Source organism: Papio anubis, chromosome 13, assembly GCF_008728515.1.
Source record: "Papio anubis isolate 15944 chromosome 13, Panubis1.0, whole genome shotgun sequence".
Classification (NCBI taxonomy): domain Eukaryota; kingdom Metazoa; phylum Chordata; class Mammalia; order Primates; family Cercopithecidae; genus Papio; species Papio anubis.
Window position 1 is genome coordinate 54,376,152 of NC_044988.1, and position 144,179 is coordinate 54,520,330.

The following is a 144,179-nucleotide window of genomic DNA, read 5'->3' on the forward strand; positions in this document are numbered from 1 at the left end:
AGGAGGAAGTGCTACTCACTTTCAAAGAACCAGCTATCATGAGAACTCTGACATGAGAACAGCAAGAGGAAGTCTTACTCCTTGAATCGATCATCTCCCACCAGGCCCATCCTCCAACACTGGAATTACAATTTCATATGAGACTTGAGTGGAAACACAGAGCCAAACCATATCACGTACCCATAACTTAGCTTCCACTTATAAATAAGAATATGTTAATTTGTGGTTTGTGTCCTGATTTACTTAGAATAATGGCTTTTGGTTCCGTCAAAGTTGCTGCAAAAAAATAAATAAATAAAAACATTATTTTTCCTATTTTACAGCTGAGTAATATTCCGTTGTGTGTGTGTGTGTATATATATATACACAAACATATACCACATTTTCTTTATCCACTTTCTGGTTGATGGACAAGTAGGTTATTTCCATATATTTACAATTATAAATTGTGCTGCAATAGATATACACCTGCATGAATCTTTTTATATGGTTTCTTTTCTTTTGGGTAGATAGCCAGTATTGGGATTGCTGGATCAAATGGTATACCTGCTTTCAGTTCTTTGAGAAATTACCACACTGTTTTTCATAAAGGTTGGACTAATTTACATTCCCATCAGCGGTATATTACCATTCCCTTTTCACCGCATCTGTACCAATACCTATTTTATTGTTGTTGTTGTCTTTTTTTTGTTGTTTTTACAGCTATGGAAAACTTTATTCAGACCTGCCACTCTAATGCATACCCAAGCCTCCATTTGCTACAATGTGACTAGATTTGCAACCCTGTGTGCCCTAAATGGTAGTGAAATGGTAGGGGTGAAGAAAAAATCAATTTGATCCTGTCCTTAGACTCTCTCTAGCTGTTCTGCCCTCTCTGTGTCTCAAAACACTTCCAACCCTTTCCCCTCCAGACTCTTGAAATTTGGCTAATAAAATCATAGCATTTCAAAGGCCACAAAAGTAAACAGAAATGATATCCATGGTTAAATATTCCCTTTATTAGTAATATTCGAATTTTTAAAACCTCTTCTTATCGCTGCCTCTCCTGATTCTCTCCTATTCCCTCTTTTTAAAAAATTTTTAATTTTTGTGGGTATATAGTAGGTTTGTATATTTATGAGGTACCTGAGGTATTTTGATACAGACATGCAATGTGTAATAATTGCATCATGAAAAATGGGATATTCATTCCTTCAAGCATTTATCTTTTTATATATATATATGATAATCCAATAACACCCTTTCAGTTATTTTAAAATATAAAATTAAATTAAATTATTATTGACCATAGTCACCCTATTGTGCTATCAAATACTAGGTCTTATTCATTCTTTCTAAATATTTTTTATGTCCATTAACCATCTATGCCTCTCCCTTCCTCCCCATCCCCACTACCCTTCCCATCCTCTGGTAACCATCCTTCTACTCTCCATCTCCATGAGTTCCATCCTTTTGATTTTTAGATCCCACAAATAAGTGAGAACATGCAGTATTTGTCTTTCTGTGCCTGGCTTATTTAGCTTAGCATAATGCCCTCCAGTTCCATCCATGTTACTGCATGTAATAGGATACCATTCTTTTTTATGGTTAAATAAAACCCTATTGTGTGTATGCATCACATTTTCCTTATCCATTCATCTGTTAGTGAACACTTAGGTTACTTCCAAGTCTTAGCTATTGTAAACAGTGCTGTAAGAAACATGGGAATGCAGATATCTCTTTAATATACTGATTTCCTTTCTTTGAGGTGTATACCCAGCAGTGGGATTGCTGGATCATATGCTAGTTCTATTTTTAGTTTTTTTGAGGAACCTCCAAACTGCTCTCTGTACTGGTTATACTAATTTACATTCCTACCAACAGTGTACAAGTATTCACTTTCCTCCACATCCTCACCAGCATTTATCTTATCTTTGGATATTTATCTTTATCTTATGCTTATCTTTGGATATAAGCCATTTTAACTGGGATTAGAATGATATATATCATTGTAATTTTGATTTGCATTTCTCTGATTTTTAATGATGTTGAGCACCTTTACATATACGTGTTTACCATTTGTAAGTATTCTTTTGAGAAATGTCTATTCAAATCTTTTTCCCATTTTTAAATCAGATTGTTATTTTTTATAGAGTTCTTTGAGCTCCTTATACATTCTGGTTATTAATCCTTTGTCAGATTGGTAGTTTACAAATATATTCACTCATTCTGTGGGTTATCTCTCAACATTATTTACTGTTTTCTGTGCAGAGGATTTTTAACTTGATGTAATCCCATTTGTTCATTTTTGCTTTGGTTGCCTGGGGTATTACTCAAGACATTTTTGCTCAGACTAATATCCTGAAGAGTTTCCACAGCATTTTCTTGTGGTAGTTTCATAGTTGGAGGTATGAGATTTAAGTCTTTAATCCATTTTAATTTTATGTTTGTATATGTTGAGAGAGAGGGGTCTTGTTTCAGTCTACTGCAAATGGATATCCAGTTTTCCCAGCATAATTTATTTATCTTATTTTATTTTTATGTTAATAGTTTTTTGGTGTACAGGTGGTTTTTGATTACACGGATACATTTTTAGTGATGATTTCTGAGATTTTAGTATACCCATCACAAGAGCAGTGTACACTGTACCCAATATGTAGTCTTTTATCCCTCATCCTCCTCCCACTATTCCCCCACAAGTCCCTAAAGTCCATTACGTCATTATTGTGCCTTTGCATCATCAGAGCTTAGATCCCACTTATAAGTGAGAACATATAATATTTGATTTTCAATTACTGAGTTACTTCACTTAGAATAATGGCCTTCAGTTCCATCCAAGTTGCTGCAAAAGACATTATTTCATTTCTTTTTATGGCTGAGTGGTATTCCATGGTGTGTTTATACCACATTTTCTTTATTCACTCATTGATTTATGGGCACTTAGGTTGATACCATATCTTTGTAATTGCAAATATCCTAGCACTATTTATTGAAAAGACTGTCTTTTCCTCAGTGTATTTTCTTGGCACATTTGTCAAAGATGAGTTCACTATAGATGTGTGGATTTGTTTCTGGGTTCTCTATTCTGGTCCATTGGTCCATGTGTCTGTTTTTATGCCAGTACCATGTTGTTTGGGTTATTATAGCTCTGTAGTATAATTTGAAATCAGTTATTGTGATTGCTTCAGTTTTGTTCTTTTTACTAAGTACAGCTTTGGCTATTCTGGGTCTTTTGTGGTTTCATATAAATTTTAGGATTATTTTTTCTATTTCTGTAAAGAATGTCATTGGTCTTTTGATAGGGATTGCACTGGATCTGCAGACTGCCTTGTGTAGTATGAATGTTTCGACAGTACTGATTCTTTCAATCCATGAACATGGAACATCTTTCCATTCCTTGGTGTCCTCTTCATTTCTTTCATCAATGTTTTATAGTTTTTATTGTAAAATATTTTGTTTCTTCATTATTTCCTAGCTATTTTATGTGTGGTGATTATAAATGGGATTACTTTTTATTTCTTTTTCAGATTATCTACTGTTGGCATATAGAAATGCTACTGATTTTTGTATGTTGATTTTGTTTACTGAATTTGTTTATCAGTTCTAGTAGTTTTTTTTTTTTTTTTTGGTACAGTTTTTAGGTTTTACCAAATATAAGATCATATTACCTGCAAACAAGGATAATTTGACTCATTCCTTTCCAATTTGGATGGTTTTTATTTCTTTCTCTTGTCTGATTGTTCTAGCTAGAACTATAAATAGTGTATCTTTCTTTCTATATCTAGTAAGAAATGACAATGGGTTTTTTCATTCTGTGCATTTGTCTGTCTATGAACATTAGATCAGGATCTCTCAGAGCCTATATTATTTACTACTTATAGACTCATGTCTGCAAGGTACATACACCATTATTGGGCAGGATACTATCTATTATTTTGCTACTATACCAGGTAGAGCTATACCATAATGAGGCGAAAGAGTTAATCCACATCCCTTAGAGCACTCGACATATTTATATCCTAGGAAAATTATGGTGCCTTTTTATTACATTTGTTTTTACTTTGTGATTGCTTTTGTTAACTATTCCCTATCTTTGGCTGGTTATTTCACAGGACACAAACCATACCGAGTAATTTTAGTAATGTTATTATTTATTTAAATAAAATTAGTAATTTTATTAAAGGAATAACTAAAAGTTACTGTCTGCTCCATTAGGATTTTCTCCTCTTTAAATTATTCTATATTTTTTCTAGTTTAACTAAAATGTGACAGTACCTTCACCAGACACTACATTAAATTTGGGTTCCTTTGAAATATGAGTTTAATTTGTTGCCTTTTGCTTAGAAAAAAATAACCATTGGCAATGGCATTACATTTTTCACAGGCAGAAATAAAAAGCTCATATGAATGAAGTGCTTAGGAATTGCCAGACCCTGTTCTGGGTACCTGCCCTATGTTATCTCAATTTATTTTTAAAACAAAACTATGAAGTTGGCATCACAATCTTTTCAAATTACTTCATTTTACCAAGGCAAGTTTGATGTTGTGCCAAAATTAAAGAAGAAAGTGATACAATAAATAGTGGAACTCAGATTAAAGAAGTAAATATATTACTTAAATCATATAAAACCCTTGCCTTTGTTTTTGGAGTAGAGATTTGGTAAACAAGACAAAACCAAAAAAAAAAAAAAAAAAAAAAAACCTAGCAACTGTTGTATTTTAAGATCTTCCATGAGTCAAAGTGGATCTGTTGTTTTTTTTCAAAATACATTTGGCCTGACAATTTCTGTCAAGTTTCAGGATGGTGAAGATTAAAATGTCCTAAATTAAAAACTGCTCAAAAAATTTGGTGCAGTAATGGAAATAGCAGTTCAGCTAAAATATATATTGATGAAGCTAGGTGATGCTATGGTGTTACTGGTGCAGAAATTGCAACTGACTGAAACATTTTGAAGCATTTCAATTCTACACTCAGAAATTGTTTTCCCCCATTTATTTGATTTGTAAGATGAGGCTGTGTTTTGGAAACTCTGAAGATAGGCACAAAGATTTATACATATTTTCAAACAATGTGTAGGATTTAATTAGGTAATATATTTCCCTTGTCTTCTAGAAGCCAGACACCATTATGTTTCTCTGCATTCGCAACTACATTAAATGAGAATTGCACATATTTGACTTTTATGAGAAAGAGAAACATTTTTGAATAACTCTGTTGTCTTCTGTGTAGATGCATGGCTGGTAGCCTATAAACTAATTAGCATGGGCAGGAGATACCAGAGAATAGTTTGTCCCAGAAGCTGATAAGACACTATAGAGGCTCAGAAATAACACCAAGTGATCTCTCTGTCCCCTGCTCAAAAGTGATAATGCTAATACCAGTTTATTAAAATTTGTAATCTAATATGCTCTGCTAATTTCCTCTTGGGGATAGTACTCATATTAAAAGAGTTGTTTATTTTACATGTATTCAAAAACAGACGCAATGAATGCTTGCAAGCTAAGTTTTAAGATTTTCGGTTCTTATCTTTACTATCAGATCTGATCGGTTTTGAGGGAGGAAATTTGAGCATGCAAAACCATCATATTTTCAAATTGATTGTTTTCAACCCTTTAATTAAATCAGTATGTTTTTTTGTAATGTTCTGAGCTCAAACTACCGCAAAAATAGTGGAACGACTCATCAGCTGAGCAGGATTATAAATAGCCCTACTAGTTAGCAAAACAGTATTAAATAAAGTAGTAAGGAGCATCATTTATCTCTGTTAATTAAAAACAACAACAACACAAAACTACAGTTGCATTTATAGAGCAAGCAATGAATATGGAGAATCCACAGTGAGCATGATAGAGAAGAGAGATCAAAGTTTTAGAGTGAAAGAAAATAGGATATGAATTCTGACTTTGATACATACTGAGTAACATTGGTCAAACAATTTCTCTGAGCAGCACTTTCTGTACTGTAAAACAAAGATAATGAGGCCTAATTCAAAACTGTCATGTCCCTCTAGCTCATAAAAAACACTCAATAAATATTAGCATTTTCCTCTCTTATCAAAGTCCCTTAAAATTTTATCTACAAAGAAATGTAAAATAATGAAGTAAATAAATAATACACCAACCCCAAATGTGTATATGTTTAAAATTATTTGTCTGTTTTTTCTTCAAAGTCTCAATAGATACTTGAAAGATAGCTTGACTGGATATAAAATCTTCAACCACATTCTTTCCTTGACTTAGGAAAAAAAAATGTTGCTTCACTGTTGTTTGGCTCTGTATGTGGTTGTTGAGAAATTTGAAATGTTAAAATTTCCTTTATGTTGTAATGGGTTTAGTCTTTTTGGATAGAAGTCTTGAAGCTTTTTTGTTTACCTTTAAAGTCTAATACATTTAGCTAGGATATATCTTGGAGTTGTCAATTCTATGTCAGTTTTCTCTACGTATGGTATTTTGTAAATTTCAGTATCTAGATTCCATTCTTAATTCTAGAAAATTTCCTTGGATGTTGCTTTATATTCTTTGCATTCTGATGCTCTTTATTTCTATAGGACTATGAGTTAAAACCTGCTTTCTTCTCTCCTTATACTACTAAGCCTTCAAAAGATGTCTCCTCCTTTCCAGTTGCTGTAAGGTGATTCATATTGAAGTATTTGGGAGCAAAATGTTATGATGGCTTTGATGTACCTTTAAATGTTTCAGAAAAAAATTATATATGAATAGATACACACATATACACACAAAAATAGGATAAAACAAATGTGGCAAAATATTAACAATCAGTGATTATTTGTAAAAGCTACATGGATATTTATTTATTATACTATTTGTTCAACTTTTCTGTAGATTTTCCTTTTTTTTTTTTGAGATGGTGTCTTGCTCTGTCACTAGGCTGGAGTGCAGTGGCGTGATCTTGGTTCACTGCAACCTTCACCTCCTGGGTTCAAGCGATTCCCCTGCCTCAGCCTCCCGAGTAGCAGGGACTACAGGCACGTGCCACCAGGCCCGGCTAATTTTTTTTTATTTTAGTAGAGACGGGGTTTCACCGTGTTGGCCAGGATGGTCTTGATCTCCTGACATCGTGAATCGCCCACTTTGGCTTCCCAAAGTGCTGGGATTACAGGCGTAAGCCACCGCACTCAGCCTATTTTTCTTTAAAATACAAAGTTGGTGGGGTGGCAGGGGGTCAGAAATATGCCTCATTTAAAAAGAGATTCAACTACTGCAGTTTTATGATAGGCTGATCTAGAATTTCAGACTGGAGAAATTTCAGGTATTATTTGATTGAAAGCTTTATTTTACAAAGAGTAAAATATAGCATAAGAAGTTTTGTGATTTGCCCCAAATCACACAGCTTTTAAGTTTTAAAGCTAAGAATCAAAGCTTCCTTTTCTAAACTCAAGTTTAGTGGGGTTTTTTAGTTTTGTTTTTGTTTTTTGTTTTCATGTCCCTAGACCACAGATCAGCTAACTATTTCTGTATAGGGTTTGATAGTAAATGGTTTAGGCCTAGCTGGATGCATATGGTTTCTATCACATACTCTTTGTTTTCCTTTAAGCTCTTTAAAAATGTAAAGCCCCTCTTAGCTCGAGGGTCATATTAAAAGAGACTATGAAGAAAATTTGGCTCAGGTCGGGGATTAGGGAAGGGGAATGGGGCATAGTTTTCCTACTTCTTCCCTACACTATTGGTTGTCTTCAGTCCACTAAAACTCTTCATCGGGGAGCACAAGTTTAAAAAACTGTAAGAAAATTACATACTGCAGTTGACTATTCATGCCACAAATTACTTGCGGCCTAGTTAGGGTTGCTGTATTTAGCAAGTAAAAATTAAAAATAAAGGGCAAAACTTGCAGCCAGGACAAGATAGTGTAGACTCATTTATCTTTTCTCCTTCCTTCTGAGAACTATAAACCCTGGAAACAGAGCAAGAGACAACCAAAGGAGAACTATGAGAGGTGTTAAGAAAAGGCCAAACTGTTTTGAGCCCAGCTAAAAGAACAACACAGCATCAGAGTGTATTGAGTTCCCAACCCAATAGAAGAGGGGCACCCAGATCTAACAACCTTCTCTGGCCTCCAACCCAGCAAGAGAAGTCATCCCAGGTAGGCTTATTCCTCTCCTGGATGGAATGGAAGCTCCTCTGACATCAGGCTAGCCTGTCACCACTGGTAAAGGGGATGAATGTGGAGCCCAGTCAATGATAAATGGTCAAAGCCTAAAACATTCCACCCTCCCAGAGAGATACAGAGGCTGGCAGGCCGAACCATCAGGAGAAACCCGGCCACAACAGGCAGCCAGTCCCAGAAAGCTACATGTCCCCACAGGCCTGAGACTTTCCTGAGAAAGAAATCTGTGGCCCTTCCTGGAGAAATCACTTTTATCACTCAGGCTATATCAGTAGGGACCAGTGAAAATTCCTGTGGCACCAGAGAAAACAACTAGACCAAAATAATAATACAAATTCTCAAAAAATTAAAATGTCATTGGAACCAGAGCCTATGGACGTAGGCCAAAACCTGTTTGCTAAAACTAAATAGAATAAGTGGGCCGGATGTGGTGGCTCATGCCTATAATCTCAGCAATTTGGGAGGTTGAGGCGGGTGGGTCACGTGAGGTCAGGAGTTTGAGACCAGCCTTATCAACATGGTGAAACCCTGTCTCTATTAAAAATACAAAAATTAGCTGGGTGTGGTGACATATGCCTGAAGTCCCAGCTACTTGGGAGGCTGAGGCAGAAGAATTGCTTGAACCTGGGAGGCGGAGTTTGCAGTGAGCCAAGATTGTGTCACTGCAATCCAGTCTGAGCTACAGAGCTCCATCTCAAAAAACAAACAAACAAAACAAACAAAAAGAATAAACACTTGCTAAAATAAAAGATGTAAATACATCTCAAAATTTCCTAACATAATAGACAAAATATCTAGGATACAATAGAAAATCACCTGTCATACAAAGAACCAAGAAAATCACAACTTGCATTATAAAAAGACAATCGATTGACATGAACACTGAGATGCACCAGATGTTCTAATTATCTGACAAGGATTTTAGAGAAGCTGTCATAGAAATGCTTCAACAATCAATTATAAATTCCCATGCAAAGGACAAAAGAGGAAACTTTCAGTAAAAAAAAAGAAGTTATTAAAAAACCAAATAGATATTAGATAATTGAAATAGAGAAATAAAAAATTCCTTGGTATACTCAACAGTAGAGTGAAGATGAAAGAGAACAGATTGGTTAACTTGAGAAAAGTAAATAGAATTGATACAATCTGAATAATGGAAAGAAAATTGAAATGAAATTAAATAATCAGAGCCTTAGTTATCTGTGTGATAGTAACAGTGTCTCCGATATCTGTGTGACAGTAAGAAGAGATCCAACAGTCATATTATTATAATCTCAGAAGGACAGAAGAAAAAACAGAATGAAAATGTAATCAAAAAATTAATGCAATAGACTTCCAAATCTGATGAAAGACACAAACCTACAGATTCAAGAAGCTCATCAACCTCAAAACAAGATAAGCCCCCCACCCCACCCCAAACATATACTAGACACATCATAATTACATTTCTGGAAAAGAAAGATAAGAAAAAACATGGAAAGCATCCAGAGAGAAACAGTGCATTATCTTTAAGGAACACCAAATAATAGATTTCTCATCTGAAATCATGGAGGTCCAAAGGAAGTGTTATAATGTTTTACAATTGCTGGTCACATGCAGTGGCTCACACCTATAATCCCAGCACTTTGAAAGGCCAAAGGTGGTGGATCACTTGAGCTCAGGAGTTTAAGAACAGCCTGGGCAACATGGTGAAAACCCATGGCTACCAAAAATACAAAAAGTTAGCCAGGCATAGTGGCTTGTGTCTGTGGTTCCAACTACTGAGGTGGGAGTACTGCTTAAGCCTGGAAAGCAGTGGTTGCGGTGAGTAGAGATTGTGCCACTGCACTCCAGCCTGGGTGACAGAGTAAGACCCCATCTCAAAATAATAAAAATAATAATTTGCAAGTGCTAACAGGAAAAAAAATGTTAAATTTTACATATAAAAACTGTAAATTTTATATCTGGCAAAACTATCTTCTAGAAAGCAATAAAAAATAAATATTTTCAGAGAAAGAAAATCTAACAAAATTGTGGCTGGCAAGTCTATTCTTAAAAATTGGCTAAAATAATTTTGTGAGAAAGTAAGAAAATGATATAAAGAATCTTGCATTATCAGGAAAAATATAAAACAATAGAAAGAACTGTGGCTACATACAATTGATTATTGTTTCTTCATGAGTTTTAGCAGTACAATACTGAAGACAAAGGTACTTACAAGTGATGAAGGTAGATAATAGTAAATTAAAGTTAGTTTTCTACACTGCACACAAATTTTTAAAATGTTAATATTGGTAGACTGTAAAAGTCATATATATAAATGCCCATAGCCACCATAACCAAACCTACACAAAGCAATTCATGATACAATCAAACATGCTGTAAATAAATCAAGATCCGATATTAAAAAAATTCAAGTAACTCACAAAAAAGCAAGGAGAGAGACAATAATGAGAAGCAGAGGAAGCAATACATAAGAAATAATAACAATATTACAAAGATCCCTTGTGCTGTCCTTTTATGACGATGCAATTGCTGTTTGTATTTGATTTTGTATCCTTTGCCTTTGCTGGACTCACTACTTTTAGGTATTTTTATTTTTTTTATTCCTTGGGGATTTTCTACATAGGATGTCATCTGTAAATAGACAATTTAATTTGATCCCTTCCAATTTGAAATGCCTTTTTAAAATGTTTTTCATATCTTATTGCATGGCTAGAGCTTCCAGTACACAGTAATGTGTAAAACTTGCCTGAGACATCCTCTTTTTTTGCTGTGAAGGTCCTATCATCTGCTTTTAGCTACCAAGATCCAACGTTCTAATTATGCTTAAAGTAAAAGTTAAACATTCCATTTTTTTCATAGAAGGCATATGACATTTGTCAGAGACCTATGTTGGCCAACTTAGCTGACTGATCTCTGGACTTGAAATATCTGAATAATTTTTTTCCATGAAGAAATGAAAAACTATAAAAATTGCATTTTTGAATGTTAGATGGTGTAACAGACATCGTTTATTTTACTCTTCAAAGTAGTCTTTGAGGTAAGCATTATTCCCTCCAATTATTATATATTTATGAACAAGACCTAGTCAACACCATTTACAAAATATTTTTGACCACCCATTACATGTCAGGCACTGTGCAAGGCATTCAAGATACACTGAAAGCCAAATAGGTATTGACTCTCTTCAGAATTATAAATTATAATGATTGTCTATACCAAGGAAGGTAGGTCATTAAAGGAAAAATTACTGAAAATTTTAACGAGTCTATATTAATAAGTACCGCATGCAATGATAGTTCCAAATAAGATTGCCTAACCAGTTTTTAAAAATTTATTTTATTGTATAAAGTATACAGGATATATATATATATATATGAGAAATAATCACTGTAGTTAAATTTACATATCCATCACCTTCTATCGTTACCTTTGTGTGTTATTTTAGGTGTTGAGAGCACCTAAAATCTTTGTTTAGAAGATTTTCAATGTACAATAAAATACTAGTAGCTATAGTCTTTATGCTTTACATTAGATATCTAGGCTTATTCATCCTATCTAACTGCACATTTGCCAGCTTTGACTTACTTTTCCCCATTTCCTCACCCTCCCTATCCCTGTCAGCCACTGTTCTACTCTGTTTCTATTTATTTGACATTGTTTTTAGATTCTGCATATAACTTAAATCATACAGTATTTTTCTGTCTGTCCTATTTCATTTAGCATGATGTTCATCCGTGTTGCTATAAATAGCAATATCTCACTTTTGAAGGCTTAATAATATTCCATTATATTTGTGTGTGTGTATATATATACACACACTTATAGATGTATATATGGCTATACCTATATATCTCACAATTTTTATCCATTCATCTGTCATTTGACACTAAGGTTGTTTTTATATTCTTAGCTGTTATAGATAATACTACAATGAACATGGTAGTGTAGATATCTCTATGAGGTCCTGGTTTTATTTCCTTTGGGTATGTAAGTAACCTACATAGCGATTATTGAGTCACATGGTAGTTCTACCTTTAATTTTTTGAGGAACCTCCATACCACTTTCCTAATGGTTGCACTATCTTACATTCTCATCAACAGTGTACAAGGGTCTCCTTTTCTCTATGCTCTGCCAACACTTATCACATGGTTTTTTGACAATAGCTATTCTAACAGGTGTGAAGTCACATGTCACTGTGGTGTTAATTTGTATCATCCTGATGATTAGTGATGTTGAGCATTTTTTAATATAGCAGTTGGCTATTTTTATGTCATCATTAGAAAAATATTTATTCCTGTCTTTTGCCAATTTAAAAAAAATCGGGTTATTTCTTTTTCTGCTGTTGAACAATGTGTTTCTTTGGATAGTATCCATTTTTCATTGCTATTTTATTCCTTTGTGCAAAGTGGCAGAAAAGAGGAGGATATGATTTCAGAAAAGGATACAAAGTACCAACAAAGTGAATAATGCACACCACTGAAGAATATGTAGAAATTAGTTTTCCATAAAAATAGGCATTTCAGCCAGATGATCTGACCATTTGAAAATGGGAAAAAGCAAGATATATTCAACAACTGAAATGTCATACATTAAAATGATACATTAGGAAGTGGTTGTGGGCAAGTCACATAGGGTTCATCATAAAAGCGTCCTAAGGCATATTATAAGCATTTCCAATATCCTTAGCTCTTAGAGAATTTTGAAGAGGAATGGCAGGGAGAGGTTTGTATTTTAGGATAGGAGGAAAAAATTATTACCATAAAATCAAACTAGGTATTAGCAAAACTGCATTCTTTCCTTCATATCCCATCCTCAATATTTCAAACAATATTTTAGAAAACGAATATATCTCTTCTTCTGGCTTCAGCTTTAACATCTTTTCAAAATGGATACTTCTTTGTCTGCATCATAGGCAGTTATGTAATACAATTCTTTTAATATGACTTGGAACTTTCAAAAATATTCAAATAAAGTAACACAAATTTAAAGCCATATAGTGTCTTTCCTAATTGGGAAGTTGGAGGGAAACTTGCTACAATTAATTGGTACCTAAAAATAAGAGAAACATATCTTTTTTTTTTATTTTTTAAGAAGTTTTAACTTTTTTAAGAGAACAGTCAGTAACACATTTCTTAAAAATATTGTAAGTACAAATGAGTATATTTGTATTTAAATGCAATTGTGTTATTTTTAAAGCTATACATTTAGTAACCATTGCACTAGACAGAGAATTTAGGTTTAACGGAGCTTAACAAATGTACTGTCATGTAATATAATTGCAAAGAGTTTAAGAGTATTAACTATTGAAATAAAAACATGAACCCTGAAAAGTAATTTGGTCAGCTCTACAAAGAATTAACTGATTTAAATCACAAAGTTTTTCTAAAACAAATTGCATGCTATAGTGGTGATATTAATAACAATCCTCATGGTATTACTGACTAATTATAGTATAAGTTAGCTAAAGCTGTGCATTCCTCAAATAAAGCCTGTACACCAATTAACTGTTTAATTTGATGGAAAAAAGGAAAAAGAAAATCAATATCTTAAATAGATTTGTGCACACTTTCCTTTTTCTCTCTTCGGGTGTCTAGAATTTGCTCAGAAGACATTTATACTAAATTATTATTTCAGGTTTTTTAATCAGTAAAAATGGCCCACCCTTATTATTAAAAAAAACTTATTATAAAGAAAACATTATAGTTTTGCTCCTGTCCAGATTTTTACAGCTACTTTAAAAATCAAACTCAGTCTTAATATAAAAGGAAAGATTGAAAGAGGAATTTTCTTAGTAGCATTGCCATTAATATTGGGCAACTCGATTTGATTCCAATAGATAAATAATTTTAATGCCCACATTTTTTACAGTCAGTTTGGCTGAAATCAGCTTTTGTTCTATCCTGTTTTTCTAGCTAAATTGGGATTTCTATAATTATTAACTGAACTACTCCCCTGGCAGTTATCTCACCTCTATAATTAAACAGAGGAATTGGCTCAGCAAAATGCCAGCTTTTAATCTGACCCAAAAAAATAACATCAACTTTCAAATCATCATCAAAGAGGCTGAGCTCACACTGATGAGTTTCTCTTATAATGTGCCTCTCAATCACTTTGTTTCCAAAGTGGAACCTTAAAAGGAACAAGAATAATAATGAAGCTTTGCTGGCGTTCCTTTTGGAAATTAAGCCAAAAAGACTGGTCTTTCTTAGAACGATAGTGATACCAAATTAAGAATCAGGTTAGTGGAGAGCTTTAGTTACTTCACTGGCACAAAGAAAGAGAAACTGTTCAGGGTATTTAAAAATGTATTTGATCTATTAGAGAAAGATACCCTTGAAGACTTTTAGTAGCTGGCAAAATAAATAAATAAATAAATTTGAAAAAAAAATAGTTTATGCCAGACAAAGTTTGTATTTACATAATTTAATTGTAATTTTATAGCAATCCTTTTTCAGAATGAGCTGGAAAAAACTTTTAGCCAATCTCCAACTATTCCCATTAGAATTTAATTGTCAAATAGAATGTGGGCTCCAGGACTGTCCTTACTGTTCTCAGATTAATTGCTTAAGACTAGGTCAGTGCCTAAAAAACAGGAAAATGTTCAATGAATACCATTGAATGAATGAATATTCCATTAGGCTTAGCAAAATCCTCTAAAGGCTTCTATGTCAACCTCCTCTCCATCCAATTGAGACAAAGTATTAAAAAAGACTAGAACTGTTTCACCAAATGGAATGTTCCTATTGCATAAGCACCATAATTTTGATTATAAAACAAGCTGTTATGAAAAAGTTTTTCCAAAAGAGAAGCAGTTCTTAAGATGGATAAAGCATGTTTGTTTTGTCCTGAGGACATTAACGTCATTTTTTAAGAAGTTCATTAGAGTGCTATAAATAATTTAGACTGAAGTTTTATATTTTGAACCACAGATAACTTTCTTGAATTTAAGAGGGCAGGAAACATGAAATCACACAAAATTTTGAAAAATAATTTTTTAGTTCTCAGAATATCTGCAATTAAATGTTCACAATATATTCAGAGAAGCAGATGTATAATTATTACAAGTATGAAAAAAAGGAAAAAATCAGTATCTTGAATAGTTTTGTGCACACTTACCTATTCCTCTCTTTGGATGTCTAGAATTTGCTCAGAAGAGGTTTACAGTAAATTATTATTTCTTTTCTTGTTTTTTAATTCAGTAAAATTTCTCATTAAAGTATAACTATAAGCTCTAAACTAAGACTTGTGAAAGCTAAAATTTCAGCTAAACTATTTACTGAAAAATTTACTTATTCTTTTAAAGCATCAGTTTTCTATCTGTAAGACTGGAATAATACTAAAGGTATATAACATATATGTGTATTCCAGCATAGAAAGATGTCCATGGGCCAGGCGCGGTGGCTCACGCCTGTAATCCCAGCACTTTGGGAGGCAGAGGCAGGCGGATCACAAGGTCAGGAGATCGACACCATCCTGGCTAACAGGGTGAAACCACGTCTCTACTAAAAATACAAAAAAAATTAGCCGGGCGTGGCGGCAGGCACCTATAGTCCCAGCGACTCTGGAGGCTGAGGCAGGAGAATGGCGTGAACCCGGGAGGCGGAGCTTGCAGTGAGCAGAGATCGCGCCACTGCACTCCGTCTGGGCGACAGAGCGAGAGTCCATCTCAAAAACAAAACAAAACAAAACAAAACAAAATGTCCATGATTTACTACTAAATAAAAAGGCACATCATAGAACATTTAATATTTGAAAACTCATACCTATGCATTAACAAAAGGGCTTGGAAGCACTCATACACCAAAGTGTTAGTTTTAGTTATATCTGAGATATCATAGAACAGAAATCAAGGGAGAGGTAATCACACTTTATATGTTTTTGTATTTTTCTTCTTTTCAGACAGGGTCTCACTCTGTCACCCAGGCTGGAGTGCAGTGGTACAATCATGGCTCACAGCAGCCTCAACCTCTTGGGTTCAAGTGAAACACCCACCTCAGTCTCATAAGTAGCTGGAACCACAGGCACACACCAGTATGCTCAGCTAATTTTTAAATTTTTTGTAGGGATGAGGTCTCACTATGTTGCTCAGGCTGGTCTTGAATTAATGGGCTCAAGCAATCCTCCCACCTCAGTTTCCCAAAGGGCTTGGATTACAAGGATAAGACACTGCACCTGGTCTATATTTTTGTTTTTTGCAATGTGTTCTTGGGAAAAGAAAAACATGCGTATATATATTTATATAATATATATTATATATGTAATTATATATTTATATATAATTATATATAATATAAATATATATTTATATGCAATTATATAATATATAATATATAATATAAATATATATTATGCAACAGACTTATATAAAACATAAGTCTGTTTTAAGATGCTGGCAAGGTTGTGAGGAAAAAATGCTTATGTACTGTTGTTGGTGGGAGTTGAAATTAGATCAGCCATTGTGGAAGGCAATGTGTCGATTCCTCAAGACTTAAAGACAGAAATGCCATTTGACCCAACAATTCCATTACTGGGTATACACCCAAAGGAATATAAATTATGCTATTAGAAAGATACATGCATGTGTATGTTCATTGCAACACTATTCACAATAGCAAAGACATGGAGTCAACCTAAATGCCCTTGAATGACAGACTGGATAAAGAAAATGTGGTACATATACACCATGGAATACTATGCAGCCATAGAAAAGAATGAGATCATGTCCTTTACAGGGACATGGATGCTGCTGGAGGCCATTATCTTTAGCAAACTAACACAGGAAGAAAACCCCAAATATCACATGTTCTCACGTATAAGTGGGAGCTAAATGATGAGAACACATGGACACATAGAGGGAAATAACACACACTGGGGCGTCTCAGAGGGTGGAGGGTGGGAGAAGGGAAAGGATCAGGAAAAATAATTAATGAGTACGAGGCTTAATACTTGGGTGATGAAATAATCTGTACAATAACCCCCATGACACAAGTTTACCTATATAGCAAACCTGCACTTGTACTCCTGAACGTAAAACTTTTTTAAAAAAAGAGAAAAAAGAAAAGGAAGTTTGTTTTATGGGATTCTTTTGGGGATTAAATGAGATAATGACAACAAGCTTTAAACTAGCACATCAGTAAGAAACAAATACTAAATATTATAAACAAAAATTGTTGATTCAGTTTATGTTTTGTTATTATTTTATAGTCACATAATCACATACGTCACAAATTATTGAAAATTGCCATATAATGACAACATATACAATTAAGCCACTATGAAGCTGCAATGTTTTGGCAGAACTTCATACTGTATCTACAGGAAACAAAGTGATGAATGAATAAAGAGATACGTAATATCAAGTAAATTGGGATATATTTGTCTCTCACGAAACTCATCTTCTACCACATCAGTATCCACTTCAGCACATTAAGAAAAGTTATGATGGGTCTAATTCTGCTCAAATGTATGAAGAACTTGAAACTATGATAAAAAAGTAAAATGAGCAAGGAGAAAATGCTGCATATTAAAATAAAATATATTTTTTCAAATTTACAAAAGAAAAATTTGTATTTACAGAGGACATTTTATAAAGCTACCTAATTGCAAAGTAAACACTATTAGTAACAAGCATTATAATCTTTTTAACACCATCGCTTTTAAAGGCACTAGATGGTACTCATGGGACATAAGTGAGTTAATTTGCTTCCTATGCGTGTGAAACTACAGGGAAATAATTCAGGAAGTTGGAGACATATGGTATAGAAAGCGTTTCTTTATTTTTGCCTTTCCTTTTACCTCTCTTACTTCCTTGCTAATAACAGTGTCTAAGAATATGTGGCCTTATTAAGAAAGGCATCTTTCGGCCTATGAGTTGCTGAATTCATTTTTGTATCAAAAACTACTATCTTGTACAGCTTATCAGAAATGCTGACGTTCACCCTTCCTCAGGTCTTATTTGAATTGTCAGTGCTGACATAATTTTAATGCACACACATTGGGATATGCGTAGCTAATACAAATGTATGTCTTTGGCATAAATAATATTCATCGTTGAATTTTCTTCTATGACGTTTTTACGACCAACAACCCTTCCACTAGGCAGATCATCACAAATTGGGATTTTCAATGAATCATCTGGTAATAAAGAAGTATGTGCTTTGCAAATTGAGCCCTCTTCCATGTGACTTGAACAGCCTCAACATAAATTACCCATTACAGGTTTATTTGTCATGAACTGCAGCCAAAATACCATGATGGTAAAGCTACCTCCTGCATCTTAAACTTCTCATCAAAAAAACGTTTTTATGGCTTTTGAGTTAAAGCTTTGCCTCCAACAGCTTTTTTTCTTGAGCATCAGTTACGAGTTTTACTGAAATTGAATGGTTAGAGAGGATTAGGAATGCCAAGTTTCTCAATTGTGGCTTATTTGGCAGCTGGTAACCATATAAGGAGAAAATATGAAGATAAAAATGAATATAAAAATGAATATATAAAATATAGTAGTCTTGTAATTTATTTAATGCTCACACCTCTTTCAGAGAAGGATTTTATTATGGTCCCACTTCACAGTTTCACAAATAGAAAACCTAAACTTAGAGATATTACTTAAGATGTCCAACATTCCGCAGCCAATGAGTGAGGGAGCCAGTAGTAAACCCCAGCTTTTAACCAACATGTTTTTCAATTCTATATACAAATTTTATATATGATTTTGTGCAAGGCATTTTGGGTGTTGTAGGGGCAATAGATGGGCAAGGCACAGGATTTGCCCTCATGTTGCTCAAAGTACAACAAAGAAAACAGACGGATATTTACTTACCTATAGTCAGGGTTAGAACATGACAATTTCTAAGACAAGAAGTAGACACTGTGCATTGGGAGGACAGATATATGATTGATAAATTCTGACTCTGGGAATGTAAGAAGACCTCATAAAAAAGGTAACAATGACATTTCATGTAGATACATTCAATTTTTATAAAATCAGAGGAATAAGTGGAGCCCAGAAACTATTTGTGGAATGTCAAGGTGTTGTATGTGGCTGATAATAAGATAAATTCATTATTTTCTTAATCCTATTAGGTAATTACTGATATTGTATCTGTCTTACATACAAAAAAACATATCAATGATTTACCTCAGAGCTTAAAACTAGTAAATGCCAGGGCTAAGGTTGGAGCACAGATGCTCTGACTCCAAAGCCAATGTGTTTTCCTCTACCTCATGAGTTGCAAACAGCCCAAAAGATACTAAGAGAACAAAAAGATACTGAGTGAAACATGCTGCATGTAAGACAATCAGGAATATTGAATCCTGTGGCAAACTATTGAGTACATGCCCTGTTCAAAGCATTCAAATACAAATTACGTAAGACCAAAAAATAAAAGCATATGAGAGCCAAATTCAGTCCACAGTTTTTCATATCACAGCATTTGCATACTACAATTTTCCTTTAGGGCTTCAAACCATGTTAAGTCAGTGACTGAATTAATTAATATTTGGGGAAATCTAAATTAAGAAAAACAATTCTTAGATTAAAAAACATTATAAAATTTGCTGGTGTTAAAATATTAGAATCAGACTCTTCTAAAGTGTAATATGCTTCGAAAAGATTATGCTTTTTATAGACAGATAAGTAAATAAATACAGAATAATGAAAAGACTATATGGGAGAAAATACCTGAAACTCTCCCCACATTACAATTTGAGATGTCATTCATTCATTCCTTCCACACATATTCCAGGTGCTGTGCTAGAGGTTAGGAAATATAATGTGAAGCATAAATAGACTCACTGCTTTTATGTAGTTTGCAGTATAATGGCACATGAGGGAGAGGATGAAGAATGACTAGCAAGCCATTTTAGAGCAAAGTCATGGAAGTTTCACGCTGAAGAGTTTTAAATTGAAAGAGCATAAGCAACTTTAAGACATGTATGGTGTCAGACAACTTCCTGATAAACAAGAAGCTCCCTCCCCTCCACACTCACATCTGACCTCAAATAAGGCTGCTCCAGGAGCCTTATTTACTGTAGTCCCTGAAGGAAGCTTCAATCCGCAGGACTTGGCTGGTATCCAATAGGGAAGCCCAGCTGCCTGGCCCATAGCAATCCACATCGGGCAGCAATCCACTCTCCATGCGTAAATGCTCGAGACCATCTGTGAATTTAGAAAGAAGAGGCAAAAACAGCATCAGCTCAGCCAAAAGCAAAAGCATCCAAAAATGAAAGTACAACCAATCTGTGCAAAAGAATATTTCACCAGGGATGCAGCATTTCAGTTCCAGGCTGACCTGTAGGTCAGTTCAGTTTAAATAAACAAACATTTGTTGAATCGCTCCATGTGCCAGGGACCACAGGAGGGGTTGAAAATTTGGAGATGATAAGATAGATTTCTTGCCCTCCAGCAGCCCACAGTTTAGTGGTAAAAACATGTGTACAGAGTGTTCTTAGAGCGCTCTGCAAAGAGCCAACCTTTGTCTAACTATAGATATCTGGTAAGTTTTCCCAAAGCAGTGCTTCTCAGACAAATTTGTGCATAGAGGTCACCTGAGAATCTTGTCAATACGAACATTATTATTCTGTACATCTAAGGTAGGATCTGAGATCCCATATTTCTAACAAGTCCTCATGTACTATGGAAGCTGCTGGCCTGAGGACCACATCCTGAATGTCAAAGAGAGCAGAGATCACCATGCCTGACTTTCTTGTGAGGAGTCAGGCAAAGAAGCTGGGAAAGGCTACTTTAATAAGAAAGTGCTGAGCAAAGGCAAGCACCTGTGAGCCACTAAGATCATGACAGAGCTGAAAGCAGCACACTCTTACAAGGGCAGATAAGTAGACAAGAACCAGATGTAAACATTTGAATTCTATTCTGTAGGTGGATCAGTGGTTCTGAAAATTTGCATGTAAAATATCACCTTGAGATCTTGTTTATTGATTCAGATCCTGAACTCTGTCCCAACTAGATTCTGATTCTGAGGCCTGTGGTACAGCCTTCTGCATTTTTGCACCATCCCCTTCTGCCCCCAGGTTATTAAGCAGGTGGTTGGAAGACCACACTGTGACAAATATGGCACAATGGTGGGCAGGGTGGAAGGGGTTTATCCAGAGAAATGAGATTTGCTTTTCAGAAAATCACTGTGGGGCTGTTGATTTTACGTGGAAAAGCCAAGAAATATGGAACCTGCTAAAATTATGTAATCCAGTGATGAGACAAGTCTGAAATAGACCATTCAGAGAGCACAGACTTGGGAAAAACGTAGGGGATGGAAATGTCAGGATTTTCTAACTGATTAAGTATAAGGAGTAAGGGAGTAGAAGTAACCTATGTGACACCCAACTTTCTCTCCAAGGTGACTGACACGATGGTGAGACCACAAACTGAGATTTAAATAAAGCAATCAAGAGGTGCCTTAGGTGAGAATGATGATACATTTCAGTTTGGGATAGCTGGCTTTTAGGTTTCAGAGAGTAAATGGGCACCAGGCAATTGGCTATTGTATTAGTCCATTTTCACACTGCTGATAAAGACATAGCCAAGACTGGGCAATTTACAAAAGAAAGAAGTTTAATTGGACTAACAGTTCCACGTGGCTGGGGAGGCCTCACAATCATGGTGGAAGGCAAGAAGGAGCAAGTCACACCTAACGTGGATGGCAGCAGGTGAAGAGACCTTGTGCAGAAAATCTCTCGTTTTAAAAACCATCAGATCTTGTGAGACTCATTCACTATCATGAGAACAACCCAGGAAAGACCTGCCCCCATTATTCAATCACCTCCCACCAGGTTCCTCCCATGACAAATGGGAATTGTGGAGTTACAATTCAAGATGAGATTTGGGTGAGGACACAGCCAAACCTTTTTAATCCACCTCTGGCCCCTCCCCTCCCAAATCACATGTCCTCATATTTCAAAACCAATCATGCCTTCCCAACAGTCCCCCAAAGTCTTAATTCATTTCAGCATTAACTCAAAAGTCCACAGTCCAAAGTCTCATCTGAGATAAGGCAAGTTCCTCCCACCCATGAGCCTGTAACATCAAAAGCAAGTTAGTTACTTCCTAGATATAATGTGGGTACAGGCATTGGGTAAAGACAGCCATTCCCAATGGGAGAAATTGACCAAAACAAAGGGGCTACAGGCCCCATGTAAGTCTGAAATCCAGCAGGGCAGTCAAATCTTAAAGCTCCAAAATGATCTTCTTTGACTCCATGTCTCACATCCAGGTCACAGTGAAACAAGAGATGGGTTCCCATGGTCTTGGGCAGCTCTGTCCCTGAGGTTTTGCAGAGTACAGTCTCCCTCCTGGCTGCTTTCACAGGCTGGCATTAAGTGTCTGCAGCTTTTCCAGGCTTATGGTGCAAGCTGTCAGTGGATCTACCATTCAGGAGTCTGAAGGACAGTGATCCTCTTCTGACAGCTCCACTAGGTGGTGCCCCACTAGGGACACTGTGTGGGGGCTCCAACCCCACATTTCCCTTCCCCACATCCCCAGCAGAGGTTCTCCATGAGGGCCCCACCCCTGCAGCAAACTTCTGCCTGGGCATACAGGCATTTTCATACATCTTCTGAAAACTAGGTGAGGGTTCCCAAACCTCAATTCTTGACTTTTGTGCACCCACGGGTTCAACGCTACAAGGAAACTGCCAAGGCTTGGGGCTTGTACCCATGGCTGGAGTGGCTGGAATGCAGGGCACCAAGTCTCTAGAATGATACAGCAGAGGGCCTCTGGACCCAGCCCACAAAACCATTTTTTTCCTCCTAAACCTCCTGGCCTGTGATGGGAGGGGTTGCCCTGAAGACCTCTGACATGCCCTGGAGACATTTTCCCCATTGTCTTGGGGATTAACATTCAGTTCCTTGTCAGTTTTGCAAATTTCTGCAGTAGTTTGAATTTCTCCTCAGAAAAATAGGATTTTCTTTTCTATCACATTATTAGGCTGCAAATTTTCCAAACATTTATGTTCTGCTTCCCTTATAAAACGGAATGCCTTTAACAGCACCCAAGTCACATGTTGAACACTTTGCTGTTTAGAAATTTCTTCTGCCAGATGGTCTAAATCATCTTTCTCACGTTCAAAGTTCCACAAATCTCTAGGGCAGGGGCAAAATGTCACCAGTCTCTTTGTTAAAACATAACAAGAGTCACCTTTGCTCCAGTTCCCAACAAATTCATCATTTTCATATGAGACCACCTCAGTCTGGACTTTATTGTTCATATTGCTATCAGCATTTTGGGAAAAGTCATTCAACAAGTCTCTAGGAAGTTTTAAACTCTCTCACATTTTTCTGTCTTCTTCTGAGCCCTCCAAACTGTTCCAAACGCTGCCTGTTCCACAGTTCCAAAGTCACTTCCACATTTTCGAGTATCTTTTCAGCAGTGCCCCACTCTGCTGGTACCAATTTACTGTATTAGTCCATTTTTACACTGCTAATAAAGACATAACTGAGACTGGGCAATTTCCAAAAAAAAAGAGGTTTAACTGGGCTCACAGTTCCACATGGCTGAGGGGGCCTCACAATAATAGCAGAAGGAAGAAGAAGCAAGTCACATCTTACATGGATGGCAGCAGACAAAGAGAGCTTCTGTAGAAAAACTCCCATTTTTAAAACCATCAGATCTCGTGAGACTCATTCACTATCATGAGAACAGCTCAGGAAAGACCCACTCCGTAATTCAGTCACCTCTCACAGTGTTCCTCCCACAACACATAGGAATTGTGGGAGTTACAATTCAAGATGAGATTTGGGTGGGGACATGGCCAAACAATATCAGCTGTATAAGACAGGTAACCAGGAGTAAAACCTAGGGATGGAGATCTCAGACAAAGGAAGAAATACAATTTGCCTAAGGTTACTTGCCTCCCACATTCCCATCTGCAGGCTATGACAACAATGACACTGATAGCATTTACGGCTCTCAGTATTATACTTAGTCCCTTCAAAAAGAAACTCTTCTATTATTATCATTCACAAATTGCCTAAACTAAAGTAAAAGTTTTAATAGAAACCATTGAAGAGAGGCCTCTTGGAACTCATGATAAAAAAGATGCTACATCAGCCAGGTGCAGTGGCTCATGCCTGTAATGTCAGCACTTTGGGAAGTTGAGGCAAGAGGATCACCTGAGGTTAGGAGTTCAAGACCAGCCTGATCAATATGGTGAAACCCCTTCTCTACTAAAAATACAAAAATTAGCTGGGCATGGTAGCAGGCACCTGTAATCCCAGCTACTTGGGAGGCTGAGGCAGGAGAATCACTTGAACCTGGGAAGTGGAGGTTGCAGTGAGCCGAGATTGCACCACTGCACTCCAGCCTGGGTGACAAGAGCAAAACTCCTTCTCAAAAAAAAAAAAAAAAAAAAAAAAGATGCTACATCACAAAGGAATCACTGTTTAAAGCATTATCTCCTTACACAAAGGTTAGACAACTATTAATGGGTGCAGACCCCCAGCTAGTGTGTGGCTCATCCTAAAAACAATTTTTTATTTTATGAGACTGAAGGTTGTGGAAGAGATGCCAATATATGCAACCCAATGATTATCTGGCAGAAATGTATCAATATAAGCTTTGTGCCAGCACATCCATTTATTTAATTAAGCTAATATAGAGTAACTAATTCAAACACTGCCCACTGCCATAAATCAATCATGACTTTTGGTTGAGAAGATAATTTTGTTAATAATGAGTTTTACTTTTCTTCTCAAAGTGAAATTCAGAATTTTGTTCAATATTATTAGAAAGCACAGATTTTATCTATTATAATACAATTATTGCTCTGCCTAAAGATATACTTTTACACTAAATTTTTTTGGATGAAGTCATCTCAAAGAATATTCCACTTTGTTGAATAAAAGGAAAAAAAGTTTTAAGTTGATTTCTCACTTGCCTTCTTTAGTCTTTGCCATATACAAATTTGAACCCTATGAGTAGTTCATCAGTACCAATTTCATACCCTCTGTCCAACACTGGGGGAGTATTTGCATAAACCAAACTACTCCCATATGGTGGAATAGTATGCCGATGTTAAAAATAATGCTGAATAACATAGGAAAATACATGTGGCATTATTTTCAGTTAAAAAAGAGAGAAATACAAAGTTTTATAAAGAGAAATGTCTGCACTGCATTTTAAAAGTAACAAAAATGTGAACAGAATACTAAAATGTTATCCAAGTTGATTTCTTGGTGATGGAGTTATAGGATTGGGTTTTTTTCCCCCTCATTTCCTTCAGTTTTCTCTATTTTTCTCAAATAGGTAAATGTTAATTTTATAATCCTAAAATGTAAATCACCACAAATGAAAAACCTGAGTCCTTCTGTTCATATTTATTTTCTTCAGGACTCTGTTCTGGGTAGTTCTCTGAAGGGCTAGACACTGGACAGTCAAATAGGTAACCAGCAGAAGAGAGGGTCACAGCAAACAACTAGACAGGTTTCTGGGCCAAGGCAGGCCCAGTGGTGGTTAGCAAGGAATGAGGTTTAAGGAATCATGTCTGTTCTCCCATCCTGTATGTGGCCTAGAACTCAGTTTTCAAGGTAACTCTGGGACCCATTGGCCAAGAGGGGAGCCATGCAGTTGGTTGGAAGACTTAGAATTTCATTTTAACTTCTCACCTCTTGATGTCAAAATGTGTCACTTCCAAGAAGAAAATGTGCAAATTATCTAAATATGAAAGATATGTTTAAACCACTTTTACCATTGAACAATGATATTCTGCTTAGGAATTAATGAAATAGTGATCCTTGTAAGAATTTCAGAACAAATTTGTTCTATCTTTAATAACAATTCTATTTGGTATAGTTCTTGACAATTTGATTTTCATACTATATTCATGAAGCTCAATTACATTAGCATAATTGTAGTACTGGGCTTTAAAATATGTAATTTCACTCTGTCCTATTTAGATTTTCAGGGACGTTGTGTCACTTTTGAAAAACTTTCGAAGACAAAAACAGAAATAGTAAGCCAAGAGTCCTTTTTGAAGAATCTGATTGAATTTTAATTTCACAAAGAAAAGCAGAAAGTTAATAGTACTTGATCTGGACCATCTTTTTCAGGAGGCAACCCAAATAATGCTTCAAAATTTTCTAATAACACAGTGAGGCAACTCAGGTTTCCTGCTGTTTTCTTCCTCTCTTCTCCACTTTCATCAAGCAACATAGCTTTATACATGAATATTAGAGCATCTGCTTTAGGTACAGAGAAGGAAAAAAGGTGAAAGGGAGTTCACATTGAAAAAAGAGCATAAAAAAGAGAAAAATATTTAAAATAGAAAAGAATAAACAAGGCTAAAATGTGAAATTAATAAATACCTCTGCATGATAGAAATTGAGATAATAATATAGTAACAAATGGATCCAATTTTTTTCCCATCTACCATGTGTTTATACATATAAATATTTAATTTGCAAGGATCTAGGCTAATCTTTTTTACTTTAAAACATTTTCAAAACTATGGCTTTAAAAATTGCTTCCACAATATATGACAAATAATGAGATACAGGCTTGTATGTGCTAGAAATTCAGTAATTTTAGAGCTACATGACATTTAGAAATTAACTCATCCAATCCCCTTTTTAGTCTATTCTCACACTGCTATAAAGAAATACCTAAAACTGGGTAACTTATAAATATATATATATATATATATATATATATGTTTTATTGGCTCACAGTTCCTCAGGCGTATAGGAAGCATAATGCTGGAACCTGCCCAGCTTCTGAGGAGGCCTCAGGAGACTTACAATCATGGTGGAAGGTGAAGGAGGAACTGGCACTTCAAATGGCCACAGCAGGAGGAAGAGAGAGTAGAGGTGCTGCACTTTTAAAAAATGAGATCTCATGAGAACTCACTGTTGTGAGGACAGTATCAAGGGGATGGTGCCAAACCATTATGAGGAACCCACCCCCATGATGTAATCACCTCCAACCAGGACCCACCTCCAACACTGGGGGTTACAGTTGAACATGAAATTTGGGTGGGGACACATAGCCAAACCATGTCAACTCTCTATTAAATGTAAGCATGTTGAGGCTTGGGTATTCCCTTACTCAAGACCACCCAGGAAGAGGGAGAGGCTCAGTGATCCTAAATACTTTTATAAGAATTAATAGTTTTATTTTGCTAGCAGTTGAACCCATGGAAATTTGGTAATTGCAACTCAAATTACCATTGTTAAACTTAAACAAAAGTTTCCTAAGTGACTGTTTCTTTGACTTCTTTTCATTGCAACCTAACAGCCCCCCTGGGTCAGAACCTGCTTCCTAAGTCATAACACTCATATAGTCTTTCACAGTACTGTGAAAGAACCTAGGAAACTTGTATAGTAATAACTAATAATAACTAATATATTCTCAATGCTTCCTATGTATAAGATGCATTTCTAAGCACACACACATATTATGCTATTTAATCCTCACAATAATCCTATGGAGTAAGCACTCTTATTATCTCCCATTGTCAAATGAGGAAATTGAGGCCCAAAAAGTTTGTGTGATCTCTCCAAAGTAAAAAAGCTATAGAAGTGTGGATTATTAAAATTATTTGGTTTGGTTTTCACAACTATAATAGCTTATTAACATTATTACTTTCATTTTATGGACAAAATAGAGGACCAGTGGATCAAAATGCTGCTTGAAGATGGCTTAAAGAGTTGGTAGTAAAGCCAGGAATTGAACTGAGCTCTATTCGAATGTTCTTTTTGTGTGCTACCTCTGGAAATCTTCCTTAAAAGAAGTTACTTTTTTGGGATATATTTTCAACTTTTATTGTAGATTTAGAGGGTGTTTGTGTGCTTTGTCACATGGATATATTGCATGATGCTGATATTTGGGATAAGAATCTCATCACTCAGGTAGTGATGAAACTACCCAACAGATAGTTTTTCAGTCCATGCTCTTCTCCATCTTTTTCCTCTCTAGTAGTCCACTATGTCTATTGTTCCCATCTTTATGTCCATGAGTACTCAATGTTTAGCTCCCACTTACAAGTGAGAACATGGGGTATTTGCTTTTCTGTTCCTTCATCCATTCCCTAGGAATTACGGCTTATAGCTGCATCCACGTTGCTGCAAAGAACCTGATTTCTCTTTTTCTATGATTGCATAGTATTTCATGATATATATATCTATATACCAAATTTTATTTATCTAATTAACTATTAATGGGCACCTAGGTTGATTCCATGTCTGTGCTACTGTAACTAGCACTGCAATTAATATGTGAGTGCATATGTCTTTTTGGTAGAACAATTTATTTTCTTTAGGGTATAGATACAGTAATAGGATTGCTGAGTTGAATTGCAGCTCTGTTTTAAGCTCTTTTAGAAATATCCAAACTACTTTCCACAGTGGCTGAACTAATTTACATTCCCACCAACAGTGTCTAAGTGTTGCCTCACCAGCATCTGTTATTATTTGACTTTTTAATGATAGCCTTTCCAACTGGTGTGAGATGGTATCTAGGACTGTAGCTAACCAAAGAGGTAAAACAAGGAGAAGGACAAAATACCACAAAAAGAAACCAGAGATGATACAAATAAATGGAAAAACATGCCATGCTTCTATACTGGAAGAATCAACATTGTTAAAATGGTCATTCTATCTGAAGCAATTTACAGTTTTAACATTATTCCTATTAAACCACCAATGTAATTTCTCAAAGAATTAGGAAAAAACTATTCTAAAATTTTTATGAAACAAAAAAGAGTCAAAATAGACATAGAAATTCTAAACAAAAGGAACAAGGCTGGAGGCATCATACTACTTGACTTCAAACTGTACTACAGGACTGTAGTAACTAATACCAAAACAAATACATAGACCAAGGGGACAGAAAGAGAACCCAGAAATAAAACCACATGCCTACAGCCATCTGATCTTTGGCAAAGCTGACAAAAGCAAACGGTGGGGAAAGAATTCCCTATTCAATAAATGATGCTGGGATAACTGGCTAGCCATATGCAGAGGAATGAAACTAGACCCCTAATTTGTCATATACAAAAATTAACCCAAGATGGATTAAAGATTTAAATGTAACACCTCAAACTATAAAAATCCTAGAAGAAAACCTAGGAAACACTCTTCTCAACATCAGCCTTGGCAAATAACTTTTGGCTAAATCTCTAAAAGCAACTGTAATAAAAACAAATTGACAATTGGGACCTAATTAAAATTAAGAGCTTCTGCAGCAAAATAAACTAACAACAGAGTAAACATACAATTTATAGAATGAGAGAAAATATTTGCAAACTAGGCACCTGACAAGGGTCTAATATCCAGAATCTAAAATGAACTTCAACAAACCAACAAGCACAAAACAACTCCATTAAAAATTCAAAAAGAACAGACACTTCTCAAAAAAAGAAGACATAAGCAGCCAACAAACATATGAAAAAAATGTTCATCAGCTGCTAATCATCAGATAAATTTCTTCTATAGGTCATTTATGAATGCTACTTTGATGTGTTGCCTCTTAGGTATCTTCTGCTTAGTGAGCATCAACACATCTCATCATGGGGTGAGGAGTGCAAAAATACACTTATTAAGGCAACTTTCTGCCAATGATACTCTCGTAGAGATTATGCATACGACTTTATGACATTCAGTACAGCATGAATGCTTTATCACAAAAAGAGGACCAGGACAGATACAACCTGGACCCCAGCCCTGAACCATAGCCCCACTTAACTCTAGTAGAATTGCCTGGCAAACTCTGGTAGACATACAATTGTTTGCCATGGGCCAGTTCACCAGTTGGTGAGTGAAGTGTCAGAATCTCTCAATTAATGTGCTAACCTTATCTGTAAGGAATTCAGAGAAATTTTCAGATTTCTAGAAATACAGTCAACTATTTCTGGTAAAATGATGGCCATCAGTGAGGAGCAGGCTCTGGCCACTGGATTGAGTTTCAGCTTCTAGACTGGTGAAAGGCGTTACAAGAGTAAGGAAGGGTTCAGACTTTGGAATAGGAGATGGGCTTCTGAGTGATAAATCATGGGACATATGGGGGTGCACACTCAGAAAAGGTGTCAGTAATCATAATTAATATAATGGATAAGGATGGAATGGATACTAGGGTAACTTCATGTGGAGCTCCATAAAGTGGGGGCTAGAGGTAATAAAATATTTCATAAGTCAGGTTTGATCCTGAAAATTGGAGAATTTGTACAGTGTAAAGGAAAATACATGAAGCTGGGAATATTGTGAGCTTAATCTCAAAGTTATTAGAAACAAACTCTGCTGCCTAGTGACTCTCAAGTACAGACAAATAATTACTCATTGGTTCCTAAGAATATATGAAGGCATTCTTAGATATAACATCAATCATGTCTTTGAGATACAGATGCTGAAACTGAGAATAAAATTGACCACGAGCATATCCAAAGTTCTAGGTAATAACAGCTAAAATGAAACAAGTTCTTGCTATATGTGACCTAAATCATTAGATCAATTATATGCTAATACTCACTCTCTGAAGAAGCAGCTAGAATAATTTCCATTTTACAGGTGAGATAACTGAGTCATGGAAAGGTTAGAAGGCTGGTCTAATGATATAAGATTTTTAGGTAGCAGAATTGGGAATGATTAATTAAATTTGAAACAGGGGTAGACCTGCAAGATTTTCCTGTGACACTTGCTCTAAATATGCCAATTCATTTCCTAATCACCTTTCATGGCAATCTAACAAGTGCCTTTGGCCTCAGCCTGGTTCTTGACTTCGTAGCATCATACTCTGTTCTTCTATGGATAATAACAGCTAACATGGATTGGTTTCTCACTCTGTGGTCAGAATTGTTCTAAGTGCTTTGCATCCTGAGGCAGAGCCCATGATACTCAGTAACCATTCCTTTTTCTCTCTTCATAATGGACCTTCTTTCAGTTAGCCAGAGACTAGCATAGTGGTGTGTGTTATTTCTGGGCTGTGGCAGGGAAAAGCCCATGCCAATCCTCCTGACACTGTTTCCCTGCTGCCTAAAAGTCAAGGACTTTTGTCCAGATGGCTGAGCCACAGGTTTCAAGCAGCCTAGATTGCTGAGCAGCTGCATGGAGGGCAGTTGCTGAGGAGTCCTTTCCCAACCCACAGATTACTTTGTATAAATGAGAAGTAAACCTTTGTTGTGCTAAGCCATAGAGATGTTGGATTGTTTCTCAGCATTCTCTAACATATCCTGACTGGTAACACATACTAAGTCAACGAATGCTCTCAACAGTCTTATGACTGTCAGATGAGGAAAGAGAGATCCAGAGAAGTTAAAGGTCACAGAGCTAGGTCATGGCAGGGTCAGATAAAAGTTCAGGCAGGCTCATGACAGAGCTTGTTCTCCTTTCCACCACACTCTCCCTGAAGCTCATATCACAAAGAAGGTACATTTTTAGGTGCTGCATTAAAGTTATTAACAGTACGTTTTTAATCACTTCTTTACATTCTACTATGACAAAAGTTTATTGCAAAATTGGAATTCCATTGAGATATATCTATTAAGGCCAGAAACAGGATACTCTTTTTCTATCTTTCATCAAAATTTTCCTACATAACACACTTGAAAAATGATTGGAGTAAAAAGAGTAGAAAAAGGCTGGTTTCAAAATTAGAAAAATTCTAACTTCAGCATGCTGTAGACTTAACACAAATAAAACACATTGCTCAATTGAAAAATGGGAATAAGAGCAATTTTAATGTTTCTGGGAGCATTCCATAGAATAAAATAGGTAAAAGCAAACCAGTGAAAGGATTGGCTTCATTAGTGAAAAGCTACTAACAGTAAATAATGGTCTCTAGAGGAGGTAAAATTTTGTTTTTTTAATGAGAAAAGGATTTATTTTACGATGATTAGATGGTAAGCGATAGAAAAATGTATCTAGAGAGAGAAAGAGGGCAAAGGTTGAGAGAGAGAGATTAGTTGCTTTTTGCCAAGCAGTTCATAATGAGGATGATTAGAGGAGACCATAATTGATTACTAGTATCTCTCATGCCAGACATAAGACGAATTATGGAGAATTAATCTTTGGAGTTAGAGTAAAGTTGATGATGATAAATACCATATGTAACTGTCAATGTGCAACAAAACAATAGATGAGAAAGAGAAAGTTATCTAGTGATTTCTTGATTTTTAGTATTAAGAACTCAATCAGGGCACCACACACAGCTTTTAGAAATGCATCAAAAGAAAAGTCATATTTTTCCAATGTTCACAGAGTGCTTTCTATGTACTAAACATTATTTGAAGTGTTTTGCATGAATTAAATTATTTAATCCCCACAATTTATGTGATTTTTTTATTATCCCATTTTCTAAAGAAGAAAGCTGAAACACATCATAACCTTTAACAATTTTCCAATGTCACAAAGGTAGAAAGTAGTAGAGGCAGGATTTAAGTCCAGTGTGTCGCTCCAGAGGCTGTGTTGTTAACCACTGTTCTTGCTATCTCTCTTCCAAGTCATTGCCTAATAGTAATAATGCCTTGCTCCTGTGGTCATGGAAGGAGTAAGAGGCTTGAAATTGAAAAAGCTGGATTTGATTCCCCATCCACCCCCACCACTACCAAGGGTGAGGAGAAGAACAAGTATAGTTCTTTTTCTACTAAGACATCTGTGATTCGTGCTCCACATACACTGCAGAAAGTTGTTTGTTATCATGATTAAATATGCTAGGAAAAGATGTGGAAAGTGCTTTGAAAATTTCTAAGTGCTCTGTATGTGAGGAATTATATCCACAGCGTAGCAAAGTACCTAGATGAGCACTGGCAGCCCCCTATATAGTTTCCTGGGTGTATTAACTTACACTGATATAACAAAATACTATAGACTGGGTGGCTTCAATAACAGAAATTTATTTTTTCACAGTTCTGGAGGCTAGAAGTCTGAGAAGCCAGGGTGCCAGCATGGGTGGGTTCTGGTAAAGGATTTCTTCCTGGCTTAGAGATGGCCACCTTCTTGCTGTGTCCTCACATGACAGAAAGAGACAGAAAGAGTGTGTAAGCTCTCTAGTGTTTCTTCTTATAAGGGCACTAATCCCAGCATGAGCATTCCAGCCTTACGACCTTATCTAAACTAGTCATCTCCCAAAATCCCCATCTCTAAATACCATCACATTGCAGATTATGGCTTCAACATGTGAATTGAGGGGAGAGCGGGGCAATTCATTTCCATAGTACTGGTAAGAATATAAAGCATTTATTTTGTATGTTTATGCTGGAAAGGGAATTGGGGAGATAGGTTAAATACAGGGAGAAAGAATTTTTTTCTGAAAATAATACCAAGTATTTGTTGAATTCATGCTGTCACAAGAGAAAAAAACTAGTATGATGAGTTGGAGAAGCATATGTGTTCAATATGATTGAAAATGCTGGCCAGGCGCAGTGGCTCAGCCTGTAATCCCAGCACTTCGGGAGGCTGAGGCGGATGGATCACCTGAGGTCAGGAGTTCAAGACTGGCCTGGCTGGCCAACATGGTGAAATCTTGTCTCTACCAAAAATACAAAAATTAGCCAGGTGTGGTGGTACGCGCCTGTAATCCCAGCTACTTGGGAGGCTGAGGCAGGACAATCGCTTGAACCTGGGAGGTGGAGACCACAGTGAGCCAAGATCGTACCACTGCACTCACAGAGTGAGACTCCATCTCAAAAAAGAAAGAAAATTCTTCACAAAACAGTGCCTTTCACTGCAGAAAGATTAAAACAGCTAAGTTTCATGAGGCACCTAAGTATGGTGGGTAAGAACTGGCTGACAAGCTCTTCAGATCTCAGCTTAATCGTGACTTTGCCATTCTGTGTGATATTAGTCTACTGATTTAACCTCTGTAAATGTCAGTTACGTCATCTGTAATGTGAACAACTTAATTGCATTTGGTGTTTGAGGTTATAGTGAGGACTAAGTATAAATGTCTTGTTTACTAGAATGCCTAGCTTATATTATGTCATCAATAATTAGTAAATATTATTATTATTGAGGAGTAATTTGACTCTCCTCCTTCCCATTTTATTCATTTACCAAATGTCATTGAGCACCTACTGTATGGCAGGCATTATTTTTGCATTTCATAAATTCTAGAAAAAACTATAAATGTAATCTAAATATTTACTTATTTATTCTTTAATTCATTAATTCAATAATTTAGTGAATGCCAATGAAATATATTTTTGTAATATCCCTCTTTTCTGTTGCTAGGATACCCTGCTCAGCAACCTCCCACTGTTTTTGAGACTTACATATGTTCTAGAAAACTATACATTCTTCATTCCCAGAGATAGGCTTTGTCTTGAACCTCTGCTACTTTGGCCTCTTGATGCCGAATTTTTAACATTTGTATATCCCATTTCTGACTCAATATTGCACCTGGAAGGCTCTTAATACTCTCTCAGCATATGTAAAGTGAATTCTTGGTATTCGGTCTCAGTCTACTTATTCTTCAGGAAGACTTTCAGCAACTTGATTTTTCAGTTAGTCAAGCAAAAACTTCTGAGTCATTCTTGACTCCTCTCCTCTCTCACACCTCATATCCTTGCCTTCAGAATCTACTTAGAATTCAACTGTTTCTCATCATTTTGACCACTTCTATTCTCATTCAACCTACCCACATCTTCCATGTGGATTATTGCTAAACACCCTTCTTTCAGTTTTTGTTGTTTCCATCCTTGCTTCCCTATCGTGTGCTCACTATACCAGAAAAAAAATATCTTAAATGCCTGCATTAATGCAAGTGGATCAATTTATCCTGGCTTTTTCTATTAGCACACTTGCATATGGGCTAATAAATTGAATAACCAAATTGAAACCTATCTGTGACTCTTTCCAAGAAAAGTCTTATTGGATAATTTAGAAATATCTATGTTCTGAAATTAAAGTGGTAAAAAAAGGTGTGTGTGTGTGTGTGTACACATATATAGTGTATATGTATATACACATATATAGTGTATCTGTAAATACACTATATATACAGTATATAGTGTATCTGTAAATACACTATATATACACTTATAGAGTGTATATGTATATACACACTATATAGTGTGTATATGTATATATACACACATAAATGTTGCATACATAAGCACAAAGAAAGAAAGAAAGAAAGGGAAAGAAAAAGAAAGAAAGAAAGAAAGAAAGAAAGAAAGAAAGAAAGAAAGAAAGAGAGTGAGAGAGACTATTAAATGCCAAATAAGTTCCTAGAGATCTTGGTGAATTAAGAGATAAATTTGGGTGATTCATGTAAAGTATTTATTTACTAAAAGTAGAGGTCAAGTTTATGTATTCAATTCCACACTGCTGTTGTGAAAGTCAATTGCAAAGGGTCTTCAGTCTCCTGTTGGGGTCAGAAGTTTAGGCATGATATTCTGAGGGAGGAGAGAGAAACTGCATTATCTGAACTGAGGCTGAGAGCTCTCAGCTGAACACACAGAACTTCCATTACAGATCCAGGACCAGCAGGGACAGAGGAGTCAGATTCCTAAAGTTGGTTCCCGATTGACAAGCAGGTGATGTTCTAGTAGTTCATTTGAAAACTGATTGTGTGGAACTCACAACACTTTCTCCCAAAAAAAGTGTTATAAATGGCAGTGGTAGGAGGGGAGGGGAATGTCCCATGGCCAACACATAAAAGCTTATTGAGCCCAGAGTGGAGCTGAAACTCAGCACATTTGCTGAAGAATAATAATTCTCTTGCAACTAGTAATGAAACAAAACAGAAGAATCTATAAACTTGAATTTAAAAAAATAGTAGCTTATTTCTCTTGAGTGCTACTGCTTATAAAGGCACAGTTTTAATTAAAAGAGGATGAAGAAGTAGAGTGGACTAGTAAGGGACTGCTAAGAACTGGCAAGAGTTTTAGATATTAGTAGCTTTGACTGTTGTCTTATTTCATTTTGAAACATAGAGCATTGCTTTTCCTTGGTATAGCTGTAACGATTTGTAGCATTATTTTTGTGCTTGTAAGCCATGATGTGCATCAATTTTTTAATTCTCAAAACAAAGAATGGAAGATAAAGAAAGCAGGAAGTGATAATTTGTTCATAAGGTAACCTCAAGAAAGTTAAGAAAAGTAAGAAAGATAAGTGAAAGACTGGATGTGTGTATATGTGAATAAACAGTTGTCTTATGTTGAATTAACAGAGAGAAAAAGGTTGTATTGTGTTTGCCTTCTGTACTTGGAAGGGTATAAAAGAAGACAGTGGATAAGTAATCTGGGATTATATAATTCTAGAAAGAGGTGACTCTGGATAGTCTTGTGGCTTTCTGGAGCAAGACAAGGAAGAAAAAATGTGCTCGATCAAACACTATATATGTAGGGATGTGTTTGTTGCAGTTAGGGTGTTTATCATCTAGGAAGCCTCTTTCCTTTTTATCTTCATGATTGCACACTAAAATAATCCGATTTTCTGATAAAACCCTTGAACTGAGGATAAAGATAATTATTGGGTTTTAATTATCTTTACATTTTCTTTAGCTTTTGTGGTATATGTTATCCTAGCTATGATTAAAGATGCCAAAAGCTCAGCTTTCAGAATCTAACACAACAGAACACAAAATCATTAGAACTGTGCAGTAATTTTAGAAGTGCTGAACGAAGATTGAAAAATATCCCAATTTTTTGGTTGAATAATTTCACATTTAAAAATTAATGCCTTCACATTTTACTATTAATATAATTTTACCAGTGCACAATGTAGCTAAGAGTGCTATCAGCTTTCCATTTGGAGAGACAGGACAAGGACATGCCACAGGAGCCTCAATAGCAGTGCAGGTCCTCTATCCAACCTGCCATGTTTCTGTCGAGATATCTTGCACTCAACCCTTAATGAGCCTCATCTTTCTCATTCATTAAAGAAGATTATTATACGTATTACATGGGTTAATGCATATGCAGTACTTATATAACTAGTTGGCACATAGTGAGTGCTCAATAAACATTAGCTATTATAATTCCTATTACACATTTTGATGAACAGTTTTAATATCTGCCAGAAATTAGATTTCAGTCTCTAGAATACTGAAATACATTTAATTGTGTCAAACTATGCTAAGCATATATTGATTTTTTGTTTATTTTAAAAGGCATCAAGATTACTGTAAAATTTCAAGGTCATTTTCACTGACCAACAGATGCCAATACTTACTACATTTTTGAAGAATGCCTATTGTGGTATCATAAAACTTGTGAGAAGGTTAAAGTTTAAGTGCTTCATTTTGATTTGCAAAATTCCTGCTAAGAGATGTTCTGTAAATCACTTATGACCATGCTCTCTTCCATGAAAGCCTTCCATGACCACCAACCACCACAGATTCTATAAGCTGCCATAGTACTCCTTCCCTAGTATTCACAATACTGTCTCTTTTCACCTGTATTTCTAGGCCTATGAAAACAAATACAAAATGGATTTGTATAACTCCCACTTGTTATGCACTGATTTGTATAACTGTACTTGTAATGCGCTGATACCGCAATTTCAACATCTCTAAAACCTATGTATCCCCCACTCAAACCTTCTCATTCTCCATATTCCCTATTGAAAGTACTCCCTAGTGAATAAGGGCATTTGTCTCCCAAAGTTATCCCATTAGTTGTTATACTGCCTTTAATTTTTCCAACCAGATATCCAGTGAGTCATCTAACTTCACATTTCTCTCATATTGTCTCGGACTTTTTACTACTCTCACACCAGCACTCTGTACTTTTTTTTTTTTTTTTTTTGGGGGGGGGGGGGGGGGGGGACGGAGTCTCACTCTGTCCCCCAGGCTGGAGTGCGGTGGCGCGATCTCAGCTCACTGCAAGCTCCGCCTCCCGGGTTCCCGCCATTCTCCTGCCTCAGCCTCCTGAGTAGCTGGGACTACAGGCGCCCGCCACCGCGCCCGGCTAGTTTTTTTGTATTTTTCAGTAGAGACGGGGTTTCACCGTGTTAGCCAGGATGGTCTCGATCTCCTGACCTCGTGATCCACCCGTCTCGGCCTCCCAAAGTGCTGGGATTACAGGCTTGAGCCACCGCGCCCGGCCCACTCTGTACTTTATTAAAAATGAATACTACTAAGTTTGACATCATCTCCCCTAGACTACTAAGGCCTTGCCCTCTCCTGCTTAATGCATTTTCCTCATGGCAGTTACTAATCTTTCTAAAACACAAATATGATAATGCTTAAAAGTTCGACAATGATTTCCCACTATCAAAGATAAAATTCAAGCTCATAACTTAGGATACAAGGTTATGCGTGACCTGTTACCTCCTTTTACCTCCAGCCTCATCTTACATCTATGTTCTCATCTGTGCACTGGGATAGTTGTGACCATTATATGAGTTAACTTGCAAGTACTTGAATCACTGCCTAGCACATAGCACACATTAAGTTCTAGCTATTATAACTTACCGCCCAGAAGATCTACATTCCTGCCAGACTATGTCACAGTCAGGCCATCGTTTCTCCCACCTCGGGACACTAACACATGTTAATGTGCAATATTCTTCCACCTTCAGTTCAGTGCTCACCACAATTATATTTATATCCTAATAAAATATCCTTGTTTCCTTAGCATTCTTGATTGCTAATACTAAGATTCTATGGGTAAGGACCGTGCTTGTCTCCTTAACTACTCTTTACCCAACTTCAGGCACAACACACACAAAATAGGCACCCAATGACTATGTGTTAATCAGATTAAATAAATTACTTTATCTAAGGCATGGAACTATGGAGTTATAGAATGGTTTTGTTATTCATCATTCATTAAATGAAATAATGGATATAACAAAGTTAGTGACAAAACTAGTATCAGACTCCTGTCTTTTGATTTCCAACTCTTCATTCATTCATTCACTCATTCACTCACTCACAAACACATTATATGCCAGATATTTTCTATGTTTTTACACTCTGGTAAGGAGGCAGACACATTAAAAAATAATTTCAGCACAGTTTGGTGACTCTAGTGAGGTAATCTGATGGAGTCAAAAAACCCTTATGGATGGAACTGATGCTTGAAGTGGCTCGTAAGAGACAAATAACGAATAGTTTAGCAGGCAGAGAAAGAAGACACATTCTAGGCACAGGAAAATGCATGTACCCTAAAGATATTTCATAACATAAGGTGGTATAAGGTGTTGTAGGAGGAGAAGCAATACAATATCAGAAAGAGAAGCAACCAAAACAAGTTTATTGATGGCCTCTCTTTAAGGGTCACCATCATTTCCCTCTTCCTGAATTGTAGTAGGTACATCAAATAGCAAGCGCTACTTTCTAGGAGGTATTGGGGAGTATCATTTTTAGCTAACCTTCCTTATGACTAATTCTCATCTAATCCTTTATCTGATTGGTGAGCAGGAGCAAGTTTGGCATCCCCTGTCCTGTATTTCTCTTTGGGTCAGAACTAACGCTTCAGGTATTCCAAAGGGGCTGTTCTTTTCTTATTCTCAATCTATCTAGGATGCTCGATACCTGTGTTCTGCTTTCTGACCTTGAAGAAGTAATAGGTGGGGTTCAGAGGTTGGGAACAGGCTTTCTCTGCTCAGCAGTCAGATGATTGAGAGGTGGAAAATAGAAAGACAAGTCTGATCAGAAATCGAAGCCATTTTCTCTAATACAAATTTTCAAGCACTCTCCTCTCCCCTCCCCAAAAAAGTCGATATTTACTACTCAGTTCAGAACCCACAGGGAAAAGTGTGACTAGTTCTGAAAAAGTCTTCAATGGCTTTATTAGTCATACCAAGCAGGTTTGGATAGGTGGGCAGCAATAGTAGGGAGTCCTGTAGAAGACATTGTCTTACAATTTACAATAAAAAAAAAAATTCAACAGTTATTGTCACATCTAACTCTTTCCTGAGAAAATCCCATAAACTTTCAAAGAACTATGTAGAATTGCCCGACTTCATATGGATCACCAGAGGGCAAATGGAGCTATAAAGAAAGCTAAAATTATACTTTGAATTTACCTACAGTAAAAATGTTTCAAAGTACACTTGGGAAGTTGGGTATACTGCATTACGAGTACAATTTTGCCAGAAGAAACAGGAATGGACCAGTTAATTTCTCTGATGGGACTCTGAAATCCTTTTACAATAGTCTATACAAGGATTCATTGTAAAGGAACTTGAAAGATATAAAGATAACCTGGTTATGATTTTGTCACACTGAAAGACAGAAAATGAGAATCTAAACACAACGCATCTTGGTTTCAGGTGGAAGGTGTTACCTGGTCTATTAGTAGTATTAATATTATTAATAGAATATGCATTTGAAGGGACATTTTTTTTCCTGTGAAAGAAACTTACAAATCTTATAGTCAGCTAGAGAAAGGGTGTAAGTGTGCAGTTTAAAGATCATAATTGAAAATGAAAATATGCTATTGTCCTTTAGAGAAGTAAAAGGATTACACTATTTAATCTTCTATGAGTTCAATATATGTAGTTCAATCCAGAGGGACTCCTGTGGGGATTTAATTAACGATATTTTGTGGCTCCAATTAGAATGAGATTCTTAACCTTTCTAATGCGCTGACCTACCTTTACAGGGAAGAAAAATTATACCACCGGCATACCAAGTAATTAAATTTACATTAATGCTACCAAGAAATGTGAGCAACTTTTTGTTACTGAGAAATACTCCAAAAGGTCAGTAGGTCTAACAAACTATCCATCCTTAAACATAGTAAACAATTTCTTGACATGACAAACAAATCTAGAATGTTTTGTTCTAGTAATATTAACATTCAAATATTGCCCTCAGGGTGTGAGTCATTACTGTGCTACAATTCAGGCAGGAATTAGATGTTTATCATAAACTCCAATAAAGAAGTTCCAGTTCTAGTCCCCACTTAATTCAGGCCTGATGGAAATCTCCAAGAATGGCTAAGAAGTTCTGCTGATCAAAATTATAAACTACTCTTCAGTTGGTACAAATCACCTAATGTGCATACAGTCCAGGTTTAGAAGAGAGTGTTTTACTAAGTGAAACAAAGCAGAAACAAAAGAACAAATATTATATGGCTCTACTTATGAAGTAACTAAAATAGGATGTACAACAGTGGATATCAGGGCTGGCAGGAGGGAAGAATGGGGAGTCATTTAATAGATACAGTTTTAATTTAGGATGATATAAAAGTTGCGGATATGGATAGTGGTAATGGTTGAAGAACAATGTGAATATACTTAATGCCACTGAACTGTATACTTAAAAATGGTTAAAATGGTAAATTTTATATTATGTGTATTTTACCAAATTTACAAAAAGGTTGCCAAGTCTCTAACTTGGAAGGTGAGATACTATCTCAAGCCATCTAAAGATCGCTTTACAAAGGCCTTACCGACACTAAATCACCAAAGTCAGAATACAGCAGATTCAACAGAGTCTGTCTTACTTATACCTCACTCTAAACTTATTTTCACATTTGCTTCTCAGTTTTTTCTAAATTTTCATTTTATTTCCTTGCAAACAATTTATTGAGTGCCTATTATGTGCTGGGCATTGCTGTAGCTTCTGTATGCAGCAGTGAACTAAAGAGTTTAAAAAATTACTTTTCTTATTAATATGTATTCAAATACCCTGATCATTAATGTTTTAAGACAAAACCTCAGTCAAGCAACAATGGAGGTGGCAGGGTACATGCTACTAAGTAAACTGTTTTTATATAACTTTTTTTGAATTTACTGAACTGACCAAAATTCTTGGCACTAAGCAGTCTATTTCTCAAGAATGCTATTGGGATTAGTTGATAATTGTCGAATATTTTTAGAACAGGTGTCTTTTTTTAACCATCAGATACTAATTATGATAACCTATTATGTAATTACAGTTGTTTCTTTCTACAATTATTATTGTAATTATATAATAATTGTTCTATAACAATTCTATAATTTAATAAGGTTTTGTTATTATTATGGAAAGTCTAACATAATTACCATATCAAACATAAATCTCATCAAATCCAAATGGTTGGCATTGGCCATAAAACAGTAAAGCTATGTAAATATATGAAAATTAAAACTGATTTGTCTGTCTTTATTATGTGAATTTCAGAAAGAGATATATCAAAATGATTAAACAAAAAAATATTCAATAATCAAAGACATGTAGAAAATAACCTATGTGGGTATGCCCTGGGAATGTGGCATTTGCATTCTTCAAATGTCTCATGACAATGTATGCTGTCAGAATTTTGTCAGAGACTACAGAGTGCTAGTTTGGAAAACCTTTTTCATTCCTCTAAGATGGAGGTAAAGACATTAGTTATTTATTCTTCTAAAAGAAGACTGTGTGTTTTTAAAAGACAAAAGAAAGGAATACAATACATTAAAAAGTGACTTTTCAAAAAGTTACAATGGGATAGTATGTGATTTGAGAATGAACACCTGGTTTCTAGATTTTACTAAGTACAGAACAAGCAAGAAATATTCTTCAAGAAGTGAAATTCCAAATCAATATTAAACAGATTATCAAAATAGATTAAATATATTTTAGTATTAAATAGGATATCGATATTAAATAGAAACTCTTGAGAGACACCACGTGGGGGAAACCTGTGAAGGCTAAAATATCTTTCCTGTAGCTTCTCTCCATTACCTACATTTCATGGTCTTCAGGATATTTTACAGAGCTGTGCCAGGATAAATTGGGATTTATGGTTAACCCTCTAAAGCAGGCCCAGTTGCAAATCAATGTACCTTTGTGATTAGTTGACTATTTTCCCTATAATCTCTACCTCCTTCCCACAGACGAGTTGACTTACTTTTTAAGTTTTTGATATTTTCATATATATACATGAAGAAAATAAACTTGTACTCTTCTTTTCCTCTATCAATATTCCATGCTCCACCCCTGCCTACTCATGTTAAGGAGAAAGGCCAAGAGAAAACTTCCCTTTCACCATAAACTATTGCTTAAAATTAACTAGTAAAACACTGATGGGAGAAAAGTCATACAAGTTTATTAATGTACACAAGGGAGAATCAGAGAGTGATACCAGACCATGAAATGGGATACAAATGGTTTTATACCCTCCTTCTTAAGGGAAAGGGACATGGAGAAGTATGGATGATTCACCGCAGGGGCGGGGGTGGGGGGTTGTAAATGATTTTTAAAAGAATCCAGTGACCTTGAGGAACATACAGTGGTCCAGGACAAAGTCTGTTGGGTCAGCAGAGCAGATAATGCTTTGTGAAAAAAATTCTCTCCAGTATGTTAACAGACCAGTCTTTCCTCCTGCAACATGACTTCAGATGATGAAAACTCAGAGAAAGGAGCAGAGGTAATTTTTCTTTTCTTTGGCAAGTCCAGACTTCAGGCAGATAAGGGAACTTCAGAGAACAACATCTTGTGCTTTGGGAGGGACAGAGGATTGGGAGACAGGAGGTGGGGAGTAAGGTCAGAGAGACCTGAGGCTTCTTCGGTTCAGCACATCGAAGTGCTATATATTTTCGGGTATTGGTTTCTGAGCCAAAGCATAAGCAACAGTCTACTACACCTTTTTTTCTATTGTTCTTTATACTTATATAATCCTATAGATATATATGTAAGAATAAGCATCATTTTATTGTAGTCTTTTATCATTTTTTTTAATTGGACTAGTATGTCTTATTAATGTGTAACACATGCCATGAAACTCATGTGGATTAAAATATCAATGTATCATCCAAGGTACTTCACAAAGTACTTCACATTTTCCAAAGAAGCAACTTCACTATAAAAAAGCTGTAGAGCAATATATAGTATATTAATAATATTCTTTTTAAATTAATTTACCTGTAAGCTACCATGAGAGAATTATGAGTACCATCACTTTATAGAAGTGAATGATGAGAAAGATAAGCTATGAAGTTGCTTCCCTGTGTATTAAACACTAAAAATATTATTCAAGACCCCTAAGATAGCTCATTTTATGGATGTGCAACACTTCACTTGTTAAGAGGGGTGGGGATGTATTGAACAATAATAATAACTTTTTCAGTACAAGTCCTCCGAACAACTTGACTAGTTTTCCTTCTTTGATAATAATTATTATTATTCTAACTTAATTGTTATGTTTCTCCCTTCTAAGCATTCTAAGTGTCCTTGACACAGGTCTGAGGTAGAGTATAAAGGGAGTGTTGCAAATTCACATTAAACCAAATCAAAGATACAATCTGGATGACAAGATGGTTTATATTGCACCTCATTTCAATTTTGGTTATTCCATTCATGTGTCAGTGTAGTACTAGATGCAAATGAGCCTGCATATCTGCTATAATATTAAAATAAAGTTGCAGGCTCAAATCCAGTGTCAAGCATTAATCTTTAACACTATACTGGTTTTACAGAAAAAAAAAATATTTTTTATCTACAAAATGTGAGATCAAAACAGAATGAATAAATAGCTCCCTCATAAGTAAGCAATAATCTACCTTAGCCTGTATTTCAATGTTTTTACTGGCCTCACATGTAGACAATTTCTATTATCACCAGTTCCTTTAAAAGAGGTGGCAGCATTTTGGCATGTGAAAGACTAGAATCAGTGTATTGCCCTAGAGGCAATAACATATATGAATCAGAGTCATAGTTACATGCTTCTGTTCTTGCTGGATTGTGATATTACACAATAAAACATAAGTTGGTATTTCTGTTGTGTGTAGCTCTTTATTTGTTACATTCCTGGTGTTATAATACATTTTATTTGAGCATATTATCTGAACAATAAGTTCATTGTCTTAAATCTTGTATGATTAATTAACTTTTAATATTGAAATTGCTCCTTTAGGCTAACTCTGTTTGGACAGCTAATTGTAAATGCTTCCAATAACTTTAACAACTGCTTTATTGATGCTTTGCACACTTATTTGCTTAAATAGAATTAACCTATTCACACTATCTGGACAGCTTATCTGGAAGAGTCAAACATTTTTTGTGTAAAGATGTTATGATAAAAATCTTAAAGAAAAACTCAGCAAATTGAGTCTTGCATTTTGCTTGGCAGTTCCTCAGAGTTTCTATAGATTAATCATCCAAGAAGAAATTCCAAAATAGAGATTCATGAGCCCCACAGAAACCAACTAAGTGAGACTCTCTGGAGTAGAGTCTAAAAATTTGCATTTAAAAATAACCTGGCCAGGACACTGTGATGTATAGCTGGGTTTGGGGAGAACAAGACAAGCCCTTAATACTTACTATTATAAATGTATTCCATAAATGTGTAAATAAAACAAATTTAGAAATCAAAATATACTATTCAGCAAAATATGCTAAAGATATCCATTGCATTAAAATCTATTTTTGAAGCATAATTTTTCATACTTGTTTGGTTTTCCTACAAATACAGAGTGAATTCACTTTAAAAATTCCAGCTCTTCACTTCATGTTGCTGCCCAAGGCTTATAGTAAAATCCATGTTCTGGTTCTAGTAGGGTGTGCTCCACGGAGCTGGGAGTGTTTGCATACAATAAAAGGTAATAGAAGAAGTTAGAAGAAAAGTAATAAAGGTGAGAAATCTTTAGAATCATTGAGTAAATGCACATTGCTAAATATTTTTTTTCCTGTTTTTCTAATTTAAATTTCAGAAAGGAATATGGGATACATCACTCTCAATTGTTCCAGGAAAGATAAAGCTCCTTATAGATAAAGCTCCAAACCTTCTGAGGTACGAGGTACATAGAGGGAATTTACTCCAATTGATAAAGAATTCACTAGGTTTATGCCCATGGAAAGGTCCTGATACCAGACTCTGCATTTTGTGCACAACATGCTGAGTGGCTCAGCAGAGATCCTGGGAAGCAGCTTATATAGGAACAGGGAAAAATTGTCATTAGATTATAAATAAAACCTAAAGCTGCGATGCAAAATATATAGCACATTCTCAATTACTGAAATCAAGTGGCTTAGGTTACTATTTCATATATATAAACAACCTCCTCACACTGCTTTTTGCATTCTTTTTCGTTTCCAGGTTGCTATCAATATTCATTTTAACAATTTTTTATTTAAATACCAATAGCTAGACAGCTGTAAAAGAAAACTGGGAAGTAACCTGATTTTAAAAAAATGCAAAAGGAAGTAACTGGATAAAAAAATGCAAAACACTTCTAAAAAGTAAAAGACATAATTAAATTATACAAGTGAAATAAATTATATCCATCTATACAATACATATGAAAGGACTGACTTTTCCTATAAAAGAGACCATCGAGTGAACAGGTGAGTTAAAACATAAGCCCCAGCCATACCTTGTTAACAAATACACATGTAACAGAAATGTGAAATAGAAAGGTTGAAAGTAAGGAGACAGGCAAATAAAATTTCTTTTAAAAAGCAGGGGGTGGAGGAAGAGAAAAAAATCAGAATTACAATGTTCTCATCAAAAACGGTAGAATTTTTGGTTAAAATACTAAGTAAAATATAAAGGGAGTATAAGAAATCAGATAAAGCACAAGTGATGAGGAAGATATGTCAAGTTATAAATCCATATGCACCAACCAATATCTAAATGCAAAAATAAAAACTAATAGATATACAAAGATAATTTGGTAAAAACTTAAATCATAGTACAATTTTTAAAATATATATTTCTAATAATTGGACAAATTAGAATAAATAAGTGACAAAGGAAATTCATAGTCAGTACATTTGGTATCATAGACATAAAGAAATATCTTTAAATTTCTTGGATAGAGACTATGGATTTTCCTCATATTTTTGAAATGCTTACAAAAATTAATCACATATCTGGTCACAAAAAACCTTCATACATTTTAAAAGCTGAGATTTTATAGGCTATGTTCTCTGATCTTAATTCCATTGAAAAGTAATTTAAAGTAATTAATGATCAAATTTAGGTGAATACTTAAAAATTATCATATAGATCTTAGATACATCTTAATAAAAGAAAAATTTTAAGTAAAATTAGTATTTAGAAATTAAGGAAGTTGAGAATACCTACCACAAATCTAAGGGGTCAAAGTGAAAGCACTGATAAGAAGAAAATGTGAAGTCTTAAACACCCTACCCATTAAAGAAGGCAGCTACAAATTAAAGGTGAGCAACACCAGTAAGATGGCAGAATAGGAAGTTCCAGCTCTGGTTCCCCCAGGGAAACACTGATTTAATAATATTCAGCCAAAACACCTTTATGAGAATTCCAGAATTCAGTTAAGAAGTTATAATTCCCCAGGCAGGCACAAGGATGGAAACCGTTGCATTGAAATTGGTAAAAAGAGCAATTTCATATATCTACATCCAACCCTGCCTCTAGTTGGCACAGCTCAGTGCCCAGAGACATAACCCTACCTAGGACTTCTTCTTTGTGGGAAAGAAAAGTGGAGCAATGAAGAAAAGTGGAATAATGATGAAGGCAGCATAGTTTGGATGCTTAGGGGCCACTGAGAACAAAGAATAATGGGGGTTGGTGGAAACTTCCTGTGATGGGCACAGTTTAGTACATAACTTGAGATTCTCCCTCAAGAGGGAGCGAGAGCTGAGGAGTATGCATCTGACATTTGAATTTTCAGAAGACTGATCAAAGGATTGGTATAAATCTTGCCTAAATTGGAAGCTGACAGAAGGCTGGCAAAGTCTAGATACTTGGTGGCAGCTAAGAACAAGGAAGATCAAGGCAATTTTCTGCTATAGAACTAGAGAACTTTCAGTGCTGCAAGCAGACACCGGAGAGAGAGTTTATGAGCTCCTGAAAAAGAAAGCAGCAAGACTCTTAAATTGAGAAACTGAATGCAGAGGCCCAGAGTTGTTGCATTCCCCCTTAAAAAAGGACTATAGAGGCTTTCAGAATCTCTCATAAGGCTGAGTGTCGTCTTCTTTACAAACTCAGTTCATAAAAACTATAAGAGGTGGGTTTTTTCTAAATGCATGAACAAAAAGTTATGAGACATAAATAAAACTGGGAAATAAGGCCCAATACAAGGATCAAGGAACAAAGTAAACATCCAGTAACTGGCCCTAAAGAAATGAAGGTATCGAAACAAATTCACAAATAATTAAAAATAATCGTGGTAAAAAAAATTGCTCTATAAACTGAAGAAAATTTTGTGTGAACAAAATGAGAATTTCAACAAAAAATAGACAATTGTTAAAAAGAACCAAACAGAAGTTCTGGAGATAAATACACAATAACTAAACTTAAAAAATGTATTAGTGGGCTTCTATAGCACATTTAATCAAGAAGATGAAAGAATCAGTGAACTCAAAGATAGATCAATGGAAATTTACATTCAGGGTAAATGTAAGTTTACATTCAGGGTAAAGAAGAAAATAATGAAAATGAGTGAAGGAAACCTAAAGACTGTATGAGATTCCATCGGGCCGACAAATGTATGCATATGAGAGTTTCAAAAAAAGAAGAAGAGAGAGAAAGGGGTAAAAAGCTTGTTTAAAAAGTAATGGCTAAAAATGTCCCAAATCTAGGAAAGAAAAATGTACATTCAGATACAAGAAGTCCAATGGACTCCACCTATCAGGAAAACAACAAAATCCACATTGACACATCATAATTGTCAAAAGTCATATTACAATCAAATTATTAGAAGTCAAAGGAGAGAATTTTGAAATCAGCAAGAAAAGTGGTATACCAAATATAAGGGAATGACTATAAGACTATTAATAGATTTCTCAACAGAATTTTTGCAAGCCAAAGGGGATGGGACAAAATATTTAAAGTGTTGGGGGGAAAAAAAAACTTGACAACAAAATTACTGTATTTGACTAACCTATCATTCAAAAATGAAATATAAATATGAACTTTCTCAAACAAAAAAAAAAAGCTGGGGGTTCATCACCACAACCTTTCCCTTAGAAATGTTAAAGGGTGTCCTTTAAGTTGAAAAGAAAGGATGTTAAATAGCAACAAAAAGTATATGAATATATAAAACTCACTGGTACATGTAACTATAAAGACAAATACAAAAAACTGTAACAGCATAAATTACTTTTAATTCAGACATGGAAGTTAAAGGATAAAAGTATAAAAATAACTGTAACTATAAAATATATTATGAATACAAAAATTTTTGAAAAATTGTGATATCAATAACATAAAGTATGTGTGAGAGAAAAGTAAAAGTCTCAGTTACTTGTATATGCAATTAAGCTTAATTTTTTATTAATTTAAAATAAACTGTTGTAACTATAAGACATTTTATGTAAGCCCCATAACTATGAAGAAAATTTTTATAGAAGATATACATCAAGAAGATGAGAAAGAAATCAAGTCTTCTGATTGCAAAAAAAAAAAAAAAAAAGCAGAACACAAAGAAAAATAGCACAAGAGAAAAATAGAAACAAAAAAAGTTTAATGCTTATACAAAATAAATGATAAAACGACAGAAGTCTCTCCTTATCAGTAATTACTTTAAATTTAAATAAATTAAACTTCCCATTCAAAAATCAGCAATTGGTAGATGTATTAAGAAAATGATTCAATCTACAGAAAGTCAATTTGGCTCTAATGGTACAATAGACTAAACATAAAAGAATGGAAAAATATATTCTATGCAGATGATAACCAAAAAGAGATTAGTGGTGGCCATGAATATATCAGATAATATAGACTTTAAGTCAAAAACTCAAGAAATTTAAAAACGAAATATAATTTGAAAAGGGTCAGTTCACCAGAAATACATATAATTATAAATGGATACACACCCAAAAGCAGAGCATCCAAATATATAAAGCAAATATTAAGAGAACTGAAGGGAGAAATGCAACACAATAATAGCAGAGAATTCCAATACTTTGAATAATAAAACATCCAGACAGGAAATCACTAATAAAATACAGTACCTCAATAACACTATAGACCAAGCCCATTCAACTATGACCAGTGGGCTGCATGCAACTCAGGACGGCTTTGAATGTGGCCCAACACAAATTCATAAACGTTCTTAAGTATTATGAGCACTTTTTTTGTTTTTTGTTTTTTGTTTTTTTTTAAACTCATCAGCTATCATTAGTGTTAGCATATTTTATGTGTGGCCCAAGAAAATTCTTCTTCCAGTTTTGGTTCTTCAAGCCAAAATATTGAACACCCCTGCTATAGACCAAATGGACCTAACAAATATACACAGAACATTTCATCCAAGAGCAGCATAATTAATACACACTCATCTTAAGAACACAAAACATCCTCTAAGATAGATCACATGTTAGGTCACAAAATAAGTCAAAAGATTTAATAAGATTGAAGTCATACTGAGTACATTTTCCAACCATAGTAGAATGAAACTTAAAATTAATGGCAGGGGGAAAACTGGAAAATTTATAATTATAAATAAAGCAAACAACACATTCTTAACCAAGTCGTCAAAGAAGAAATTAAAAGGGATATTGGAAAATACCTTAAAACAAATGGAAATGAAAACACAACATACCAAAATTTAGGGGATACAGCAAAAGTAGTAGTAAGAGGAAAGTTCATAGAGATAAATCCCTTATACATAAGAAAGAAGAAAGATTTCATATGAAAATATAACCTAGTACCTCATGAAACTAGAAAAAATAATAAATTAGTTCACATTTAGCATAAAGAAGAAAAAAAGAATAAAGCAGAATAAATAAAATACAGAATAGAAAAAACAGAAAAACCAATAAAACTAAGAGTTGGTATTTCGAAGAGATCAACAAAATTGACAAACCTTTAGACTAGTCAGCTAAGAAGAGAGAAGTCTCAAATAATGAAATTCAAAACGAAAGAAGAGATATAACTGATGCCACAGAAATTAAAAGGATGATGACAGTCTAAATAATTAGATGCCAACAGATTGAATAACCTAGAAGAAATGAATAAATTCCTAGGAACATACAACTTACCAAGACAGAGTCATGAAGAAATAGAAAATCTGAGCAGTCCTATATCTACTAAGAAGGCCAAATCAGTAATCAAAAACCTTGCAATAGAGAAAACCCCTGGACCAGATGGCTTCACTGGTAAATTCTACCAAACATTTAAAGAATTAACACTAATCCTCCTCAAATTCTCCCAAAGAAATTAAGAATGAAGAACACTTTCTAACTAATATTATGAGGTCAACATTACATTGATACCCAGGCCAGAAAACAAGACACTAGAAAAAAATGAACACCAATATTCCTAATATAAATGTAGAAACACTCAGCAAAATACCAGCAAATCAAATTTTAACACCACATTAAAGGGATTATACATTATGACAAAGTGGAATTTATTCCTGATATGCCAGAATGGTTTAAGATATAAAAACCAATCAATGTGATATACTATATTAACAAATGAAAGCATAAAAATCACATTATCATTTTGATAGAAGTAGAAAAGCATTTGATAAAATTCAACACTCTTTTATGATGAAAACACTCACAGAACAAGAAATGGAAGGAAATTATCTTAACATAATAAAGGAAATATATAAAGGTTCACAACAAACTTCCTACTCAATCATAAAATATTCCTCCAAGATCAGGCACAAGATGAAGATGCCCAATCTCATCACCTTATTTAACATAGTACAGTAAGTATTAGCCAGAGAAATCAGACAAGAAAAAGAAATAAAATACGCAAATAGAAAAAGAAGATGTATAATTATTACTATTATTACTATTCACAGATGAAATGATCTTATATGTAGAAGACCATAAAGATTCCACAAAACTGTTACAAATTATAAACAAATTTAGCAAAGTTGCAAGATATAGCATCAGTATCCAAAAATAAGTTGTTTTCCCATACACTAACAACAACAACAAAAAAAACTAAAAAGTACATTAACAAAATAATCTTATTTATAACAGCATAAAAATAACAAAATGCTTTGAAATAAACCTAACCAAGGAGGCAAATAATTTGTACATAAGAAAACCATAAAATATTGCAAAAGAAAAAAAAAAAATCTAAAGAAGACACAAGTAAATGGGAAGACATCCCATTTTCATGAATTGGAAGACTTACTGTTGAACTGTTCATACTATCCAAGGTGTTCTACAGATTAAAACAGAACTTCTATCATAATCTCAATGGTAGTTTTTTGAAGAAAGAAAAAACTCTTAAAATTCATATAGAACTACAAAGGATCCCAAATAACAAAAACAATCTCAAGAAAGAAGAACAAACCTGGAGTCCTCACAATTTCTGATTTCAAAACATCTTACAAATCCACATCAATCAAAACAGTATGGTACTGGCATAAAGACAGGTACACGGACCAAGGAACAGAATAGAGAGTTCAGAAGTAAACCCATGCAGATACAGTCAAGTAATCTTCAACAAGAGTGCCAAGATCACAAATGGGGAAAGGTAAACCTGTTCAGCAAATGGTGTTTGGACAACTGGATATCCATACGATAAAGAATAAAATTAGGGCCGGACGCGGCGGCTCAAGCCTGTAATCCCAACACTTTGGGAGGCTGAGACGGGCAGATCACGAGGTCAGGAGACCGAGACCATCCTGTCTAAGACGGTGAAACCCGTCTCTACTGAAAAATACAAAAAACTAGCCGGGCGAGGTGGCGGGCGTCTGTAGTCCCAGCTACTCGGGAGGCTGAAGCAGGAGAATGGTGTGAACTCGGGAGGCAGAGCTTGCAGTGAGCTGAGATCCGGGCACTGCACTCCAGCCCGGGCGACAGAGCGAGACTACCTCTCAAGAAAAAAAAAAAAAAAAAAAAAGAATAAAATTAGAACCTTTTATTATACCTTACCCACAAATTAACTCAAAATGGATTAAAAACTTAAATGTAAGACCTAAAGTTATAAATCTCATGAAGGGAAACTTAGAAGGAAAGCTTTGTAACATTGGTCTTGGTAATGATTTTTTTCGCTATGACATGAAAAACACGATGCAACAAAAGCAAAGTGAAGTGAGATTACACCAAACTAAATAGCCTATGCATGGCACAGGAAATAATTAACAGAGTGAAAATGCAACCTACAAATTGGAGAAAACATTTACTACTCATATATCTGATAAGAAGTTAGTATCCAAAATGTCTAAGAAACTCCTACAAATCAAAATAATAAATAAATAAATAAACCAATAACCCAATTAAAAAGGTGGAAAAAGATCTGAGTAGGCCGGATGCAGTGGCTCATGCCTGTAATCCCAGCATTTTGGGAGGCTGAGTCAGGCAAATCATTTGAGGTCAGGAGTTTGAGACCAACATGGTCAACATGGCAAAACCCTATCTCTACTAAAAATACAAAAATTAGCTGGGTGTGGTGGCAGGTGCCTGTAATCCCAGCTACTCATGAGGCTGAGACAGCAGAGTCACTTGAACATCATGCCACTGTGATCCAGCCTTGGTGATGGAGTAAGACTCTGTTTCAAAAAAAAAAAAAAAAAAGGTTGGTAAAAGATCTGAGTAGACATTTTTCCAAAGAAGACATACAAATAACAGCAGGTGTATGAAAAGACGCTCAACATCACTAATCATTACTAAATTGCAAATCAATATCACAATGAGGGAACAACTCACACCTGTTAGGATGTTCATTACCCCCAAAATTAAAAATTTAATTTGAAAAAAAACTGAAAAGATCAAGTGTTGGTAAGACTGTGAGAAACTGAAACCTTCATGCACTGTTAGTGGGATTGTAAAATGCTATAATTGCTGTGGAAAATGGTATGGAGGTCCCTCAAAAAATTTAAGAAAGAACTGCCGTATGATGCAGTAATCTCGCTTTTAGGTATTTACTCAAAAGAACTGAAATCAGAATATTGAGATGTTTTCACTCCTGTGTTCTTTGAAACATTATTCACAAAGCCAAGAGATTTTAAAATACCTACATTATCTATCTATCAATGAATGGATTAGAAAACTACAAAACATACAATGGGATATTATTCAGAAAAAAAATGAAGGAAGCATTTTCATATTCTACAACATGGATGAATCTTGAAAACATGTTAAGTGAAGTACCCCAGTCACTGAAGGACAAATACGGCATGATTCCACTTATCTGAGACATCTAAAGTACTCAAACCCATAGAAAGAAAAAGTAGAATGGTGGGCCTTAGGGAAGCAGGAAATGGGGAGTTGCTGTTCAGTGGACATAAAGTATCAGTCATGCAAGATGCAAAGTTGTATAGATCTTCTATGCAACATTGTGTTTATAGTTAAAATTCTGTACTGTGCACTTAAAATTTGTTAAAACTGTAAATCTCGTATTAGAGGATTTTTTTTTACCACAATAATAAAAAGATAATTCTACCCTGAAGCGATGAAAAACTGGCAATCTTAGAATCATGTTTTATACATATATCTTCACATAGCATTTTGTATAACCACAGTGTGGTGAAAATATTCTCTCACTGAAATAACAATGTTCTTATTCACAAGCACAACAGGCACTCTTAGAAACATCTTTTATTTGTGTAAAAAACCGAGGGAACTTGGTCTTTGCCTTAAGATATTAGAAAATAATAAACAAAAGATCAAAAGAAATCAGACAAATAGATAAATGAATGCATAATGGGCCAGATAATCTAAAATGTTTAATCATCAGAACATTACTGCAAAGGGATTTTTATTACTCTCATTTTACCAATGAGGTAATTGAGGATCTGGATAAATATCTTGACAGAAACCTCTCAACTGACAAGGAACTGAATCAGAACACCCAAGTCTATTGACTATAAGTCTATGGCTATTATCATCCCACTAACCTGTGACTTATTTGCCACATTTGAAAGATGGGAATCAGAGCAGAGCACAGCAGATTGCTGCTATTCAAGACACTAAGTCCTAAAGAGAAATGCATTTTCTATTCAATTATTTCTAATACTTTAAGTATTATATCTTTATATTTTAGCCACTTAAGATAGAAATCATTTTAAAGTGCACCAATATTCCTACAACTTCTTTAACAGAGTATATAATTCAAAATATACCATTTCTCATGATTGTTTTATTTATTTATTTATTTATTTATTTTTATACTTTAAGTATTAGGGTACATGCGCACAACGTGCAGGTTTGTTACATATGTATACATGTGCCATGTTGGTGTGCTGCACCCATTAACTCATCATTTACATTAGGTGTATCTCCTAATGCTATCCCTCCCGCCTACCCCCTCCCCACAATAGGACCCGGTGTGTGATGTTCCCTTTCTTGTGTCCAAGTGTTCTCATTGTTCAATTCCCACCTATGAGTGAGAACATGTGGTGTTTGGTTTTCTATTCTTGTGATAGTTTGCTGAGAATGATGGTTTCCAGCTCATCCTTTTTTATGGCTGCATAGTATTCCTTGGTGTATATATCCAGTCTGTCATTGATGGACATTTAGGTTGGTTCCAAGTCTTTGCTATTGTGAATAGTGCCACAATAAACATACCAATGTATTATTAAATTTCATAAGAGTTTTGCTTTATATATATTTTTAAGTGCTTTATATTTTCCTGGCCTGTATTAAGTAAATTCGACTTCTTCCTCTGTTGATAACTGTTACTTTTTCTCTCTTACTAGTATGTTCCATTGTTTCCAATCTGCTGCTTTACTTTGACACAAAATTGTGAGAACCTGATGAGTGCTTTAAGATGTTTTTAATTCCTCATGAAATAAACCATTTGGACTTTGTCACACATCACTGCTGCTAAAATAACTTTTTAAATCTGTGTCTGAGCTCACAGTTCAATATCTGAGTGAACTTTAAATTTGAAGCAGCATGTGCCACAACAAAAGAAAAAAAAAACAGGGTTAGATTATGTAAAGACTAAGGACTTATAGGCTTCTACAGTTTTGGTGTGTTAAGAAGCGGTCCAGATTTTAGTGTTCAAAAAGTTGTAACAAATTTGGCCATTACCTAGCTAAAATAAATATTCAACAGAATCATACTTCTTGTTGGTACATATGCCATGAGTCTCTGGGGTATGCAAGTGAAAAGAAAAGTAAAGCACTCATTTGGAAAATATCACAATCAGCAAGGTGGGAAGAGAGAGAGCCATCCATAGTCTGAAAAAGTGTATGTTCAATATAACTATACTTTTAAAAAATCTCCAGAAAATCAAGATTAGTGAAATTATTTTGACTGGTATGAATCCACAGAAGAAAATAAGAAAGTATTCTGAGTAGCTTCAGAATATGAGTAACCCAAAATATGAGACACATATAAGAAACGCAGATCTGAATAGTGGTGTGGTATGCACTGCAGTTTTTTTAGAGACCATCTAGTTTTGCTCAAAGCCCTAGCCAGTAATATAGATTAAAGAAAAACATACCATATACCAATGGAAAAGAGCTAGAAAAACATGAGGAACATGAGGAACAAGAAGACAATAAGAATTCCCTTCAAGGAGGTTAAAATTGATTTGGAATAGGGAAAACAGAAGGGTAACTGGAAATCAAGGAAGAACCCCTGCCATGTTGACAGGAAGCCCAATAAGGCAAGAACATGGCAACAACTAATCATTGCTCTGACTTAGTAGAAGGCTTAAAATCATAAAACAGATTACAGTTTTGTTCCCCCAGTAAGAACGGACATTATTAAGTTCAACTGCAACTGGGTGCAGATATATCTCCATATTTAACTCTGCATCAGTATAGGAGATTGAAGGTGTCCGTAATGTCAGAATAAGACAATGCCACTTAAAAATGAGATGGCATTAATTCCTTTAGTACTTAAAAAACTTCAGCATCTCCATATATTGCTTTTAGAATTAAGTACACACTTCTTAAAAGTATTCCCAAGCCTCATCCATATTCGTATCTCTAGCCTTAGCATTTACCACTTTTTATATGACATTTTATATTGCCGACCTTGCAAGTGTCTTTCTTAATCTGGCCATATTGTCCTGTCTCCAGGCTTGTCCATATGCTATTCCCACAGACTGGAGGACCCTTAGCATTTTTCTTCCTTGGATGATGGAGCCTAATAAACATTTCTTATTTAAATAATACTAATAATGGGATGAATAGGTAAGTAGGGGGAGAGTGGTTAGATGAATAAACAACACAGACCATTTGGGGGGATCATTACAACTTCCAGAAAAGCACACTCTGGTTGTTATATTATTGAGATTAAACTTTGGATTTATTTTTCTCAAGTCCTGCAACCATTCTAAAAAAGTAGTTAATAATTTTCCTTGATGCTTTCTCACTAGGTATAGTATGTAGCAATTTATGAATACCAAGAACAATATATTTACAGAATAGGAGAATTTTAACAAAAACAAGAACTATATCCTCTTTTTGTTGTTCAGAAAGGATGTCACATTTCAATATAATTGCTTAGCATTTTCAGTGAGCTATTTATAATCAATGGGGCAAATTAAAGTAAATGTATTGCAATAGTTGTTGCTATGTTATAACTGTATATCACTTAAAAATATACCATAAATCCTTTGTAAAGTATTTCTACAGTGCATTAATGTAGTCTATATATAGTGTTTCGAAATATGTTCATTCTTTAGAACAGTTCTTAAAATTTTAAAAATACCTTAAAATAAAACAATTGTCAAGGCTCGTGGAGTCTGGATAAGAGTTTTTAAAGTTTTAAAACCATCCCTGCATTGCTCCACTGAACAATTTTTTTACCTCTTTTAAAGACTTACACATAGAACCACATTTAGGCAAAAATCTTCCTTTAAGCCTAGAGCATGCTATTAGTTATTCCAAAAGCTACAGGAGGATAATAAGTCTCTATCCACATCGAGGAAGATTATGAGTGGTAAGAATGCCTCAGAATTAGTGTTCATGGTGACATGTAAAACACAGGATTTCAAGTACTTCAGGACTCAGAACAAATAGTTATTCTCCAGAGTGCTCTTCCCCAAGGAGCCTCATTATTTTGTTCATACCGTTGTCCCTAAGAAATCAGAGAAAACTGAAAGGGTTAGTTATTTGGAGCAAGTACTGTGCTCTTCTGCCAAGATGAAAGTAAAATAGAGATGGGAAAAGAGGACATGAAAATAACACTTGTTAATGAACTACAGTGGCAGGCCTATGTTACATTATACATTATAGTTAATTGGGAACTATTTTCTTCTTCTAAGAGATAAGAAAACCAAGACACCAAGAATTTCAGAAGATTCTCCAGAGTCACAACACTAAAAAATTGTAGTATGGATTCAAAATCAGGTTTGATAATATGACATAATTATAACAACATATTTATAACTGTCTTCAGGCATTGAACCACAACCAGTGCAGGGCTATGATACTTCAGAGACAAGAACCATACAGTGAGCATTACATTCACATCGGCTTTGGGGCACTTTCTAAGCCGCAGCACAGGGAAGCAGGGAAAAAATAGAGCCGACTATCACTAGGAAGAAGAAACTGACATCAGAATATGGGGATGCTGAGATCGTGGAAAGTTAAGGTACTAGAGAGGAAAGAGCTAAACAGTAAACGAATGACAGAAATCTGTATAGGAATCACCTTCAGTGTGTGACCAAATACTAAGCCACATTTTTAAGTAATATACAGTTAAGTGATATAAGTGTATTTTTAAGTAACATAAGTGTATTTTAAGTGATATACAGTTATAACATAGCAACAGCTATTGCAATACATTTACTTTAATTTGCCCCATTGATTATAAATAGCTCACTGAAAATGCTAAACAATTATGTAGAGAACAATTATGTAGAGAACAAGACTCCATAAGGCTTAGCAGCAAACAGCTAATGGAGACTGTGAGCTGAAGTAAGATTCTGGAGGGTATATACTGCTAGGACATATCAGAATTAGAATCGGCCAAAAATGTTAAAAATCTCAGGCATTTAGTCAACATCCCAGAAAGGCCACAAAGCCTACAAACAAAATTAACTGCCCTCCAGAACAAGATTCAATATCCTTCACTGGAAAACAAGAAAATGTGGAATTTGTAGCATCCATAATGTCCAGTATACATTCAAAAATGTTGCAAAAAGATAGAAAAATGTGACTCATAACCAGGAGGACAAAATACTAACTAGAAACAGATCAAGAAAAGACACAGATGTGGGACTTAGGAGAAAATGGCAATAAAAATTGTATCAATATATTTAAGACTCTAAAAGAATTGGCAAATATTATCAGTTAGCAGATGGGGGGATTTAACAGGTAAAAAACTATAAAAGAGAACTGAAAGGAATTCTAAATATAAAAAATACAATATCTGATATTTATTGAATGAGTTTAACAGCAGACTGATGAAAAGCAATGAACTTGAACTGGTATGGAAAATAACCAAACTAAAGCACACAGAGAAAAAATAAAATTAAACGGTCAAGCAATAATGAAAATAGCACAGGTTCTGTAATCTTTGTGATAATCTGTAGTCTAATGCAAGGAAGCATTACTGCCTGTGTTCTGCCTCCTGTCAGATAAGCAGCAGCATTAGATGCTCATAGGAGTGTGAACTCTATTGTGTACTGCATGTGCAAGGGATCTAGGTTGCATGCCCCTTATGAGAATCTAATGCCTGATGATCTGCAGTGGAAGTTTCAGCCTGTAACCATCCCCCACATTTCCCCCTCCACCACAGGCCAAAAAGGTTGGGGACCACTGACCTAACGTATATGTAAGTGGAACCCAGAAGTGAAGAAAAAAGACTAGTCCAGGAAAAACAGATGTAGAAATAATTGCTAAAAAATTTTTCAAATTTAATGAAAACATATCAACCCTCAGATCCAAGAAAAACAACAAATGTTAAGCAAAATAAACAGTGATAAAACCACATGTAAGATTATTCTAGTCAAATTGCTGAAAATCAATGCTAAGAAAAAAATCTTTAGTCAAATAAAAAGACACTTTACATATAGGGTAACAAACGCAAATATTATCACTGACTTTATATCAGAAACAATGTAAATTAGATGATGAGGAAAAGAAAAGAAAAGTACTAAAAAAAGTCACTTGGAATTCTATATCCTACAAAAATATTCATCAGGAATAAAGGAAAAATAAAGACATTTTCAAATAAATAGGAACTGAGATAATTCATCATCAGTAAATCATCTGAACCACAAGAAATTCCCAAGATAGTGTTTGTCTGAAGGCAAATGATATCAAATAAAACTTAAAACTACACAAAAGAATGAAGAATAGCAAAAAAGTAAGCATGTGAGTCATTTTAGAGAGTGCTCTACTTGTTATTTCTTAATTTATTTATAAAACTACTAACTAGAGACATGCATGCCTCATTCCTGCCCATCTCCAGCAGGGGCTACCTGTGTCCTGTGGGGGCAGATGTTGGCCCTACCCTGAGGGGATGTCTGCTGAAGAAAGGACAGTGAACTATACCATGGCAGCACTTAACACAGAGCAGTAGAACACAAAAACCAACCCATGAGGTCAGTAAGTAAGCACTTGAAGTCACTCTCTACCATTATATTCTCTGGCTTATTGCATCAAAAAGCAGAAGTAGAACTGTCTTAATAAAAGATAGCCGTGAGTGGTCAACCTGTGTTACTGAACTACATTGCCCAAAACAATGATTCAGTGGACCTGTTCAATACCTTAACAGTGGACCTGTAGTAATAACTATACAAGGAGAAAAATAATATATTCAAGAATGCACAAGTATTTGAAAGCACTTTTATTCAAGTGGGCAAAAAGAGAAAGGGACTGATGTACATAACCCTGTCCAAATGGTTACTGTGGATGTTGCATTTACTAGCCTCTCCTTCCACTATCTAGTGTCCTGCTGCTGGCCCAAACAACTATAGGCTGTGAAAATCATGCTGGATATTGCTGGGTCACCAAAAAGAACTCACAAGCCTAAAATGACCTTAAAGCTAGCAAGACGTCTTTGCTTTAATTTTGTAAGGAACTCTGTTTATGTTCATAAGAAGCAGCAATTATGCCTGTAGGTTGGCACTGGTCATACATTTTACCTGCAGCTGTGTTGAATTACATATGCATGGGAAAGACTATTTGCCCCATTTGGGAAAATATGATTTATTTCTAAGGCCATAGTGAAGGGTTAGAGATATATTCAAGCCATCCTAGCTGCACACCAAAGGAGATGACCAAGTGTGTAGCAGCAATAAGCTTCAGTATTGACTTGGGAATATGAGGTCAGATGCTTTGAGAGAGCAAATCAGTAGTAACACAAGGTATATACACATGTAAAATTTGTTAGTAGCCATCGAAATGTAAAGTGTGCATATGTCTTAAACCCAGTCTTACTTCTAGACATTTTTCTACAAAAATATTCATGCAAGTATGCAAAATATAAAAGTACAAGTATACTTACTATAGTAGTACTTTCCCTAGCACTGAAACTGTTCATGCAAAACAGAAATTATTGTTTGACAGGAGTACTCTAGAGGGATTTCTGCATCAAATGGTTGATTAGACTTGATCATATAAAGTTTCTTCTAATTATAAACTCTAAATTCTCTCATCCTTGGGAAGAGGGGAGAGCAACAGCAGCAGCATTAGGAAGAGAGAAGTACAACAACAGGAGCAGCGAAGGTGGTAGCAGCAGGGAAATGCAGGTACTACAAACAGCAACCCAGTCAGCAGGCTCAGGACAGAGAGAAGACGGAACCATGGCAGGACCAGTGACTGAGCATGCCAGAAGAAATCAACCCAGCATGGTCCTTGCATGTGTTGTCAATGTGTCCCCAGTGTGTCTTCGTATGGTCATGGAAGGTGCTGCAAGCGTATCTTAATGGATGCTTTCAGCACGTTGGCGGAGCTGTCTCTTTAATCACACAGCATAACTGTGATTGCAAACAAACAAAAAATAACAGAATCAACTGTTGCAACTTTGCAACAGTTGTAGTAAAGACTACATAATTAAATGAGTGGGAGCCAGAAAGAATCTCAGCTCAATGGTGAAACCTGGAAGAAATGAGTTGTATTAGTCTGCTTGTGCAGACATGACAAAATACCACAGACAAACTTGCTTAAACAAAAGAAATTTATGTTCTCAGAGTTCTGGATGCTGAGAAGTACAAAAACAAGTTTCCAGCTGATTCAGTTTCTGGTGCAAGCTCCCTTCCTGGCTTGCAGAAGCCCACCTTCTGGTGACATCTTAACAGGGCCTTTACTTGATGGATGTGCACCAATTTTATCTGACTTGGACTCCATTTTTTGACCTCATATAACCTTACTTGCCTCTGGATCCTTGTCTCCAAATACCTTCAATTCACAGTGGAAGTCAGGGCTTTGGCATGTGAATGGGAAGGTGTCACAGTTTAGTCCATAAAGGAAAGAAAGAATAAAAAATTCCCAGCAAGAGGAATTCTCTTCCCCATAGGAGGGCTTAAAGCCACTGCAGAACAGGGGAGAAAAAGTCAATTTGAAAATCATTCTCCCACTCATCCTTAGCTAGCCATGTGTGGTGGTTAATACTGAGTGTCAACTTGATTGAATTGAAGGAGGCAAAATATTGATCCTAGGTGTGTCTATGAGGGTGTTACCAAAGAAGATCAACATTTGAGTCCTGGGCTGGGAAAGGCAGACCCACCCTTAATGTGTGTGGGCACCATACAATCAGCTGCCACCACAGCCTGAATATAAAGCAGGCAGAAAAATGTGAAAAGGCTAGACTGCCTTAGCCTCCCGGCCTACATCGTTCTCTGACATGGGATTCCAAATTCTTCAGCTCTGAGACTTGGACTAGCTTCCTTGCCCCTCAGCTTGCAGACAACGTATTGTGGGACCTTGTGATCATGTGAGTTAACACTCCTTATTAAACTCATATATATATATATATAGGATATATATATATCCTATATAACTCATACACACACACACACACACACACACACACACTATTAGTTCTGTCCCTCTATAGAGAACCATGACTAATATATCATGGAACTACTAGAGAAAACAAAAAGGAAAAAGGTAGTGCAGTACAGGGCCGGCAGGCACTGCTCCTTTCCCTATAGAAGCACCCATTGCAAAGATCCACTGCAAAGCAGTATAGCACATCTGAGGTATTGAAGAAGAGCCAATCTACGACTAGTTCAGATTCTTTAAGAGCTCTAGTATGAAAAAATCTTTCTTGAGAAAATTTAAAGCCAATCGTACTATAAAATCAGTAATTGCAACACACAGTGGAGAGATGGACATGTCTAAGATTATTAAAGGAACAATATGGAAGTCATCATGAAGGAAAAAGAGCGAAAGGCTGAAGTCCCTGGTGCTATGATAACTTAGACCAAGAAGATAGTTACCTTTGAAGCCTGTTAAATAGGACACCGAGCAGGAAGTTTTAATAGTGACTAGGGTTCAGGAAAGCATCTTAAGACAGCCGATTTCAGCTTTCTCGACACAGTTTAAATTTCATAAAAATGAAATGCTCTCTTCTGTTTGAATTTTTATGTCCCCAAATCTAGTAGTGACTTCTCAGTAGCTTCTGTGATTTCAACTATGCTGTAGCCTGAGTCTCTACTCTCCAAGTGCAGCCCCACCTCACACCTATACCCAACAGACACAATATCAATGACTTTCTTTATCTTACTCTCTTTCTGGCTTTGGTTCCCCAAGTTTTTCCCAAAACTATGTCTGAAAAAAATCCAGACTTCAGGCTAGAAAGAACCATTACCTCTATCTTTTCATTTTCCTCTTCTTTTCTTTTTTTTAATTAAAGGTTCCTGAACATAGATATTTAGCCAAGGCTATAAACCAAGCAAAAATATTCAGGGGAGAGAAAAGGATGCAGCAGATTTTGATGGCAATCAGAGTTGACAACTCTTATCATCTAGGCCTAGCAGTCCCACCCATTGGTTATAATCCAGAGAAACTCTCAAATATGTTCTAGGAGATAAGAATATTTACAGCAAAATAATCTGTAATAACAAAATACTACAAACATTCCTTAAGGTCCATCAAAAGAAGCATAGATGAATTTGGACATATGCATATGGTAAAATAGTATACAGATGTGAAAACAAATAATAAAAATGGATATTAGTATAGATGATTCTCGCATAATATTGAATTTACAAAAAGCAAATCACCGAATACATGTTATAGTCATATCGTAAAATAGTTCAAGAACAACACCTATTATATTTTTTAGTACCTATTTATTAAAACTATAGAAAAATGCAAGAGAATGATAAATACAAAATCTAGCTAGTGGTTTTCTCTTGAGTGAAAGGAAAGAGATGCGATCAGGGAGGAATACACAAGAACTTCGATAGTGTTGAGAATTGTTCTATTTTTTTAAGCAAGATGATGGGTACACAGGAGTTTATATTATTTTACTTCCTTTTTGAAACAATGTCTTGTTATGTTGCCTAGGGTGGTCTTAAACTACTGAGCTTCAGCCATCCTCCCAAGTAGCTGAGATTACAGGTACAAGGCACCACACCCAGTTATATCACGTTTTAACATCTTTGAAATCAGAATGGTCTTTAATATCGCTGTCAACCAGGTGGCAGCTGGGATGTAGTTATTACATTGGATTCCTCAACCAATTTATTTTACTTACATTTTCTTCTCATGTTTTTACAAGAATGAAATGTGTCAAAAACGTTTGAAGAACTATTTTAGTAAATATAAAATAAAAATTCTAAGTGACAAAATTTGAATATTTAAAGAGAAAATAATAATACGTATTACAGGGCTTAATACATATGTGAATGTAAAAAATATGACAGCAATAACACAAATGATGGGAGGGAGTAAAAGTAAGTATATTATTATATGGCTTTTCCACGATACTTGAAATAGAATCATACTAATTTAAAGTAGACTAGAGTCAGCTTTTGAAGCATGTTATAATCCCCTAAGACAATTATTCATTGCTTTTATTTTGCTTCCTAAAAAGGCAAAGAAGAAGAAGAGATAGAATTGAACAAAAATCCTTAATAAAAAAATCAAGGGAAAGAGGACAAAGAAGAGATATTTTAAAGAGAAAACACAGTAAAATGATAGAGCCAGTAATAACCATATCAATTATTACATTGAAAGTAAATGGATTAAACACTATAATTAAAAGGCAGACTGGATAAAAAGCAAGATTCCGCTGTATTATGTCTACAACAATCTAAACATAAAGACACAAGTAAGGTAAAGGTAAAAAGACTGAAAATGACACACCATGAAAACAATAAGTATGAGAAAGCTAAAGTACCTATATTAATACTAGACAAAAAATAATTTACAAAACACCAGACACATGTGAAATAGAAAATCTGAATATCCTAATATTTTGTATTCACATTCATTGAATATTCATTGAAAGACATTCAACTGATAGTAAAAAACCTTTCATGAAAATAATTGCAGACACATATGTCTTCGTTGGTTATTTATATCAAACATTTAAAGAAGAAATAATGTCAATCTTACATAAACTCTTTCATGAAATAGGGGAGAAAAACATATTCAACTCATTTTATGAGAGCAATATTACCCTAATATTTAAAAAAGGAAAAACACAAAATAACACAAAATAAAAAACACAAGGATAACACAAAAATTGTAACTAACTTCACAAACAGAAACACAAAAATCTTTCACAAAATAAGATCAAAACAAATTTAGCAATTTGTAAAAGGAATAATAAAATCACAATTAATTAAGTTTAAACATATGAAAACCGATCAATGTAATTTACTGTGTTAATAGTATGAAAGAGAATACTGTAAGACCATTTTAATAAGAACAAATGAAAAATAGTTGACAAAATTTAACACCTGCTCATGATAAAAACCTTCAGCAAACTAGGAATGGAGAAAAACTTACATAATAAAAAAAAATCTTTTTAAAAATACCCTAATTATGAAGAGCCAAATGCTGGTTACCCAAGATTAGGAATAGGCCAAGGATATCTATTCCCCCACTTTTATTCAACACTGTTCTAAACTATTCAATAAGGCAAAAACAAAACATTAGAAGCAATAGATAGGGAAGAAATAATTAAAATTGCTCTATTTGTAGATGATGGGATTCAATGTATAGAAAATACTAAGGATTTCAGAAATGAAATACCAGATTAAATAAGTGAATTTTACAAAGTCACAGAATAAAAAGTTAATGTGAAATACCGATTATATTTCTCTATGCTGTCAAGAAAAATTCAGATTAAAATTAAACAATGTCATTTACAATAAAAATAGAAAGTATTATTGGAAAATCGTAATGAAGGGTGTGAAACACCTACTTAAAACAGCAAACACTAATAGTAGAAAGCAAAGACCTAAATATATGGACAATTACGCTATGTTTCTGGATTAGAAGACTCATTTTTTTTTTTTTTTTATTTCTGTGGGCACAGAGTAGATGTATATATTTATGGGGTACATAAGATATTTTGATACAGACGTGCAATGTGAAATAAGCACTTCATGGAAAATGAGGTATCCATCCCCTCAAGCATTTTTCCTTTGAGTTACAAACAATCCAATTACATGCTTTACTTTAAAATATACGATTGAGTTGTTATTGACTATAGTACTCCTATTATACTATCAAATAGTAGGCCGTGCTTATTCATTCTATTTTTTTAAACCCATTAACTATCTCCACCTCCACCCTAGCTCCTCACTACCCTTCCTAGCCTCTGGTAACCATCCTTCTACTCTCTATGTCCATGAGTTCAGTTGTTTTCATATTTAGATCCCACAGATAAGTGAAAACATGAGATGTCTGTCTTTCTGTGGCTGGCCTCCTTTACTTATCATAATGACTTCCAGTTCTATCCATGTTGTTGGAAATGACTGGATCACATTCTTTTTTATGGCTGAATAGTACTCCATTGTGTATATGCACCACATTTTCTTTATCCATTCATCTGTAGGATAAAGAAGAATGGACACTTAGGTTGCTTCCAAATCTCAGCTAATGTAAACAGTGCTGTAACAAACATAGGAATTCAGATATCTCTTCAATATACTGATTTCCTTTTTGGCGGGTATATACCCAGCAGTAGGATTGCTGGATCATATGGTAGCTCTGTTTTTAGTTTTCTGAGGAACCTCAAACGGTTCTCCATAGTGGTTGTACTAATTTACATTCCCAACAGTGTACATGGGTCTCATTTTCTCCACTTTCTTGCCAGTATTAGTTATTGCCTATCTTTTGGCTATAAACCATTTTAACTGGGGTGAAATGATATCCTGTTGTAGTTTTTATTTGCATTTCTGTGCTCATTAATAATGTTGAGCATATTTTTTTCATATGTCTGTTTACCAATTGTATGTCTTCTTTTGACAAAAGCCTAATCAGGTCTTTTGCTCATTTTTCATCACATTATTAGATTTTATCCTATAGAGTTGTTTGAGCTCCCTATATATTCTGGTTATTAATCACTTGATAGATGGGGAGACTCCAAATATTTTCTCCCATTCTGTGGACTCTCTCTTCACTTTGTTGATTGTTTATTTTGTTGTGCAGAAGCTTTTTAACTTGGTGTGATTCCACCTGTTAATGTTTGCTTTGGTTGCTTGTGCCTGTGGGGTATCACTCAAGACATTTTTGCCCAAATCAATGTCCCGGAAACTTTCCCCAATGTTTTCTTGTAGTAGTTTCATAGTATGAGATCTTGAATGTAAGTCTTTAATCCATTTTGATTTTATTTTTGTACACGGTAAGTGATAGAGATCCAGTTTTGTTCTTCTGAATATGAATATCCAGTTTTAAGCACCATTTATTGAGGAGACTGTCTTTTCCTCAGAAGGTTCTTGGCACCTTTGTAGAAAATGTAGAAAATCAGTTCTTGGCACCTTTGTAGAAAATGAGTTCGCTGAAGGAGTGTGGATTTGTTTCTGGGTACTCTATTATGTTCCATTGGTCTAGGTGTCTGTTTTTAATGCCAGTACCATGCTGGCTTTGGTTACTATAGCCCTGCAGTATAACTTGAAATCAGGTAATGTGATTGCTCCAGTTTTGTTTGGTTGGTTGGTTGGCTGGTTTTTGTTTCTCTTAGGTAGGATAGCTTTGGCTATTCTGGCTCTTTTGTGGTTCCAGATATTGATTTTTTCTATTTCCTGTCATTGGTATTTTGGTAGGGATTGCATTGAATCTGTAGATTGCTTTGGGTAGTATGGACATCTTAACAATATTGATTATTCCAATCCATGAACAAGAAATAGTCTTCTATTTTCTGGTGTCCTCTTCAATTTCTTTCATCAGTGTTTCATAGTTTTCATGGCAGAGATTTTCACTTTTTGTTCTTAATTCCTAGGTATTTAATTTTATTTATAGCTACTGTAAGTAAAATTACTTCTTTATTTCCTTTCACATTGTTCATTGTTGGCATATAGAAATGCTACTGATTTTTGTGTGTTGATTTTGTATTCTGCAGCTTTACTGAATTTGTTTATGAATTCTAAGTTTTCTTGTGGAGGTTTTTCCCAATATAAGATCATATTATCTACAACAAGAATAATTGGACTTACTCCTTTACAATTGGATGCCCTTTGTATCTTTCTCTTGTCTGATTGCTCTAGCTAGGACTTCCAGTACTATGTTGAATAACAGTGGTGACAATGGACATTCTTGTCATGTTCATCTACAAGGAAAGGCTTTCAGTTTTCCCCATTCAGTATGATATTAGCTGTGGATCTGTAGTATATGACTTTTATTTTGTTGAGATATGTTCCTTCTATGCCCAGTTTTTAAGGGCTTTTTATTATGAAAAGATGTTGAATTTTATCACATGTTTTTTTCAGCATCAATTGAAATAATCATATGGTTTTTATCCTTCATTCTGTTGATAAGATGTATCACATTGATTGATTTGTGTATGTTGAAACATCTTTGCATCCTAGGGGGAAATCCCACTTGGTCATGATGAAAAACCTTTCTAATGTGTTGTTGAATTCAGTTTGCTTGTGTTTTGTCTAGGATTTTTTCATCAACATTCATCCAAGACATCAGTTTGTAGTTTTCTTTATTTGATGTGCCTTGGTTTGATTTTGGTACCAAAGTAATACTGGTCTTCTAAAATGAGTTGGGAAGTATTTCCTCCTCCTCTTTTTTTCAGAATAGTTTTAGTAGGACTGGTATTAGTTATTCTTTAAATGTTTTGTAGAATTCAGCAGTGAAGCCATAGGTCTTAAGCTTTTCTTTACTGAGAGACATTTTATTATGGATTCCAACTTGTTACTTGTTATTGTTCAGGTTTTGGATTTTTTCCTGGCTCAATCTTGGTACGTTGCACTCATCCAGGTATTTGCCCATTTCTTCTAGAGTTTCCAATTTATTGGCATATAGTTGCTTATAGTAGCCAATAGTGATCTTTTGAATTTCTGCAATATCAGTTGTAAGGTCTCCTTTTACATTTCTAATTTTATTCATTTGCATCTTATCTCCTTTTATCTTAGTCTGGCTAAAGGTCTGCCAATTTTGTTTAACTTTTAAAAAACACCTTTTTGTTTAATTATCTTTTGTATTGTATTTTTTAATTTCAAGTTTATTTATTTCTTCTCTCATACTTCTTATATTTTCTCCTAATTTTGGATTTGGCTTTCTCTTGCTTTTCTAGTTCTTTCAGATGCCTCATTAGATTGTTTATTTAAAGCTTTTTTAAATCTTTTTTTGATGTAGGCAATTCTAGCTATAAACTTTCCTGTTAGTACTGATTTCACTGTATCCCACAGATTTTGGTATGTTGTGTTTCTGTTAACATTTGTTTCAAGAAATTTTTCTATTTTCTTCTAATTTTGTTATTGACTCACTGGTCATTCAGGAGAATATTGTTTAATTTCCATGTACTTGTACAGATTCCAAAATTGTTCTTGAGTTTTATTCCTTGTTGTCAGAGAAGATGTTTAAAGTATTTCAAGTTTTCCTTTAATGTTTTAAGACTTGTTTTGTGACCTAACATATTGTCTATCCTTGAGAATAATTCATGTGCTTTGAAAGGAATGTATATATATATACTGAAGTTCTTGGATGAAATGTTCTGTAAATATTTATTAGATCAATTTGGTCTACAGTACAGATTAAGTCTGATGGGGTTTTTGTTGTTGTTGTTGTTGTGATTTTCTGTCTGGATGATCTGTCCAATGCTGAAAGGGGGGTGTTGATGTCTCTAGCTATGATTATATTAGGGTGTATCTTTTCGTTAGCTCTAATAAATATTTCATTTTGTGCTGCAGTGTTGGATAAATATATAAAGTTGTTATATCTTCTTGCTGAATTGACCCCTTTATCATTATATAGTGACTTTTTTGTCTCTTTTTACAGTCTTTGTCTTGAAATCTATTTTGTCTGATATAAGTATAGTGATTCTTGTTCTTTTTTAGTTTTCATTGGCATGGAATATCTTTTTTCCATCACTTTATTTTCAATGTTTGTTTTTATAGGTGAAGTGGTGTTTCTTGCAGACAACAAATCGTCTGGACTTTTTGTTTGTTTGTTCGTTTTTATTTTAATCAATTCACCCAGTCTTTTGATTGAGACTTTTAGTTCTTTTCATTAGTAAAGACTTACTGTTGTTGTTTTTTGTTTTCTGGTTGTTTTATGGTCTTCTCTTCCTTCTTTCTTTCCTTCCTGCCTTCCTCTAGTGAAGGTGATTTGATCTGCTGATACGGTTTGGTGTCCTGTTTTTTTTTTTATTTTTTATGTATTCATTGTATGTTTTTCAGTTTCAGGTTACCATGGGGCTTGCAAACACTATCTTAAAACCCATTAGTTTATTCTGATAATGATTTAACACTATTTGCATAAACAGACAAGCAAAATTAAAACTAATAAAAACTCTAATCCTTGACTTTGTCCCTCTGATTTTTAACTTTTTGTTGTTTGTATTTATATCTTATTGTCCTATGTCTTGAAAAGTTGTAGTTATTATTTTTGATTGGTTCATCATTTCATCTTTCTGCTTAAGATAAGGGTAGTTTAAACACCACAGTTACAGTGTTATAATATTCTGTGTTTTTCTGTTTACTTACTATTACCAGTGAGTTTTGCACCTTCAAGTGATTATTTATTGTGCATTCATGTAATTTTATTTCTGTTTGAAGTACTCCCTGTAGCATTTCTTGTAGGGCAGATCTGGTATTTAGGAAATCCCTCAGCTTTTGTTTGTCTGGGAAAGTCTTTTTTTTCTCTCCTTTATGTTTGAAGAATATTTTCACCTGATATACTATTCTAGGGTAAAAGTTTGTTTCCTTCAGCACTTTAAATGTGTCATGCCACTCTCTCCTGGCCTGTAAGATTTCTACTGAAAAGACTTCTGCCAGATGTAGTAAAACTTCATTTTTTTTCCTCTTGCTCTTTTTAGAATCCTTTCTTTATATTTGACCTTTGGGAGTTTGATTATTAAATGCCTTGAGATAGTCCTCTTTGGGTTAAATCTGCTTGGTGGTCTATAACCTTCTTATACTTGGATATTAATATCATTCTATAGATTTAGAAAGTTCTAAATCATTCTTCTTTTGAATAAACTCTCTATCCCTTTTTCTTTTTCTTCTCTTTAAGGCCAACAACTCTTAGATTTGCCCTTTTGAGACTGTTTTTGTAGATTCTGTAGGTGTGTTTGTTTTTTATTCGTTTTTCTTTTGTCTCCTCTGGTTGTGTATTTTCAAATAGCCCGTCTTCAAGCTCACTAATTCTTCTGTTTGATCAATTCTGCTATTAAAGGACTCTGATGCATTCTTCAGTATGTCAATTGCATTTTTCAGGTCCAGATTTTATCCTCGATTCTTTTAATTATTTCAATTTTTTTACTAAATTTATCTGATAGAATTCTGAACCCTTTCTCTATATTATCTTGTATTTCTTTAAGTTTCCTCAATACAGCTATTTTGAATTATCTGAAAGGTCAGATATCTCTATTTCTCCAGGATTGATCTGTGATGCCTTTTTTAGTTTACTTGGCAAAGTCATGTTTTCCTGGATGGTTTTAATGCTAGTAGATGTTATTCAGTGTCTGGGCATAAAAGAGTTAGGTATTTACTACAGTCTTTATAATCTTGGCTTATTTGTAGCCATCCTTCTTGGGAAGGCTTTACAGATATTTGAAAGGACTTGGGTGTTGTGATCTAAGCTGTATTTGCTTCAAGGGGCAGCCGAAGTCCAGTAATGCTGTGGTTCTTGCAGATTTATAAAAGTACCACCTTGATGGTCTTGGACAAGATCCAGGATAATTCTCTGGGTTACCAGCCAGAGACTCTTGCTTTTTTCTTACTTTCTCCCAAACATATAGAGTCTCTCTCTCTTTCTGTTCTGAGACACCTAAACTGGGGGCAGAGTGACACAAGCAACCCTGTGGCCACCACCACTATAACTACCCTGGGTCAGACCTAAGGCCAGCACAGTGCTAGGTCTCACCCAAGGTCTGCTATAACCACTCCCTGGTTACTGCCTATGTTTGCTCAAGGCCCTGGGGCTCCACAATCAGAAAGTGGCAAAGCAAGCCAGGCCTGTGTCCTTCCCCACAGGGTAGTGAGGTCCCCCAGGTCTCAGGTCAGTCCAGAAATGCCATCCAGGAGTCAGTGACTAGAGTCAAAAGCATTAGAAGTCTAGCTGGTATTCTATTGTACTGTGGCTGAGCTGGCATTCAAACCACAAGGCACAGTCCTTCCCACTCTTCTCTCCCCTTTTCAAAGGCAGAGGAGCCTCAGTCCATAGCCACCACCACTCTAGGCCATAAGAAGTACTGCCAGACTACGGCCAATGTTCCCTTAGGGCCCAAGGTCTCTTAAGTTAGCTTGTTGGTGCATGTTGCCTGGACTGGGGCTCATCCTTCAGGGAACAGTGCTCCCCTATGGCCCAGGGCACATCCAGAAATGTGATCCAAGAGTCAAGTCCTGAGATCAGGGACTTCAGGAGCCACACTTGGTGCTCTACTCCACTGTGAGCATGTTGGTACCTAAGGTACAAGACAAAGTCCTCTTTACTTTTCCTTCTGCCTTCTCAAGCAGGAGTTTTACTCCATAGCCACGACAGCTGGTAATGTGCTGAGTCTCACCTGAAGCCAGCTAGTCTCAGAGGGTCATTCAAGGCCTTCAATGTAGTAGCTGGGTATTGCTGCTGGAATGAGCCAAAGGGCTCTTCAGCTACCTGGTGAGGAATGCTGCCAGGACTGGGTCCTTCCCTTCAGTGCAGCAGGTTACCTTCTGGCCTAGGGTGAACCTAGAAATATTGTCTGGGAGCTAGGGTTTGGAACAGGGGCCTTGTGACCCTAACCATTTCCCTATCCTGCTGTAGCTGAGCTGGTATCCTAGATGCAAAGTATCCTCCCCACTCTTTCCTCTCCTCACCTCTGGAAAAAAGAAGGGGGCTTTTTGGAGCTGCAAGCCTGGTGTTGGGGTGTGGGGGTGATACCAGCAGTGACATCAGTGCTGGTAGTACTCCCTTTGCTTTCCCAGTTGGTGTCTTATTGTGTCACATGCCCCCCCACCCCCCACCCCTCCCAGTCTGCTGTCTCTGGGCCTAGTGCAGCACTAGGACTCACCCAAGAGCTGTAGTCCTTATGGCCTAGACTGCATTTCAAGTTTACCTGAAACAGAGTACTATAGCCCTTGTTGGTGAGGCTTGGAAGCACTCAAGTTTGGACTCCTGGGATAGGTGATTCCTCTCTAGCTAGAGCTGGTTTAAATGCTCCTTCTGTGGGCAGGTGTCAGCTGAGTTTGGTCTGTTTTTTCTTTCTTTCCTAACAGGACAGCACTGAGTTCAGTGCCTCATAATTGCTGTGCTCTCCCTCTGCCAGCACCCAGAGATGCTCTCCACAACAGACCACCTCTGCAGGGGATGGGTGAGGGGTGGCATCAGGGATTCAGGGCTGTTTTTTCTATCTCTTCAGTATCTCTTTTAGTAATATGAAGTTACAACCAGGTACTATGAGTTCTCACCTGATTTTTGGTTCTTACGAAAGTGCTTTTTTCTGTGTAGATAGTTGTTAACTTGGTGTCCTCACCAGGGGGATATCAGTGGAGACTTCTATTCTGCCATCTTGCTCCACTTCCTCCCATTAATATTTATTTTTGAGTTGCCCTACAGCCTTTTCAGTATATAAGTAAATTTTATTTGACCAATTATAAATAATTGGGAGATAATTGGGAGATTTACAATGTTTTTCATAATCATTAAAATGTTTAAGGAATATCTTCAGGTATAAAATATTTGCAGTACATTTGACTATTAGGAAAAACTTTTAGAGAATTTTACTAAGCTGAAGAGTATGAACTATTCAAACTTTTAAATATATACTGCCAGATGAATGCTCAAAACCTTTGATCAAATTTAATTCCATCAACAGGCTAGTGGTTTGCAAATCTTATTATTCACACCCGGACTGATGCTAAATGTTATGTTTTTGATCTTTGATTATCTGATGAACGGAAATATTACATTGTGCATAAATTCTTTCTAACTTTATAAAACAAAGGTACTCATGACCTCACATAGAGACCATAAAGCATTCATCAGATGAACCTGTGTGTGTTCAAAGACCACACACAGCTGCCATTAACAGATACATATAGTAAGAGAAAAACCCATGGGAAACAGGCTTTGCTGGAAAATATATTATTACAAAATGAAGCTGCCAGCCTCCCTTCCTGATCCTCCCTTCATTACTGTATACATTTATCTTGGCCATAAATATTTACAGGACAAGACTAGCACAAATAAGTGAATATGCATGGATAGGTCAATAAAATTTTAAGTAAGGATATGTCAGTTATTAGCTCTCCACTCAGGGTCATTTTCTCCTACAAACACACCCTTTCTCTATTCTTTGCCTAAATGAAGATAACCACAAAGCAGTGCCTTTTCAGTTTGGTGAGATTTATTTCACTAAGGCAGAGGACTACTTCAACTCTTCCTGAGATAGACAAGGATAAATGGAACCACATGCTTCACAGGATTATGGTTAGATCTACATAGCCAGCTGTGAAAGTGACAGTAATAACAACAGGTACTTAAATGGAGCTTCTTTTCAAGGAATATACAACATCTTCCCTGCATTATTTTACACACAGTTTATGCTTTCATTTTCTTCTCTGTGTTAGTAATATAACCAACTCGCAGAATATAGTAAAATAGGCAGAATGGAGAGGCTTTAGCCAAGTATCTCCACCATTAGCTCTATCACAATCTCCCAACTCATCCCAAATAAACGTATAATATAAGCAGGAAAAAAAATTCATAAAGCTCATGAAGTCTGAACTTCACTTGCATGCAGTCCTTCTAAGCCCTCTACTTAATTCTGTAATTCTAATTTTGTTCTTTTTCCTAAAAAAAATTTCAAAATTTATATAACTGTGAGCCCCACAAAACCTGGACCTGATGTTCACTACTATAAATTTAAAACTACACTCTTATTACGCAAATGCAGTTTTAAAAACATTTTTAAAAGAACACTCCATATTCCCATGGGATTTTTGTACCTGAAAGTGTTATTTTATAAATCTTGGAACTATTACTCACAGCATCCCCATGTTTAAAAAGCAGCCATTATCATTTTTGTTTTGGAAAAAATACAATTTCTCAATTTTAGAGTACTATTTGGCTTCAGAATAAATTATGAGTCAAGTCTTTTGCACATATGGATATAAATTCTGTTCATCATACTAAGTTAGAGCTGGAAGGATCTGAGATATCATTGATAGTATGTCTTTCATTCCTAAATGAGAAAATCAAAGCCATGGGAGGCAAATTAATTGTCCAAGATTATCTGACAAGACCACACTAGATCCTTTCAGGCCTGTCATAGATTTCTACCAGTAAAAGGCAGGTACGAATATTATCTCCATGCACAATTTGCCTTTCTGATCCTTCCCACATGCCTTAATTATAAACAATGATAGTAGTACTATTTTGGATTGCAAAGGCAGGAGACATGTTGGAAATTAGAGTGCAAGCAGCTTAATGATTTCTCTAAAAAGGTCAACACTTTTCCAGAAATAATCTGACTTAGTAGAGTCAATAGGGCCTCTAAAACAAAAAGGCTCAGGACATTGCTATTGATAGTCTCTGAATCACTAATTTGTTTTTGTACAATGGTTATGCATATGCACCCAAAGGAGCTAGGACATGTAAATAAGTTAAAATAAATCCTATGTATTTATTCAGTTTGAACACGTATGCTCCTTGTTATGATCAAATTAATGAGTTGTCTTGCATTTGTATTATGGTGACTGATATTGTTTCCAGGTGTTGGGTTGAATTGAACAATTACCATTTTTTTGTTCTAAGCCACAATTCAAAGTGAAGCAGCTAGTTCATTTTGAGCTTGCCTAAATTACTTCCTGATAACACATCAAGTGTTAAGGTAGATAATCTGCTAAGGTTTTATTTAGCTATAGCTTTGTGCCAAATATTTCCCTAGGCAGGAGGATGAAAAAGTCATACAGGTTCAATGAAAAAAAAAATGGAATTTGGAGACTGATCTGAATAAAAATTCTCCACTTACTATTGTATGCAATTTAGCAAATTACTCAGTTTCTTTCTATTTTAGCTCATATGGAAAATGGAAAAAATATATATATCTCTTAAGGTTGTTGCAAGGGTAATGAACATAAAATATCAGGTACAGAGTAAGAAGATTGTGTCTCTACCTCACTGTCGCCATTAGCCAAGCTTCAGTCTCCTATAAAAAGGAGAAATTAGTTCATTCTTCCTCATATGTTATAAAGATGCCCCCTTTCCCACTTGAGCAGACAAAAAAAAAAGTTCACTAAAGTCCAAGTCTTCACATTGATTCAAGTTATAACATTGAAAAAATATATAGCATACAGCATTTATGACCCTGTGACCATCTGTAAAATTAAATAACACTCTGAGAAAAGTGTTGTTGATTGCGCTTGAGCATTTTTCCCATAAGTTTTATTTAGAGAGAAACTTTCTACCATATCATAATGTTTTTCACACATGACTTAAATCTAACCCATCCTGCGGCATACTCTTCCCAAATTCTAATCTCACCTAAATGATACTTAGAAAACAATTATTTTCTAAAATGAGATAAACTTTTATCTCTCCTCTTCAGAGCACATTTTTTCAATTTTTAAGAAGTCTACAAAAGTCTGCATTAAATTTTTTTTTCCTTCTATTCTTTGAGCTGTCTAAAAAGATAAATGGAGGTAATTTGAAGACAAGAAAATTGTAGGTTTAGCACAAATACAGCGAAATTTACTATTAAAACTGACTAATTATATGTAGCCTCCACATATCCTTTTAGTTTATTCCTATTTTAATAGCAATTTTCTTGTTAAGTAATTGCTTAGGTCTGTTCTCTCTCTCCAGATGAATTCACCTAGGTATTGATGACTGATAATGAAGACAGTGAGACAAGTGGAGATGGGAAACTTATTCATGTCCCTAGTACCTACTACTTTGATATTCATACTGTGTTTCTATATTATACAGATCAAGATACTCAAAACTGTCAAACTAGCTGGTGTGTTTATAGCCGGATTCAAAAGGATGTCAGAATAAAGCAGTAACACTGACATAGCAAATATTTTTCCCAAAATGTCTTGTGAAGCAATGTAAAAATCCAAATTTGTAATTTGAGGAGAGATTGAAAAAAAGAATTAGGTCTACTTCTCCAGAAAATTTTATACTGCATACATATTATTATGACTAAGATTCTAGAGTTAGAAAAAAAAAGGTTGAATTTTACAGTCACCAGCTACAGAACCATGGAAAATATATCTATTCTTTTTCTTCAGTTTCCTCATCTGTACAATAGGAATAATAATTCTATCAACTTTATATAGTTGTTGGAATTCAAAGAGTGATTGTAAATAAAATAATTAGTACAGTACTTGACACTAATAGATGTTATCTTTTATTATAATTACCAAGTTCAACCATGAGGGGATATCTGTGACTGAACAGAGTCATGGCCTTTGACTGATACTATAATTATAGCCCAGCCTCTGGATATATGAAGAGTATGGGATGAAAAAAAATCATCATTAAATATCAAATCTCTACTAATCAAGACTGACCATCCTCCTCATGAAGATAATCGTATTCGAATGTTTAGGCTAACAATAAATTATGGACATGGCCTTTTTATTAAAATAGAATATTCATACGATGTTTTCAGGGAAACAGCAATGATCTCTTTTTAAATTTCTGTGGGCGAGTTTTTAATAAAATATTACTTGGGGGTATGTAATTCAATTACAATAACTTTTCAGAAGACCTGAAATAGCTGGGGATGTGACAATAGGTTACTTTTTTAAAAAAGCTGTATCAATCTAGCCATCAAATTGTAAGTATGGCTAAAATTTATGATTTTTAAGAGACTGATTTTAAAAAGCACTTAATCAAACAAAAAGAAAAATTAGTTTATTTAACAAACACATTATACTTCAGTTAGCACAGCCAGTGTGTTTTTTTAATTATGTCAAAATAGAAATAAAAATTAGCTCTTACCATTCTTTTTTCAACACACACACAAATATGAATACCATAAATACCATATGTTATTTATGCCATCACTTTGTGAAAGCTGATATATGCTTTCATACTCCACTCTTCCATAATGCCTCCTGGGAAGATACTACTTGATGAAAAATTAAGCTGAATCACTTTCTTTTTGCAGAGTACAGAGATGAGCGTGACAATAAACTCACTGTACATCTCTGGTTTGCATAATTTGCTCTTAAACTGTCACTTTAATTATTCTTGAATTGGGAGCTTGCCTCCAGGCAAATTTCACAGAGATTTTTAATAATCCATTTTATAAAATATCATTATGGACACCAGGAAAATACTCATAATAAAAAAGATGAACACAAAGTTTAAAAATATATGAAGTGGATTTATTCAAGGATAGGTAAACTTTTAAAAATACAGCTTGACATATTTCTGCTGCCTATATTATTGAAACCTGGAGCAGTCATTCTCCCGATTCTTTCCCAAGTCTTTGCCATGGGAAAGGGGATGAGGCTATAGCTATGGACATCAATGATACTATGAATCTTGAGTTGTCCTAGGAACTGAGATGTTGTAGAGATAAAATTAGATCTAAGATCATTGAAACAACCTTTACAGAAAATGTAAAAGAAAGTTACAAATAAAGTATTTCCAAGACAACCAAAAGCTGGGGGACTTCATTGCCAGTAGACTGGTCCTACAAGAAATGCTTAGAGGAGTCTTATACCTAGAAGTGAAAAGGACACTATCTACTGTATTAGTTCATTCCCACACAGCTATAAAGATACCACCCAAGACTAATTTGTAAAGGAAGGAGGTTTAAATAACTCACAGTTCTACATGGCTGGGGAGGCCTTAGGAAATTGGTAGAAGGCAAAGGGGAAGCAAGAACCTTCTTTACATGGTGATATGAGAGAGAAGCCCAAGCAGGCAAAATGACAGATGCTTATAAAACCATCAGATCTCATGAGAACTCACTCACTATCACGAGAATAGCATGGGGGAAACTGCTGCAATGATCCAATCACCGCTCTCCTCCAATATGTGGGGATTACAGGTCCCTCTATCAGCGCAATTCGAGATGAGATTTGGGTGGGAACACAGAGTCAAACCGTATCATCTACCATCATAAAAATTCATGAAAGTGGAAAAGCTACAGGTAGAGCAAATACACAAATAAGGAGGAGAAAGATTTCAAATATTACCACAACAGAAAACAAACAAATCATAATGATGAAAGAGAGAGAGAGAGAGAGAGAGAGAGAGAGAGAGAGAGAGAGAGAGAAAACAGAAAACCAGAAATCAATTAATAAAATAACAGGAATAAACCATATCAATATGAACCTTTAATGTATGTGATTTAAACTTTCCATTTAAAAGATATGGACTGGCTAAATGGGTTTTTAAAAAAGATCTACTATGTGGTACCTACAATAAATTAATTTTACCTATAAAGACACATATAGGCTGAAAGTAAAGGAATGGAAAACGATATTCCATGTAAACAGAAACCAAAATGAGCTGGAGAAGCTATACTTGGATAAAAAAAGACTTTAAGGTAAAAAAAAAAAAAAACAGTAAAATCAGGCAAAGAATGGCAATATTTAATAATTTAAGAAATCATCGGGGGGGGGGAGGGATTGCATTGGGATTATACCTGATGTAAATGATGAGTTGATGGGCTGGACGAAGTTGATGGGTGCAGCACGCTCAACATGGCACAAGTATACATATGTAACAAACCTGCAAGTTATGCACATGCACTGAATCCAGTATAATAATAAAAAAAAAAGAAATCAGCAAGAGGACATAATAATTCTAAACAAATATAAACCCAGCACTGGCTGGAGCACCCAGATATATTCAGCAAATATTATTAGATCTAAAGGAAGAGATAGACTGCAACACAATAATAGTGGGTGACTTCTATAGCCAACTCTCAGTATTAGATTATCTAGACACAAAATTAACAAAGAAACATTGGATTTAAATTCCATATTAGTACAAATGGACATAACAGACATTTATAGATCATTTCATCCAGTAGCTTCAGAATACACATTCTTCTCATCAGTACATGGAACATTCTCCAGGAAAAACCATATGTTAAGACACAAAACACATCTCAACAAATTTTAAAAAATCAAAATTATGTCAACTATCTTTCTCAGATGACAATGAAATAAAACTAGAAATCAATAACAAGAGGAACTTTGGAAACTACAAACACATTGAAATTAAACATGTTCTGAATGACCACTGGGTCAAGGAAGAAATTAGGGAGGAAATAAAAAAGTCTTGAAACAAATGAAAATGGAAATACAATAAATTAAAATCTATAGGATACAGAAAAAGCAGTGTTAACAGGGCAGTTTATGGCAATAAATACCTATATCAAAAAAAGTAGAGAGATTTGAAATAAACAATCTAACAATGCACCTCCAGGAACTAGAAAAGCAATAACAAACCAAATGCAAAGTTAGAAGAAAGAAATCATAAATATTAGAGCAGATCTAAACAAAATAGAGACTTAAAAAACAATACAAAAAATCAACAAAATGTAAAATTGTTTTCTGAAAAGATAAATAAAATTGATAAGCCACTGGCTAGACAAACTAAGAAAAAAAAGAGAAGACCTAAATAAACAAAATTAGAAATGAAAAAAGAGACCTTACAACTGATACTACAGAAATGCAAAAGATCATCAGAGACTATTATGAACAACTACATGCTGACAAACTGGAAAACCCAAAGGAAACAGATGAATTCCTGGACACAAACAACCAGACTAAATTGAATTAGAAAAACAGGGAAAACCTAAACAGATCAATAACAAGTAGCAAGACTGACTCACTGAAAAAAAGTCCCCCAAAGAAAAAAGTCTAGGACCAGATGGCTTCGCTTCCAAATTCTACTAAACTTTCAAAGAACTAGCACTTGCTCTCCTCAAGTGATTCCAAAAAATTGAAGGTGAGAGAATTCTTCCTAATTCATTCTATGAGACCAGCATTACCCTGATACCAAAACCAGATAAGGACACACACACACACACAAACACACACACACACAAAACTATAGGCCAATATTCCTTGTGAATATAGATGCAAAAATCCTCCACAAAAGATTAGCAAACAAAATTTAATAGCATATCAAAAAGATAATACACCATTGAAGCGGTTACATTGCCTGGGGTTGATACCCTTGGGTTTGTTGTCATGTACCAGGAAAAGTTAGGACACAGACACACAGGAGGAGTTTAGGAGCAGAGGTTTAACAGGGAGAAGAGAAGAGAAGGAGAAACAGCTTCCTCTATAGAGGAAGGGGTCTCCTAAGACCATCTGGCGGGAAATGCACGGAGTTTTATTGTTCAGTTTGAGGAGGCAGTGTCTGACTTACATAGGGCTCACAGATTAGTTCAGTCAGGTGTAATGTTTACATAGCATGCAGGGAAGGCTGGTCACCCACCCTAATTTTCTTAAGCAAATGGGCTTTCCAGTTGATTAGTGCCATCTTGTCTGTTACTTACAGCACAAGTAGCTGCCAGAGAAGGAAAGATGGAGTCACCATCTTGAAAATGTCCAGTCCTTAGTTTCTGCTGGCATTCACCCATGCAAGCTCCTAGCTTGCAGGCTGCTCTTTGTTAGAAAATGATTTGGGGCTGCTTTTCATTAAAAACAAAAGCTTTACAGAGGACTCCTAGGCCATTGCTATCTGCCTAAGTAATTCCTTCCTAACTCCCATACAGTTCCCCACCTCTGTAGTGATAACTCCAACTACTGCTAGGGGGTGTTGGGTGATGACCGTTTCTGGCTACTTCCTGCTGAAAAGGGGCTTCATGTAGGGAACACCAGCTAGGGCTCCTCCTGGGATTGATCTAAGGGTCCTCAGAAGAAAGGCATGTCCATGTATGGTTCAGTCTGCAGCACCATTTGGAGTTTGATTACTGTCAGCTATTCTGATGAGTTATAGCACTGGTTTGCCTCTACCAGATGTTGCTGAAACATTAATATAATAGTAACATTCCTTTTAGGATAAGTGGCATTGAATTTGGGTGGCTAGAGTAAATTCAGTGTTAACCTTGGCTAGTTGTTTCTGCAATTATCAATCCTTCATGACTTCCACAAAAAAAAATCTTTCCTTTGTAACCTTCTTTGCATAGCCACAGTGGGACATATTACCAAACCCAATAAGAAGTTCTAGCAAAACTCAGTAATACTTTCATGCTTCCTTTTTGTTGGTAGCTATTATCCCTGCTTTAAGGATAATAATTAAGCAAAATACTACAGCAGTGGAAACTCTCTGTCAGTATTTTGGTTAGAAGGTGCTACTGTGTATAACCCTACTGCAAATAGTAGAGTGAGTATAGCAGTTCCTGCAAGTGTGGTATAGTGGATAATTTCCATTTAAAATTTTATATGTCAAGATACAGAATTTCCTTTTGGGGGTCTATGAAGTTCCTTGGTGTTATTTTGCCAAACAAAGAAACCTGTCGGTTATGGGCACCCTACTCACTTTTATTACCTGGCAGAATTTGCAAGATAATTTCCCAGAACTAGCATATTGACCCAGATTTTTACATTACTCATCCCTTTTTGTTTCTTCAAAGCTGCAGGAGATTACCGCTTGATTCACAGGAATAAGCAGGGTTAGTGTAAAATGTAGGCAGAAAGCTAAAAACAATTAATGAGACTAGGATTTAGTGACAAATGCATGATAAGCTTTGGAGTACAATTTCTCTCCCCAGGCCTCATTTTTGGTTTAAAAAAATTATGATAGGACTGTGTTGTTTGTAGAATAAACTTTAGTCTTTTACTTGGCCTGATTATTTGCATAAAGTGCAGCAAGAATAACTATTTCTACATAGGTCTTTTGGATTGGCTTTGATGGAACTCTGTTCCACAAGGAATCTCAGGTAAGATCTCTTAAAGCTGAGCCCAGCCATGGGTTTTTATCCTCAAATACCTATGAGATGGGTGATCATTTTCTCTTAAGGTCTTGCTACCCCTAAACTCAAAACAGTGAGATAACACAATGCAAAACGGAACAAAGCCTTTGATTTTGAGAGGGAACTATCTGCTTTTAATTCCTTGGGTGTCATGATGAAAACAAAGGGCTTTTTTCTCGAAACAGGGTCCGTGGCACCTCTTCTGTTTTTCCCAAGGAGTTCTGTGCTACCAGAAGTTATCTTAGGGCTTCTCATGCATGCATTAAGAGTGGCAAGACAAAAAATGGAAAAAAATAATAATAATTCAGTCGACTGAGAGGAAGAAAACATTTTTCTAGAAAAACAAGATCCAAGAAGAGAAAAACAAAGGTCTTTTAATTATACCTATAACTTGAATATCCACTTTTAATTAAGCTGAGTGTTCTTTAGGAAAATCTTTTTAAGTATCTTGTTACTTGACTTTAGCCATGCCAAGCAGTTAAGATTTTCAACTTTTTGAAATTTACAAAAAGTAAGCTCGTAGGTGAACCGACAAGCCTTAATTCAGTTATGACTTAGCCGTGAGTGTACAAGGTATTTTCAAAGGGGTGATAGGAAACTTTTGAAACAATCATTGCAAAACTGTGACTGAGATCGTAAAGGAGATCTGACCCAACCAACTTCATTTTGTTTCCAGTCCCAAGCTGCCCTTGCCCATCCCTGGACATAGGCCGAACCAATTTTGGGAGGAATCTGGTTTACAGTTTATAGTCTAAAACAAAGATGATAATAGCCCATTCTTAAAATATGTTTATCTCTTGCCTGGGGACTAGACCAAGAAACTAGACATAAGATTAGAAACCATGGCCTAGGAGTCACACAGCTGGAGATAACAAGATTTTGACCCTCTCTAGGTGCTTAAGATATTTTGTAAATGCTGCCCTTGATGGATCAGCTGGCACCACCCAGATTGACAAACTGGTCTATCTGATTTTGTGGCCCTCACCCAGGAACTGATTTAGCACAAGAAGACAGGTACCATTGTAAAATGGCAGAGACTGAAACTAAATATCGCCACATGGTTACAAGTCATGTTCCCAAGGACATGAAACAAGATGGAGGTTGTAGCCAAGTTTGTTACTAATTTGTTGGGCTGGCTTGAACAGCAGGCTTATGAGGTCCTGGGCCTGCATCCTAACCTAAGATACCCTTTCTTTTACAGCACCATACAGAAAGACACACAAAACACACCAGATTGGCTACAGCTTAAGACCAATATCACAAATCCATTTTTATTAATTAAAACTTTACAGAGAACATAAACAATGATCCTTATTGTCCGGTTTACTAGGTTGAACAGGGAGAGAGAAGCCAAAAGCCTGACTGGTAAGAAGGTTTTACCCTTTTGCCAACATGTCAGCCTTCTGGGTTCCCTTCCCCCTAGCTCAACTCTAAACCAAGTATTTTAAGGTTTGGGGAAATTAACTTTTTTCAAGTTGGAAGAACATTATAAAAGAGCCATTTTAAACTGTGAAAGGAAGAAAAACAGCATAGAAAAGTCCGGGTGTTTCAGTTAGGGTTGTCAAAAGGTATTGCCTCTCTTCCTATTGGGAATGTTGTTTCCCTTTTTTTTTTTTTTTTTTTTTTTTGCCTTTCCTAATTTCTGTTTTCCTTTTAGGCGTAATATAGGAGACATACTGCTCATCTCCAGATTTCTCTGCTTCCTACAGGGCTGCCTGCTTCTCACCTGTGGTTAGGATTGGGCTTAGGAGCAGTAAAATATTCCCCCATGAGAGGTCAAATACATGAATTTAATTTTGGAAAGCTTTTATATACCTATCAGGGTCATCAGAAAATTGGCCTAAGTCTCCCTTTATTTGACTAAGGTTCTGCAATGAGAAGGGAACTTGAAGGGGCCCCAGATAAGGAAGATTCTCAGATGGTTCCCCTGGAAGTTGCTTCTCTAATTTGGGGGAATTATTCTCTTTTTTTTCTTTTTTTTTTGAGACGGAGTCTTACTCTGTTGCCCAGGCTGAAGTGCAGTGGCCGGATCTCAGCTCACTGCAAGCTCCGCCTCCTGGGTTTATGCCATTCTCCTGCCTCAGCCTCCCAAGTAGCTGGGACTATACGCGCCCGCCACGTCGCCCGGCTATTTTTTTGTTGTTGTATTTTTAGTAGAGACGGGGTTTCACCGTGTTAGCCAGGATGGTCTCGATCTCCTGACCTCGTGATCCGCCCGTCTCGGCCTTCCAAAGTGCTGGGACTACAGGCTTGAGCCACCGCGCCCGGCCGAATTATTCTCTTTGTGCCTGCCTGATATGATTGCTAAAAGAACTGGGTTGATTTTATAATGCCTGTAGAAGATCTAATAAAAAGGCCATACCCTTATGCAAAATCAAATGAAATGTTTTCTCTTTAAAGTCTCAGAGTCAAAGGAGTCCCTGTGCTTCAGAATGCACTCCAGAGGAGTGTGGGCCAAAGATAATAAAGAAAAGTGAGAAAAAGGCATAACTTCAGTCTCCTTCCCTTTGGTGTGACCCAGAGTGGAGAGGAAGACAGTGGGGGCATCTTCCCTGCTGTTTTACCTCTGTGGTTCCTGGGTCCCAGCACCTTGTTGAATGTGCCACCCATGGTTGCAAACATGACCTGCAGCCATGGAACCAGAGGAACTAAATGACTGGGGCTAGTCACACTTACCCAAGTGGCTCTAGTCTTCTGTGTGGGATTTCCCTTGGACTTTCTAGACTTGTGTGACCTGCCTGGCTCCCCAAAATATGTTACTCAAAAAACAAAATAAAACAAAACAAAAAAACACTATATAATAGTTGCGCAAAGCCACTTTAATGGAGGGGGCATGCTAGACTGAACTCTATATCCTGCTATTATGGCCCATGCTGAATTGTTTACCCTTAGAGAATGGTTCTGGTTAACTAATAAACTTAAAATCCCCTTACTAATTAATTGCCACTCTAATTGGTGGCAGAATAGGTGCCTTAAAAGAACATAGGGACTCAATGGCCATTTTTCTGTTGATGAGACAGCATTGAGATGAAAATTTGGCTTTGGAGGATATTATATTATACCCCTAATAGTTGAAGACAGGATTTTCTCATTTACAGAAGCAGCATGAAACCTAATTTCTAGCAGAGAGGTGCATAAAGGGAAGAGAATTGGGAGGCTAGGGTGTTTTGGTGGACTGACAATGTGCCTTATGGAGAGGATTCCTACTCCACTACGTGGTGCTGTTGACCTTGAAACACCATGTGCTGTCTAGACCAAGGGCAGAGTGACCTTGACATGCCATGTGCTCTCCAGACCAAAGGCAGAGAGAGACCTGGAAATGCCATGTGCTCTCCTGACCAAGGGAAGAGACAGATGCCCACTGTTGTGGGGGAACCTCTGTTCCTAGAAAATCACAAAGACACCTTCCCTTGAGCTATATCCTGGTTACTATGACATTCCCTGATCTTGACAACCAAGATTACTTCCCCGAACTGTAAAACTTCCCATAGGTTGCATACACAGAGAAGATAAGTGATATGATGGTCATGGACAGGAAAGGAGGAAATTACTATAGGAAAGTTGGAGATCCTGTTGCTGACACCCACTGGGGTGGTCAGAGGCTGGGGTCAGTCCAGTAGCCTTTGGATGACACTGGGGGGTAGCCCTGGCCAGAAATCTTCAGTTGCCCCAGGAGTTCTTCCAGCCCCATACAATGGCTAAGTCTTCCATGAAAGGAAATTGGTTTAAACATGGCCAATATGACAGAAACCCACAGGTACTGGGTGATTCTCCATGTTCTCCCCAGCATGCCTATCCCCCAAGTCTTGTAAGGCTGGGAACCATGCTAATCGTTTTTAAATGGCTGAAGGGGGCCCCGTATTTGGTTTGATTTGGTTCTAAAATGGAGGCCAAGAGCCTCAGAATGAAAGGACAGAGTTGGAGTCCACTCCGCTCCTCTACTCACCATTTTGATAAATGTTGTACCTTGGTATCCCAGATGAGGTCCTCATCATGAAGCAGCTAAATCGTCTGGGGTATGTGCCCTGGGGTTTGTTTTCATGCGCCAGGAAAATTTAGGACATGACACACATAGGAGTTTAGGAGCAGAGGTTTAATATGAAGAAGAGAAGAGAAAGAGAAACAGCTTCCTCTGTAGAGGAAGGGGTCTCAAGTGGAAAGGACCAGTTGGTGGCAAATGCACCAAGTTTTATAGTCCAGTTTGAGAAGGCAGTGTCTGATTTACATAGGGCTCATAGATTACTTCAATCAGATATGATGTTTACATAGCATACAGGGAAGACTGGTCTCCCATGCCTAATCTTACTATGCAAATAGGCTTCCCAGTTGATTCGTGCCATCTTGTCTGTTCCTTATAGCAGACAGCACATGTGGCTGCCAGAGAAGGGAAGATGGAGTTGCCATCTTGAAAATATCTAGTCCTTAGTTTCTGCCAGCATTCACCCATGCAAGCTCGCAGCCTGCAGGCTGCTCTTTGTTAGAAAGTGATTTGGGGCTAGTTTACATTAAAACAATAGCCTTACCAAAGACTCCAATGCCCTTGCTATCTGCCTAAGTAATTCCTTAACTCTTGTATCACCATGACCAAATTAGATTTATCTCTGCAATTCAAGTATGTTTTAACATAACCAAATCAGTAAATGTGATGATCTGTCACATCAACAGAATGGACAAAAACCATATAATTACACTGATAGACACACAAAAGTATCTGATACAATTCAACATTGTTTCATAATAAAAGTTCTTAACTAGGCAGTGAAGGAACATACCTTAACATAATAAAGGCTATATATGGCAAACCCATAACTAACAACATACTAAACATGGAAAAGCTGAAAGCCTTTTCTCTAAGAACTGGACCAGGAAAAGAATGACCATTTTTATCTCTGCTATGCAACATTGCACTGGAAAAACTAGACAGAAATGAAAAACTAGAGAAAGAAATGAAAGGCATCCAAATTGGAAAACGGGAAGTCAAATCATCCCTGTTTGCAGATGACATAATCTTAAATCTAGAAAAACCTAAAGACTCCACCAAAAAAACTCTTAGATCTGATAAGAAAATTCAGTAAAGTTTTATGATAAAAAAATCAACATACATAAACCAGTAGCATTTCTATACACCAATAATGAACTAGATGAGAAATAAATCACAAAGGCAATCTTATTTACAGATATAAAAATAAAATAAAATACATAGGAATAAATTGACTCAAGGTGGTAAAGGACCTCTACAGTGAAAACTATAAAATACTGATAAAAAAAATTGAAGAGGACACAAACAAATGGAAAGACATCCCATGCTCATGGATTGAAAAAAATAATAATAATATTGTTAAAATAACCATAATTCCCAAAGTAATTTATAGAATTCAATGCAACTCCTATGAAAATAAAAATGTCATTTTTCACAGAAATAGAAAAATATTCTAAAACCCATATTAACCCTAAATGGACCCAAGTAGTCAAAGAAACCCTAAGCAAAAATAACAAAGCTAGAGGCATCACACTGTACCTGACCTCAGAATATATGGCAAGGCTATATAGTAAGCAAAAGAGCGTGGCATTGGTATAAAAAAGACACATAGATCAATGGAACAGAATAAAGAACCCAGAAATTAATTCACATATTTACAGCTAACTGATTTTCAACAAAGGCACCAGGCACAAAAGGATACCCTCTTCAATTATTGGTGCTGGGAAAACTGGATACCCATACACAGAAGAATAAAATTGGACCTCTATCTCTTACCACATACAAAAATCAACTCAAGATGGATTAAAGACAAGAAACTATAAAACTACTAGAAGAAAGCATAGGAGAAACACTTCAGGACATTGGTTTGTTAAGGGTTTTATGCATAGACAACTAAAACAAAAACAGTCTATTCTGGGGGACTATATTCAACTAAAAATCTTCTGTACTGCAAAGGAAAAAAAATCAGTGAAGGAAAAATCCTATTGAAGGAGAGAAAATATTTGCAAACTATTTATCTGACAAGGCACTAATATCCAGAATATACAGACTCAAACGACTCAACAATAAAAAATAATAATCTTATTAAAAAGTATCAGTGAACATGAATAGATATTTTTCAAAAGAAGACATCAAAAGTGCAAACGGGAACATGAAAAAATATTCAATGTCACTAATCATATGGGAAATGAACATCAAAACCACAAAGAGGAATCATCTTACCTCAGTTATAATGGTCATTATTCAAAGTCAAAAAATAAAAGATGCTGGCAAGAATATGAAGGAAAAGGAACCCTTTATACACTGTTGGTGGGAATGTAAATTAATATAGCTTCGCTGGAGAGCAGTATGAAGATCCCCTCCACCCTTGACACACATTAAAATAACTAAAAACAGAACTACTACAAAATCTATCAACTCACAATTGTGTATTTATCCAAAGGAAAAGAAATCAGTATATCAGGCCGGGCACGGTGGCTCACGCCTATAATCCCAGCACTTTGGGAGGCCGAGGTGGGTGGATCATGAGGTCAGGAGATCGAGACCATCCTGGCTAACATGGTGAAACCCCATCTCTACTCAAAATACAAAAAAATTAACCTGGCATGGTGGCAGGCACCTGTAGTCCCAGCTACTCAGGAGGCTGAGGCAGAAGAATGTCGTGAGCCCGGGAGGTAGAGCTTGCAGTGAACCGAGATCATGCCACTGCACTCCAGCCTGGCCTACAAAGTGAGGCTCCATCTCAAAAAAAATAAAAAGAAGTCAGTATATCAAAGGGATACCTGTACTGCCATGTTTATTGCAGCACTATCCACAATAGTTAAGATATGGAATCAACCTCAATGTTTATCAGTGAGCTAACAGATAAAGAAGAAGTGGTATATGCACAATGGCATGCTATTTGACTACCAAAAAAAAAAAAAAAAAAGAATGAAATCATGTCATTTGCAGCAATGGATGAAACTGGAGGTCATTATGTTAAATAAAATAAGCCAAGTGTAGACAGACAATATGATATGTTCTCTCTCATATGTGAAGTCTAAAAAAGTTGATCTCATGGTGAGATACTAAAATGATAGTTACCAGAGCTTGAAAGAATGTTTGGAGGGGGCAATAATAAAAGGCTGGTTAATGAGTACCAATATAGAATTAGCTAGAAAGAATAAGATTAAGTATTGGATACCAAGTAGGGTGACTATAATTAACAATATATTGTACATTTCAAAATAGCTAGAAGAGAAAATCTGCAATGTTCCTGACACAAATAAATTATAAATATTCAAGGTGATGGGTATCCTAAATACTCTGAATTGATCATTACAGATATGCATGAATCAAAATATCACATGTACCCCATAAATATCATAAGTACATACAAATATTATATTTCAATTTGAAAAAAACCTGAAAGTAATAAAAGGGAAAGCTTTAATTCCAATTTATTATAATGTTTACATCCTACCCCAAGCATTACCCCATCACAGCTACTATTTATTGAATCTCTAATATGGAGCAAGAACTAGATTAAGTGCTTTTTGTTTGTTTAATGTTAATAGCAATGATACAAAGAATCTGCATTTTATAGGATAGGTTAGGTAATGTCCCATGTCATACAACTGGTTTGTCAAGGAACTAGAATGTGAACCTGTGTTTTGCAATCTCCAAAACCCATGGCTTTTCACCATACCATGTGAAAGAAAAAAGAGAGAAAGGAAAGGGACAAATATTTATCAAGCATTTTTTAATGTGGTCAACATGTACTTGTGGATATCATAGTTACTCCACTTCTTTTAGGTAATACTGCTTCAATTATATATTGTATATATTGGTTTTTATATATAATGTATTAGTTTGTTCTCACACTGCTGTAATAAATACCTGAGACTGGGGAATTTACAAAGCAAAAAGGTTTAATTTACTCACATTTCTGCATGGCTGGGGTGGGGGGCCTCAGGAAACTTACAATTATGGCAGAAGGTGAAACAAACGTGTCTTCTTTCACATGGCGGCAGAAAGAAGAATAAGAACAGAACTAAGGAGGGAAGCTCCTTATAAAACCATCGGATCTTATGAGAACTTACTATCACAAGAATAGCATGGGGGAAATTGTCCCTGTGATTTAGTTACCTCCCACTGCGTCCCTCTAACCACACGTAGGGATTATGGGAACTACAATTCAAGATGAGATTTGGGTGGTGACACAGCCAAACCATATCATATATGGAAGTGGTATACATCACCTTGTAAACATTGGAATATGTTGTACTCTCTGAGTTTTATCTATCTAATGCAGCCCTTCAACTTGACATTTGAAAGCCAACTGAATCTAGCTCTTCTTCTTCCTGGCTCCTACCCATAGACATTTCCTGAAGTTGCCTTTTCCTCACCTCATATTCTAGCTATATCTCACTTTGCACATTACAACCTCTCTTCAATTGTCAAAGTTTAAACATCTTACTTTAAATAATAATAACATGTTTTTTTCTTGGGGAAAGTCAGTCTCTTACATAGAAGCTGGTCTGTCTAAATCAATGTACAATAAAACATATAGCATGTCTTTTAGGCCCATATAAAGAGGGATTTGACTGCCACAATAATTCTAGTCCACTTTGATAGACATTATAGTCTGGGTCACTGAATAATTATTTCATCTCCTTTCTCTCTCATCTCCCCATGCTATGGAAGCTGTAATATCAAAAAACAAACAAGTAACAAAAAAGACTTATTTTTCCAGGTTTATTGTAGCAAAAAATAGTCAGTTGACACATTTCTAGTCTCTGAGATTAAAGCAAAAATCTTTTGACTTCTTCTTTTTAACTTTTCTTCTTCCTATTTGAACTTAGTGTGATACCTGGAGTTGAAATAGCCATTTTGAGACCATTAGGTAGTGAAAATGAGGGACAGGACAAGATTATTACAAAGACACTTTTTTTTGACATTGCTGAGTTTCTAAAGACTGTGAGCAACCACATACTTCCAGATTTCCTGTATGTAACAAAATCCACTTGGATTTTCTTATCTTGATGCAGAACACACTATTAGTTTCAGACTAAAGAAAGGTCATTAGCATTAAAACAACCCTAGAGCTGAAAAGGTATATTTTCTTAGTATGCATCTAATGTGCTCAAGAGATCTGATTTATCGTATGATTAGAGTCAACTGAAAAGCAGTTTGTTCTTTGCAATAGAGATATGTCATTGTTTTCTCCAAGTAGTCAGGTGAGATGCCTCCTTCCAATGTTGCTACCTTTCTTGTTCTGAATCTCCCTCAACCAAATCCCCTCTATACATCTTTTAACCTTCCAGCTATTCTTAATCAACAGAAGAATACATTCTGGGTAGGAAATAAGAGCATTCTATCTCCTAAACAGATAGAATCCCTTATTAGAGATAAATCTACATTTTGATTTATAGTTCAGAGTATTAGCCAGGGTAACATCACCAGCTTTATATGACAATGAAAAAAATCTCAGCACCTAAAAAAACAAAGGTTAATTTCTTGCTGATTTCAGAGCTGATGGGCAGAAGCTTTTTGGGGGTGTGGGTATTTTTCTTTAAACTGTAACTAAGGGATCCAGTCTCCAGTTGCCTTGTGGCTCTGCCAGATCCAGGGTCTCCCTCAAGTCATTCTCTGAATCTCCTCCATCTGTCTGTCTGATAGGTTGAGATAGAAAATGGAAAGTTGCATGGGGAGTTTTATGAACCAGTCCTAGGGATAGTATACCCCCAATTATATTGGTCAGAAACCAACCACATGGGACCAACCTAATTACTAAGGAATCTGGGTCTTCCTGTGTGTCTGAGAAGAGAAGGAAGTTTAAGCATGTATCTAACCTCTGCTACAATCTGTGTCATATGAATTAAACAAAAGTGAGTCTGTTCCTGGAGGTTCATTTGTGTGTGTGTGTGTGTGTGAATGAATCAATAAAGTCTAGTTTAAACTACATAGGGATGAACATAAAACTTGTCTTATGAAGATTCAATTGAGAAATCCTGCCTTAAGCCATTCAGTAATAGACCAAAATAAAGATATTGCAAACATTAGAAACTGAAGCCCAGGTGTTTTGCTGTGAAAATTCATGCTCCCATATTATTGATATAATTTTAAATATTACTGTTTTTTTAAAACAAAATCATATTAAATTTTTGTCATTCTGTTTTCAAGAAAATAAAGAAAAGGTCATCAAATTATCCCTTTACAACCTGTTGTGAATTAAATATGACACAAGAAAAATAATGGATGATTTTACCTTGATAGTGGATAAAAATGACGTATCTTTTAGCAACCATATCAACTAACTCACATATATATGCACCAAAAAAATTACAGATTGCCTAATAACAATAGCAACTACCATAAATGCAGCACTTTTTTATGTGCTGAGTACTATGCTATGTTCTTTACTTACTTTATCATGAATCTCCTGTCAACTTTGTAAAGTGTTTATCTTTATCCTTCTTTTACATAAGAGGAAGCTAAAAGTCCAAAAGGAAAAGAAATATTATAAATGGTCTGTCAATAGCTTAATGATCAAATATATAAGGTCACATGGATAATAAGTAGATTTAAACTTGTATCAAAGTGACAATTACACATATTTTAAGATATTGACAACATGTAATGAAAATGAGTTTAAAAAAATAATCTGCAAGTAATAATCCTCAGTAAGCCAATGAAATAACTGGACATTTTCTGATTTCAAGTTTTATTTACTATCATAAACCAGGCAAAAGAAAATATTAATTAAAATAGTTGATACTTATTGAGCTCTTATGTACCACAGACTATGTTAAATAATGTATGTGCACTTTGAAAATGTATCAGTCAGCTATTACCACAAAAATGTTGTATAATAAACTACCCAAATTCACTGACTTAAAACAATAGGCATTTAACTAAGACTTGTGGGTTGACAACAACTCAGCAGAGATAGGCTGTATTTTATATTCGGGCCTCAAGGATGAAGATTGGGTTTAGGTCTGTTCTATAACACTTTCATTCTACATGAACCAAAAGTTACCTGGGGCATGTCTTTCTTAAAGTGAATAACAGGAATGCAAGAGAATGAGTGAAAAAGCAGAAGGTCACCTAAGGCTTTAGCTCATAATGAACACATTATGACTACTACCAACATTCTCTGTCCAAACTCGCCATCAGTGGGTGGCAGCATAAAGTCATAAGGCAAATGGCACAGGAAGAGCATTGGAATATTGCAAAAATAATTCAGTCAACTACATGAAGTATTTGCTCATAATAACCCTTTTAGGACAATACGTAGAAAAGACGAGAAACTTTTCTTAGTCACGTAGTACATAGTTCAGAAGTACAAGAGTCATATTTTAAACTCATATCTGTTTAACTACAACCTAAGCTCTACACTGCTACAAAATCAAACTGACAGAATTCTTTTCTTTTTTTTCCTCTTATCTTTCTTTTTTTTTTTTTTTTTTTTTAGACAGTCTGACCCTGTCACCCAGGTTGAAGTGCAGTGGCACAATATCTGTTCACCGCAAGCTCTGCCACCATCCCAAGTACCTGGGACTACAAGTGTGCATCACCACACCCATCTAATTTTTGTATTTTGGGTAGAGATGGGGTCTCCCAAGCTGGTCTTTGAACTCCTGGGCTCAAGCAATCTACCTGCCTCGACCTTTCAAAGTTCTGGGATTACAGGTGTGAACCACCATGCCCTGCCTGATAGCGTTTTTGAGTCAAGGTTACATACCAGTTCATGCTCAGTTTCAGGCTCCTGGCCACAGGAATATTGTCATGCTATATCTTTTTTGATACCTATTTAATAATTAGTCCAAGAGCTGATTTATTGACCAATCAGGTGTTTCAAAAAGCACAAGAACTCGTTTAAATATCTGGTTTAATGTTACTAATACTCTAAAATCATTCATTTCAATTCAACTGGGCATTTTGTGTATCCATAAGTAGCGAGTAGTTTATGGAACTGTATTTGGCAAAGTATTTTGTGTCAGGCATCCGATATCTTATTTACCTTTATAAAATTTTATAAATAATTCTATAAATTTTATAGAAATTTCATGAATTATAAACATTTAGAACTTTCTTAATTTTTTGAGAAATGGGTGGCATATAATCCCAATGAGTTCCTCATATCTATTTTGAGAAGATATGTTTTCAGATAATAATATTTGGATAAGAATTACTATTAAGAGAAAGTTACAAAAGTTACGCTGATTCACATGTAGGTTGAATTGTTCCCTGTAGAAGATAAAGCTGTCTTAACTTCTCTGAGATGAGATTTTACTTAAATAAAAATAAATGTAGATGCAAATGATTGTATCATAATTCAATTAATAAAAATTTTGTAGATATTTTTGTTTCTTAGATTGGAGAAGCCTTCAAAGGCCTTTAGTAGACAGCACGTGAAGCAATAGAATCACATCCAGAAATTAGGAACATCACATATCACCTTCATCAGGACTTTGAACTCTCTTCAAAGGAAAGAGGTTCTTACTGGGTTTTTACTTTTTTTTAAGTAGTTCTATTTGGTATATTTTTGTTCAAGTTTAAATATTCTACCCTAGAATTATACCAGATCTGTAAGGAATATTTTGGAGTTTTTATGAGATAATTATTACTTAGGTTAACAAAATATTACTACATTGACTATAATAATAATTAGTAGTAGTAGTATAATTATGATTGTACCCTAGAAATGCTATGCTTTCAAATAATTGAGACTTAAATTAGAGAGAAAATAAAGTCTCTCTAAGACATAACAATATAGTAGGACCTTATCTAGTATGATTTAGAAGAGAAAAGAGTAGCAGAACCTGACTGGAATAGAAACAAGAGGATTTATGGATATGCAAACCAGGTCATCAGAGAGAGTAGTAGTGATGAAAATTCAAGATACCCAGGAGAGAGCCAAACTGGGAAGACAGAGGTCAAATCTGAAACAAAACAAAGTAGATGTCACAGGGTCTTCTAGACCTGGGATCTGAGAAATTCCATTTTGTTCATATTTTGGAGAGCAGGGGATAAGTGGTGAAAGCAGAATCTACGTTTACATATTAGGATGTAGGAATGAAATTTTCAAATAATGTGTCATTTCACAAGAATTGTCCCTACATATACGACGCCTTGGCTAGAGGGTAGCAATTTTAGGTATGCTGATTTCCAACGTGAATGTGAATGAATCTTTTTATGAATAAATAAGCAATTTACTGAAATAAATGGCCATGAAATATCAATAATTTAGGACCTAAGGTAAAGCAAAAATATAGAGATTTACTGAAGGGAAAGTTTGTATTTTTTCTTATTATAACATTTGTGTCATTTATAACACAAATGCTAGTCTTAAAAATGTTTCACTAAAAAAATTATTGACACTCCAAAGTCTATGTGTAGTTACATACATACATGCACAAACACATATGTATACATAATTGATTGTGATTATATGTGTGTGAATACACGCATAAATATACATGTGGGACCTCTGGGAAGTGATGAGATGATGAGGGCAGAGCCATCAGAAATGGGATTAGTGCTCTAATAAAAGAGGCCCAATGGAGCTCAGATGCACCTTCCACCAAGTGAGGACAGCATGAGAAAGCACCATCTATGATAAAATGCTGCCCTCATCAGACATCAAATCTACTGACATTGAATCTTGGACTTTCCAGCTTCCAGAACAGAAAGAAATAAATTTCCATTGTTTATAAGCTACCTAGTAGATTTTTTTTTAATCAGCCCAAATATACTAGGACAGGACATTTATTTATTTATTTCTATTAAATTTCTTTTTTTCTCTTTTGTGTGTGTTGGGGTGAGTATGGGTGTATGTGGTTTTAGCAGGAGAGATAAAAACAAAATGACTTTATTCCATTATCTATACTAGAAATGCATAATAGATTTTTTAAATAATAAAGTACCCCTTAATAAATAAAATGAATGTTTATTTATTTAAAAATATTCATTATATTTTTATTTTATTTATTTATTTATCATTTAGGTAATTATGTATTAATTACCTAAAATTACAATTCCAAGTAGACATAGACCATTATCATCTCAAAGATTAAATTGCCTTGCATTTCACTCTCCAATTTAAATGCGTAAGTCATATGTGTAATTTCAAATTTGCTACTAGCCACACCAAAGTAAAAAAAAAAGTTAAATTTTATATTTTAATTCATTATATCTAAAACATTATAAAAACAATGTGTAATCAATATTTCAGTTATTAATAAAATATCTTACATTTTCTTTTCATATTCATCTTCAAAATCCAGTGTATATTTCCTACTTACAACACATTTCAATTTGGACTAGCCACATTTCAAGTGCTCAATATTCACATGCTGCTTGTGGCTACCATATCAAACCATGCAGGTCTAGTATTTAATACAGTAGACACTCCAAAATTACAGCTACATTACCTTCATCATCATTATTGACATGTATAAATATTTACCATGCAATTGAAATCTTTAATCCATGCTGTGGAGTCAGACACAGAGAGTCTTAGATTAGAATACTAAAGATGTTAGGTCATGATTCCTCTGAGCATTTCCTTTACATCTACAAATAACAGCAATCCAGGGAAGTTTCAAGAGTTCTGTGCAATCTTATACATAAAATTGTCTACCATATTTTCTAAAGATATTAAATGTAGAGTAAGACAGAATTTCAGTTTTGTCAACCTTGAGATTTTTGTGCCACTGAAAGACTTACAGCAGTCACAGATTTTGTTTATTGGCAAAACTTAACATTCAACATATTCAAATTACCTCTTCACTTCCTATCTTCTCTTCTGCCTTTGTTTTCTCAGCCAACATTGTTCCTGGATTCCCCTCCTTTCACCATCTATGCTATTCATAGAGGCAAGAGGCAGAGAAATTCTAGGCAGACAGGGTGGGTCTCTGGAAAAACTCCACCTTCAAGCTGAAAAGCCTGAAATCCACAGTCCAAAGTGTCAACTTTCATCCCTGTTTGCCTGTTCTCTCCCAATTGGTTCTTTCTGAATAATGTATTTTTACTAACTGAATGTTGCCTTTTCCAAAACTACCTATGGCCCTCCCTGTTTTCCATCCTGTGCCTACAAAGACCCCAGACTCAGCTGGTAGAGACAAGAAGTGGCTGGATGTCAGGGAGAGGCAAGATTTCAGAAGAGAGAGGAAGAGAGGCAGTTTGACTTCAGAGGAGAGTGACCTGCCTTTTCATCCCCTTTTCAGCTCCCCTATCCACTGAGAGACACTTTCATCACCAGTAAAATTCTAGGCATTCACCATCCTTCAATTCATCCATGTGACCTCATTCCTCCTGGGCACCAGACAAGAATTCAGGATGCACCAAGTACAAGTACCCAAAAAGGCTGTCACACTGGCCCTTTGCCCTTGCTGGTGGAAGGCAGCCACCCCACATAATGAAGCAAAGGGCCCATAGAACTGATAACACACTGCCGTCTGTGGACAGTGGAGCCAAGAGATCATTGTAACATGTCCTCTGGGCCCTTGGGGTTGCAGGCGCCCCCACCTGGATGCTGCTGTGGTACCTGCACGAAGTTTGCTCTAGCCAGTGCCAAAGCGGCTGGCAGGTTCCTGCACTGGCTCACCTACATGCTTCCTCCTGCAAGGGCTGGAGCACAGTAAACTCGAGTGAACAGAATTTGCTCCTGCTGGCACTGAAATGGCCAACTTGGTCTTGCACTTGTTTGCTCTCGTTCCTGCATTGCATCCCATGAAGGGTTGAGTCTGGCAGGCTGAGTAAACTGGACACCCCTGTTTCAAGTCCCATGAAGAGGTCAAGTAAATACCCTGCGTCACTATGAATGAGAGGGTCAGGAGGAAAGCAGAAGCAGAGTATACAAGACGGCAAATATGTCCATAGGGGTGTGATAATGGGCCATTTTAATTTTGGAGGCAATCTGCCTTTGTAGACCATTTAGGCGCTTGTGGAAGGGAGGCTCCTACCCTTCTGCAGAGACTGGGAGACAGGGCCCCTATCTTTCTTGATGACTACATTTAAAAGGGATGATTCTCAGGTTCCTGAGAAAGACATTCCTAAGTTGTAGAATATTTACATTTCCAAGGAGTAGAGAAAATATTTACAACTGAAAGTTGTCTAAAGTAAATGCACTGAGAAAAGAGAGTTCAGAGGCTTATAGCTAGGAAGAAGCCTAGCTTTAAGTTTAATCAGGTTGAGGGAAGTGTTAAGGTTGTCTTGGTCAGCCCTCACAGGATGGGATATGTGGAGGTACTTTATAAGACAGAGATGGTCCCTGACAGTGGGGTAGGAAAGTCAGGGTGAGATGCATTGTTGGAGGAGGGAGTACTGGTTCTTGAATGGGAGATAAGGTACAGATATGACAGACAGGAAGAGGGAGTGTACGTGCAGTAGACTAGGTATTAAATGGGATAAAATGTAGATTACCTAAAAATGTTAGCAGAACCATCAAACTCCAATGACTAAAGCCAGGGAGACAAATACATGAGTTTAGCTAGCCAGTTGTAAAACACCAAGGAGTGTTGGGGGATATAGTAAATTTGAGAGTATTTGCCCAGGCTTAGTTTGAAAGTGGAGTCTGAGGCCCCATCCAGACCTACTGAATCAGAAGCAGCATTTTAGCAAGATCTTAAAGGGATACACAAGCACATTAAGGTTTGAAGAAGCATAGCTTAAATCCTGCCTCCCCAAATAATAACCTTTCTCTTACCATTTGCTTGCATGGGTTTTGATCATTTACAATACCTCGCCCACACAGCAGCACTTAGAGGGGAAGGATGTTTTTGGTTTCTAAATATTTGCTCTGACAACAGATTTTCTGAGTGAATGAAAGTGCTGCCCTATAGGTGACCTATGTAAAATTATTCTTGCAGGTTGGCCCTCATGTCGCTCAGGATTAATCACATGTATTTACTTATGAAGGTGAGAATTTCAAATACAGTCCTGAATCACATTCTGAAATGCATTGTGGTATACAAAGGGAAAGGACAAACACATAACTATTACATATTTTTAAAAACAAAGGGAAGAAAGAGCAACAGAAAACATATTAATGCGATTTTACAGCCGAGATTTTTAAAACAAGCATGACGGAATGTGAAGTTATAGTTCTCATAGGAATCATAACTGGACTGTAAGGCAAATATATATTAAGGCATAAATATTAGAATCTATATAATAATAGAAAATACTACAACCAGATGTGCCAAGAGACTAAATTATAATTGGCATGGGAACCATAGATTTGGAACTTCTTACTGCTTAGAATTTAAATTGCTCTGAAACACTGAAGTCCTATGAAGCCATCCAGGTACCATAGGATGGATGAAGAAGTAATAGCAGCAACAAACAGTTAATGATATTTTATGTAAATCATCTAGATAATTTAATTAAATTATAAATAACCAGTTACAAACTTAAATAAGGCACTCATAAGTTTCATATAATGCATACAAAGCCCACCACTGTAACTATACATGGAATTATAGGTAGTCTAAGTACAAATGGCATATCAACTTAATAGTTTTGATACATTAACTTAGAATGTATTATAATGTAGATGAGGAAACTCACAGGCAATTGGCAGAGGAAGAAGTCTTTGATAACATAAGGCTGGAGGTTTGCCAACTATGCTGTGGATGTGTGTGTGGGTGTGTTGACCAACATGGCCTTAACACTCCCTTGAACTTAACTAAATTTTAGACAGGTTTCTTGCTAACTATATGCCCCTGATTTCTTTTTTCTCAGAGCATTTACTTTAGAAAACTTGCAAGTGTAAATTATTTCTTTGCCCCTTGGAGATACAGATCTCTAATCAATGTTTCCCTCAAGGACCTAGGAGCCACCCCTTTAAAATGTAATCACAAGAAACACAGTGATCTTATCTCCCAGTCCCTGTAGGAGGGTAGGAGTCTAATTTTATAAGCAACCTGTTGGCAAATAGAGATGGTCTAATCATACTGACCAATCTTCTCCCTGATGTCCTCCAGTATTTTGCCACTAGCTTGTCCCAGGGCTTAAAATGTCTCTAGCCTTTTGTTTCAGCAGAGTTGAGTTCAATCTCTTTCCCCTACTGACACAGCCTTAACCCCTATTCAAATAATCTTAAAGCTTTTCTTGCCTGTTTTATTCTGTTCGGTACAATTTTTCTTTGAGAGAGAGTGAGTGTGTGTGTGTGCGTGTGTGCGTGTGTGTGTGTGTGTGTGTGTGTGTGTGTGTGTGTAGAGGGACTCCCAGGGGACCTGAGGATCAGGCCTGCTCCATGCACACTTTTATGAAAACAGTTGTCTTTAATCTGTTCTATGTGTTGAAGTATTTTCCTAAAATTGTATTTAAACAAATATCACCAGTTTTAAAAGCATTTAGAATATGCAACTGTTATGGATCCATACAAACTGAAACTTAGAAAAAAATTAGAAACACTTTAGGAATTATTTCATTTTTCTGATGAGATAAGGGAAAGCTCCAGAGCGTAAGAGATTACTGGAAAGCCCAAGACCCAACTGTGAGGAGCAGAGCCTTGGGAAGCTGCTCCAGTGCTCTTCAAATGTTGTATTTGTATCATCAAGGCATAAAATGTGAACTAGGCAACATAAGAGAAACATGAAGGCGTGGTTAACCTACTTAAAAGGACAATCTTCAAGTGCCTTAGGAACATTGATTTGCATGTAACCAATTCATATACAAATTAGAAATGATCTCTATTTAGGACCTTTGTTTGGGAACATTTATTAGCCATTAGTTGTGTTATTTTTACTGGAATGCTTATTTTCCTAATTTATGCATAATCATGTAAAGGATTATAAACTCAAATGTTGAAAAATACACAGCAAAGAAATAAACAGAAGCCAAGAGCACAGGGGCAAATAGTGACTTTAGTTTATTTGTATCAAATGAGTAATTCCTTAGTATTGGGGCAGATAATCACAAAGGTATCAATTTGGCTGAGATGCTTAGCTTTGCAGAGTCTCACTTCCTCATTTGTAAAATGGTCAGTAATAATCCCTAACTTTGTACTGCTTTTATGACAATAAAAGAAAAATATTTAAAGTACTAAGACAGTACTATTGAAGCCCCTAGTAGGGGCTCAACATGGTGGTGTTAGTATCTAACATCAAAAGAAGCTTCTTCCCCTTCACCTTCTGCTTCCCATTCTCCTTTTCGTTCTCATCCTCCTTCTTCCTCCTTTATATTGTATCCCTAAGACAATTTGCCTAAATGCTAACAACTATTTGACATTAGTTTCGACTATAGGCTGGGGAAACCTACAACCAAAGGGTACAATCTTTGGTTTCTAACTCAGTGTTAAGTTTAATTAAACCAAAAAATTCTAATTAATACAGATTTTTTTCAGGTATACTAATAGTACCAATTTGAGGCAAATGGTAATGATCAAATTAATTAGCTTGTGTCACTCCATCAATATAGGTATGGCCAGTACTTATTGATCCTTTTCAGTAATGTCTCTTTTTAAGACTCTGTTAAGGTATTTTATGGGAATGAATTTTAAAAAGGCAAAAAAATAAGTATTATTCAAGGAAGAATGTATTAAATAAAATAATGCTACTATTGAGTTCTCACGTAAAATATCATTCCTTTAATATTTCAGTGTCACCAGAAGTCAAGTCAAATTAATGCATGAGTGAAGAGAGAAAATGGTAAGGTTAGGGAAAAATTTTTGCCAAACTTTGTTCTGGCAGTTCTTATTAAAATAAAAAAATGGCCTAAATTACCTTTCTATGTATTCTATTTACACATTTGTTTTCCTTTGGATTGGGAGGGAAACTGAAAATTAAATTAGAGAGAAGTGCTGTCATGCTGATGGAGACAATACCAAAGATTTATCTACTTAGACAAATGAAATCAGAGTCTGTAGATCTGAAATGTTTTGATGCCTCTGCAGAAATACAAAAAGTTGTAAACAAATGCTATTTTACTGCAGTCAAATTTGGTACAGTTTTCTAGAGGCTCCTAATTGTCAAAAGTTAGCTTTATCAAATCAGTTCCACGGATTTCAAGAGACTGAAAAATAATGTAACTATACAAAGTATAGGTTGCCCAGCTAAGACTGACTTTTACATGACAACGAATAATTTTTAGTATAAGTATATCCTGAATATTCTTTCTATATATGTGCATGTGTATTTTACATATATTCTTTCTATTATCTATGTATCAACTAACTATTATCTATCTATTCTATCAACAAAATAACCAATAACAGCTTCTGAATATTATTTTTCCTTAATATATTGTTTGACCTAATGGGCCAAAGTGATTTTCATTTTGAGTATTTATATTTTCAAATAGTTCATTCAATAATAGTCATTTTAAGGCTACATCTACAGAAAAAAAAAAGATATTAAATGTTTATAAAAAAGAAAACATTGCATGCCAATGTTTTGTAATATTTGCTCAATGAGTGACAGTTTAAATTTTTTGGTATTTTAAATTCACATAAAAAATGGTATCTCCTGAATTACCTGAATTTTTAGCTGTTCAGATTGATATGAATTTAGCTTAGCTTAGAAACCCCCATTCTGTAGGTCATTCAAATATGAAAAAATGCCTTCTATCCACTGAAATAATTTTGATGCCTATTGACATATAAAATATACAGATGCGGTTTTATGTTAACTTTTGAAACCCAAACTAAAGAGTTGTAAATTACATAAAATAATTCAGCTTTACATTTTGGTCATTCAGATACATTTTAAGAAATTTTGAAAGTAAGAACATGTAATGATCTAGTAAAGTAAAAAGTAAATTCTGAAATCTCTCTGTTTACAACTATCAATAAGAATTTTTTATAGTTCATTTATATTTTTAATGAAAATACAAATTGATTTGCTCAATCATAAACAACGTTTTTATCTTTTATTAACTTTTTTAGATAAATATGCATTTTCTATGCCAGCAACAACAAACATTCTATATATCAACTTAAAAGTAGTTAACATTTAAACTAAGTTTGTGAACTAGAATATGAAAATAATGAACCAAAAAGGATATATAAGATATTCTTCATTTGTTCCTGGCACTCCAATTCACTTAGGAAATTTTTCTCTCTGCTGATCTGCTGGTAGCAAACTCTTTCAGTACAGATTTATGTAAAATACATAAATTTGTTTCAACTTCATTTCTAAAGTGTATTTTAACTGAATATAAAGTTTATGCTCAGGGTTTCTTTCAACTCGTTGATGCTCCAGCCTCACTGGTATTCACTGTTTCTTTTGGGAAGTCAGCTGCTAATTTAAGACTTTGTTATTTAAATGTCACATGCTTTTTTTTTTTACTGGTTGCTTGCCAGATATTTGATATTCCACAGTTTTATAATGATACCATGGATATAAATTATTTATTTTATACACCCCGGGGCTTACTGGGTAGATGTTTTTCATCAATTCTGAAAAATTCTGATTCCTAATAGATTTCAATATTTCATCTTCCCCATTCTTTCCTTTTTCTCTTTTTGAGATTCCAACTAATCATTTTGGATCTGCCCCCTTTTTTCTCTATGCTCCTGTATTCTCTACATTTTTCATCTCTCCCTGCTTTATTTGAGCTATTTTTTTCTGGCATATTGTTGATTAATTTCTCCTCAGCTATTAAACCCAGCTATTGAAATCTACATGTTATTTTTTGTATTTTTTTAGTTTTTGAGTTTCTAATTTATTTAATTTCTAATTTGCTAGGGCATTTAATATGTCAGTCCTTGCCATAAGTTCCACGCTTATGGCAAGCATGTTATTTATCTCCCTAAATTAAGTGAATATAGCTATCTTGCAGCCTGGGTCTGATAATTCCAGTATCTAGAGTTGTTGTGGATCTCTTTGTATTGTCTATTACTTCTGCTGGTTCTTAATCATAGAAACTTGTCTACTCAAATTCCGCTCATCTTTATTTTATTCTAGATACTGTGTTTGAGAAATTATTTGCAGAAATAATTTGCAAAGAAAGATGATGTTATCATCCTCCAGAAAGGATCTTCTACTGTTTCCAAGGCATCTAGGTCACAAAAATTTCTAAATCATCTTGATCCAAATTCAAGGATTGAAATCTTCCTGACCACTCAAAAGCTATGAAGCAGGTATGAAGTTTGTTCAAGGCCTAGTTTACGTCTTGTTCCTACTACAGTCCAACTGAAACCATGACGTAATTTAACATGCCCCTACATTTAACACCCTCTACTCTGTCCTGGGGTTCCTTAATTGCAAAATGCAAGCCTATTAGCTGATTTCTTTCTTTTTTTTTTTTTTTCATCTATGAATACCACTGGAACAAAAACAATTCCTCACAAATGCTAGGTTTTCTGGATGACTATCATTTTCTGGATCTTAATCTTGCAATTATTACTACCTTTTAAAAAATTATTATTGCTTATGTTATTATTTTATTTATTGAGATGGAGTCTCACTCTGTCGCCCAGGCTGGAGTGCAATGGCACTATCTCAGTTCACTGAAACCTTCGCCTCCCAGGTTCAAGCAATTATCCTGCCTCAGCCTCCTGAGTAGCTGGGATTATAGGTGTGCATCACCACACCCAGCTAATTTTTGTACGTTTAGTAGAGATAGGGTTTCACCATGCTGGTCAGGCTAGTCTCGAACTCCTGACCTCAGGTGATCCACCAGCCGTGGCCTCCCAAAGTGCTGTGATTACAGGTGTGACCCACTGTGCCCTGCCTATTTTTATATTTCATTAGTAGATTCTAGCTTTTCAAAATTTACTTCTGTAGGAATTTATGTCCAAATTATTATTTGTCATTATCAGAGGGGAAACCCTTGAGTATTGAAAGTTAACTTTAAAAATATATTTTCTCTATAGAAGAAAAAAATGTATCTCACATTACTTGGAAAGGATGTTTAAGAAGAGATAAATGCATAAAGCTATAATAGTTTTTTTTTTACCTTTGATTACATAATAGAAAAATAAAAGAGTTAATAGGATATATGAAGAATAACTGAAAGTATTTATTCTAAGTAACATGACAACAACCAGAGAAGGGAAGAGTCCCCAATAAAGGGAATTCAGTTACTTTGTGGATTTATCAAATTGTTTCTTAAAACAAGTATAGTGTTCTCATGCAATTTATCTATTTTCAGTAACTTATAAAGTATGGGGCAAATAATAAAATAAATAGCTCAAAATAGGCAAGGCCACAGTATGCCATAAGCCACAGTATGCCATAATTTGGGGGATAATTTTACTTATATCCAAAATAACATAAAACAAAACGAAAGGGGAGACAAACTAAAGAGTTGACTCTAAACCCCACCCAGTAAAAGAAAATGCCTTGCATAAAAAGTAACCAGAAAACAGAAAGAAAACAGAAAGAAAAAAAGAAAGGCTGGAAAAAAATCTATCTTTCCAAATATCTCAATAGGGAATAAATGGCAATTAAAATGGTTAGAAAATTTTTTTTTTTGTGGAAAAAAAAAGTGGTTAGCTGGAAATTAGAAGCTGAGGTTGTGTCCAAGCTTGGCTATTGGTTTAATGAACATACCTTACCTGTAATTCCATGTCTTCATAGTATCATTTGTAAAATAAGCAATTTATCCAACATACTTTTCTTTTTTTTTTTTTTTAGATGGAGTCTCGCTGTGTCACCAGGCTGGAGGGCAGTAGTGCAATCTTGGCTCACTACAACTTATGCCTCCCTGGTTCAAGAGATTCCTCTGCCTCTGCCTCTGCCTCAGCCTCCCGAGTAGCTGGGGCTGCAGGTGCTCACCACCATGCCTGGCTAAGTTTTTGTATTTTTAGTAGAGATGGGTTTTCATCACGTTGGCCAGGATGGTCTCAATCATCTGACCTCGTGATCTGCCTGCCTCAGCCTCCCAAAGTGCTAGGATTACAGGCATGAGCCACCGCACCTGGCCTAGGCGAACATACGTTCAAAAACTCATTTCAATCCTAAGATTTCATGATAATTCAGAGTTGCACTTTCTTTTAGATTTTTCATAATTCCTTGAATGAAAATTACAAAAACACACACACATACACATATGAACAAAGAGAATAAAAATGAATGCTTTGAATGCAACAAAAATTACCTCTGAGAAAGTAAAAAAAAAAAAAAAAGGCAGAAATAACATAAACCTGTAAGATGAAAACCATAATTCTATAACAGGTCAAAATCAATCCACAGTCTTAAACTAATGAAAACTATTGTTAGCACATGCTTACAAAAATATTCATTATAGTTCTAATTTAATTTCTGTTCTCTAAGCAGCTATAACAGAATCAGTGAATATTTCCATAATATCTTTTATGTGCATGTCAGTGAGATAACAGTTTCATACTCAAAGATTTCTAATTGATTAGACCATAAAATAAGCCTTTTGTTCAAAGAAGAACAAAAAATAAAAAATAAGAAAGATGTCAATTTAACTTTTAGATATATACTTCATACAGATATCTTGAGGCTGTTAAAATACTAAATGAAAAAAATAGGCTAGGCAATAAAATTGTGAAATTATCCAAGAAGCCTTTGCCACAACAACTAAACAAGGACATAGGCATATCTTTACAGAGCTGTTTGAAAATGGAAGATTGGCTTATTCTATTTCAAAGATGTTTGCATATGAGTTACTTTGCAAATAGAAATATCTGGAGGATGATTCAATAAAGCCACTAAAGCAAGTAACTTCTAGTTTTGTTAGTAAGTTTTGAAAATATTACTGGCTTGTATCATGCCATTATATACTACATTCTGTCCTTCTTCTGATTTTAAGATTGGATTTGAATGTCCCTGTGTCTGTGTTCTCATTGTTCAATTCCCATTTATGAGTGAGAACATAAGGTGTTTGGTTTTATGTTCCTGTGTCATTTGCTGAGGATGATGGCTTCCAGCTTCATCCATGTCCCTGCAAAGGACATGATCGCCTTCCTTTTTATAGCTGCATAGTATTCCATCATGTATATATACCACATTTTCTTTATACAGTCTATCATTTCTGGTTCTAAATCCCTGATGAACTGCCACACTGTCTTCTACAATGGTTGAACTTATTGACATTCCCACCAACATTGTAAAAGTGTTCCTATTTCTCCACAGCCTTGCCAGCAGTTATTATTTCTTGACTTTTTAATAATCACCATTCTGACTGGCATGGGATGGTATCTCATTGTGGTTTTTAATTTGCATTTCTCTAATGATTAGTGATGTTGAGGCTTTTTCATGTTTGTTGGCCATGTAAATGTCTTCTTTTGAGAAGTATCTGTTCATATCCTTTGCCCACTTTTTGATGGGGTTGTTTTTTTCTTGTAAATTTGTTTAAGTTCCTTATAAATTCTTGATATTAGACCTTTGTCAGATGGGTAGATTCCAAAGTTTTCTTCCATTCTCTAGGTTGCCTGTTCACTCTGATAGCTTCTTTTGCTGTGCAGAAGCTCTTTAGTTTATTTAGATCCAATTTGTCAATTTTGGAGACCACTATTCTAAGTGAAGTAACTCAGGAATGGAAAAACCAAACATTGTTCTTACTTATAAGTGGGAGCTATGAAGATTCAAAGGCATAAGAACAATACAATGGATATTGGGGGCTTAGGGAAGGGAGGTGGTGGAAGGAGGTGGAAGGGAGGTGAGGGATAAAATACTACACACTGGGTAACAGTGTACACTGCTCAGGTGATTAATACACCAAAATCTCAGAAATCACCACTAAAGAACGATTCATATAACCACATACCACCTGTTCTCCAAAAATCTATTGAAATTTAAAAAAATTGAAAAAGTAGAAAATATATTTCAACATTTTGGTTTACATGGTACCAAATAACAATTCTAAGCAATCAATTTTCTTAGCTTGGTGATAGTTATACTAAATTTACTAAAACAACTTGTAAATGGAATATCTTATGATCACAATAATATCTTGCCTGTAGGTTAGCCAATTCTAACAATGTTACCAAGGGTCATTAAACCAAACATATTTTTCAGCACAGTCTGTACTGGCACAACATCTTGTATACCTTACCAGTAGCGTATTCTTGCTGCATGTGCACAGATGAAAATAGCAATGTCAGACACAACAACTGTCACATCTGATGGGGCATCATTTGTGATAAAGACAGCTATGGATGCTAAATTGAGGTTTCCTATACACCCTCACTCCCACCACTTTTCAGAAAGTCACCCATTGATAGGCTTTATATTTTTGTTTTGTATTTGTATTTGGATGCCGAGGAGACAAGTAATGCACAAGCTCCATGGCATGGAAGGGAGGAAGGAAACTTACCTGTCAAATGTGGAACTTTCAGTTACCTCAAAGGAGATGGCACACTGCTATTACTGACAAGGCCCTTTAAAAACCTGGGAGATGACTGGATCTCTTTAGGAGATCATTGTTATGTTGCATTTAAAAGTTGTTTCTTCAAGTATCTAGAATATCTTTTGAATTCTACTCTGACATTCTCCCAATTCAATGGCATCACACTGCCCTCCCATTCTTCTTCCATTCTGATACTCCAGGGGTCAGAAAACTTTTTCTGTAAAGGGCTAACGAGTAAATATTTTAGGCTTTGTGAGCTATAGGTCTCTGTTACAACTACGAAACTCTGTCATATTAAAAGCAGGCACAGACAATATGTGAATGGACATGATTCAGTTCCAGTAAAACTTTATTTATGACATTGATTTTAAATTTCATATAATTTTTACATTTCACAAAATATTATTCTTGTCATGATTTATTCCATATTTCCAAGTATAAAAAATATTTAGGCTGGGCACAGTGGCTCACGCCTGTAATCCCAGTACTTTGGGAGGCCGAGGCGGGCAGATCACGAGGTCAGGAGATCTAGACCATCCTGGCTAACACAGTGAAACCCCGTCTCTACTAAAAATACAAAAAATTAGCCGGGCGTGGTGGCGGGCGCCTGTAGTCCCAGCTACTCAAGAGGCTGAGGCAGAAGAATGGAGTGAACCTGGGAGGAGGAGCTTGCAGTGAGCTGAGATCGCCCCACTGCACTCCAGACTGGGCGACAGAGCGAGACTCCGTCTCAAAAAAAAAAAAAAAAAAAACTTAACTCGCACACCATTAAAGGAACATAATGGTCAGGTTTGACGTACAGGCTACAGTTTGCTGACCTCTGGTCTACACAATTATGGCTTCTCTGTTTATCTCATGTTAAGACAATATATAGATGTCCCTTGTGAGACAGACCATCATTTCCAAATACTGAGACACCTGAGCCTAAGACTTGTCAATTGTCTTTATCAGCAAACTGAGAGCCATCACTGTATATATTTTTCAAATGCCAAAAGAGAGTTATCCCATTCGCAAACAAAAATGGCCTGCTATCCCTTTCAAGGCACATTCATTCATGTTCTGGCTTGTCTGGACATCTTAGGTTAAAAAGACAAGGTACTAAACTGCAAATACAGTACTTACAATTTCTTTACTTTCAGGATTGTCTTTGTGCTATGAAGACAGAAGCACGAGACTTAATATATTTTTGAAATTTTAGTGTGGTTAAATGGTAGGCCCCAGTGGCATCAGTCAGAGTTGTGTCTGACACAATCAGGAACTATGTTCAATTCCATTCTTGTGTTTTCTATTGCTACTCAATCAAGAGAATTTGATCTTGACTGCTTTAATTGAGGAGTCACTCATAAACATATACCAGGTAATATTAGCTTCCAGGATAGTTCAAACCTCTTCAAGATGCTCACTAAAGAGGACTCACCTCCTCATTGAGTTCCTCAAAGGGATAACAGTAGGATGCCTAGTGGGACAAAGTCAGTGAGTTTATATAATGCTCTTCAAATAGTGGGCAACCACTTAAAGGGTTGCTATGTTTTACTTATTTTGTTTTCATCTTCTGCTTTCTGTGGAGAGACACTTTTTTTGGTTGTTGTTGTTTCTTTATTTTGTTTCCTGGTGTGTCAGTAAAGACCAATATAATCATGTTATCGCTTTGGAAGTTGATTTGAAATGGGTAAAATCATAGCCTGAATCCCAGAAATATATAATTGTACATGCAGGCTAATCTGGACAGGTTAACACAGCAGTGGTTGGACAGTGTTTGCCAGATCCCCACAGTAAACTATTTAGCCTAATATCCTGCTTCTGAGTGGTTTACTAAACACTGTAATGCCATGAAACATTATCATAATTTTCAAACTGAAGTTTATAGACTGCAACCTTAAGTTTCCCAGAGAATATATGAAACTACAGAAAAATATGCCCATATCTCTAGAGCTTTAATTTTATTTAAAGTTCAGTTAAATTTATTCATTGTATATTTAAATAGTATAAGTAGATTACAGAGAATTTAAATTCTCATAGATTTCAAAAATTTAATAAAACAATCTAAAGTACTTGTTATATAAATGATCAATTTATCTACCTCCTCATTAGACTGATGTGGTTTGGCTGTGTCCCCACCCAAATCTCATCTGGAATTGTAGCTCCCATAATTCTCACATGTCCTGGGAGGGACTCAGTGGGAGGTAATTGAATCATGGGCATGGTTCTTTCCTGTGCTGTTCTCATGATAGTGAATAAGTCTCATGAGATCTGATGACTTTATAAAGAAGAGTTTCCCTGCACAAGTCCTCTTCTCTTGTCTGTCACGTTAAGATGTGACTTTGCTCCTCGTTCACCTTCCACCATGATTGTGTGGCCTCCCCAGCCATGTGGAACTGAGTCCATTAGACTTTTTTTTCTTTATAAATTACCCAGTCGTGCGTATGTCTCTATTAGCAACATAAGAACAGGCTAATACAAGATCAAGATGACTAACATGACTCTCCAATGCCATTAGTGATGCTTAGCAGAAAATTTTAGGAAGCATTGTTACATGCTACTGATACCTTCATGACTGAGATGGCATTGGAATGACTCTATGATCAAACAAAACCTAAAGAAAGAGGGAAAAGTAAGACTCATCCTCTGGTTCTGGTATAGTTAAATGGACTCGACCACTGCAAAGTGTACATTATCTCTCTAACTCAGGTATTATTATTTAAAAGCCACTGGGTCTAGGAGTCTTCATAGCTAAGTTCTTCTTCCAAGGCTTTTTAAGTCACTTCTTTTTTTCTGTGCCCCTCTTTGCCTTGGAAAAGGGGCTTCTACCTTTCCTCTGTATAAGGTTCTCACAAAAATTGAAATAATATAAAAGTAGATTGAAAAGCAGATAACAATACTTTATAAATATTTAGGCTAGGAGGAATAAAATAATCTTACTGGACATACGAAGTCAAATAAAACTGAGATAAAAGAGAGTTGGGTATAATGTTTTCTACTTCCCACCTCTTCCCCACTTGCCTTTCCTTTTTTATGGTTATTGGAGAAAATGAATTAATCATTTGTTTTTAATTATGGGAATAACTGAGAAATGCTTCACTTTATTAGGAGAAAACCTTGTTTTCCACGACTGAAGTTACTGGAAAAGGCAAAAATTGCACTGGCTTTTAACCCTACTAGAAAGTTGTTGTCTTTCTTTTCTTTCTTTGTTTGACAACAGTACAAAATGACAGATGTGTGAAAAGAAGAAAAAGAACTAGGAAAATATGAAAATAACCACAAATAGCTTCCCAGATTTATTTCCAGTTGATTTTACATCTGGTCCAACTGTATTGTTTGTTGATATTCTATTGGCAACAGACATGAGCCACATGTCTCTCTAGCTCTTATTAACATTTTCACATCTAGATAAAAGAATATGATAAAAAATATGTAGCAATGATCTTAGTAATTCCTCCATTACATTCTCAAAGTTGCCATCTTTTCACCTCTATATTCAAAAGATCACCCAATCTAGTCTGTTCTGGGTATTTATAAATATCTCTAGTTTCTCTTTTGTCTGGACTCACTCTTCTCTAATTCAAAGCATCATTATCAACCCATATCTGAGTACAGCACTAGCCTCCTAATTTCTTTCCAGAGTGGGCATTTCAATTTACCTATTTTACTGACACTATTCCTCAGATTCGCATATAAATACCTGACCATATTCCTAGCTATTTCTGTTGTGTCCCGGTTGCCTATAAAACCAACTCCTTATGTTTTAAGATGGCATGTAAAACTTTTAATATTGGTTATTAATCTGCTTTGTATTTCCACGATCTAATCTGTTTCCATTTACCAACATCTTTTAGTAATTTTGAACACAATTTCTGAAATATTCCACATACTGTCATATCTCTGGCCCTTCACACATGCGTTTTACTCTGCTTGGATTTTCAGGTCTCTCATTCATCTTCTAGACTCAGCTCAATATCAGCTCCTCTGTGAAGTCCTCAATGATATTCCTAGCTATAAAAGCAAAGTCAACCCATTGGATGGTACAATGAATTAATTTTCTCCTAGGCATGGCTCGCACTTCAGAATTATTTTTATGATAACACTTTTACCAAGAGGAAAAATTATTTGGCATAAACAATGCTCTAGAAACAAACACAAATACAGCTTATCCAAATGGTATTTTTATGTTTAAATGGTTCATTTTTCAATTATCAAATTATGAAGAAAAATAATTATCTTTTCATTAATTTCTTCTTTCCATACATAGGGCCTTTAATTCAAGAATATCAATGTTCTCTCAGTACATTCAGTTTTTCTAAATGACTGTAGATACTGACAGTACCGCATAACTATGGATTGGGGAAAAAGCAAATTGAATGTTTGTTGTTCCCGTGTAATGCTACACGGGAACTCCATTACCTCAGAGAGGGAAGAGAAGAATATCAGGTCTTCAAAATCCCAAAATAGGTGAAAAACATTCATAAAACTCATGTCCAACCCATCTCTCTGTGTAAACTCCTACAAATGTTATTTTCAAATGTTGAGAGATGCTGCAACTACTTGCTATGGTGTTAATGTTTGTCCCCTCCAAAACTCATGTTGAAGCTTAATCCTCAATGTGGTAGTATTGATAAGTGGAGCCTTTAAGATGTGATTGGGTTAGGAGGGCTCTGCCTTCATAAATGAATTAATCTGTTCATAGAACAATGGATGATTATGGGAGTGGGACTGGCGGCTTTATAAAAAGAGGAAAAGATACTTCAGCTAGCCAGTTCAAACCTCCTCACCATCAAATACCCTGTGCCACCTTGGGACTCTGCAGAGTCCTCACCAGCAAGAAGACCTTCACCAGATACAGTCTCTCAACCTTGTACTTCTTAGACTCCATAACTGTAAGAAATAAATTCCTATTCTTAATATATTATCCAGTTTCACATATTCTATTATAAGTAACAGAAAATGAACTAAGATATCACCTTTCCAAAGATTTACTAAGTATAGAAGAGAAACTAAGTAATTTTAGGGCTAGACAAAGTTAAATAGACACACTCTTAACAGAAGTAAGACTTTGTGCACTTTGCCTCCAGTCTCATGAGATGGCAAGGCTTCTGGACCTCGCTTCATTGTTTTTGTGTGTTTCCTACAAATGTAGCAGCCATTTTACCACATATTTCTTTAATATTTCAAATCATTGTTTAATGGAATTTTGTCATCTTGGCTTAATTACCTTCTTTGCTTCCCCTTGGAGATTTTGTAAATACGGAATGTTTCTGGAATAAAAAATTAATTAGTGTTTTGAAATAACATGCAAAAAATCATGACCCAGAATTTCCACAGAGGTTAAAAAAATAACATATTCTATTAAATTCTCTATTTGTAGATTGTTTCACTCCTATACTATGGCTGCAGGGGCTGTATTTCTTCTTCTGTCACTCATTTCAGAGGTCTAAGCTGAGGTCATCACCTCCTATTCTTCTAGAAATAATATTACACATATCACTAATCCTCAGAAAACTATTTGGTTTTGGGGTTGTTTTGATATTAGCCCCTGAGATATAATAGTTCCCTAAAGGGAAAAGAGAAAGGTATTTTTTTGTTGTTGTTGTATAATTTCAACTGACATTTCTCAGCAAGTCCCATCTTTTTATCTTGATTAGAAATACAGGTGCTTCTGCTTCTTATCAATCCTTCTCTTTGTAGCAGTTCTATGAGTTCTACCCCTACTTTGGAAACATCTCTGGATTCTTGCTATTTAACAGTTATTGGTATAATGGCTCATTGCTTCAAATAGATTTAAAACTTCTTGAGTAAAACGATGTTGAAACATTAATCTTTACATTCCAAAAAGGGTTACAGCGCAGTGCTTTCACACAGTAAGTACTCAAATTATGTTTGTCAAATGAAAATAAAGTGATATTATATATTTAAACAACACTATTTGAATAGAATGAGAATGGTGCCAAAACTATTGTTTAAACAAAACAATACCAAAAAAAATGATAATAGAGAGCTTGCATATTGCTAACTTTTTGTTGTAATTTTAACCAGCCTCAACCATCATATGCAAACCTTATAAATATGCAAATATGCTCTTGCTTGAGTGGGTTACATCTGTCCATCCACAGTCAGACAGGGAGAATCTCTTCACAGAGCTGGCATCAGACTGGCTTGCCCCTCTTCTCTGAGCTCCTACAGTCTTGGAAACCAGCTGGGGTCCACCAGTCACTGGGAAAACCACCACCATTCCTGTGTTCAAATTGTGTTTATTATCTGTCAGCCTCAATGCACTAAATGAGACTCTAACGATTGAAGGAGTTAATGGCCCTCCAAAACGTAAGCATCTCAGTCCCATAGGATTGTTAGAATCAGCCTCTTTATGTTTTATCTGGAGTTTTTATTTCTTTTCTCTTTTTTTTTCCCTAAATGAAATCATTGGATCACTAAATTCAATTTTAAAAACTTTGTAATTGTTTGAAAATAATTACAATTTTTAAATTCCCAAGTTATTTTCCCTTTGCTCTGTCCATAAATTTATTTCAATTATATCTTCAGTTAAGAATATCTAGCACACCAAAATCCAAACATAGTGAAATATTGATCAATCTGTAAGACCGATAATCTTAAAGATTAAACAACAAAGTTGCCTTAAAAGTCGAAAGAATTTCCTGCTTTCTTAGATGTATATCTATCAGCAGACATATCTCTATTTGTTGCCCTATCATTAGTATGTATATATAAGATATATGTAAATAAATATATATTTATATATTTATTTATAGATATCGGATTTCTGATAGTAATCATGTAAGTAGTAAACTGTGTGGAATATCAAGAAGATGTAGTTTAGAGTAAGGTGTTTTCTTCAGAAAATACCTTATACAAATAAATACAAACATTTAAAAGCCACAGATAGGAACCTCTAAATCGGTCAGATCATGAATTTGAGGAGGCCAAATGTATTAAGGAAAGGAATGGGATATAACAAAGTGAGTAAAACACTGTTACTTATTAACCCTTTGTTTTGAGCAGGTAAGACATTTATTCATTCATTTATTCATCAGTTAATCCATCTTTCTTTTCATTTCATCCATCATCCATCCATCTATCCAGCTATACATTTATCCATGACTTAAATGTAGAGCTTAGAACAAGCTGCTCAAATAGTTTCTCATTTAATACACAAACATGCTAATAAATAATAGTGTTAATTTTTATTAGATTAATCTTTTATTCTGGTTATTTGGTTGAGGGGAAACTGATATAATATTAAATTCACCATTTTAGCTGAAGTGTATAATACAGTGGCTTTTAGTACCTTCACAATATTATGTAACCATAACCACTATCTCATTTCAGCACATTTCTATCCTTCCAAAAAGACATCTTGTACCCAATTAAGCACTAGTTTCTCATTCTCTCCTTCCTTTCAGTCCTTGGAAACCACTAATGTGCTTCTTGTTTCCAAGAGTTTGTTTATTCTGGACATTTCACATAAATAGAATTACACAACATGTGTGGATTTTTGTCTAGCTTTTTCACTTGGCATAATGTTTACAAGGTCCATCCATATTGCAGCATGAATTAGTATTTCATTCCTTTTTAAGGCTAAAATGACATTGTATGGATATACTACATTTTGTTTACTCATTCTTCAGTTGAGGGACATTTGGGTTGTTTTTACTTTTCGGCTCTTATGAATAATCTCCATGAATATTCATGTGCAAGTTTTGTTTGAACATCTGTTTTTAAATCTCTTGGGTATATACCTAGGTTTGCTTGGTCATATGATGATTATATGCTTAACTTTTTGAGGAACCATCGAACTGTTTTCTAGAGCAAGTACACCATTTGACATTCTCACTAGAAATGTATCCACATGATATTGTTCTCCAAATGCATTTTTCTTTCCTTTTAATAAATTATAGCCATCTAAGTGAGTATGAATTGGTATCTCATTGAGGTTTTGGTTTGCATTTTTTTAGTGAGTAAATATTGAGCATCTTTTTACTGATTTTTTACTTTGTATATGTTATTTTGACAAATGTCTATTTAAGTTTTGGCTGATTTTTAAATTGTGTTCTTTTTGTTGAGTTGTAGGAAACTTTACATATTCTGAATATTAAACTGTATTAGATATATGGTTTGCAAATTGTTTTCCATTCTGTGGATTGTTTTTCAGTTGATAATTTCACTTGATGCCCAAATATCTTAAATTTGATCAAGTCAAATTTATCTCTTTTTTTGTTCCTTATATTTTTGATAGGGATTGCATTGAATCTGTATATCAATTTAAGAAATACTGCCATTTTAACAATGTTAATTTTTTCAATTCATGATCAAAGGATATCTTTCCACTTCTTTAGGTCATTAATTTCTTTCAGTAATGTTTTATAATTTTCAGTGTACAAGTCTTACACATACCTGATTAAATTTATTATTCAATGAATATTTATCAAGTTTAACAGATGCAGTAGGTACAGTGATAAGTACAAAAGACACAATTAAAAGCCAATCCTAACTCCCTGTTATTCATTTATTTTAATACATCCATTTAGACTAAGATGGAAAGTTTTATTCAGGACTGCCAATACAAAATCAAACCTTTAAATTTCAACTACTTGTACTTTTATCAATAATTTTTGCTGTTGCTTCAAAGTTTAGCCTGACTGCAGTCTCTATTATTTCTCTTCTATGGTCACAGAATTTAAAAAGAAGCGTCCCAGTGGTATCAGGTATTATTAGTTTTGTGGCATAAAATTAGCAAATGGCTTAAACACGTTTAAATGACTAGCACTTTTACTTACTTACACACTAATCAAATTATTATTTCATTCAATGACACTTTTAAATTCTTACATGTTAGACACTCTTTAGGCACTAGAAATGGAAAAGTGAAAAAGACATGGGTTTTGGCTTCAGAGAACTTAACAAAATTGCAAAATAAATATCAAACAATAAAATAAATACTGGATTTGGAAGTGTAAGTTCTAGTATAATGGTTTTTGCAAAGTGTTAGGTTGAAAAACACAAATGAAAAAACAAAGGTGTTCATCCAGTTGTAATGTCTGAAAAGGCATCTGTCAAAGAGAAGACATTCCAAGCAGCTGGAACAGAATGTATGAAGCTGAGAAGTATCAAGTAGGAAGTTATATTCCAAGAACTCTGCCTAGTTGTATATACAGTTGGATACAGAGCGTAGGACTTGAATATGAGGTGCCAGGGAGAAAATGACAAGATATAAGATTTAAAAAATACTTAGGGATGATGCCATAGACAATATCCTACAGACCAGTAGTTTCAGACATATTTTAGTCACGTACATCTTTGTACGTAGACCAAAGGCAGAAGCCAAGCATTAGTAAATACAATAGACAAAAGCAAGAAGGCTCCAAGACTTCTCTAGTGGCCTTGTGACCCTTAGTAAGCAAACATTCATGGAAAACTATTGAAAATCAATGTCATTCACATGGGGAGAAACTATACAATATCCTGAAAATACATGAAGTCAAAGGAGTTAATTCTTGCTAATTTGGGGTGGGTCCATTTAATAGTCTAGGAAAGGTTCAGATTTTAGAAATGGATTAGGAAAGGCCCTAACTGATTTTATTTTTGTTCTCCTAAATTCATTCACCACACATTTGCCATGGTAATCTCTTTAAAAAGTAAATCAGGTCACCCTGATTTTCTGTTGAACTTCCTCCAATTGCATCTAAAATAAGAGCCAGACTAGTTTCTGTGGCCCACATGTCTGAGCTTCATTCTCCTACAATTCTCTCTCTCAATCAGCCTGCTCCAGCCATGATGGCTTTCTTCTGTTCTCTGTACACAAGGCTGGTTTGGGCTCCTCTGCTTTCTTCTTCCTCTGAGATTCTTTTCCTTTAGATTTTCACATAACAGATGATTCATCACCCAAGTTTCTGCTTACATTTCTCCTATTCACAGAGGTCACCTCTGTCTACCTGACCTAAGGGAGCTTTCTCCTGTCACTCCATGATGCCTGATCCTCCTTTTTGAAATAATTTTCTTCCTTGCATTTAGTAGAATCTGGATCATTGTGTATATATTAGACGTGGTTTGCCTGCTTTGTTTACTGCTCTATCCCCAGTTTTCAAAACAATGCCAGGAGCATTGTATTCTCTCACTACATATCTGTTGAATACATAAATTGAATAAGGACAACATAAAGGGTAGATCCATCAATAAAAATTAGGAGACATAGCAATGGATATAGGTCAAATAGCACAGGACAAGCCTAGTGTAGTCTTTAAGATTCTGGTTGATAGTCTCTCACCCAAGAGGAGAGCCTCTGTGTCTTCAGTGTATGACTCATCACTTCTGCCCTTTATTTCATTTTGCCTTGCCTAATTCATCTTTCTAGTCACCTATATCCCTTCCCCTTGTTTTGCAGTGGAGTGATTTTATGCAAAAATATTCCTAAAAGAGCACAGAACTTGAGGAAAGAAGCTTACATTCAAAACAATGCCACTTTGACAAATATAGACAGCAAGCTGTCATCACAACCATGTGAGTTATGCCAATTTGAATGATAAATGTGAAAAAGCATCCTACAACACTAATAAGATGTTTACTGGGAGTCACTTGCAGTATGTACACACTGAAAAGATATTATATAGTTTCTGGCCTAAACTTACACTAAAGAGTCACATTTTATCAACAGAATATGATTTAAAAGTCACTTCTCACATTCAACAAATCATCTAGAAAACTCTCTTAAAAGAACTTTTGACAACTTAAAGAAAATGGATGAACTAAAAATCACTCTGACTTTAAGATAGAAGAAAATTAAATTGGTTTCCACTAGGTTGACCACAATCAAGAAATTCAAACTTAACTTTGAAAGCAAAGGAGATGCTTGAAGACTAGTAATATGGTTTCAGGGAGAAGAAGATGAATTTAGCTAAAGTTTTTAAAGTCTCTAGTGAGGAGGGAGGTCATAGCAAGACTAAGAGGAAGTCTGCAGTCATCCAGACAGGCAATGATTAAAGCCTGGATAAGAACAAGAATTATTGATTGTCTAAAGGGGGAGTGGGTGGAGGGAGTTAATTTTCCTTGCTTCTTCCTTACCTCGTGCAAATAAATCATTGCTTTCACCTATACATCTGATGAAAATATACCACAAAAAATCAGAACTATCGGTGAATAAAAAACAATTGAAGCATAAAATGTTAAATGCTGCTAGAACTTGAATTTGTAAAGAGAGCTACAGAGACATAAATTATTAATTACTAGGGTCAGCACTGATTCCCATATTGCCAGAGCCTGCTGAGATTTTGAAAACCAATATGTTTTTGTCTTGAAGGATGTTTGAAAGAAACTGGTTAACCTAAAAGGCCTTGAGATGTTAGGGGAATTACAGAAGAGAGAGTCTGTAAATCAATACAATTTCTTCAGCAAATACTGTGTCAAAAAGAAGGACATTGAATTCAACATTGTCAGCAATGGAGATAAAATCATTTATATCCAAGAAAGTGTAAACAGTCTCAGACTAAATAGTTGGCAGCACCAGAGGAGGATATTGAAAGAGGCTCTCCTTACATTGCATCCGCACATTCTTTGATTCAGTAGGAGCCCATTTATAAAGACACACTATTGTTTTTGAAGAACAAGCACCCCCTCCAAAGCCTGCGTAAACACTTAGAAGAAAGCACTTGTGCTTCCCTTTTGGTGTAATAAGAATGTTTCACATTTTCAACTAGTGATTCCAACTGGTGAAGGGATTTAGTTGGTGTTTCTTCTTTTAAACAGGGCGCTGGAGTGCTGACAAAACTTAAGTAGCTTTAAATTTTGACGAATTATGATCTTATGAGCCTAAAATCACTCCAGAATTGAAGACAGAATTCCCAAAGAAGAAATCACTGCTAAAACAAAGCGCTAACATATTTTAAGCCTTTATGCCTATCTGCCACAAGTTCCCTAATCTCCCTAGCCTCAGTTTCCTTATCTTCAAAACAAGGAAGTAGTACTTCATGATCCAATGAATACTATCCCATTCAAATATCCAATTATTATGTACCCCACATTATTTTTAACTGCTCCAGTTTCTGAAGAGCCCACATGGCAGAAGTATAGAAATTTTCTCTTCAAAAACATTTCTTCATTCCCAGATAAAGTCTAAAATGACATATCTAAAGAAGAGGCTGGGAGTGAAGTACCTGAATCATAACAAAGAGAAAAATGCAGGCTTAGATTAAAGAGAATGGAGAATTAATCCATCAATGACTGAGAATTTATTGAGCATCAACCATGACACACCCAGCACTATGGCATCAAGAAAACACAGACGCATGGGAATCATGGTTTGTACCTTCTGGAAATCAACATGCTAGCACCCAGAAAACCAAATTACCTCTGAAAACATCAGAGAACTTATTTGAATATAACATCTTTGATGACTGTTGAAGTTACACACACATGCATATAGATACAAATTATATGAATTTTACTAATGTTCTACTTTGTTTGCATTGAGTTATACCTGAGAGATAGCCATTAAGCTAAATAAGATAGTTCTCTGGCCCTGATCACCATACCTTGCCAGTCATTTTTGACATCAGGCTGTATTAAGAAGTATAATAGGCTGGAAATTCAATGGTTGGTATATTAAATATATCTTCATTGAATATCCTGCATTTTCTCATAGTAGCTGACATTGTTCAGGTGCTTGCCATGTGAATTTATCACAAGTCATAAGACTTCCAGATGATTAGGCTTCAATTCTTGAAGGCTTGCCTACTCTACTGTCTGCCCTTGTGGCATCTATAGGGCTCTCAAAAAAGGCTGACTTCACAACAATCCTCGTATCTTATTTTGATTCACAGGTGATAAAAATAGTACCATTTCATTTTACCAAAAACCAAGTTTCTAATTTCTACTGGATCACAAACTTTAATCTACCAAATTGCCTCCTATTGCTTTTCTTCCAGAAACAGTCACTTCAGTCACAAGAAGAAATATTTTCCCTCTTTTTTCATATAATAGAAGTCATGCAAGCTGGAATTATGATCCATGTCCCATCTTACACAAGAATTAGGATATTTTTTATAGTTGAGCCAATCCATATATTTCTCCCTTCCTCTGGCTTTCTTCATTATATCCTGGCTGATTTTAGGCTTTAAACTCTTTAAGTCATAATTACCGGGAGTTCACTTAGCTTTTCCAGAGAATATGGGCAAAATTAAGGAACATTCAAAACTCACTATCTAATATTAGATAGCTTATCATACTATTGTTACAATTCCAAGTTTCATAAGACCAAAAAAAAATGATATATTTTATACTGTACTTAAATAAAAGGAAAAGAAAAATGAAAACAAATTGGTTTGCTTAGTTTTATTTATATCAGCTCGACAGTATTGCAGACATTTCAGGATTTTGTTTTAGACATTTGTTTGTTTTTTTAAAAAACATTTTAATTAACTGGGTGTTAATAATAAGCATTGCAATCAATCTAGTAAAACGAAATTGTAAGACCCCTGTATTAGTCTGTTTTCATGCTGCTGATAAACACATACCTCAGACTGGGCAATTTCCAAAAGAAAGAGGTTTACTGGACTTACAGTTCCATAATGCTGGGAGGCCTCACAATCACAGCAGAACGTGAAACGTATGTCTCACATGATGGCAGACCAAAGAGGAGAATTTGTGCAGGGAAACTCCCCTTTTTAAAACCTTCAGATCTCATGAGATGTATTCACTATCACAAGAACAGCACGGAAGAGACTTGCCCCTATGATTCAATTACTTCCCACTGGGTCCCTCCCATGACATGTGGAAATTCAAGATGAGATTTGGGTTGGGACACAGCCAACCCACATTTTTGTATCCCTAGCCCCTCCCAAATCTCATGTCCTCACATTTCAAAACCAATCATGCCTTTCCAACAGTCCCCCAAAGTCTTAATTCATTTCAGCATTAACCCAAAAGTCCACAGTCCAAAGTCTCATCTGAGACAAGGCAAGTCCCTTCAGCCTATGAGCTTGTAAAATCAAAAGCAAATTAGATACTTCCTAGATACAATGGGGGTACAGGCACTGGGTAAATACAGCCATTCTAAATGGGAGAAATTGGCCAAAACAAAGGGGCTACAGGCCCAAAACAAGTCCAAAATCCAGCAGGGCAGTCAAATCTTTAAACTCCAAAATGATCTCCTTTGACTCCATGTCTTGCATCCAGGTCAGACTGATGCAAGCAGTGGGTTCCCATTGTCTTGGACACTTCCACCCTGTGGCTTTGCACAGTGCAGCCTCCCTCCTGACTGCTTTCATGGGCTGGCACCGAGTGTCTGTGGCTTTTCCAGGGGCATAGTGCAAGCTGTCAGTAGATCTACCATTCTGGGGTCTGGAGGATGGTGGCCCTCCTCTCACAGCTCCACTAAGCAGTACCGCAGTAGGGACTCTGTGTGGGGGTCCGACTCCACATTTCCCTTTTGCACTGCCCTAGCAGATGTTCTCCATGAGAGCCTTACCCCTGTAGCAAACTTCTGCCTGGGCATCCAGGCATGTCTATATATCTTCTGAAATCGAAGTAGAGGTTCCCAAACCTCACTTCTTGACTTTTGTGCACTTGCAGGCTCAACAACACATGAAAGCTGCCAAGACTTGGGGCTTGAAGCCACAGCCTGAGTTCTATGTTGGGCCCTTTCAACTAAGGCTGTAGCAGTTAGGACACTGGGTACTAAGTCTCTAGACTGCACACAGTAAAGGGGCTCTGGGCCTTGCCCATGAAACCACTTTTTCCTCCTCAGCCGTGAAGACCTCTAATGTGCTCTGGAGATATTCTCTCCATTGTCTTAGTGATTAACATTCAGTTCCTTGTTACTTATGCAGATTTCTGCAGCTGACTTGTATTTCTCCTCAGAAAATGCAATTTTCTTTTATATCACATTGTCAGGCTGCAAATTTTCCAAACTTTTATGCTCTGCTTCCTTATAAAACCAAATGCCTTTAACAGCACCCATCTCACTTCTTGAATACTTTCCTCCTTCAAAATTTCTTCCGCCAGATACCGTACATCATTTCTCTCAAGTTCAAAGTTCCTCAAATCTCTAAGGCAGGAGCAAAATGCCATCAGTCTATTTGCCAAAACATAAGAAGAGTCACCTTTGCTCCAGTTCCCAACACATTCCTCATCTCCATTGAGACCACCTTTGCCTGGATTTCATCGTCCATATCATTATCAGCATTATAGTCAAAGCTGTTCAACAAGTCTCTAGGAAGTTCCAAACTTTCCCACATTTTCCTGTCTTTTTCTGTGCTCTGCAAACTGTTCCAACATCTGCCTGTTACCCAGCTCCAAAGTTGCTTCCACATTTTCAGGTATCTAGAGCAGTGTCCCACTCTACTGGTACAAATTTACTATATTAGTTTGTTTTCATGTTGCTGATAAACACATACCTGGGACTGTGCAATTTGCAAAAGAAAGAGGCTATTGGACTTACAGTTCCACGTGGCTGGGGAGGTCTCACAATTATGGCGGAAGGTGAAAGGCACATCTCACATAGTGGCAGTCGAGAATAGAGCTTGTGCAGGGAAACCCCTTTTTAAAAACCATCAGATCTCATGAGACTTATTCACTATCACAAGAACAGCATGAGAAAGACCTGCCCTCATGAATCAATTACCTCCCACTGGGTCCCTCCCTCCCATAACATGTGGAAATTCAAGACGAGATTTGGGTGGGACACAGCCTAACCCTATCAACCCCCAAAGAGGATAACATCAATGACAAAGGAGCAGCTCAGCATATTCTAAAGGTATCTTAGGCTATTAATCTTTTACCAGTTTAATGCTTTGGTGGGAAAATATGAATACCATATTCAGGCAGGAAAGTCAAACTCATGTGTAGGAAGTGTGTTGATCAAAGTCAATCATTTAACATGAGAAGAACAGAGCTTCGACTGAAGATTGACATCTTAACTTACATAAAAATTAAATAGCTCTTTAGAAGACTGAGAAAATTGGTAATATTTAATGAATTTTAGAACTCTAAGGTGGATAAAAAGCATAAAATGTGGAATATGCCCAAATAAAAACATGTTGGGATGTTTCTGCAATATTACATTAGACTTATGGTAAATTGACCAGCCCTGAAATTGATCTATATGTCTCTAAAGATCATAAAAAATATTATGCTAGATCAGATGAATGGTATACCTTCCCAGTAACTTATCTCTGATAAATGTAACAGAACATTTTGTGGGACCCAATGGTAACTATTTCTCATAGTGCTTATTTGATTAGAATTCACCGTTATGTTTACATATGCCACATCTTAGAACAGAGAGTTTCATGTTTTCCTTAACAGCATATGTAAAGTATTTGGTAAAAATTAGAAAGAAAGTATATATACATAAGCAAAATATATTGCTGCTGTATTTTAGGTGTTAGTCAAGGCTCAATACTTGAGGCCCAAATTTTACACAATTTCTATAATGTAAATAGTAACCTGATTTCACTGATGCAGAATCTTTGGTGGAAAATAATTGAATAGCTTACCCAGGGTCACACAAGTAATAGTGATGAAGGTAGCACTTTCAGTCCAATACCTCATGTTAAAGTGCCAGTTTCACTGTATTATACCTAGATGCGGGGATATGTAGGATTGTTGTCCACTGTCTTTATCTGTCCTCATGGCAAAAATTAATGACATATCCAGGCACGTTTCCCTTGCTGAACTAAGCTGTGTCTCAGATAATACTCCACTAAGTCACTAGCAATCTACTGGACTATATCTGACATGTGAAATAAAAGGTGTCATTGCTACGTCAACTATGCATGCTAGCAATACAATCAAACACACACACGCATGCACACACACACGCATGCACATACACACACACACACACATACACACACACATTTTTAAACTGTTAAAGAGATTCCAACCATAAGGTCCATCCTGATTGGAATTAGAGCAACATCTAAGCACTATGGATGTATATCTCTGGAATTGAAAGACTTGAGAATAAACTTATATCTGGATAGATATAAGTTATATCTTATAGATAGATAAACTTATATCTATCCAGATGGTAATTTTTCATAACCTGACAGTCTAGGGGGACTTTCTTCTCTTCAAACAGTATTTCTCCAAATGCTGGTGCCCAAGAAGCCCTTCCTCTTCTGTCTTCTTCCAAAACAACCTATGTTTCAACACCTAATTGAAGTTCTACCTACCTCCTTTATTAACCCTGCTAGATTGCCCTAACCCAGATACCTCTTCTCTCTCAATTCCTTTTTCGTTCAGAATATTTATATTCAATTATGTACTACTCCCTTCTACACTGCCTTTTACAGTTATTATTTTCTGTTGCTATTTCTTCTAAATATTTTGTATTGAAAACAGCAATGATTGTCTTGGTGGTAAAGAGAGTTGAAGGCCTCTATGTCTAAATCGGGTACCAAAAGTCACCCCAAAAAGGCATCCAATTTAAATAAAAACATTGTGATTACTATGCATATAGGGTTTCAAGACAAGACCCCTAAATTCCTCTTTAAACAAATATTCCCAACTAGAGGCTGCTTCATCCAAGCCAGTTCTATATAGGTATTTTGAAATCATCACTAGTAAAAATTTATTTCTCTTTATCTGTATCTCTTGACACTTAATAGCCTAATAGTTTCATTTTCATAGGTGCTCAGAATTCCCTGATATATTCAATTAAATAAAATCCAAAGTCCTCCTCCCTCTTTTCAGAAAAACAATGTAGATTTGTAAATACATGATTTATGGCCAAAAATGATTTACTCAATGAGGAAAACAACCAATTTGAAGTGCCCAAGAAGTTTTCAAGTTTGAACATATGGCTTTAAAACATTATATAATAACTTTATACAATACTAAAAATATTACATCCTTTTATTCTTCCTTCTTTTTGCCTCATCCAGGTTCTCATTCAGGATACACTGAGACTATATTAGGCCCATAATAATTTTAGGTCTTTTCATCGTTATGCCTTTTTTATATGGATAGTTGCTTGGCGACCCAGGCCATCTTCTTTGATGTCTGCCTTGCCATTGCTTTCTGAGAAGCCATAATAACCCTTTCTGGGAAGCCTTAATAAGCCTTGCTTTGTTGTTTGATTGAAACTATGCAAGAGGCTCATATTCTACTCCTCATGTATGTTTTAGATAGCAGTTGGAGTTAAATTGATTTGTCTTTGTTGTTGATTTTTACTTTCCTTATACCTTTAATTCTGATTTATGGCAGAGACCATTTTTCCTAAAGTGTTTTTTACTTAAGTCTACTTGTTTCTAAGACACTGTGAGGCTTATTTTTATATTTTATTTTATCATTCTTTCTTGTGAGTCCCTGTGCTAGACATCTGAGCAGTTAGTTTTAAGAGCTTCTTTTCTTGGTTGATACTTGCTTTGACATCAATGGGAACTCACATGTGTAAATGAAAACTCTTCTTTGGAAAGAATTTTCTTTAAGATCCATCTGGACCAGCCAGATAAGTCTGAAAATGGTTTTATATTACTCAAGGAAACTTAACTATTTATTACTGTTGCATGCTCTGAGCGGATTCACATAGGAATGCATTAACGATGTCGGAAAATAGTCCTTATCATCATATGAAAATAGATCTCCCAAGTTACAGCTCTTCATATATTATAATAATTTCCTATATGAGTCTTTAAAAAGCACATCATTTCACAAAATCTGTACAACAATGACATGAGTTGGTGTAGGAATATATTATCATTGTCACTTTTAGGTAAATTAAGTGAGGCTTACCTATAAGATTAGATCATTTGATCAAAAAAGTTAGTAAAGAGCAGAGCCAGGATTAAAATTTAAAATGTTCTGATTGCAAATAATATAAAGAATGAATGATTCTAAAATTATTTTTAAAAATTCATAAAATGAACTGATTTTGAAAGTTTACTTAAACCAATTTTGTGCTTATATAATGTGAAATGATTCATTCACATATTCATTTATCTATACATACATATATGTTGGTATTCATTCAACAAAAATTTATTAAGTACCTAATATAGGCCAGAAACTCTGTTATACACAGAAGCAGATGTAGAAAGAAATAAGTTAAGACTTGTGCATTGTGTGACAATACAGTATGATATTTAAGATGCTGGCTCCTGAGTCAAAAACTACCACATGCAAACTATTCTATTTTTACACTAGTTATGTAACATTTTTAATATTCTGTTATACACACGAACAAATTATTCACAAAAATATATTTCTAAAAAGAATAGAAAACTAAATACAGCTTTTTATTTTGAGATAATTTTAAACTTCCAAAAGGGTTGCAAAAAGTTTAGAGATTATGTGAAATGTTCAGAGTAGGCTAATTGGAGACAGAAAGTAGATTAGTGATTGCTTAAGTCTGGAGGTGGTGCAGGGAATGGGGGAAAATGGAGAGTAACAGCTTGAGTATGAGGTTTCTTTTCGTTTTTTATACTTTAAGTTCTGGGGTACATGTGCAGAAAGTGCAGGTTTGTAACAAAGGGACACATGTGCCATGGTGGTTTGCTGCACCCATCAACCCGTCTTCTACATTAGGTATATCTCCTAATGCTATCCCTTCCCCAGCTCCCCATCCCCCAACAGGCCCTGGTGTGTGATGTTCCCCTCCCTGTGTCCATGTATTCTCATTATTCAGCTCCCACTTATGAGTGAGAATGTGCGGTGTTTGGTTTTTTGTTCTTGTGATAGTTTGCTGAGAATGATGGTTTCCAGCTTCATCCATGTCCCTACAAAGGACATGAACTCATCCTTTTTTATAGCCGCACAGTATTCCATGGTGTTTATGTGCCACATTTTCTTTATCCAGTCTATCATTGATGGACATTTGGATTGGTTCCAAGTCTTTGCTATTATGAATAATTACCACAACAAACATACGTGTGCATGTGTATCTTTATAGCAGCATGATTTGCATAATCCTTTGGGTATATACCCAGTAATGGGATATGGCTGGAGTCAAATGGGTATTTCTAGTTCCTAGATCCTTGAGGAATCCACCACACTGTCTTCCACAATGGTTGAACCTAGTTTACGATCCCACCAACAGTGTAAAAGTGCTCCTATTGGGCAAAGGATGAACAGACATTTCTCAAAGAGACATTCCCATACAGCCAACAGACACATGAAAAAATGCTCATCATCACTGGCCATCGGAAATGCAAAATCAAGAGCCACCAATGAGATACCATCTCACCAGTTAGAATGGCGTCATTAAAAGTCAGGAAACAGCAGGTGCTGGAGAGGATGTGGAGAAATAGGAACACTTTTACACTGTTGGTGGGACAAACTGGTTCCAGCCATTATGGAAAACAGTATGGGCGATTCTCAAGGATCTAGAACTAGATGTATATGGCCAGCCATCCCATTACTGGGGATATACCCCAAAGGATTATAAGTCTGCTATAAAGACACATGCACGTATATTTTATTGCAACACTATTCACAATAGCAAAGACTTGGGAATCAACCCAAATGTCCATCAGTGACAGACTGGATTGAAATGCTTAGCGCATATACACCTTGGGAATACTATGCAGCCATAGAAAAGGATGGGTTTATGTCCTTTGTAGGAGTTATGGATGCAGCTGAAACCATCGTCTTAGCAGGCTATCACAGGAACAGAAACCAAACACATGTTCTCACTCATAGGTGGGAACTGAGCGATGAATCACTTGGACTGGGAAGAGGGAACATCACACACGAGAGACCTATCATGGGGAAGAGGGAGGGGAGGATTGCATTGGGAGTTATACCTGATGTAAACAACGAGTTGATGGAGGTGCTGACGAGTTGATGGTTTACTTGTGCCCACACCAGCTTATGGCACAAGTATACATATGTAACAAACCCTGCACGTTATGCACATGTACCTAAGAACTCAAAGTATAATAATAAAAAAAAGAAAGAAAGAAAAAAAAAAAGAACCCAAATCCATCTGGCTTCAGAGCAGGATTCCTTAACCACTGGTCTATTATGGCCTTTGGGAATTTAAAACCTGGGACAGTGGCTTTCACACTTATCTACAGAGGCCTGGGACTCCGTATATGTGCTCCATTAGATGTAATGGGAAGCAGGAGGAACCATACCACAGGCAGATCAGTCCCTCGTTGATAATTGGAATTCCATGTAAAATTTTGTTTTACAAACATGTGTCCTTCAGTATTTTTTTAAAAAAGAAGTTCCAAACTGTTGCCCTAAAATGATAATGGACAAGTCTTAGTCATAAAGCATACTTTTAAAAATGAGATATCAGAGGAATAATTTCATTATCAGCCGTTTCAGCAAGCCAATGCCCCAAATAAATTATTTTACTGGTAATTTGATCCTTCAAAATCTTAATCTGAGAAGCAACTAAGTTTTTAACGGATGTAATAGAATATCCCCAGTTCTGACTCCCCGTGCTCAGCTATAGAATTGAGAGGAAAAATCACAGTACACCTCAAGATTATATCCACCCCATACATCCCCAACACTAGCCCCTAAGTTTATTCTATAATTTGTATAAGACTTAACTTTTTAATTTTTTAAGTTCAGGGGTACAAAAGCAGATTAGTTACACAGGTAAACTTGTATTATGGGGTTTGTTGTACAGATTTTTTCATCACCCAGGTATTAAGCCTGGTATCCATTAGTTATTTTCCCTCATCCTCTCTCTCTTCCTACCCTCCACCTTCCAATAGGCCCCATATGTGTTGTTCCCTTCTTTGAGTACATGTGTTCTCGTCGTTCAACTCCCACTTATGAGTGAGAAGATGAGATATTTGGTTTCTGTTCCTGTGTTAGTTTGTTACGGATAACTCCATGTCTATCCATGTCCCTGCAAAGGACACAATCTCATTTTTTTGTGGCTGCATGGTATTCCATGGGGTATAGGTACTACATTTTCTTTATCCAGTCTATTGGACTGGTAGATATGCTGAAAATATCTGATGACTGGCAACACGCTAGACATGGCTATAGTATATGTTTAATACAGTCACTCAACCTCATTTTCTATCTTATTTTTTGTTATTAAATTCACAAACTGTAGCTGGTTAAAAAAAAAAAAAAAAATTATCCTATTTCTCCACATCCTCTCAGCATCCTGTTGTTTCCTGACTTGTGATTGCCATTCTAACTGGCATGAGATGGCATCTTATTAATTTGTATTTCTCTAATGGCCAGTGATGATGAGCATTTTTTTATGTGTCTGTTAGCTGCATAAACGTCTTCTTTTGAGAAGTGTCTGTTCATATCCTTTGCCCACTTTTTGATGGGGCTGTTTTTCTCTTGTAAGTTTGTTTGAGTATGAGGTTTCTTAAGAGAAGTTCCATTGATAGTATAATTGTTTTCCAATAACGGTATTTATAGCTATAACTTCATTCTTATGACAGTGTGTGTGTGTGTGTGCGTGTGTTTGTGTGTGTGTGATCATACCAATATCATCTGTCATTTCTAGTGTTTGGATTAGAAAGAAGACAGAGATGAGTGGTTCTCACTTCCATTTTGATCCCATCCTCCTATGAATTCACACTTAATTTTTAAATTCAAATATTCTATTTTCTCCAGCAATAGCAAGTCAAAAGTTTGCTTATGTCTAGGGACTCCTGTCAGTTAAGAACTTCATGTAGGAATATCCTTTTTTTCAAGTGCACTCCTCCAATTTAGGTGTGTTCATGACATGCACAGAACCTATCTATAGAAGCTTCTGCAGAACATCTCCAAGCCACCAACTTCCATATCACTCTCACCTTACCCAAATATATGTTCTCGGAAAACCACCTAATTATGTAACTGTGTCCCTAAAAACAATGCTGGTTGTTGGATTTCCTTCTTACCATTTTACACAACTAATTCATGAAGTGTCAGAAAACAAACAATTCTCTTGTATGCCTATTTTACATTTTGGAATAGATGGAGTTTACCACCCCACTCACTACACCATCGTTTCCACCAAACTAGATATGTTGAATATATTACAGTCAATAAGAAGTTGTGGTTGTGCAGAATATCCAACTTTGCAAGCTAACACAGTTTTATTGAGACAAAATTGCCCCTTTTTTTAAGGTATCAAATTAGCCACAGTCAAGTTTGACAAGACCCATGGGCAGTAAGGAAACTGAGGTTCAGCTTTTAATTTCATTTAATTAACAAGCTGAGGGGTGATTAAGTGCAAGAGGCTTTTAAAAAAATATTCCTTTATGATCATCCCAATTGCATGCATAATAACTATTCTCTAGTATAAATATACAATGTACCTGGTTTGATTCAAAATGCCTTGAAAGGGTTTCTAATCTTGATTAGCTGTAATGAAACATCTATATAATAAAAAAAATTTTGTTGTTAATGTCTAAATATCAGAGCCCATCAATAAAATTTGTCTATCTAGTGCTCAACTCCCAGGAAACAAAACCATCTGGAATCTAAACTAATTAGATAAGGTTTTGCCTTGTTTTATTTTTCAATTTTAACTTTGACCAGGCAAACACATCATAACAGATTCTATTGGTAAAAGTGCTATGTCTTTTTGAAAACAGGCTCCTCAGGCCTAGACTTAGTATATTCTTGCTATTGTTTTACATAAAACTTTTACAAGTTAAAGTGTATGATTTTCAGACTTCCAAGAAGCAATACATAATAGAGAAGGTCTATAAGAGAAATACAGACAGCAGCCAGCAGGCTCACAGTTGTGACATACTGAGTTGCTCCTGACAGCACCCTAACTTTATATCACAGGCTGTTCAACTGATGACCCCATATGAGAAACAAGATATCAAAATGAATAAAATTCTATTTCATATATTCTAATTAAAAATCAATGGCACATATAATAAATATCAAAAATATTTTCTTTGACCAGAATATTTTTAGGCTGGCACAGTGTCTCATGCCTATAATCCCAGCACTCTGGGGTGCTGAGGCAAGCAGATTACTTGAGCCTAGGATTTCAAGACCAGCTTGGGCAACATAGCAGGACTCCATCTCAAGACATAAAAAAACAAATGGAATAAAATAAAATAAGATAAAATAATAGTTTATAGTCAGAATATTTAAAATATTTAGCTACTGATAAAACTTGTTTATTCAGAATGATTCATGCACTGAGAGCTATTGTTAGACAAGATGCTTCCATAATTATTTTTATAAAGTGATTTTTTTTTCAAAAACTAAACAGGTTCAAGGACTTTTTTTTCAACAGACCATCTTATGAGGTGTATGTATCATGTCTTTGTCTAAGGGACAGACCAGTCAATAAGGTCACTAACAAAGCATCGAAACCAAGCCTACAAGAGCATTACATGTCAGAGATGTTGTGTATGTGGCACTAAAGCAATAGGTAGAGACCTATAAATTAATAGATTTAATTCAAAAGAGAAAAATCACTCAAATTCAGCCAAAATGGGCAATTTTGTTCCTCTACCTACCAAAAATAGGTTCTGGTTCTTTAGTCATGAAATATATAAACACGTTCCAAAAGTGTTACATGTTCCATGATAGAAGAATGTAACAGAGTCAGGAAAAACAGAAAAGAGGCTAACTTTACCCAAAAGGAAAGGTTAAAAATGCTTTATTAAATAGACACTAAGCTGAATCTTGAAAAGGAGACAGTGTTATCAGGCACAAATAGATATAAGAAGGAAAGTTGGCCAGGCGCGGTGGCTCAAGCCTGTAATCCCAGCACTTTGGGAGGCCGAGATGGGTGGATCACCAGGTCAGGAGATCGAGACCATCCTATTGCGCATAGTGAGAAACCCGATCTCTACTAAAATACAAAACAGCGGGCCGGTGTGAGCCTGTAGTCCCAGCTACTCGGGAGGCTGAGGCAGGAGAATGGCTGAACCGGGGAGGCGGGCTTGCGAGTGAGCAGTTAGCGCCCTGCACTCCAGCGTGGGCAACAGAGCGAGACTCCGACTCAAAAAAAAAGAAAAAAAGAAGGAAAGTTGGTGGACAGGCCGACAATGCATGTTTAATAAAGGCAGCTGAAGAAATGAGTATATGCATGAAGAAATGGAACTGTGTCAGTAAAAGTTGGGAAATATAAAATACTCTGAGACATTAATATGTTATAAACCAATTCACTATGGTTATAGCACAGACTATACGGTAGGGCATGATGAAAGGTAAAGCTTGTGATATATAGGCAAGGGTGAACAATAGAATGTTTTTTCTAAATTAGAATTAACTCTAAAGGCAATGAGAATCATTTAGAAGTCTTAATGGAGGAATATTATAGTCATTTTTTGAGATCATATGACAACAATATATGGGAAGAAACAAATGAAATTGATTTAAAATATAAGTTACCAAATTCATAAAGTTCCACCACCCCTCCAGTAGAAGGATCTAGGATTAGCACAGCTGACAGCTAATTGGGCTAAGGAGAGTGGTGAAATTCCATGCAAATGAGAGGAGTCTGAGAGGAGCCGGGCACATTCCTCAGCCCCGGGCTCAAAACAAACAAGCCCAGTACAAACACATCCCATCCTCCCATCCCACCACATATCTCTCCGCTTCCTGAGCCCAGTACAAACACCACCTGGGAAGGTCTCTGGTAGGAACAGCCGTTCAAGGTTTTACTGGCGGGAACCGAAAAAATTCCTTTGTTCCCCTGTAGCTTCGAGGGCTATAAAAAGCAAGCACTTTTCATTGTTGAGGGCCCCTCTTGTATGCTGTGTAATGGAGGGACCAGGATTCGAACTTGTCATAAGATCCTTGCGGCAGCTTTGACTCTGGACTCTGGTGGTCTTCTTTGGGGAACAGAGGTCTGGGCGCAACATCACAGGGGCTGTGATTCCCCAAGCCCACCAGACCCTGGTCAACAGATCTGCTAGGATCGATCTACTGATAGGTGAGCTGGCTCGTCTCCGTTTGTCTGTCTGTGTCACCAGCCTTCTATAATGTCTGTTCTGAATCTGAATCTGTGACTGTGAGGTCTGAAACTGGAGCTGGCATAGTCCTGGCCGGTGCAGCTATAGGGCTGACCGGTGGAACCCGGTGGGAGAGCGTCCCCTGGCTCTCATCTGATCTGGGCTACTTTGGCCCGGTCTGCGGTTTTGAGCAGTAGCTGTCTCTGATCCTGAACTGCCCGGCGTTCTCCCGGTTTTGGGCAATAGTCTCCTGATCTGAACTGCCCTAGCGCCCGGTTTGGGGTTTGGGCAGTAGCTATCTCTGATCTGAACTGCCCGGCGCCGGTCTGCGGTTTGGGCAGTATCTCTGATCTGAACTGCCCGAGCACCCGGTCTGGGAGGTTTGGGCAGTAGCTGTCTCTGATCTGAACACTTGGCGCTTAGGTCTGGGGTTTGGGCAGTAGCTGTCTCTGATCTGAACTGCCCGGCCCGGTCTGGGGTTTGGGTAGTAGCTGTCTCTGATCTAGTTGCCGGCGGTCTGGGGTTTGGGCAGTAGCTGTCTCTGATCTGAACTGCGGCGTTTGCGGTTTGGGCAGTAACTGTCTCTGATCTGGGCTACCCGGCGCCGGTCTGGGGTTTGGGCAGTAGCTGTCTCTGATCTATCAGACACCCGAGCGGTCTGGGGTTTTGGGCGTGGCTGTCTCTGATCGGTTTCGCCCGGGCGCCCGGTCTGCCGGTTTTGGGTGACGCTGCTTCTGGTCGGGCTGCGAACCCGCGATCGACTAAATATCATTAATAAGTCAGATCAGATTTCCTTTGCAGGGATTCAAGCCCACATTCCTTTACAGCAGAGACTACAAATTATTACAGGATGGGTGCATACCCGAGCACTCCCTCTGCTCTCTCTTTACAAAATAATTTCAAAGTAAGAGCAAGGGGCCATGATCTTGGTAGTATGGAAATCAGGAAAACTGAAATTACTCTGTGTGGCTTCCGAGATAGGCTGCACTTTGATGTAGGGTGGCCACTTGAAGAGACCTTCGACTTGCGGTCATCAGTAGGGTAAAGTCCAAGACCTGCAGTGGGGCACTAGATCCAAATCCCATATATCCTCATATGGCAGGACCTTGTTGAGAACCGCCTCCTTGGCTGTCCCTTTCCAATTAGCCTCTGAACCCTGTAAGGCGCGTTTTTCGACCACTAAAATCCAGCAACCAACTGCCCCCCATCCTGTTCTGCCTGATAGCGGGACCCACTGTTCACAGAGGAACCCCTCCATTACCTCGGGCCCCAGGCCCGGCCCCAGACTGAGTGTCGCCCGAGGGAGGGTAAAGGCGGGAGGGAGGCGTGACACCTGAGACTTGCTGATAGGAAGGGTGGCTTTGGAGGGCCCCAGCAGGGGTGGACCGCGAGGTGCACCAGCGGGCCTAGCCACCCCCAGCCGCCTGACTCCATGGTGGCTTTACCTTCCAGGAAATAGGACCCCAGATGACACAGGAATCCCCAGGCTCAGTACTGGCCTGCAGTGATCTGTATAACTGGAAACTCAAGTGCTCGGTTTTCAAGACAGCCCCAAAGATTTACTGGCTTTACTGGATAGTGTCATGTTCACCACCGGCCCTTGGGATGATTGCCAGCAGCTCCTCGAATCTTGTTTACACCACGGAAGGCAGAGACAGGTAGAAGCTGGTCCGGGACGGCGGTCAGCGACTGCCAACCCACGACCTCACCGCGCCTTGACCTTTCACTCTGACCAGGCGGTGGAACTACAACATGTGAAGGTAGGGACAGCTACACCTTTATCATGAGCTCTAATGGCGGAATCTCCGAGGGCAGCTGCACCATGAAAGCCCACTAATTTGGCTAAAGTATATTCTATTTCTGCAGGGAAAGACAGAGAGCCAGCCACCTACTTAGAAAGAACAATGGAAGCTTTTTAGACGAAGTACACCCCATAGATCCAGAGGCTCCAGGAAGTCAGGCAGCTGTTGTAATGTCTTTAAGTAAATCAGGCGAGCTGACAAGCAAAAAACTCCAGAAATTAGAAGACTTGGGAGAAGCCAGTTCAAGACCTCCTTCCAGATAGCCCAGCCCGGGTTTACAATAGAATACTCCAGAGGAAAGGCAATTTAAGGCCACTGAAAAATGACCAAAGGTCTGGCGGCAGTGGTACAGAAAAGAGCATCTACAGCCAGAGTACACTAGCCTAGGTGGCCCCAGGTATGATAATCTGAGAAAAGACCAATGTGTGCCTACTGCCAAGGAGGGCTGGCCACTGGGTAGAGACTGCCCCAAAAGAAACAGCTTGAGGACAGGGACCCTGGGTCTACAGCCGTACTAGTCACTCCGGATGAAGACTAGGGAAGAGGGGGTTTGGATCCCTCCCGAACCTGGGAGTAGCTTGCAGAGTGGAGAGGTCCCCAGTCCAGTTCTTAGCGAGTCGTCTGGGGGAGCACAGCACTCCAGTCTTAGTTAAACTAATAGGAAATTATCCTCCAGTCCTAGAGTGGGTACAAGGGGCCACAGGAGTTAGAGAAATACCATGGACAACACAAAGAACAGTAAGAAGCCCACCGAGGCCAAGAATGTAACCCATTCTTTCTGGTCATCCCTGAGCCTGTCCCCTAGTAAAGGGAGGAGACCTGCTAACTAAAATGGGGCACAGATCCATTTCCTCCCTGAGGGGCGGTCGTGATAACTCCCCTGGCTCGGCCCGTGTCCGTCCTGACTATAACCCTAAGAGAAGATGAGTACCGAGGCTCCCACCAGGAGGCGAAAGGCCCCTGACAGGACATAGCAACCTGGCTCCAGCAATATCCAAAGCTTGAGGAAGCCCAGGGGAGAAACTAGGACTAACAAAAACACTGTCCTGCCTTGTTTTACACGATTTAAAGACTTAAGCCTGGGGACCGGTTCCCCACGTCTGCCAGGTGCATGTACCGATGCCCTAGAGGCCAAAGAGGTGCGCGCTAATCATGTCCCTTGACCAAGGGGTGCCATGCCATCACTCGCCCTGGAATACTCCATTGTTGCCGGTGCGAAAACCTAATAGTGGAGAATACAGACCTGTACAAGAACTTAAGAGAAATCAATAAAGAGGGGTTAGTAGGACGCCACATCCAACTGTGCCTAACCCGTATACCCTCCTAGTACCTTAAGAGCCCTAAACATCAGTAGAGGTACAGTGTTTTAAGATTTGAGAAAGATGCTCTTCCAGTTTGCCTTTAGCCCCTCCAAGAGCCAGCTCAACCGCCCGATGGAATGACCTGACAGGGGGCATAAGAGTGGCCAACTGAGCCATGGACCAAGGCTGCCGCCAAGAGATTTAAAACTCTCCTACCCTGTTCGATGGGGCCCTCCATGAAGACCCACCAAGGTGAGAGTACCCGGCCATAAAACACCCACAAATAAGCTTTACACTACAGTATGTTGAGTGACCTCCTAATTGCTGCTGGGGAGACCCAAGAAGCACATCCGGGGACCGGGTCTCTTACAAGCTCTGGGAATCTGGGCTACCGAGAGCCTCGGCAAAGAAAGCTCAAATCCTGTAAAGCCAGAGGTAACATATCTGGTACCTGCTTAAAGGGGCAGCTGGTTAAGCAAGCCAGAGCAGGCACCGTTTCTGCAAGATCCCCCAAGGCCACAGAAATCCACCCGACAAGAGTGAGGGAGGTGTTCCCACCAAGGAGTCGTGAGGGATTTTCCGCGAGCCCCTATGGATACCTGGGTTAGCAGAACTGGCTAGAAAAACCAGCAATCAGGCAACCGAGGGCAGCAGCCATTTAATTGGACAGGCTGGCTTGAGATAGGCTTTCCAACAGATTAAAAGCGCCTTACTCTCTGCGCCTGCACTGGGGCTACCTGATGTTACCAAAGCCCTTCCATATGGTTGAGAATAGGTGTGTCGCCAAAGGCGGTAATAACTCAAGAACTTAGGCCCTGGCGGAGGCCAGTTGCCTACCTGTCAAAGAAGTTAGACCCGAAGTGGCTGCGGGTGGCCTTGTCTCGAATGATTGCTGACCCGCGGCTCTGATGGGTGCAAGATGCTGTCAGCTGTCATGGGACCCAGGAGTGCGAGGTCGTTACTCCACATGCCCATCGAAGGTGTGCTCAAACAGCCTTTAATCGATGGATGAGTAACGCCGGCTCACCACTACCAAGGACTACTACTAAATCCTCTCAAGGATAACTTTCCTGCCCCAACGACCTTAAACCTGCCTCGCTGCTGCCCAACCCGGTGGGACCTGGGCGCCCCCACTCTCCATGGCTGCACCCGAGATGCTAAGCTCCAGGTGCGGAGTTCGAAGACCTGCAGGACACGCCCACTTCCTGGCCTTGACCTCGTTTGGTTCACTGATGGGAGGCAGCTTCATGCATCAAGGCAGAGGTGCGGCTGGGCGGCAGTGATGACTTCAAGACTGAGGTAATCTGGGAACTGCCCCGGGGACGTAGGCCCAGAAGGCCCGAACTGATAGCTCTCACCCAAGCTCTTACCTTAGGGGCGGGAAGAAGCTGACAGTATATACAGACAGCCGATATGCTTTGCAACGGCGCATATACATGGGGCCATTTACAGGGGCGAGGGTTACTGGCGGCTGAAGAAAGAGATAAAAAACAAGCAAGAGATCCTAGCCTGCTAACCTGCAGCCCTATGGAGGCCAGAAAAGTTAGCCATTGTGCATTGCCCAGGGCATCAAAACCAACTACTCCAGCTGCTCAAGGCAACTTTCTGGCAGACCAAACTGCAAGGAATGTGGCAAGGCTCCCAGCCAGCTCCTTACACTCCAGCTCCTGACCCACGGGCCCCGGGACACTTATATTTCCCTGAATATTCAGAACAAGATCTCAAGTGGATTGACAAACTTCCCTGAAACAGATCCAGAAGGGGTGGTGGACTGATACTAATGACCAAACCATCCTACCAGAAAATTAGGACAACAGGTGTTAGAACACATCCACCGAACCACCACCTGGGGGTCCGGCAGATGATAGACCTGATCAGGCGCTCCAAGCTCAAAATCAGACATATAGCTGAGACGGCCAGCAGTATTGTGACAAAAAGTTGCAAAGTCTGCCAGCTTAACAGCATACCCCAATCTCCAAGCTGCAACAGGGACAAGGCTCAGAGACAGGCTGTGGTATCTACTGGGAAGTAGATTTTACTGAAATAAAACCAGGAAAATGCAGTGCAGTACTTACTTGTCTTTGTAGATACTTTTCAGGGTGGACTGAAGCATTCCCAACCAAAAGAGAAACTGCTCAGGTCGTAGCAAAGAAAATTCTGGAAGATATCCTTCCCAGGTATGGCTTCCCGTCCAGATAGGGTCAGATAATGGGCCAGCTTTAAGCTAAGGTAAGTCAGGATTTGGCTTCCATCAGCAGGGCAAGTGGAAACTCCATTGCGCTTACAGGCCCCAGAGTTCAGGACAGGTAGGATGGGGTGGACCTTAAAAAGAGAGAGACCCCAACTAAATTGACTATGGGGCCCCAGCTAATTGGGTAGTCCCGGCCCTGCTCCTCACGGCTGTTCGGGCCCGTGTACCCCTTACAGACTGGGCCTTTTATATGAAATCATGTATGGTGAGCCCCCACCCTAGTTCCAGCCTAAGATGATCTGCTCAAGTCTGAGCAAGAAAATGTCTCTGAACTCTTATTTTCACAAGCCTTGCAGAAAATTCATCCAAAAGAAATCTGTGGCCCAAGCTGAAGGAACTATATGAGACGGTCATACGACACCCCATCCGTACCAGCCAGGAGACTGGGTCCTGGTCAAGCGACACCAACAAAGGGTCCTAGAACCCAGGTGGAAAGGACCACTCAGGTACTCCTAACCACCCACAGCCCTAAAGGTAGAAGGCATGCGGCGTGGTGGATCCACTACACCCACGTCAAGCCGGTGTGGACCCCAGCCTCCGACCTCCTGGGACCAATCACGGCTGAAGCACCCGGACCGCGTGGACTGTGGTTAGAGCTAGAACAACCCCTTAAAACTCACCCCTGCGCCCGACAGCAGCTCCTGCAAACATGCAGTTAAGGCAGTCTGACTCTAACATTAATTAGCCTAGTGGCCGGCTGGGAAAACATAAAACCACCTCTAATCCCTTTGTCTGGAGATTCTGGCTTTATGAAAACCAAGCTCCACCTGGGCAACCTCATAGCCAGGGAAATTAGTGGCCAGTGCAGATTGCCCCTCCTCCAGGGTGCAATAGCCCAATTTTACTAAATTTTACCGATTTCCCAATAGCCAAGCCAGTGGCACCAATGATAAACCGGTATGATCAGACTCAATACAATTGTAAGCACTATTGGTGGCACCAAAGTGCTGGCTGCCCTTATAACTATTGTATAGATCCATAAATACCAATGGTGGGGTGGAAAGAACAGATGAAGCCCCCAGATGGCCCTTCCATAAGTAGGCGAGATGGAGACCTTTCATATACATGGATAGTTAGAGACCCTGGAACTCCAGCTGGACCATGCCTCAACACGGGCTGTATACTACTCCTCCGCCTCCACATGGCCTGGTAGTCACCTCTATCTGTGGTGAGGGTCTGGTGCGAGTCACGACCCCTGGTCCATGGAAATATCAGCGACAAAGAAAACCGCCTGACACAAGATTTACGTCCTTTTCCTAGTTAAAATTATTGCAAGAAGGATTAGAACTTGCTAACCTTGCAGGACTTCACAGCCTGTCTGGCTGCTTTCTGTGTGCCACTCTGGGGCGTCCGCTAACAGCTGTCCCCTGCCGTAGGTCATCTGCCTCTGCCCAAGCTAGCAACCACCGCAGCATGCTATCCCTAGCGTGCCACTATACCTAAACCCCAGCCAGAAAAGTTTCCCTACTGTTTCTCGGGAACTAATTCCAGCCTCTGCAGCATCCGCAACGCCCCTAATATCACCTTAAGGAGGGCTCCATCAGGCATATTCTTCTGGTGTAATGGAACATTATCTAAAAAACCTATCAAGCCCCTCTGTTACCAACCTACTGTGTCTTCCTGTCACATTAGTTCCCGGTTGACTCTACTTACTGCGTGAGTTCCTGGGGTATGCCGGCAGCTGTTATTCACCCAGTCCCTGGAGCTGAGACCTGCACGAGCCATATTTCTCCCCTCATTGCAGGAATCTCCCTCAGCGCATCCTTCATGGCAGCCAGACTGGCGGGGAGCCTTGGAGTCACACCCTCATAAGTAACAAGCTGTACCAACAATTTGCCGTTGCTATGGAAGTCAGCTGATCCTGCCTCCTCAGCGGCAGCTCCGTCCCCTAGCACAGGTAACCTTGCAGAACGGGAGGGCCTTAGACCTACTCACTGCTGAAGGGGGTACGTGTATGTTCCTAAGGAAGACTGTTGTTTCTACATAAATGAATCAGGACTTGTGGAGGACCGGGTCAACAGTTACATAAAGTTAAGCACAGAAGTAAGAACGACGTTTGCTTCAGCTGCAGACCAATAGTGGAACTCATCTATGTTTCTCTATTAGCCCCCTTCCTTGGACCCTGCTGAGTCTTCTATTTCTGCTACCGTAGGACCTTGTATTGTTAACAGAATTTTAGGTTCGTTAGAAAGGTTTGACACTGTACAACTCATGGTCCTCAGAGCCCAATACCAACTATAGCTGGAAACAGAATCAGACTTGTAAGACCCAAGATTGGCTCTAGAGATACCTGAAAGAAGGGGGAATGAGGAGCGGGCACATTCCTCAGCCCGGGCTCCAAAACAAACAAGCCCAGTACAAGCACATCCATCCCCTCCCATCCCACCACATATGCATGCATATATCTCAAACTTCTGAGCCCAGTACAAGCACATCCCATCCTCCCATCCCACCACACATCTCTCCAAACTTCCTGAGCCCAGTACAAACACCACCTGGAAGGTCTCGATAGGAGACAGCCGTTCAAGGTTTTACTGAAAGCGGGAACGAAGAAAAATTCCTTTGTTCCCCTGTAACTTTCCGGGCTATAAAAACAAGCACTCGCATTGTTGAGGGCCCTCTTGTATGCTGTGTAATGGAGGGACCAGGTTGGGCTTGTCATAAAGATCCTTGCCGCTTGGCTTTGACTCTGGACTCTGGTGGTCTTCTTTGGGGAACAGAGGGTCTGGGCAAAACAAGTCCACTATTTGCACGAATAATAATTCACATCATTATCTGATTTCCTATAGTCATACACAGCGGTTGTGATGTAGTTAATAGTAGAAAAGGTTAATATTGATTCGATATGAGATGTGGAGTTGGAAAAGCAGAAGGTAAGGAGGATCAATACACTGACTGCATTGAAGCAAAAGTACACCACAGTTGAACAGGTAGTAGAGATGTTATTCAAGGCTCTTGCAATAAGGCAGAAGGACCAGAGCTCAGTGTGAACTTAACTCCACTGAGACAGGGGAGATCTTAGGCTAACTGTATTTGCTAATTGAAGGTACCAAAAGGAAAAGTAAATTTTATCTTCATAAAAAGAGATAGATCTACAACTTGGAGCAAGGCACCCACTGAAATTAGCCTCCTTCTCTCCCATAGAGACTGGGAGGTAAAGGTGCTATGTTCCTTGATGATTACATTTCACAAAAAGGAGGCCCAGATCCTTGAGAAATTCTAATCCTGGGTTGTAAAACTGGCAAGAAGCACTTCAAAAAATTTCCATCTCAAAGGGGCACAGAAAGAATTTTAAATTGCAAATTACAATTTTTTAAATGTAAATTCATGAAGAATAGGTAGCTCAGAGGCCTAGAGTCAAGAAGAAGCCTTCCTAAAAAGTAGTCAAAATGAGGGGAATGTCAAGGTCCTCTTAGTCAGTAGGAAGAAAATGACTAAAATGATACACAGTGTAGTCAAACCTAAGTGGTAGAAACTGGGTAAACCTTAGTTATTTCTTGCCTTCTGCAAGCTTCTGAATGAGTTTGCTCTTGCTTTTCCAGTTCTTTTAACTGTGATGTT

General features: G+C 36.6%; 1 long non-coding RNA gene across 1 annotated transcript; it reads right to left on the reverse strand.

Annotated features, from left to right (window-relative positions):
• Positions 1-17,122: 17,122 nt before the first annotated feature.
• Positions 17,123-109,954, reverse strand: LOC110741404. The gene is made up of 3 exons (XR_002517548.2): positions 109,394-109,954; positions 93,582-93,648; positions 17,123-20,247 (listed from the first exon to the last, which is right to left on the reverse strand). It is a non-coding gene; the product is annotated as an uncharacterized LOC110741404 (long non-coding RNA).
• Between the last annotated feature and the right edge of the window lie 34,225 nt (positions 109,955-144,179).